The sequence below is a fragment of the Schistocerca serialis genome, chromosome 1, assembly GCF_023864345.2.
Source record: "Schistocerca serialis cubense isolate TAMUIC-IGC-003099 chromosome 1, iqSchSeri2.2, whole genome shotgun sequence".
NCBI lineage: Eukaryota > Metazoa > Arthropoda > Insecta > Orthoptera > Acrididae > Schistocerca > Schistocerca serialis.
Window position 1 is genome coordinate 577,291,388 of NC_064638.1, and position 144,179 is coordinate 577,435,566.

General features: G+C 43.1%; 1 protein-coding gene and 1 pseudogene across 1 annotated transcript; one reads left to right on the top strand and one right to left on the bottom strand.

Moving 5' to 3' along the window:
* Positions 1-14,695: 14,695 nt before the first annotated feature.
* On the top strand, positions 14,696-94,284 carry LOC126476641 (Kazal peptide Pr13a-like). The gene is made up of 3 exons (XM_050103558.1): positions 14,696-14,795; positions 54,784-54,939; positions 92,441-94,284. The coding sequence occupies exons 1-3, from the start codon at positions 14,753-14,755 to the stop codon at positions 92,572-92,574; spliced, it is 333 nt and encodes a 110-aa protein (XP_049959515.1). The 5' UTR covers positions 14,696-14,752; the 3' UTR covers positions 92,575-94,284.
* Positions 94,285-139,946: 45,662 nt separating this feature from the next.
* Positions 139,947-140,064, bottom strand: LOC126428457 (5S ribosomal RNA; annotated as a pseudogene).
* Between the last annotated feature and the right edge of the window lie 4,115 nt (positions 140,065-144,179).

Sequence of the window (144,179 nt, forward strand, 5' to 3'; positions counted from 1 at the left end):
CTTCAACGCTTCACCATTTTTGGAGTAAAAGAAGTAATAAATTTTGTTGTTGTTCTCGTTTGGGATGACAAGCACGAGAACATGGCCATTAGCGAGCCGCATCAACATTTCGATTGTGAATATATTACGTAATAGGTTTCAGTTCATCTGTATATACACTACTGGCCATTAAAATTGTTATACCAAGAATTGGACAAATATATTATACTATAACTGACGAATGATTACAATTTCACGCAGTTTGGGTGCATAGATCCTGAGAAATCAGTACCCAGAACAACCACCTCTGGCCGTAATAACGGCCTTGATACACTTGGGTATTGAATCAAACAGAGCCTGGATGGAGTGTACAGATACAGCTTCCCATGCAGCTTCAACACGATACCACAGATCATTAAAAGCAGTGACTGGCGTATTGTGACTAGCCGGTTGCTCGGCAACCATTGACTAGACGTTTTCAGTTGGTGAGAGATCTAGAGAATGTGCTGGCCAGGGCAGCAGTCGAACATTTTCTGTATCCAGCAAGGCCCGTACAAGACCTGCAACATGCGGTCGTGCATTATACTGATGAAAGTAGGGTTTCGCAGGGATAGAATGAAGGGTAGAGCTACGGGTCGTAACACATCTGAAATATAACATCCACTATTCAAAGTGCCGTCAGTGCGAACAAGAGGTGACCGAGACGTGTAACCAATGGCAACCCATACCATCACGCCGGGTGATACGCCAGTACGGCGATGACGAATACACGCTTCCAATGTGCGTTCACCGCGATGTCGCCAAACACGGCTGCGACCATCATGATGCTGTAACCAGAACCTGGATTCATCCGAAAAAATGACGTTTTGCCATTCGTGCACCCAGGTTCGTCGTTGAGAACACCATCGCAGGCGCTCCTGTCTGTGATGCAGCGTCAAGGGTATCCGCAGCCATGGTCTCCGAGCTGATAGTCCATGCTGCTGCAAACGTCGTCGAACTGTTCGTGCAGATGGTTGTTGTCTTGCAAACGTCCCCATCTGTAGACTCAGGGATCGAGACGTGGCTGCACAATCCGTTACAGCCATGCGGATAAGATGTCTGTCATCTCGACTGCTAGTGATACGAGGCCTTTGTGATCCAGCACGGCGTTCCGTATTACCGTCCTGAACCCACCGATTCCTTATTCTGCTAACAGTCATTGGGTCTCGACCAACGCGAGCAGCAATGTCGCGATACGATAAACCGCAATCGCGATAGGCTACAATCCGACCTTTATCAAAGTCGGGAACGTGATGGTACGCATTTCTCCTCCTTACATGAAGCATCACAACAACGTCTCGCCAGGCAACGCCGGTCAACTGCTGTTTGTATATGAGAAATCGGTTGGAAACTTTCCTCATGTCAGCACGTTGTAGGTGTCGCCACCGGCGCCAACCTTGTGTGAATGCTCTGAAAAGCTAATTATTTGCATATCACATCATCTTCTTCCTGTCGGTTAAATTTCGCGTCTGTAGCACGTCATCTTCGTGGTGTAGCAATTTTAATGGCCAGTAGTGTATTTGGAAGTACTTAAATATTACACATAGACCTACTATCCCGGCTGTTCTTAAAGTTTGCAAATTAGACGGAACAACCTACTCTGGAACCGTGCGGCCGCTACGGTCGCAGGTTCGAATCCTGCCTCGGGCATGGATGTGTGTGATGTCCTTAGGTTAGTTAGGTTTAAGTAGTTCTATGTTCTAGGGGACTGATGACCTCAGAAGTTAAGTCCCATAGTGCTCAGAGCCATTTGAACCATTTGGGACAACCTACAGTACTACTGCTGGTTTTCTGTCTGATGCTGTTCTCCTAGAGTCGTGTAGCGTCGTTGTCTGTCACACGTGTCCGTCAAGTGGTGGCCAGATGCTTTCTAGCAAAGAAAGCACACTCAAAAGTAATTAAATCAGCACCTACCTACTAGTGCTATGTATACGGGCGGCGACGCTTTGTTCTTCTCTAAGAATACTGATAGCATTGGGGAGTGATTATCAGGTGTCAGTTGAGCATTTAGCATACCTCTGAGATGGAACGAGATCAGAGCCCGGAGATCTATATATTGAACCGATGGCTCCCATGACGTGGTATGAAAAAGCAAAGTCGCACAACGGATAATGAACAGAATATCTGAATTGAGCGGGGGAGGTCCACTGAATATGAAATATGGGAACCACACCTCAAAAGAAAAAATTGATAAATTTTTTCATCAAGTTGTCAAATGAAACTAAAGGTGACTATAACAATCTGACTAATTGCTAGATGCCTTAATCTGATTCCAGTCACTGAATAAACAGTACGAATAATTACAAAAGGCACAAGGGTGCAAAAACATGTAAGAAGGACCTGTAGCATTACACGGGTAATCGTCTGTATAGCTCTCGAAATCTTTAAGGAATAATCTTGGGGGGATGTCCATTACAGTCGGATATACCTTGTGTCACGTGAGAGTAGGAGAGTCAAAACAGATAGTAACCCATTACGTCATCTCAAGTCTAGATTTTTTTGTTGTCAAATCTTTGGTCAAATCTTTGCTGAGTGATTGACACAGTATGCAAGTAAGTCATTTCTAAATTTTATTAGTTATTTATAAAGTAAAGAATTTAATTAAGTTCAATATGTTTTTGGAGCAATAGGTAATGAGTCTTTTTGAGATGTATATAAATGTGTTTTGACGTAGCATATCGCAACGCTGCGTTATGCGTGATATTTTTTCTCTTTGAGAAGGATGATACCGTCTGAGTTGCTCGAGTGGGCGGACAAGTCGTAATCGAGTACGGGTCCTCTGTAATTTTTATGAATGGACATAGAACTGATAATTCACAACCCAGAGTTGGCTTAGAAAATATTGTAGGGAACCCCGGCCGAACATTGTTACAAACAAATCGCGCGCGGACTTTGAAATATCGGCGTGAAGTTTGAGATATGCGGTAGGCTTTCGCGCGTTATAGTCGCGTGAAGGATTAAGTGATACTGACAGTGATTTATTGACATTAACTTAATAATAATTATCAAAGAATTATCGGAAGGGATAGTAAGTGTTCTTGATGCTTAAAGCAAGTGTGAGTTGATTTACTGTTCGATTACGACAGATATTAATCGCGGAACAGTCAGCTAGTTGATACGTTGCTTAGCAACCCATGAACAGATTGTGATAGAATTACTGGAACGATCATTTCAGTCATTAGTGACTACTACACACACGCCAAAAAACTAACTACTCTGGTTGTGAATGACATTTGGAACGGATGAGTTTTGTTTCAGCTTCTTGGGATCAATAAACTTCATGGGAAGTTGAAACTTTACAAACTGTGTCTTGTTCCTTCAGTTTGGTAGCACGATAGACATTGTGGTCTACACTACTATTTACCTTTTTTTCGAAAAGAGAGCACTTACCTTTTTCTTTTAGAGGAATTTTACTGCTTCAGTCATCAATCTTCCCAAAACGGAGATAAGGGTGACACTCACTCAAATCACTGCGTCATTGTGATCAACCACACACGTGTACCCCCTTTCTCCCTCCATTTTTGTGTTGAAAACACTGAGATATAGCCACGGTACGACGAAGGAAGAAGGAAGAGGAGAAGAGAGAGAAGAAAAGTAAGAGAAGGCCAAAAAGGGGAGTCCACAGACCTTGGCACAGAGATAGAATATTATGAAAATTGTGTTGAAAGGCGTCTTTTCTTTCAGATGGTCTGCATTTCTCTCCTCAGTGTTTATTTGAACTACTTTTCTTCTATGCAATTACTAATCAACTAATATGTCCTCACGCAAGGGTACTAACAATGCATTTTAATACGAGGTTGGCTGTGGTTTGTGTGCATTTAGCAGAATATCTGCATGATTTAATTTTCGGGCCGGGAGTATTTTCTGTCTACTCTAAATTGAGGCTGGCAGCAAGTTCGGTTACGGGTGGCGGCCCACCGCAAAGAGAGAGGGGACAGGCGGCCATGTCGGAGGTAAGACTGTACAGTAGCCACCCCTCACAGGCAGCGAACCTGTGAAAGTACGCATTGGCTACACCGCGGGTAGTGGACTTTATTTTCTGCGAGCCAGTGAAGGTTCAAATGGTTCAAATGGCTCTGAGCACTACGGGACTTAACAGCTGTGGTCATCAGTCCCCTAGAACTTAGAACAACTTAAACCTAACTAATCTAAGGACATCACACACATCCATGCCCGAGGCAGGATTCGAACCTGCGACCGTAGCAGTCGCGCCGTTCCGGACTGCGCGCCTAGAACCGCGAGACCACCGCGGCCGGCGCCGGTGAAGGACACTGACTGCGGAGAAAATGATGTGGGCGACGCTAGCGCAGCCAATGGCAATGTGGGCAGAACACTGGCTCGCCCGACAGAGCGATGCCCGATTTGTCTTACTTCTCCCACACCAGCAAGAACCGTTTCCCGCTGTGGGGTTGGTGACGTCAAAATCAAAGAGTTGCCTCGTTTTCGTGGGCAAAGCTCCAGTTGACTCAGTTTCTGTTGTATAGACGATGGAGGCAGTGTATGTGTTCGTGGAAGATGATTCAGTTGGAGTTAAAAAAACAGGAAGCCACTACGACTTGCTGAAGGCCTTTTTGGCCGCATGGCAGACAGTCAGACTGGCACGGTGCGCTGAGAAGGAAAGTTCTACAGTCAGAAGGGTGTTGTGCGCCAAGAAGGGAAGCTTGTTAGAAGAAGGGGGCTAGGTGCCGAATGAGATTGACTCAGGCAGGCGCAGGACCCCGAGCTGTTGGATAGTTTGCATCTGGGTGCGGCGAGCGGGTGTAGCCGCCAGCGCTGTGAAGACAGATAAATAGCAGGAGTTTGTCATAGCACCATTTCTTGCAGCATCTGTGTCTTTTGGTAAGAATATTTGCAGTTTTGCAGTTAGGGAAAGTCGAGAGTTATTTCATTGTCTGTGGAGAGCTTATTTCCACTAGTTTTGAGTTGAACAGAGAATTATTCGTAGGACATTTTGTTGGTTCACAGTCACAATCAATTTCTGAATTCTGTTTACTGTCAGACTGCGCTAAACGAAATTTCTATCCACGGGAGTAAGGGGTTGATTTCCATTCCTATCACACCTTTCCCTAAAGTAGTTTGTGGCGCTTTTTATGTGCAGAGTTTATTCTCATCCACTGCTTTTTTGATTAAGTGTTTGTTTTATGTAGTCTGATCTTTGAGAAACTAAAAACTTTTTTTACCCGGTAGCTAATGTTTGATTTCCATAGCGTAAACCCTTTGCCTCATTATTTTGGATGGGTTTCATATTTTGCTCACTGATTACCACTACTGGTGTGAGTACACAGTTACTTACTGGGACGGACCATCTATAATTAGTGTTATCCTTGGCACAGATCTCAACACAATTCTGAAGGGCGTTTTTCTGTGCTAAAGGTAAATTCTGGGGCAGGAAGTTGTAATAGGTACACGCAGGCTTCCATTACAACACCGCACTCTGCACAAGCAGTAGCCGTTGGCAAGCTTATGCATTGCAGAGTATATAGTAGGGTTGTGTACAACTTTGTACCCAACGGTAAGGGAGGTGGGGTAGAGAGTGGTGTGGCAAATGTCGTTGTAGGACAGCTGGACAGAAGCAGAAATGATTAGCAAACAAGATATCACAGTAAACATAAGATTAACTTAACTTACATTTCTCCAAGTGTACGAAGACTCATTACAACTAATGTGGCAAGAAACGAAGTCCAGCCCATATAACGGCAATCAGGATCATGTTTTCTGCGCAAACAATAGTGACTTCACCAATAGGCACCAGGTACAAGCGGGCTGAGCAGCTGCTGCCACCCATTCTGTATCGTGGTGGCAGTGGGTGCCCGTGGGACGGAGCTGCTGGGGACGTGACTCAGTGGGTGCACCCCAATGGGTTCGCCAAATCCCGTGCGACTGATTCTGGTGTCCGACGGAAACTTGCCACTCCGTTACCAATCTTGGTACGCCTTGGGGTCATATCGAGGAGTATACAGCATTTCTTTCTTCCCCCTAAAACTTCTCACCATTGTCAGGTAGTGTAGATGGGCCTTGGTTTGCACCAAGGCGTGGAGGGGGAGAGCTGAATGTAGGTGGCTATGAGGAGATGGGAGCCAAAACTGAGGATGATGCCAAGCTCCCACTTGTGTCCTGGTATACTCCCTGGGCGTGCCTGGGAACACCAGCTGAAAAACTGGGCAGAGGGTGCACACATATCTCCAGAGATGGAGCAGCAAAAGTAGAGAGAGGCATTTCAGTGACTATAGAGGGATCCGAGGCAGCACATGGGACAGCCACTGGGAAGAGGGCCCATCCCAATACGTACAGTGGCTGTCACTATCTAAAAGATCGTGAAAGGGCACTGCTTACATCGGCTCCAGGACTGGCGCCAACTGTGTGGGGCCTGCAGGAGCCAGATGCAGCGAGGGCTCTTGCATCAAGGCAGGACTAGGCCATCTGAAAGCACAAAGCATGAGGCGAGATAACAAACTTCACATATACGTATTTGATTCTGGTGGCGTCTCTGGAATCCTCTCAGTCCCTGCAGGAGAAACATAGAGCTCAATGCATCGTATAATGGTGCCTTGCTCCCAGCGCCTCCGTCTGCCACACAGCCTGTAAAAGACCAGATCGTTAGTTTGATACTTTGCCTATCTAGGCGGATTGGGCACCGCACGCCGTGGCTGCTGCAGCAACTGAAGCAGGGTGTGGTGCGCCGTGCATGTCACAGTTCTGCCAGCGATGGTCCGTCGCGTGGCTGGGAGCGGTAGGAAGACAGAAATAGCAACACAGTTTGATTCCGTATGTGAGAGACACGAAGTTTGTCCCTCTGTAGCTTAAATGTCGGTACAAAGCGTTCAGATTCGCCGCTGGATTGGCCGTGGAACGATGTACTCATGAGGCCCTTGATGACACAGGCGATGCAAAACTGTTCAAACTCAGCGGCAACAAACTAAGGTCCATTGTCAGTCACAATCACTTCAGGCAATTTCTCTAGGCCAAAGACCGACTACACGGCGTGGATTATGGAACGAGCCTTAGGAACTATGAAGGGAAATTTTCTGAAAGAGTCAATGACGATGAGCCAACGCGTATCCCAGTAAGGACCTGTGAAGTCGAGATATAAGCGTTGCCAAGGTACTTCTACTTGAGGTTTGGGCCATTCAGAGAACTGCTGATGGTGGAGATGACTGATGTTCAGCACAGGCTTGACATTGAGAAGTCAACTGTTAAATGTGTGCATCCAGAAAGTGCCAAGTGCAATGACGTCGTGCCAACTGCTTCGTGCGAATGATCCCCCAGTGACCTTGGTGTAGCAAACGAAGCACGTCAGGCTGGAGAGCCTAGGGAACCATAACATGAGACTGGTCATTACTGGTGCGAATCAAAATCACACCTCGGTGAACGGCAAGTGCGTGCTGATGAGAAAAAATTGTAGCAAACCACAGGGCTACGAACCTGTAAGGGTGTAAACGGCCAACCATTGCGGATGTAGTACAACAGAATCTGCAAATCAGGATCCGCTGCTGTAGCCTGGGCAATTTTCCTGTGATTAAGCGAAAAGCTGTGCAAAACATCTGCGTCCTGTGTGCCAACGTAGCAACAATAAAAAGAGGACTCGTCGAATGATGAATCTGGGCCAACATGGACGCGAGAAACATCATCTGCATCTGTATTGCCTAGCTTAGAAGTGGACCAGTACACAATCTCATATTGGTAATTTGACAACAGAAGAGCCCACCATTGCAGATTCGGCGCTGTGAGAGTTGAAACTAATTGAGAATGGCTGAACAAAGATTGTGGAGATTTATGGTCGGTCAGCAAGTTAAATTTTCTCCCGAAAAGATACCGGCGAAACTTAGTGACACCATAGACAATGGTGTGAGCCTCATTTTCAGTTACACTGAAGTCTGTTCAACAACTTCGAAGTAAAGGCAATCGGCCTGACAATAGAGCGAGTTCTAAGCGACAAGACTGCACCGAAGCCGTAAGAGGAAGAATCCGCAGCTGGATCAAAATGAACAAGGCAGCAATCACTAAGCAAAGCATGCTTCAACATCTGGAAAGCAGACTGACACTTTTGCGACCAAATAAAAGGAATATTCTTCTCACATAAGCGATGCAAGGGAGCCGCAACTTCAGCGGCGATAGGAGTGAAGTGGATGTAATATGTAAGCACATTGCGTGGAGGTGCAAGGTCGCAGATATCAAGCAAATGTGATTGAAATGGGTGAACACCATCGCTTTTAATGACATGTCCTAAGTACTCAAGTTCAATCTGAAGAAACACACATTTGCCTCCATTATATTTGAGACCCGTAGCAGACAACACTTGAAACAGAACGCGAAGATTGCTAATGTGTTCTTCAGGGAGTGGGACCTGAGACGACCATGTCATCTAAATAATTTGAGCAAAAGGTAACTATTGCAGTCAGCTGTTTCAGGAAGTGCTGTAATACGGCGAGCGTGGAAGCACTGCCAAACAGTAATCCTAAAAATTCGAAAAGAACCAGATGAGCGTTAATAGCAAAGACTTGTTGCGACTGGTCATGCATAGGGATTTGCAAGTAAGCGTCGCGCAAATCAGTTTTGGAAAAGTAAGCTCTCTTCAAATCGGTGGACAATCAGAGTCTTCAGAGTAACAAGAGAGGACGCCCACTGACAGGCAGTAATGGTTGCTAGGACCCCTCTGTCTTGCAAAGCAGTAAGTTCCGAGCCATCAGTTCTCGAAGAGCCTGAGGGACAGGACGCGCTCTAACAAAACCTCTCTCTGCACAGTCGTTCATTGTGACATTTTTAACAAATAAGTCTGTGGCCCCTTCATTATGATGAATACAAATGCAGACCATGCACACCACTCTACTGATACAGGTGCAGAGGATGGCTGCAATAGTGGCTGAGAATTCGAAGTTCAGCTCCAGCACCTGTGACCAGCTGTAAAGCGAATACATCTCCCTCTACATTACTGAGGTGTGCTCTATCATTCTCTGAGACGCCGCGCGGGATTAGCCGAGCGGTCTATGGCGCTGCAGTCATGGGACTGTGCGGCTGGTCCCGGCGGAGGTTCGAGTCCTCCCTCGGACATGGGTGTGTGTGTTTGACCTTAGGATAATTTAGGTTAAGTAGTGTGTAAGCTTAGGGACTGATGACCTTAGCAGTTATGTCCCATAAGATTTCACACACATTTGAACATTCTCTGAGACGAAGCGTCTTTCTCCTGTGTGTGTGTGAAATCTTATGGGACTTAACTGCTAAGGTCATCAGTCCCTAAGCTTACACACTACTTAACCTAAATTATCCTAAGGACAAACACACACACCCATGCCCGAGGGAGAACTCGAACCTCCGCTGGTACTAGCCGCACAATCCATGACTGCAGTGCCTTAGACAGCTTGGCTAATCCCGCGCGGCGTCTTTCTCCTCTCCTACACAAAATGCAGCTGGTTTTTCCAACGTCAAAATTTGAGTACCCAATCGCAGTATACATTCCGAGTCCAGATAAAGGAAAAGTTCGTAACAATCCCAACAATTTCCCTCCTTCGGTCGAAACTTTCGTGGTCGATCAATAATGGTCAGTTTTCTCCTAGAACAGTCCAGCAGACATAAATTCTCTTCCGCTATACAGGGTGGTCAAGAACACACTGAAAAGTTTGTCCACAGTTCGTTGTCTAGTGGCTAGCGTTCCTGCCTCTGGATCACGGGGTCCCGAATTCAATTGCCGGCTGGGTTGGGGATTTTCTCTGCCCAGGGACTGGGTGATTGTGTTGTCCTCATCATTTCATCATCATCATCATCATTCGTGATAGTGGCTAGATTGGACTGTGAAAAACTTGGACTGTGTAAAAATTGGGATTTTGCACGGGTGCTGATGACCGCGCTGTTATGCACCCAAAAAAAAACAAACGTCATCATCGTCTGAATAGCTTGTAAGGGTGTTTCAAGGGTGGTCTTGCTGAGAAATAGTTTTTAAGAAGAAACTTAGATACAACAAAACTTAGATACGTTTGCCGTTTCTGAGTTATTTGGCACTGAAGTTATCTAATCAGGTCCTTGCGCACGCCAAGCACTTACATGCGCAAAAATACTGTAATGTACAGAAACTGTGAGTCTGTGAATTACCACTTGTTGAAATGCTCCTTACCAGCTATGATCTGACATTTTCGGAAGTGACATTTTCAGAAATTATAAATTTAAGCTAGGTAATGCAAAGTTATGTTTGTTCGTTTTGAGGAAGCCAAATGAAGAACAGGTTTGGCGACACTGTTTCTACAGGCCGTTGGAATTTGCACACTTTCTCTTCTCCCTCAACTTCAATTCATATTATTCAAAATTTTTCATTGGTTGCCGTGACTACATGTTGAAGGTACATATTGAATATCATCGGGGATAGGCTACAACCCTGTCCCACTCTTTTTTTCAACCACTGCAGGCCTTTCACGCCCCTCGACTCTAATAACTGCCGTCTGGTTTCTATACGAGTTGTAAGTAGCCTTTCGCTCCCTGTATTTTACCAATGCTACCTTGATAATTTCAAAAGAGAGTTTTCCAGTCAACATTGTCAAAAGCTTTCTCTGCGTCTATAATTACTAGAAACGTAGATTTAGCTTTCCTTAACCTATCTCCTAAGTTAAGTCGTAGGGTCAGTATTGCCTGGCGTGTCCCTACACTTCTCCGGCAACCAAACTAGTCTTCCCCAAGATCGGCTTCTACCAGTTTTTCCATACTTCTGTAAAGAATTCGTGTTAGTATTTTGCAACCATGACTTATTAAACTGATAGTTCATTGATTTTCACACCTGTCAGAAACAGCTTTCTTTGGAATTGGAATTACTATATCGTTCTTCAGGTCGGAGGGTATTTCGCCTGTGTTCTACATATTGCACAGCAGTTGGGAGAGTTCTATCAGGGCTGGCTCAAAATGGTTCAAATGCCTCTGACCACTATCGGACTTAACATCTGAAGTCATCAGTCCCCTAGAACTTAGAACTACTTAAAGCTGACTAACCTAAGGACATCACACACATCCATACCCGAGACAGGATTCGAACCTGCGACCGTAGCAGTCGCGCGGTTCCAGACTGAAGCGCCTAGAACCGTTCGGCTGGCTCTCCCAAGACTATCAGTAGTTCTGATGTAATATCGTCTACCCCCGGGGCCTTGTTTCGATTTAGATCTTTCAGAGTTTTGTCAGATTCTTCTCATAGTATCATATCTCCCATCTCATCTTCATCTACATGCACTTCCGTTTCTTTAATGTCTTTTAGTTCGTCTCCCCTGTATAGACCTTCTTCACTGAAGCGCCAAAGAAGCTGGTATAGGCATATAGGCATACGTATTCAAATACAGAGATATGTAAACAGGCAGAATACGGCGCTGCGGTCGCCATCGCCTATATAAGACACCAAAGTGTCTGGCGCAGTTGTTAGATCGGTTACTGCTCCTACAGTGGCAGGTTATCAAGATTTAAGTAAGTTTGAACGTGGTGTTATAGTTGGTGCACGGACGATGGGACACAGTATCTCCGAGGTAGCGGTGACGTGGGAACTTCCCGTACGACCATTTCACGAGTGTACCGTGAATATCTGGAATTCGGTAAAACATGAAATCTCCGACATCGCTGTGGCCTGAAAAGAATCCCGCAAGAAAGGGACCAAAGACGACTATAGAGAATCGTTCAACGTGACGGAAGTGGACCACTTCCGCAAATTGCTGGAGGTTTCAATGCTGGGCCATCAATAAGTGTCAGCGTGCGAACCGCGCTTTCGGAGCCGAAGGCCCACTCGTGTACCCTCGATGACTGCACGTCACAAAGCTTGCACCTCGCATCGACATAGGGCTATTGATGACTAGAAACAGGTTGTCGGCTCGGATGAGTCTCGTTTCAAATAGTATCGAGCGGATAGTCGTGTACGGGTATGGAGAGAACCTCATCGATTCATGGATCCTGCACGGCAGCAGTGGACTGTTCAAGTTGATGGAGGCTCTGTAATGATGTGGGGCGTGTGTAGTTGGAACGATATGGGACCCCTGTTACTTCTAGATACGACTCTGACAGGCGACACGTACTTAAGCATCCTGTCTGATCACCTGTATCCATTCATGTCCATTATGGATTCCGACGGACTATGGCAATTCCAGCAGGACACTGCGACACCCTACACATCTAGAATTGCTACAGAGTGGCTCCAGGAACATTCTTCTGAGTTTACACTGCCGCTGGCCACCAGACTCTCCAGAAATGAACATTATTGAGCATATCTGGGATGCCTTGCAACGTGCTGTTCAGAAGAGATCTCCACCCCCTCGTACTCGTAGTGATTTACGGACAGCCCTGTAAGATTCGTGGAGTCAATTCCCTTCAGCACTATTTCAGACATTAGTCGAGTCCATGCTACGTCATGTTGCGGTACTTTTGCGGGCTCGCGGGGGCGTACACGCTATTAGGCAGGTGTGTCAGTTTCTTTGGCTCTTCAGAGCATTTACAATAGTGACTGTTGACGATATACAGGGTGGTCCATTGATAGTGACCGGGCCAAATATCTCACGAAATAAGCATCAAACGAAAAAACTACAATGAACGGAACTCGTCTAGCTTGAAGGGGGAAACCAGATGCCGCTGTGGTTGGCCCGCTAGATGGCGTTGACATAGGTCAAACGGATATCAACTGCGATTTTTTAAAATAGGAACCCCCATCTTTTATTACATATTCGTGTAGTAAGTAAAGAAATATGAATGTTTTAGTTGGACCACTTTTTTCGCTTTGTGATAGATGGCGCTGTAATAGTCACAATCGTATAAATACGTGGTATCACGTAACATTTTTCCGGTGCTTCGTGGTACATTACCCGTGTTAAAATGGACCGTTTACCAATTGCGGAAAAGGTCGATATCGTGTTGATGTATGGCTATTGTGATCAAAATGCGCAACGGGCGTGTGCTATGTTTGCTGCTCGGTATCCTGGACGACATCATCCAAGTGTATGGACCGTTCGCCGGATAGTTACGTTATTTAAGGAAACAGGAAGTGTTCAGCCACATGTGAAACGTCAACCACGACCTGCAACAAATGATGTTGCCCAAGTAGCTGTTTAAGCTGCTGTCGCGTCTAGGACGCACATCAGTAGCAGACAAATCGCACGAGAATCGGGAATCTCAAAAACGTCGGTGTTGAGAATGCTACATCAACATCGATTGCACCAGTACCATATTTCTATGCACCAGGAATTGCATGGCGACGACTATGAATGTCGTGTACAGTTCTGCCACTGGGCACAAGAGAAATTAAAGGACGATGACAGATTTTTTGCACGCGTTCTAGTTAGCGACGAAGCGTCATTCACCAACAGCGGTAACGTAAACCGACATAATAGCACTATTGGGCAACGGAAAATCCACGATGGCTGCGACAAGTAGAACATCAGCGACCTTGGCGGGTTAATGAATGGTGCGGCATTATGGGAGGAAGGATAATTGGCCCCCATTTTATCGATGGCAATCTAAATGGTGCAATGTATGCCGATTTCCTACGTTATGTTCTACCGATGTTACTACAAGATGTTTCACTGCATAACAGAACGGCAATGTATTTCCAACATGATGGATGTCCGGCACATAGCTCGCGCGCGGTTGAAGCGGTACTGAATAGCATATTTCATGACAGGTGGACTGGTCGTCGAAGCACCAAACCATGGCCCGCACGTACACCGGATATGACGTCCCCGGATTTCTTTCTGTGGGGAAAGTTGAAGGATATTTGCCATCGTGATCCACCGACGACGCCAGACAACATGCATCAGCGCATTGTCAATGCATGTGCGAACGTTACGGAAGGCGAACTACTCGCTGTTGAGAGGAATGTCGTTACACGTATTACCAAATGCATTGAGGTTGATCGGACATTATTTTGAGCATTTATTGCATTAATGTGGTATTTACAGGTAATCACGCTGTAACAGCATGCGTTCACAGAAATGATAAGTTGACAAAAGTACATGTATCACATTGGAACAACCGAAATGAAATGTTCAAACGTACCCAGGTTCTGTATTTTAATTTAAAAAACCTACCTGTAACCAACTGTTCGTCTAAAGTTGTGAGCCATACGTTTATGACCTATCACAAAGCGATAAAAGTGGTCCAACTAAAACATTCATATTTCTTTACGTACTACACGAATATGTAATAAAAAATGGGGGTTCCTATTTAAAAAAAAAACGCAGTTGATATCCGTTTGACCTATGGCAGCGCCACCTAGCGGGCCAACCATAGCACCATCTGGTTTCCTCCTTCAATCTAGACAAGTTTCATTCTTTGTAGTTTTCTCGTTTGTCGTTTATTTCGTGAGATATTTGGCCCGGTCACGATCAATGGACCACCCTGTATACGGGAGAAACTGGTAGTCAGTATGGGAGCTGGTAGGATTAAGAAAATATTGCTATAATACGGGAGATCCCTGAAAATACGGGAGAGTTGTACTCAGTACACACTTGCAGCCTATCCTAGCCTGGCAAAGCAGCGCGCCTGTTGCCTTCTCCAGCCCAGCTGAGGCCGGTGCGGCAGCAACCCGTAGGGCCGGCCGGCTGTCGGCGGCCGCTTTAGCTGGCTGCGCTCCTTCCGCGCGGCGCGAAGTTTGGGTGGCGGGGAGCAAGGTCAAGGAAGCTCCGCCGCGTGACGTCACGGGCCGGCCGCGGCCGCTTATGTTGGGCGCGCCGAGCGGGCCGCGCCAGTCCGCGGTTTGCAGCCGGAAGGTGCCAGCGAGCAGAAAGCAGACATGGCCGCAGCCAAGGTGGCGCTCTGCGTGCTCGCGCTCCTAGGTGAGTGGACGCGCCGCCGCCAAGTACAAGCCGGCATCGAGGCTCCGGGGCACACTGCCGCTCCTGTCACGTAGTCATCAGTCCGAAGACGAGCTTCACCAGGCTCTCCGTGCCAGTCTCACCTTGTTCAAATCTTGTACATGTGCGTAACTACTGTGACCTACATCCAACTGAACAGGCTCCGTGTTCAAGCCTTGGTCTCCTAGATTTCTTAGCCCCTCGCCCATACACACATTTTCCTCCATTACCAAATTGACTATCCCCTGATGCAGCAAGGTGAGCCTTACCGAATTCTGCCTTAAAACTCTTTTCGCCCCTGTTCAATTCGTGACATCCTACATACTTACTCAGGCTACCTACCTAATCTTCAGATTTATTTTGTGGAATCTTCTGCTTTTCCTATTTGTATTGTTTATCGTCCAGGTTTCACTGCAACATATGGCTACACTCCAAAGAAATACCTTCAGAAGACTTACAAACACCTAAATTTATTTACAAATAACGACATTCTGATAATATTGGAGACGTCACCGTTTTTCAAATGATTGTTTACGCTACATTCACACAGAATTCGAAAAGAAATTCCAATGTTGTCCTACTTGTTTTTCGGCCTATTTTTCCGCAGTTGCAATTATACAACAGATATAGGTTATATATCATCTTTTGGCCTTAAGACCAAAAGTGTTCCGCTTTATTTAAACCTTCTTCAGTGGTTGCTGTAATAATATGCTTTTTCTTACAATTCTGTTTGCTAGGATCACGAACGGGTCTTAAGCTTTAACTCACCTACAATTACAATTACTTGCCTTTTTTTTTTACTACATTTTTTACGTTCTTCTTCACGTATTGGTTAGATTTTTATTCATCAGTACTTTCACTGACACGAAATTACGTTTCGGCCATCGCTGGCCATCTTGAAATCACAACACGGTTGCAGTAGTTCGATCTAACCGCTGAGGAAAATTTATTGCTGAAAATAAACCATTAAAAAAACCAGCACTTGAATTCGTATTAAATGTTACCATTTTCGTCTTTTTTGGGATGATTTTATTGTTATTGCAAGTTTGCATTTTAAATCAGTTTTTAACTTCTGCCATCGTTAGTTACTGTGTTGCCCAAATAGCAAAACTACATCTCAGTTCCTAACCTAGTTCCCTCTGTATCACCTTACCTTATCCGACTGTACTCTAGCACCCTTACTTTAATTTTGTTGATGTTTTTATGTAACTTCTGCTTGAGACTCTTATCTATTCCTCCCAATTGATCTTACATGTCATTTTCGATAACTGACAGAATTACAGTGTTATTGACAAATCTCGAAATTTTTATTTTTCTGCGTTAATACCTTCCCTTAGTTTCCTTTTCTGTTTGTTGAGTGTACAGATTGAATAGCATGTTTGAAAATCTCCAAACATGCTTCACTCCTCAATTACTATCTCCCTCTCTTGCCCTTCGACTCTCATAATTGTGGTCTGACTTCTACACAGGTTCTATATAATCTTTCGCTACTAGTATTTTGCTTCTGATAACTTCCGAATTTCAAAAACTTAATTCAAGCCAACGGTGTCAATAGCTTCTTTTTTTAAATCTACAAGTGCTATAAATTTGGATTAGTCATCATTCACCCTATGGACGAATTCTCCTTGAGGTCCTTAACTGCTTTTCCCTTTTGTATATCCCTAATCCCTCTTGAAGCATCTTTCATGATTCAGTTTGTTCTCACCGAACTCTACAGCCACTTCCTGTTTCTACTGTCAGTTATCCTCCGTAACTGTCTTTTGACATTTATCCTTTTTAATATCTCCACATTCCTTAATGTGGCTTTCCGTTTCACACTTTCTATTTTCCTCGTTACTCACATCTCAAAGCTGCTCGTCGCTTCTTCATCGATTTTCAGCAATGTATAACAGTATATGCCAAGTGAAACACTTCACTGTTTGCTTAATTTGTACTGGCATAAAGGTCAAACACGTGATGAGTGCTGTCTGGTCTCATCTGCCACAACAGTAGTGTTGGTGTCATACTACTAATAAACGTTACAACAAGCACGCTCTTTAAGATCAAGCACAATGCGTGTGTGTGCGTGTGTCTAATTTATAATATACAATCTGATTGCACTATCTTGTTTTGTCAAAATACCGCAGTCCGCCACACACCATTAGGTGGCTTGCGGAGTATGATGTACTCGTAGACGAAAAGAATGTAACATTAAATCAAATTGCCTTGTAGCTAAATAATATTTTCACTCTCACAGAGAAAGCAGTTGTTTTTCCAACGTGCTGCACCTTTCACACGTATTCTTTGCTTAAGAGAAGGTAGATGATGTTTTTGAATATAGGAAACGAGTGATATCTCTGCTTCGTGGATGGTATTTGCATTGTAAACAAAAGCATGACATCTAAAGCACATGTCTGGAGCTGCAACTGACACGAGGAATTTTATGAAGTGTTTATGTGCCACGGTAGTTTGCTTATAATAAATGTGCTGCTTACACTGAAAGAGTTGGTCATTGCTCTGAAAACGCATAAGGACGAAAATAATGCTAAACACCGTCTACCGGAACACATGTTAGTTTACATAGGTGTTACACTTCATATCTGATCAAATGCAGGCATGTTAGCATGTTTTAGTTATCCGCAGAACACCTAAAGTGGCACTAAATACTCAAATATTGTTGTCTAGTGCAGCAGCGGGTGACATGCTGTTGACAGAAGCATTACTATAATTAAAACTGATAGCAACGTACTTAACGTCAAGCTTGCATCTCCATTCGTGTCCACACATTACGCCAAATCGCCACATCCGCTGCGCCTGTCAAAGAGAAAGGAAGGCTGAGGTTTGACGACCCGTCGACGGAAAGTTCATCTGAGATGGAGGGCAAGGTCTGACTGGGAGACCTCTTCATGTGAACCATCCCAGCATTTAACTTAAGATATTAATTAAAATTGAGAAAAGCCTTAACCTAAATTGGTTGCTGGAATTTGAACCTCTCACCTCCTGTATGAGAGTCTGTTGTCTTAACCACTTCTCAATTTGTCTAGTTACGCTGATTGCATTCCAATATGCATTTACTCATCACCGCCCGCTGATGTTTTCAGCTTCCTCGGCGTCCTTTATATCTATTCGATACTCACTGCATGGCAAAACAGTGAATACAGGACGAACAGCCGGCCGGTGTGGCCGAGCGGTTCTAGCGATACAGTCTGGAACCGCGCGACCGCTGCGGTCGCAGGTTCGAATCCTGCCTCGGGCATGGATGTGTGTGATGTCATTAGGTTAGTTAGGTTTAAGTGGTTCTAAGTTCTAGGGGACTGATGACCTCAGAAGTAAAGTCCCATAGTGCTCAGAGCCATTTGAATCAGGGCGAACAAAATAAAACTATCCTGGAAAATACCCCGTGCACCTTAACACCGGCAACCCAACTTGGGGCAGATGGTGGTTGGTGGGTCACGTCATCCGTAAACAGCCCTTTTCAATCTGTCCCAGACATGTTCGATAGGGTTCATGTCTGGAGAACATGCTGGCCACTCTAGTCGAGCGATGTCGTTATCCTTAAGGAAGTCATTCACAAGATGTGCACGATGGGAGCGCGAATTGTCGTCCATGAAGACGAATGCCTCGCCGATATGTTGCCGATATGGTTGCACTATCGGTGGAAGGATGGCATTCACGTATCGTACAGCCGTTATGGTGCCTTCCATGATCATCAGCGGCGTACGTCGGCCCACGTAATGCCACATCAAAACATCAGGGAACCTCGACCTTGCTGCACTCGCTGGACAGTGTGTCTAAGGCGTTCAGCCTGACCGGGTTCCTTCCAAACACGTCTCCGACGATTGTCTGGTTGAAGGCAAATGCGACAATCATCGGTGAAGAGAACGTGATGTCAATGCTGAGCGGTCTATTCGGCTTGTTGTTTGGCCCATTTATACCGCGCTACATAGTGTCATGGTTGCAAAGATGGACCTCGCCATGGACGTCGGGAGCGAAGTTGCGCATCATGCAGCCTATTGCGCGCAGTTTGAGTCGTAACACGACGACCTTTGACTGCACGAAAAGCATTATTCAACGTGGTGGCGTTGCTGTCAGGGTTCTTCCGAGCCATAATCCGTAGGTAGCGGTAATCCACTACAGTAGTAGCCCTTGGGCGGCCTGAGCGAGGCATGTCATCGACAGTTCCTGTCTCTCTGTATCTCCTACATGTCCGAACAACATCGCTTTCGTTCACTCCGAGCCATCTGGACACATACTTTGTTGAGAGCCCTTCCTGACAATGCGGACGCGTTCAAACCGCGGTAATGACCGTTTTGGCATGGTTGAACTGCAGACAATGCAAGCATGTACCTCCTTCCTGATGGAATGACTGGAACTGATCGGCTGTTGGACAACTTCCGTCTAATAGGTGTTGCTCATGCGTGGTTGTTTACATCTTTGGGCGGGTTTAGTGACATCACTGAACAGTCAAAGGGACTGTGTCTGTGATACAATATCCACAGTCACCGTCAATCTTCAGGAGCTCTGGGAACCGGGTTGACCCAAAACTATTTATCTCGTTGGTACACAACTGTTTTCGACGTTGAACCACGTCCTTACGCTGAAAAGTCTAATAAAAATAGATTAACTTAGTGGCAGTGAAAGAACAGATTACTTTAGACATGTTGTTGAGCCGGCCAGAGTGGCCGTGCGGTTCTAGGCGCTACAGTCTGGAAGCGAACGACCACTACGGTCGCAGGTTCGAATCCTGCCTCGGGCAGGCGTAGCTTCAAGTGCCGGCATGTCAGCCTAGAACGTAAGTGCAGAGGAGTCTTCGAGACACCGTCGGTCAATAGTACGCTGACTAGTACGACATCACGACAGGAGCGGCACCTATACGAAGAGAATATAAGCGCCGCTCCAGCCAGCCTCGGGGGCACTAGGAGAGCCGCACTGGAAGACAAGCCGTGACTTGTGATCAATATCAATTACTTGCATGGAAATTGTATATATCGAGGGACATTGATTATTTGCGTGTCGCCATTTGCGAAAGTTAAGTATTGTCAATTCAATTTAGTGTAATAAACTCCATTAATAAGATTTGCTTGAATGTTGACTAGCTATCCTAAAAAACAGCTTCCTAATCACCCTACATTAGACGAGTGGGCAGGATCCCACATCTTTTACTAGAAATTATTAAGGAAATGCTTTATTCAAGAATATGTGGGCGCTCTTGAAATAACCTAGATTGCAGCTCATGAAATTTACTGTCAGCTGCAGGAAATTTTGTTCAGGAGACCAGGATAGCAGAGGAAATACACATCAAAACTCGAGCCACCAGAAGCAAAAACTACACTACAGTTTAAGTAAAATTAATAAAAAAAACGCTGATCGTCGAACATGTAGATCTTGGAAGAAACTAAAACATACAGGGTCAGTCGTAAAAGCCTTTTTCAATCGCATGCCGGCCGCAAGTATGGTAAGGAATTCTTCTGGTTGCGTTGCATCCGTCCACCAGAGCCGCTGGATGGTGGTCGGTGCATGTGGACGTGCAGAAGTATGAAATTTCCTGGCAGATTAAAACTGTGAGGACGGGTCGTGAGTCGTGCTTGGGTAGCTCAGTTGGGAGAGCACTTGCCAGCAAAAGGCAAAGGTCCTGAGTTCTGGTCTCGGTCCGGGACACAGTTTTAATCTGCCAGGAAGTTTCATATCAGCGCACATTCCGCAGCAGAGTGAAAATCTCATTCTGGTGCTGAAATATGTCTTCCCAATGCACTCCGCAAGTGGTCGGTGGGATTTAAATCGGGGGAACGGGCTGGCAAGTCTATTTGCCGAATATCCTCTCGTTCAGAGACCTGCTATCTCTGCTCTGTTTGGTGCGGTCGTGCATTGAAACCCATAAAAATGGAGTCAGGGCCGAACGCGTCCCTGAAAAGACGCACGTGGGAAGGAGTAGTGTCACAATGACGCTGACCAGTGAGTGTTCCGTGTTCAGAGATTTGGATGTCAGAACGCCCATCGAACGTTATGTCTCCCCACTTGGACCACCAAAATGATGGATATCAGTAAGCCCGTCGAACATTATGCCTCCTCACTTGGACCACCAATACCATCACTTTCGACAATGTTTCTGGGTGCATTACATGTTCCCAACTCTTGCCATATGAGGGTACGTCCAACATTGTCCAACATGATCGTGGTCCTGATGTCATGGTTTGGAGAGGTATAATGTTGCTCGATCGTAATGAGCTCTAAATCTTTGAACACGTTACACTCACCGGTGTGACGCTGTAGTCGTTCCGCGTGTGTTTCTTTTCAGGTGTGCATTCGGTTCTGACTCCATGTTTACATATGAGAATGCTCGGTGGCATCGAAAACTGAGCATATTAAAGGTCTTGGAACGACAGAATATTCGGCATAGTGACCTGCCCGTTGTCCCAACCTTCTCACCGAGCATGTGTGGCATGCGTTGGGGAAACATACTGCGGACGTCCACATGCACCAACGACCACGCGAGTGGAGGACTGGACCTCTCTGTCAGAAGAAGTCCTTACCGAACTTGTCGCCAACAAGAGAGCCCGTTGCACAGCATGCATTGCTGTCCGAGTTGATCTCACACCCTATTAAGAACCATGCCCCGCCGTTTTAATGTCGAGGGAATCATCATGAACCGCCGTGGTTATATGGTTATCTTTTTCGAATAAAAGTGTCTTTATGTTCGTCTTATTGCGTATTTGTTTCACTTCACTTCTGCACTATACTGTAGCAGTCTTTCTAAGTATGGCCGAAGTTTCATCGCGCTATTTTACTGACACATCGCCGGCCGAAGTGGCCGTGCGGTTAAAGGCGCTGCAGTCTGGAACCGCAAGACCGCTAAGGTCGCACGTTCGAATCCTGCCTCGGGCATCGATGTTTGTGATGTCCTTAGGTTAGTTAGGTTTAACTAGTTCTAAGTTCTAGGGGACTAATGACCTCAGCAGTTGAGTCCCATAGTGCTCAGAGCCATTTGAACCATTTGAACTGACACATTGTGCTGAAGTCACTTTAGTCTACGAGTTCTGTACACCAGTGTACATAATTGTACACTTCGACCACAGGCTCTGGCGAAAGCACCGAGTAACTACTGACAAACCCCCCTGATGAGAGCGATTACAAATCAGTTTTGTATACTAATACACAGGAGGTCGCTCTTGAGCTGTGATTTCGTGCACTGCCACAGACTCTGATATTCGCCGTATACTGTCGTTAATCAGCCTGTGCATGATTGACATACTTGGCACTTCACGGAATTTCTAGCTCTCTCTGCCTAATACCCGCTATTGCTGCACCGTGTTATCTTTGCCCGCTCATTGTGCTCAGTGTATATTTCTGCATCGTGCTGGACAAACACTGAATATTCATGAAAGCATGAAAATAACTTACCTAACCCGGGTAGAGCGATATTATTTACCTACCGCCACAAGATTTAAATCAAGCCGGAATGTGAATCCAGATCTCCTGCGAAGTTCTCCTACTAGGTATAGGACTGGCTCCTCTGGGTATAACAGTATCGAAGGAAAAACATACACACAGACACACCCACCTAACCACCCACCCACCCACCCACCCACCCACCCACCCACCCACACACACACACACACACACACACACACTGGCTTCTGTGGTATTAGTTATCCCAGACCATGACTAGGAACTGGGTCTCTTGCCTATCAAGAACAGTTGGTTTAACCAATTAGGTCTTAATTTTTTGTATATCATTTAATGTAAATCTTGGTGGCCGGATGGGAATTTGAACCATCGCTCTCTATAACACGAGTCTAATATCTGCCATTTAGACTTTTTATGTATTTCATGGCCACCCTCCTTCATTTAGAGCTCTTCCTTTTCCTCGTCATTTGGTATTTATGGCGATAGTAGTTCACTAGTAAATCAAACGAAATAAGTTCGAGGAAACTGTCCTCTTGTTAGCTGTGACGTCCATCCGCAGGTATGTCATACGAGCAGAGATGAATGGGGGTGGGGTTACATCAGTGAAACTGAAACATGAATCAGACCTAGCGTACGCTCAGGTAGTGCAGTTTCGTAATACGAATGTATTCACTTATCGCCATAGATGAGAAACACAAACTCAGGGATCATATTGAATGTTAGCTATATACCGATGTACTAAAACGTTATGATCATCTCATAATAGCGTTGTTGGTCCACAAACAACGCATTACAGCAGGTATACAGCGTTGCATGGATGCGGTAAGTCCTTGGTAAATTTCGAGAGGTATGTGACGTCAGACATCTACGGATACGCCCAGCAAAAAAATGGTTCAAATGCCTCTGAGCACTATGGGACAACTGCTGTGGTCATTAGTCCCCTAGAACTTAGAACTACTTAAATCTAACTAACCTAAGGACATCACACGCACCCATGCCCGAGGCAGGATTCGAACCTGCGACCGTAGCAGCAGCGCGGTTCCGGACTGGAGCGCCTAGAACCGCACGGACACCGCGACCGGCATACGCCCAGCAATTTCCGTAAATTACAGGCCTATGTTTAATAGACGCGAAGCTGGCGCCCGATACCGTTCCCGTTGTTTTCCTTCGGGTTCATGAACGTGATAGTACTGCCGCGCTTCCCAAACACCAAACTTTAGCAGAATTATAGCTTTACGATACGGACAGTTATCCTGCTGGAAGATGGCATTGCCGTCAAGGAAGACATCACCCATGAAGTGATGTAGATCATTGTCAATAACGTTCAAGTTGTCCATAGTTGTCATGGCGCTTTCGATTACCACGACTCGTACACTGAAGCCCAAGTCAACGCACCCACTTGCCCCTAATTGTATAAAAAGCTCCCACCCACTGCGGTGTACCGCGTTCGGTTGGTTGGCGGCGTTACCGACGAGACCTGGCGTAACAAGACACGTGGTTCCTCCAACCAGGCGGCACGCTTTCACTGATCCACGGTCTAATCTCGATCATCCCGTGCCCGGTGCAATCGCAACTGACATTGTGTTGCATCAACGTGGGAAACATAGCGGCCCCAGGTTCGGCAATGTGTGCTCAGCTGTGTGCTCCGAAACACTTGTGCCTGCACCAGCGTAGACCTCTGTCGTCAGATCTGTCACGTATCGCCGCCTATCCTGTTTCACAGAGAGGGCAAGCGTACGACCACCACATTCTTTGGTGTAGTCTGCACGACCAACACATTGTTGCGTACTGTTCCACCACTCTTCGACCACTTTCCGTACATGCTAATGACAGTAGCGCGCAAATAGCCGATCAGATTCACAGTTTCCCAGAAGCTCTCTCCCAGGCGCCAGGCCATAACAGTCTGCTCTTTGAGTTATACATGCAGATTGAAGCGAGATTTGAACGCAGTTCTATTGCTCACTACGGTGATGCGTTAACCACTACACCACCCTAGCAAAGTGGTTTTGCACGGACTACCCTAGCACGCCTCTCTTCTCAATCCAAATTCCCATACATCGTCAGCCCACTTGGTACTCACCCTGAACTCGAAAAGCATTGCAGAGGCTCTCCAGCTGCATTGGTATAGCACCAGCGCATCGAATGAAAGGGGAATCCTGCCTGAAACCCAGGCATAGCTGTTTAATCAAATGACACTGTATGGTTCCAGAGACCTTTTCAAGTCTCAACCATCTGTGAGTGAGGCGACGAATGAAGATTTGTGCCAAGGCTAGGATCGAGCCTCTGCAATGCTGTTTCAGTTTATGGGGAATACCAATTGGGCTGAGACGTGAATGGGAATTTGGACGAGGAGAGATGTGTGAAAGGGTAGTCCGTGCAGTTGGGCACAGCCACTGTGCTGGTCCAGTGTACTAGTTAGCGAGTCTGCCTAGAGTGCAGAAGATCCGGGTTCGAAGCCCAGCCCCGGTACAAATTTTCATTCGTCAATTCAGTCTGCGTATGCACATCATAGATGTTTGAGACTTAAAAAGGTCTTTGGAACCATATAGTTTCATTTAGTCTGCACTCTGTCAAAGTCGCTTATGTCAATGATTTTCTCTGTTTGCGGACCATGTCGTCGCTAGAATATTTCGCCATTTGTCTTTGCTTCACTTATATACCTTCCTCACCGCAAGGCCACCAGGGTTCAAATGGCTCTGAGCACTATGGGACTTAACTTCTGAGGTCATCAGTCCAGACCACCAGGGAGTATTCAGTCTTCAGCGGGGTAACTGTCCATGTCACGAGGCCAGAAACGCGCTGTAGTGGTTTGGGGAGCATCATAATGAACTCGCATTGTTACCTTGGCCACAATTTCATCTGATCAGAATCCGATGGAACACATTTTGGACGCTATCGGACGTTAGCTCCGTGCCCAGAAACCACCGGTCCGTAATTTACGGAAATTGCATGACGTATGTAGACATCTGGTGTCACCCACACATACCTCTACAGATCTACTAAGGACTTGTCGAATCCACACCAAGCAGAATCGCTGCTGTATTGCACTCCATAGGTGGACCAACGCGATATTAAGGCGGCCGTCATAATGTTTTGACTCATCAATGGATATCTGAATTATTTGCTCCTCAGTGTACTGTAAAACAGTGGTGTAGGCCTTAAAGCCACTAAACTCCGACGTTAAACACGTGGAGTGAGATACTAGGGTCGGCCGTGGGAATGGACTTCCGTTATATAAGGCGTACGATCATCATGTAGCAGAACTATCGCTAGACGCATATTACAGCTGTCGTAGTGTGAGACGTTGATAAGAGTAGTTCATGTATGTTCATATGTGTGTGAATTCATATGGACCAAACTGCTGTGGTCATCGGCCCCTAGACTTACACACTACTTAAACTAACTTATGCTAAGAACAACACACACACCCGTGCCCGAGGGAGGACTCGAACTTCTGGCGGGAGGGGCCGCGCAATCCGTGACAAGGCGCCTCAAACAGCGCGGCCCCTGCTGTGGTAGACTGGAAATCCGGCTGCTTAGTTTAAAGATGTACATTTGCGACTTGTGTAGAAATATTGTTTCCGCGGCGAAAGATTTCATGAAGAGAAGAGTTTCTGACAAATTGCTGTGCGGGTTCGTCGATTAGATAGCGTCAGGCACACGGAAATGTTATAAACTGTTATAATGGCACTGGAATCCGAGATTTGCAGTGGTTATATAAATTACTTTAATAGAAATGATTAAGGCAATGATTTACTCAAGAATGTGAGGGTGGTCTTGAAATAACCTAGATTGCAGGTCGTGTAATTTATTGTCGGCTGCAGGAATTTTTGTTTGAAAGACCAGGAGCACGGTCTCGGCAACACGAAAAGGATAGAAGGGAATACGCACATAAAACGTCCAGTCACCAAAAGCAAAAACTGCATTAAATTGTAAGTAAAATTAATAGAAAAGCGCTCTTTTTCGGACATGCAGTTCTCGGAAAAGACGAAAATGTGCAGGGCAAGTCGCAAAAGCCTATTCGAGATGTATTTCTCTTCAATTTTAGAACATTTTTCGTTTATTTTTGCGATAAGTTTCATTGCCAACATTAATGAGGGTTATGTCACTGGGCTCGTGTTTTTAATCGGCTTCTAATGCCGATAAAACAATTGCACCGTTCCATTGAAACGACGATGCTTGCTTCAAAATCTCAACTGATACCAGAGTAAAGAGGATTAAACACGCAACTAAACTGCGTGGCCCTCTGAGTACCATCATTTTCCGAAAATTTCATTTCAGTGTCTTGAACTGTAGACGAAATGAAGAGGGTGTTCTATCTCACGTGATTTACACTGTTCATCAACGAAGAAAGACACTGTGTAGGTAACTTCGAAGTAATCCACGCAGTATGTTTCTCCATCTATAATTACAAGCAGTAAAAGCTCCATGAGACGTCATGTCATAAATTATATTACCCTGTGTGTTTCACATCTTCATGTATTGTCACGTCATTTTTTAACTTTTTTTTGTATTTGATTCCAGGAACTCAGTTCTTTTCAGCCGAAAATCAAAGGAGTTGGGTGAGGGAGGCCGTTGAATTCTTAGCTGAAGTGCTTGTGTAGGGTTTTCCTGTTCTGAACTTTGTCTAATATCTGACGGAAACCAACGCTAAAGCATCACGCCAAGCGGAAGATTGGAAATATTTTAGATGTATTAGTTTTAAATGGCTCCAGTTATTTGGGATATGTAGGAGAACTAATTTATTTGTAGCGAGACCGTAAATTTGCTGAGAATAATTTTTATTTAAGTCACTACTGGCCACTCTTGGCTCCAAGAGCCAGTTTCAAGTGGAGTTGAGTGTCCAAGTCATACGTTAAGCACCAGTACGAGTGAGAAAATATCTACATCTACACCTACGTGATTACTCTGCTATTCACAATGAAGTGCCTGGCAGAGGGTTCAATGAACCACCTTCAAGCTCTCTCTTTACCGTTCCACTCTCTAACGGCACGTGGGAAAAACGAGCACTTAAATTTTTCTTTGAGAGCCCTGATTTATCTTATTTTATCTCAGTGATCACTCATGTGATCCCTATGTAGGTGGGTGCCAACAGAATGTTTTCGCAATCGGAGGAGCAAACTGGTCATTGAAATTTCATGAGAAGATCCCGTTGCAACGAAAAACGCCTTTGTTTTAATGATTGCCACTCCAATTCACGTATCATGTTTGTGACACTATGTCCCCTATTTCGTGATAATACAAAACGAGCTGCCCTTCTTTGTGCTTTTTCAATGTGATCCGTCAGTCCCACCTGATGCCGATCCCATACCGCACAGCAATACTCCAGAATAGGGCGGACAAGCGTGAAGCAGTCTCTTTAGTAGACCTGTTGCACCTTCTAAGTGTTCTGCCAATGAATCGCAGTCTTTGGTTTGTTGTACCCACAACATTATCTATGTGATCATTCCAATTTAGGTTATTTGTAATTGTAGTCCCTAAGATTTAATTGAATTTACAGCCTTCAGATTTGTGTCACTTATTGCGTAATGGAAATTTAGCGCATTTCTTTTAGTACTCATGTGAATAACGTCACACTTTTCTTTATTCTGGGTCAATTGCCACTTTTCGCACAACACAGCTATCTTATCTAAATCATTTTGCAATTATTTTTGGTTATCTGATGGCTTCACAAGACGGTAAATCACAGCATCATCTGCAAACGATCTAAGACGGCTACTCAGATTGTCTCCTATGTCGTTAATATAGATCAGGAACAATAGAGGGCCTATAACACTTCCTTGGGGAACGCCGGATATTACTTCTGTTTTACTCGATGACTTTCCGTCTATTACTACGGAGTGTGACCTTTCTGACAGGAAATCACGAATCTAGTCGCACAACTGAGGCGATATTCCGTAGGCACGCAGTTTGGTTAGAAGACGCTTGTGAGGAACGGTGTCGAAAGCCTTCTGGAAATCTAAAAATATGGAATCAATTTGTCATCCCCTGTCGATAGCACTTATTACTTCATAAGTATAAAGAGCTAGTTGTGTTTCACAAGAACGATGTTTCTGAATCGGTGCTATGTGTCAATAAATCGTTTTCTTCTAGGTGCTTCATAATGTTCGAATCCATTATATGTTCCTAAACCCTACTGCAAATCGACGTTAGTGATATAGGCGGATTACTCCTACTTCCCTTGTTGGGTATTGGTGTGACTTGAGCAATTTTCCAGTGTTTAGCTAAGGATCTTTCTGTGAGCGAGTGGTTGTATATAATTGCTAAATATGGAGCTATTTTATCAGCGTACTCTGAGAGGAACCTGACTGGTATACAATCTGGATCGGAGGCCTTGCCTTTATTAAGTGATTTAAGCTTGGTTTCGCGGGTTACATTGTAAGGAGGCAGAGAGATACTTTTGAGTTGTCCTGTAGTACATCACTGTCAGGATTATGACATCGTGAAGCGTTACGAAACTGGTGAGTCGTGCGTAACACGAGCGTAAACAGACAAAAGTAAAGAACTAGCGCGTCTTCCAGAAGCGACAAATTCAGTGTACACTTGAGCGGCCAAGGTGCGTTTTCCTCGCGGCTTACACCCAACCGAAAGGTAAACTCATCGCGTCCGTGCTGCGTAGATGGAGGCGCCTGATGAACGCTAACCGACGTTATTTGGTCAACGCGCTACCGTGTATTGACTCGTCAGCGCCACTGCTATTCTGCACGTCGGCGCGGTAGTGAAAATTCCACTCGGCGCGCATAACTTCGTGCCGGGAAAGAAAACGGTCTCAATATCAGCATTAGTCGAATACAATGACTCGCCCACAGCTAGCAAAGAAAGGGGTTGTGTGTAAATTTTTTTCGTTGCCACTAATGCTTAACCATATGGCTGAACACGACCACTGCAACATATTGCAGTAATCTGACAGTTATATGTTAATTACATTGCCAGTAAGCACTGGGATCGTGCGTAAGTTCGTAACGTTTTTACGTAAGTGGAAACACAGTAGATTCACATAAATCGTTTTTAGTGGAAGACCTTGTTCGGATCGCATTTTCATTCGGAAAGGGAGTTGCTTGAATGTTGTTTGATAGAGAGCGGAAAAGGTGAGAATCTGAGGGTGAGAATCTGAGGATGTGCGATCAGGTGAATAAGGCGCGTGCAGAATGACTTCCCAAGCCAGTTCCTGTATAACGTTTTTTTCGTCATTGTAGCAAACTGCCGGCGGGCATTACCGTGGAGTAGCATCATTTTACGCATTCCTCCTGGTCGTTGTTCTTGGATTGCGTTTGCAAGACGCCTCAATTGTTGACAAGTTACACCTGGGGGAAGCGATTCGTAATACACCACACCGTCGCTCTTTCATCAGATGCATAACACTATATTTTGTGGATGCACGCAGTTCTTTGGACGGGGAGCTGCTGCTTTGTTTGCGCTTAACCATTGCTTTCCTATCCTTTCCTTATTTTAGCAAGAAGACACCATTTCTAGACACCAGTAACGAAACAGAACTGGAATGGTCGGTGTTCTTCACAAACCAGTTGGTGACGAGCAAGCAGAGATGCAATTATGGTTAATCGCTGAATTTTATGTTTTGGTTTAGAGCATGCAGTATCCGTGCGCCCCATTTTTTAACCTTTCACTTTGCATGAAAATGTGACACGAGGGTGGAGTGATCAGAGCACTTCACATTTCTCACGTACAGTGACGTGGGTCGTTGTGGATTAATGCGTTTAAACGATCTTCATCAAAGCTCGAAGGTCTTTCTGAACGTGAAGACTCACTAATATCAAAATGATCCTCCTCAAAACGAGAAAACCCTTTTATTGCCGCGCTTTGTCCAGTGGCATTATCCCTATACACGGAGCGGTTTCACCACTTGCCACTCCACTGTCTAACGTCCACAGCTCCACTGTCTCTCAAAGTGACGATATGTCAACCCTTACAGCAACAGTGCACCACAAATAAAAAATGACAATCGATAAATAAACTCATATAAAACGGATTACCAACACGCGAAACAAACACGCTGCGAATTTATGCACCAACATATCATTACTCAGTTCAGCGTTGCGTAATGATAATTTGAAGATGTGGCGCGAACCGAACGTTTTACACGTATCACGTGTACATTATACGGAAACAGAACTTCATTTTAAAGTACAGCATAACACATTTAATGCCTCTAAGGAGCAAATAATTACTTGATGAGTGGAGTTGGGGTACGAGGATGGTAGAAGTTCCAAAATTGCGATATCGCTATTAGGCAGTATTCTTCCTGCTTCCACGAAAATTCTAAACAGTTAATATCACAAATTGGTAAATTCTAATAATCTTAAGTGTCAAACGAAAACACAGAACTGCAGAGAGATTCCTGTTCATAGAATGTCCACACAACATTTTTACTTGTCTTACGAGAGGCAGTGGTGACTATGGTGCTATTTCAGGGACAATGGTCACCAAAGGTAAAAAGGCTATCAAAAAAGCTAAGAGAACATTTATGTTTGATCTTACTGATATAGGGTAACTACCAACCTACTTGAACGTCGAACTGAGAAGATTTAGTTTCTATGAGCGAAACGCAGGAGAATTGCGTTTAAAACTGAAGGAAGCTATAAATCGTGGTCTAGAAAAGTAAATTCCAATTAAATTAATGCAAAATTGAAAAGACAAGCCCTAATTTAACAGTACTTTGTAGAATGTTGCGAAAGCTGAGACTATTACACTCTCGATACAAAAGAGACTGCAACGAAACCAATAGAAAAAAGTGGATAGGAACTCATGCAGACGTAAGAAGGGCCAAGTATGAGGCCTATAATATTTTTCACTGTCAGTTCTTGGAGAAAAAAATCATTGGAAAATCATAGAGAGATCTGATCATACGTTAAGTCAATGAACGGATCCAAATCTTCCATTCAATATTTTTTGGGACCGTCTGGTGCTGAAAGTGAAAGCAGCACATAGAAAGAAACACTCGTAAATTACGCATTAAAAAATTTATTTACGCATGAGGATACTGCTATAGTTATGTTTGACCGATACACATACTCTCAAGTGACAGATACTAATGTTAGCAACCCCGATACTGACTTCTTTAAGTCAACACTAAATTCCAGGTAGATTTTACATTGAACAAGTTGCGTAATTAGATCATTTTCTGCGTCACGCTTATCGAGAATACGAATAGTCCTGCGTAACTAGAAAAAAATGCACAAGTCACTCATGTGTACAAAAAGATAAACGAACAGATGCACAGCACTACAGTACAATGTTCTAAGCCCAAACATTAACGCTCCTGTAGGAAAACAATTTTCTCAAAAAGAGAGACGCAGGATTCAGGAGAAACCAGTCGTCTGAAACACAGCTTGCTTTATTCATACGCGACATCTTACGATCAATAGATCCATGTGAGCAGGAGGATTCCGTCTTCCTAGACCTCTGGAAAGTGTTCGACACTGTGACATATTGTCAATTACAAACCAAGCTACGATCATACGGAATATCGTCGTGAACATGCGATTGCCTTGATGAAAATTTGGCTAATAGGACCCAGTACGTTACGCTGGACGGTGAATGTTCTAGAGAATCTAAAGTAACATCAGATAGAGGAAAGAATTGTCGATGCAAGACTGCCACTAAATGCGAAAAGATTTGAAGAAAATTTCTACTTCGTGTAATGGATTGCACCTCCCATTAAATGTGGATAAATGGCAGTATAATGCACACAGAAATGAGAAATATGTGGATAATATGCGATTAGAAGATTAGTGGCGAACATCTTGAGCGCGTCACGTCATAGTAACATGTAGGGATAATGTGGTTCTGGGAAAGTTCAGTTCATCTCTAAAGGAAATCCGGTAGACGATGCTAGTGGGATCAGTTGCAGTGCGTGCAGTCCTTATCAGGCAGACATGACATGGATGCATGTCCAAAGGAACAGGCACTGCGGCGACTAGCCGGCCGGGGTGGCCGAGCGGTTCTAGGCGCTACAGTCTGGAACCGCGCGACCGCTACGGTCGCAGGTTCGAATCCTGCCTCGTGCATGGATGTGTGTGATGTCCTTAGGTTAGTTGGGTTTAAGTAGTTCTAAGTTCTAGGGGACTGATGACCTCAGAAGTTAAGTCCCATAGTGCTCAGAGCCATTTGAACTGCGGCGACTACAGCCGTTATGAAATGAGTTCACAATTGCGAATGAGGACAACGTTCAGCTGTATAATGGAATGAGGACAATGAAAATTTGCGCCACACCGGGACTCGAACACGGATTCCCCGTTTTTTTTTTTTTTTTTTTTTTTTTTTTTTTTTTTTTTTTTTTTTTTTTTTTTTTTGAGCGGTCGCCTTACCATTTGTATATCCGTCACGGCTCTGGCCCACACTCAGATTTCCATATGTCATGTATGCTTAGGTCTGGCCGTGAGTCGTGCACGGGTAGCCAAATGGTAAGGCGACCACTCACAAAAAAAAACAAAAAAAAAACCGGGGAATCCGGGTTCGAGTCCCGGTCTGGCGCAAATTTTCATTGCCGTCATTCCATTATACAGCTGAAGGTTGTCCTTATTCGCAATTGCGAATCCATTTCATGTAAAGGAAATGTTCGGGGAAATTAATGGGAATCCTTGGAAGAAAGACGATATAGGTCTTCCGAAAGCCAGTTGCGTAATTTTAGGGAACGGTCGTAAGGAAAGACTTGGAAGAAGACTGTGATACAGCTGGGTGCCACCATCACATGTCTAGCGTGGGGATACTCAGAAAACCATAATGGCGATTTAGATGAGAACAGGGACATACAGAAAGTAGTTTTTCCCTCACCCAGAACCCAGGTAGACCAAGGTAACAAACAGATACTGGTAAGCTGTGCAATGTGTCCTCCGCCATTCACTGCACAGTGACTTGCGAAGTACACAGGTACATCTATATGAGCAATAGTGCAGGAACAGTGATTTGCTGTGATCTCTATTAGAAATTTAATGAGTGACTACGTAATTTAGCAGCGTAGATGCCATAATCATGTTTTACGCAGGGTACTCTTCCAACCACTTGGGTCTCGAAAAGTCACTGCAAACTAGTGGGTAAGCTTACGAACGACGTGAGCAACGCTGCGCGTACCTCTCGCCAAGAATATTTACGAGCCACTTGTCGTCGCCGTTAGGAAATGCGTGCAAAATACTTTCTTTTGCTGGTAAGTTAACTACTCTCAGCTATGTGTAGCCAGGGAATCCCCTATTACCTGCTTTTCTTTCACAGACATCTTACTCATGTGACTGTGGGAACTTTCGTATTCCTTCTCGACGGTCTAATGTATGTGAATATGTAACTAAAAATAGAACGGACTCAAAATTAGGAGGGACTTGTATAGTTCAGCAGACAGAAATTACAAAAAAGGCATTACAGTCTATAATATTTCCTTTCGCACCGCCATTATCTCACCATGGTCCCCATCAGAAATTTAACATCCACTGGTCTATAACTATCTGATCTAGACATCCTCATACATCACTGTCTTCAGCGATATGCTGAGCTCCTCGAACACTTAGGTTTAGCTACTTTTGCTCGTCGTATGATTGATAGTTGGTAGTTGTCGACAGAAACGAATCAAACCCCTAACATATTCTGGCTATTTCTACTCAAAGAGAGCAGCGTACATATAACCAGTGCTTGATTCGTAAACAATCAGGTCCAGATACTATGACCTAACGGGCGTGTTCTTGTTTTTTTTTTAATTTAGCTGCTTAAGACGTTATTTTAATTCCTTTTTTTCCATCAGAGGTAAGGTACAGAGTATTGTCACGTACCGTCACAAATCAAGAACTGCATACAACACTAGAATAAAGAAATGGCTTTATGCCGTATTTTTGAGGTTGTCAGTGCTTTAGAAATGAGTGTGACATGGGACAGCAATGTTTTTTGACGATTTGCCCAATACCCTAAAAAAAGGGGATGTTTTAAATCTAACATAAAATCATTTCTTCTGCATAACTGTTTCTTAGTTAGTGACTTAATTGCACATTCCATAGATCATTTTAATGATTTTTTTGTGTGGAAATGATGTGGAACGATTCAGTGTACATGAGTAGTGTTAACACGAATGAACTCATTTTCTTAATCCTATTCATAATTACACTTATAAAAGATTTTTTTCTTTATGGAATACCAGTTTTTAAGTAGAAATTCGTGCATGGAATAGAAAGAGTTGTCCAGGAGAAATAATTTTAAATTAGATTTAAATTTTGCTTTTCTACCTGTCAGACATTTTATGTTATTGGGTCAATGAAAATAAAGGTCATTTTTCCCTCTATTGTTGTAGGTATGGACCTCAATGTTCTTCTGAAACTGTGAGGGATTGCTTATGAGAAATTTAATTAGTGAATGTGTGTATTGCGACGGCGCAGTTAAAATGCCTAGCTCCTCGGAGACGTACTTACATGACGTTCATGGGTGAACTCATATTATTCTTACTGCTCTCTTTTCTGCAATCAATACTTTCTCTATAAGTCGTGAATTACCCCAAAAAAGTATTTCATAAGACATTACTAAGTGGAAATGTGCAAAATATGTCAGTAGGTTAATTTTTTATTTTCAACACTGGAAATTAAAAGAGCAGAAGTAGATGAACGTAATTGTTTGAGAAGCTCAGTAATATGTTTCTTCCAGTTCAAATTTTCGTCAACATGTACATCCAAAAAGTTGCAGCATTCTACCACACTGACTGACTCCTGGTCATGTGCTACATCACTTGTTGGTGTGACTATCTGTTAGACACAAGTGAATATAGAGTATTTTTTACAAAATTTAGGAAGAGTTCAAATTCAGAAAACAACTTAATAATTCTTTGGAAAACATTTACAATCTCTTCTGTGGCATTCTCTCTAATGGGGTTTATGATAAGACTAGAATTATCTGTAAAAAGTACCAGGGGCGTTTCTAGAAGTCGGTCAAGGGAGGGAGGGGGCTAATGGGAGGGGGAGGGGGTTTTGAGGGAATGGAATACCGCTTAACAAAAGGAGAGTTGTGGTCCTCCACCGACAAATTGTTAAAATTTGGTGTTGCTTAAAGTAGTTTTTGGTAACTGTTTTGGAGTTCAGGGTAACAGTGTATATTAATAAATAATAAAACGCCCATTTTAAGTTAAATGATATTTGTTAGTTTAGATAGTAAGCTATTTGCCGCTCTTATTCTTTTGTTCAAATGTGTTTGAAGTACATTGCAACCTATATTGCTACATAATTATAAAAAAAATATGATTGAATCTGTTGGAGTAATATATTCACTGATTTCTGAAGTCATTTTATCCAGTGTAATATAATACTCAATTGGGAGGGGGGAGGGAGTTATAGGCCCCATAGCCCCTCCATTGCCGCCGCCCCTGAAAAGTACGAATTCTGCTTATTGAGAGTTAAGTGGAAGGTGATACACATATATAAGCCATAGAAGTGGACCCACAATTGATTCTTGTGGGACTCCCTTTGTGATTCCTCCCCAGTCACTAAAGTTTCCTCCCGCGTCAAAACTGTTTGAATTATTCAGCACAACTTTCTTCATTCAGATTGTTAAGTATTATTGTACCAGCTACGTGTAAAGCCATTTGTTCCATAAAACTTGAGATTTTCTATGACAATAAAATGATCTGTACGGTGATACACCTGTGAAATATCACGAAGAATAACAAGTGGTGATATTTTATTAGGCTTGTAATATTTAGCGAGTGAATGTGGAAACAGTATTCTCAACTGAGTAATCCTTCTGGAATCCAAACTGTGACATGCTAAGCAAATTACTTCTACTTAACTGTGAGACTACGCTTGAGTGTATTACTTTTTTGAATATTTTAGAAAAAGATGTCAATAAGGAAGTCGCATCATAATTATTTAAGTCTTTCTTGTATTCTATGAAGGGGTTTAACAAGTGCATATTTTAACTTTCATGGAAAAATTCCCTGTACCGGTGGCGCCTTACATCTATCACTAAAGACATTAAGTGAATTTGTATTTAAAATTGGTAGCATGTAAAAAAAACAAACAAAAAACTAATTTTAACCGTAGTTGCCTCTTCATTAACGATAAATGTAGGCCAGTGTTTAGGAACAGATAAATGGCCAGCATGTAGCCACTCAGTGAAACTGCTCGTGTATACATATTCTGTAAATTTACTTGTCCCATATTATGTCAATAAAAAACCGTTCAAATAATGTATGGAGCATGTAACTAACTGACTAGTAAATTAACTAACATCCATGTTGCCCCCCATGTTTCTAGTGTCATCTGCCCACCTTCCATAAGGCCGTCGTCTCGGCCTTTCCTTATGTCTAACATTCAGCAAAGAAATTGCTTGGTTCCACCTACCATACGTTCGGCTGTCTACCTGTCTTCTCGACCACCATTTTCATTTTCATTACTATCGAAACTGTCTTTTCCACTCTAATTCGTTCCCTGAAGTATTGGTTTGTTTTGCTCTCTATCTACGATCTCCCAACATTCATTTCTCAATCGCTCACAGAAAAATTCTCAGTTTTCGAACTGTTTTTGTATTAAAAGTCCATGTCTCACCATCAAAGGCCAAAACTGATATTACAAACTGATCGAAGAGCTTCACTTCCAGACAAATTGAAATTTGGGAATGCTGTTTACCGTACAAAAAGCGCTTGGGGTCATGTTTACTATTCAGTTGGATATTTTTGCCATCCATCGAAGCGCTGCCTTCAACTATCCTTAAAATTCAGATTCGTCAAATAGGTATATGACTTCACTGCTAATTTGAATAATTTTTCGATGTGTATCGTAGTTTATCGATTTTTTATGTCTATCACAGTTGATATTCATACCTGCTTTAAAGTTTGCTCTGTTAATTTATTCCATTAGTTGTAGTTTATCTGCAGTAGATAAAAACAGTGTAGCATTATAAGCAAAGCGACGGTGGTTCGGTTATGGTCCGTTAACATGCTATTTGACCGCCTCCGTAGCTGAATGATCAGAATGTCAGACTGCGATGCGGGAGACCCAGGCTCTATTCGCTGTAATTCCAGGTCTCTGGTGGGAGGACAGGAGGAGAGTACACTCGAGCGCTTGATACCAGTTAAGGAGCTCCTTGATCGAGTAGTAGCGGCAACAGGCCTGCAAGCCCGACGGCGACCAGATGATTCTGCTGTCAGAGGAAGACACAGCTGTCGATCGGTCGCGATTGATCCGTATTTTGACAGAATGACGGTGCTTGTTTGCTTATTAACAAGTTATTTCTACGCGGTTTCCCCAGTTCAAGGGTCTGAAAATTTCTGCTACGACTATTGCGAATAGGTCTGCCGATAGGGAACACTGTTGTTTGACGCCAACAGTTCAGTTATAGATCTCTCACTGAGCTGTCTAAAGGCTGCTACTCTTGATTATGCGCTTAGGGTGGTTATCCGTCTCCTACTCAACTGGTCGGCTTGCTTAGTTGGGTGGTAACGTGCTCGCCTCCCATGCAAACAGGCCCGGGTTCGATTCCCGACGGGGTTGGAGATTTTCTTCGCTCTGGGACTGGGTGTTGTGTTGTCCTCATCATCATTTCATTCTCATCACCGATGCGCAAGTCGCCCAATGTGGCGTCGAATGTAATAAGACTTGCACTTGGCGGCCGAACTTCCCCCGTTGGGGCCTCCCGGCCAACGATGCCATACGCTCATTTGCATTTCCTACTCAAACTCCAAGACGCAATCATAGCACTCCGTCTCTCTGCGTCTGGAGAAAGTTCTATGTTCAAATGGTTGAAAGTATTCTAAATATTTGCGTAGCGTGTATCTGATGCGAGACATGGACACCAGTCCGCTATTCACCTAGGGGGATGTGGGAAATCACCTAAAAACCACATCTAGTTTCCCCAGTACACCGATCCACGTCGCTCACCAGCGGGCGGATTTGATTTGGGGCCGACTCACCTCCCCATCTCGGAAGCGGGCGCTTTAACATCTACAGCAGTCTTGGTGGATGCAGTCAAAAGGAAGCTGTTGTAGTGACGGATGTTTTGTTCGGCTGCTAACACATGGTGAATCATTTACATTTATTTCAAATGTTGTTACAGATTTTGTTCAAACTGAGTCAATATTCATTTCTCAATTCAATCATTTCGTTTCTGATTTATAAATCATCCGCTGTTTCGCATTCACTTCTAAAGCAAACTTGTTCATTGTTGTTGTTGTCGATGTTACTGTGGTCTCCAATCCGAAGTTGCAGCTCTCCACGCTAGCCTATGCTGTGCAACCCCCATCGTCTCTGCTTAAAGCTACACCGATTTGAACCTGCTTACCGCACTCAGATTTTGGTCTCCGTCTACAATTTCTATACCCCCACACTTCCCTCCATTACCGATTTGACACTCTTTTGATACACTGAACTACAGAGTGACAATTATTGAACTATATGAAAAAAACGTGAATTATTTACAAACTATTGCGTGCAAACACTTTATTCAACATATAAACGTCACTACAGATATTCGGATTTAGTTTGCGATGAGTTGGATGCGCCTTGTGTCATTGGTGATGATGTGGTGCAGACGAATAGCGAAATCGTGCATGACCAGCTGAAGTGTCGGAAAATCGACAGCATCGATGACCTCTTGAATGGCTGTTTTCAGCTCAGCAATGGCTTTGGGGTTATTGCTGTACACCTTGTCTTTAGTATAGCTCCACAAACAAGGAGTTGCATGTGTTCAGATCCGGAGAATTTGGCAGCCAATCGAGGCCCATGCCAGTGGTCTCTGGTTACTCCAGAACCAGAATGCGGTCCCCAAAATGCTCCTCCAGGACATCAAACACTCTCTTGTTTCGATGGGGTCGAGCTCCGTCTTTTACATCTTGTCGAAATTGGGTCACTTTGGATAATGCAGATAAAATCATCTTCCAAAACCTTCTCGTATCGTTCGGTAGTCAATGTGCCATCAGGGAATATCGCACTGATTATTCCGTGACCGGGCATTGGATACCACACAGTCATCTACTGAGGGTGAACAGACTTCTCAATAGCAAAATGCGGATTCTCAGTCTCCCAAATGTGTGAATTTGGCTTATTGACGAACCCATCCAATTGAAAGTGGGCTTCATCGCTAAGCCAAACCATGCATGCGCATACTAATTCCCATCATATCCAGCGGCCACCCATGCAGTTTGAACGCCCTACGGAAACTGTTCAGAAGTTATGATGATTTTATTCCATATAGTTCAATAATTCTCACCCTGTATGTGTGATCTAAGAACGCTTAGGTCCCTTAGTAGAGCTACAAATTTGTTTCCTCACTATCATCCGACCTATCCATTTAGAGCAGGGGTGCCCAAATGTTTAGCTTATCTGGGCCACGCTGGAAGAACATGAGTATTTCTGGCGTGCACATAACATACGTAAAACTATTTTTTTTGAAGCAACGAAAAAAAAGAGTTACAGTCGGAGGAGACATGTAATTAATACATTTAAGCCTAGTATGAGAGAATTTCGGTACTTTTAGGTGGTAAACATTGGCATTAATTGAATCTACACGAAGATCACTAGTTTCTATCTACTTACAGTGATCAGAAAGACAGCGAAAAAAGTTCTTGACCACAACTGTACAGAAATAACAAAGAATTTTCTTGTATTAATTGCATTATTCGTGTCTAACTCTCGCTTCGCAGCTGCAACTGAAGTAGCCGTAAGATAACAGACCAGCGCGTCTGACGGATCGGTCGGTTATAAGAACGAGACTCTGCGGATTCAGATATAGCGCGGGTGACAATGTTAAGAGAAGGATGGAACAATGAGAGCATGGCATCATGTGTCGGGAGTTTCAAATTGAAAATATTCGATTTATCATAACGTTACATAAATTGAATTTTATGGGTTTTTATTTTTTGATTTTCCCGATCGTGCAATGGACGCTCACTTGTTGGACCACACTAATACTTGCTTTGGACCACGTGGTTGGACACCCCTGATCTAGAGCATTGTTCCGTAGCGCTGCGTTTGGAAGCTAGAGCGTTGTTCCGTAGCGCTGCGTTTGGAAGGTTCTATTTTCTTGCATGAAATGCTTTTCGTTTACGTTTCATTTTAGCATGAGACCATACTCCAGACAAGTAGCGGAGAGAAAATTTCCTATTTTTTAAACTTATATTCGATGTCAGTAAGTTCCTCTTTTTCAGAAATGCTTTATTTTGCTATTGGAAATTTGAAAATTCGTGGTAAGGTATTATGGGACCAAACCGCTGAGGTCATCGGTCCCTAAGCTTACACACTACTTAATCTAACTTAAACTAACCTACGCTAAGGACTACACACACACACCCATGCCCCAGAGAGGACTCGAACCTCTGACGGGGAGAGCTGCGCGGTCCGTGACAAGACGCCTGAGACCACGTGGCTATCCCGCGCTGTTGCCAATTTGTATTTTACATGTTCTCTACATGTGCCATCTTCATCTTTGTTGCTGCCAAAATAGTAAACCTCATCTACTATTTTTAGTGTATCGTTTTATAAACTAATTTAATTCCAGTAAATTCCGTTAGTCTTGTTTTGTTGGTATCCATCTTTCTCGGTTGATCTCCGTCGTCGGCAAACCTCAATTCTTTTATTTCTTCTCCATGAACATTATGTCTGTTCCGAAATTTCTCCCTGGTTTCCTTGGTTGCTTGTCCAGTGTACTGATTGAATAAGATCGGGAGTGGGATACATTACTGTCCCAGTCCCTTCTAAACTACTGCTCCACTTTCCTACCCTTCCACTCTTGTCGATTTGCGTGATCTAAATCTAATTAGTATTCTGTGCTGTGGATGGTAATCTTAGTAAGCATCTGATATTTTACGGACAGAAGGCTCGTAGGTCTAAAGTTCCGTTCATTTCTTGTCCGTCTCCTTTCTTGTGAAGTATAACGATTACTTTATTGTTCCACTTTTGGAGAATTGTTATCCTCGGTAGATATTCTGTAAAGAATTTTGGAAGTTGTTTTTTGTATTACATGTATATCTGCTTGAATTATTTCTACTGAGCCACCACTATTTCCTTCATATGGCTAAACGGTTTCACACACGTAAACTACCATTACTTCTGGAAAGCTATTGTTTGCATTATTATCTATCAGTGGTTCTTATTCATCTCTTGAGTTATAAAAATCTTTATTTCGTAAAAATAGAGATGGGTTTACATCTAAAGTTCGTAGAAGAGGATTAAACCTGAGTCGCACGAAACCCGATTAACTCGATTATTGCCACCATACTTGCTGGATAATGAAACTATTGAAATTTGCATTGCTCAGGAGGGACCAACTTAGTCTTGAACTGTCAGACATGTTCTCCCCTTCCCTTCACAATAGATTTTTCAGAGAGACTTTTCGAACTCAATCATCAATTTCTATGGATCAGCTTAAATCGTAAATAAAGGAAAAGTAACTGAGTAATTAACGTCGCACGATGGTATAAGTTCGGAATAGAAAGGGTCGCCATTTAGTTTGAGAATCTGGAAAATATCTATTCGTACAGACTTACCTGTACCGATTATACAGGAATAATTCTCGAAGTGTGTGTTAATTTCTCAATACCACGGATAAATGGGCTTGTGAACGTATGCAAGGAAGAATAAGACTTTTCAATAATGAAGTAACTCGGTAAGAATTTAAAGAAAGATCTCTACTATCTCGCTAGAAATTACTTGCAAAATTTCAACAGTATTCAACTGAGAAACCTTAATTTACTGTAATTTACTCGGTGTTGGTGATGTAGTTATTGCGAAGAGAAGCTTGACTGCAGTAGGTTGAAAGGAATGTACGGGAGTTTTCAAAAAAATGGCTCTGAGCACTATGGGACTCAACGGCTGAGGTCATTAGTCCCCTAGAACTTAGAACTAGTTAAACCTAACGAACCTACGGACATCACAAACATCCATGCCCGAGGCAGGATTCGAACCTGCGACCGTAGCGGTCTTGCGGTTCCAGACTGCAGCGCCTTTAACCGCACGGCCACTTCGGCCGGCTACGGGCGTTTTCTTCACTGAATTATGGATACGCCATTCATAATTTGCAGTACAATACGAAGTCTATCTTAAAAATTAGGTAATGATGCAGTAAGTCTCGAGACATTAATACAGTCATACGATTGCCGAAAGTACGGACAAGAAACGGGAAATCCATTGATCCTAGGCTCAGACCGACATGTCATGAAGCCACAATGAAATGTCACCATCTGCCTGTAATTCAGCTGGAGAGTAAACAGACATGAGAACTCCGGGTATTCTGATAAACGAAATATTTAAATAGCGCCTGCTGTCAGGGTAAACAGTTACTTCGAGATGGGCGCTGACCAACGCACTCGGCCAAGTTGGCTCTGTGGGCCGTTAGATATGTTGTTGCTTGTGTCATTCCTCGTAACGTGACTGAAGACGATAGACATCTTGATGGACGGCGTGACGCTGTCCTTCGTCACAGCGGCCTCGGATTGCGACAGTTTGTGGCTCTGGTGCATCCCCAGTGGGTTTTATAGCTTGGCAGGTGGTGGAAGGTAGTATATGATTTACACTACCAAACAATTGTATAGTTTTACTGCTTCGTTATTGTAAATTGAACACTTAACGTCTGCACACAGCGCCCAACGACCCTTATGAAAAGGCTATATTACGAATGCTGGTTGCAAACCAATGTAAAGTGAAGTAATGTCTCCCACGTTTCAAGTATAGCGTAACTTGGTATATTTGGAAACGTGTTTCTTTTCCAGTGAAAGTCAATACACATTTTAAATACATCTTTGTCGTTCACTATATGCCCAATGGATTTCATCTGAATTATGGTTACATCGATAAGTGAATTACAGTAACAATTCACCCTGAAAACTATGAAAATTGACCTAACCTTCAGTTTCTAATGATCCACTGTAGACGGGAATTTAATATCTGACAAAGGAATCATGTTAAATTTCTAATTATAAATGTAATACCGTGAAGCAGAGTTCTGACACTGAATACTTCCTGTTTTCAAAAGAATGTACTATCCTTTTGACACAGACGTCATTAGCGACGGTAAGCCGATAACCATAATACACACTACCCATTCACAGTAGTACGCCGGCTTCACAACAGCGTGTTGACTCACCTGCGGTATGCAAAACAACAGTCGGTTGTAGTAACATGGATTCTGCGAATCCCCTCTATACGCTCAACTTACACGATCTCAACTGAGTGAGGTGGCGCAGTTGTAAGATGCTGGACACGTATTCAAGAGGTTGGGGATTCAAAACTTTGTCCAGCCATCCAAATTTAGGTTTGTTGCGATTTTCTCAAAACAATTACGTTTCTTCCTCAACCAAAGCTTGTACTTCGTCTCTAATAACAACGTCGTAAACTGGATGCCACACCCTAATCTTCATTCCTTGTTTCACATGATCCCTGGTAATACGGAGGTAGTCCTACTTTTCTTCTGAGCTGGCGCCCTCTAACTTGCACGTTGTATATGTTATGATGGCATCTGGATATTTCTGCATCGATGGAATCGAACGTCACTCTTCATTATGCTCCTCTCCTATTCTAACGTTCTTGCTTTGACAACGTCGAATTGTCTTACCAACAAATATCACAGTCACAATGGAAAATTAAGTTTTGACGTGATGCCATTTATGAGCAATAATACTGACTTATTCCGTAATTTTGAGGATGTCATCTGTAACAACATAATTTTCTCCCACGACATTACACTGCTACTACCAGCCCCTGTATGTTTTGGACAGCGAGTGTGATACTGACGTTCTCTTGGTAAATGGTGTACTGTCAGAGTATCAGGACTGTGACGTAACATTATCAGGCAACTACTATCGTGTGTGATGGCGCTCAGAGGACTTCCATTTGGGGTGAGTAGGGTTCGAAACCACTTCCGTCCATCCAGATTTAGGCTTTCCGCAGTTTCGTAAATCAGTTTAAATGCATGCCAGGGTAGTTTTTCCGAAATGGTCACTACCGATTTACTTCCCCTTATTTGCCCAATACAAGCTATTACTTTGTCTCTAATTAGCTCATCATCTACGAGACGTTATACCCAATTTTCTTTTCTTTCTTCAGGTACTTGATCCGTTTGTTACGCATTCCAGCCACGCAGTTTCCTTAACTCTGTGACTGTAGGCTGCTATCTTGTTGAAAAATCACTGAATCAGTTGCTTTTCCTGTCAGCCTCACATTTACCTGATCTAATGAAACATCTGAAATCTATCGAAGATTCGGCTGGTCCCGGCGGAGGTTAGAGTCCTCCCTCCCGCATGGGTGTGTGTGTTTGTCCTTAGGATACTTTAGGTTAATTAGTGTGTAAGCTTAGGGACTGATGACCTTAGCAGTTAAGTTCCATAAGATTTCACACACGTTTGAACATTTGAATCTTTCGAAGAGATTTAGTACGTCACATGCCTTCTATATTATTTGGGCGTTCTCATTTCGCGGCGGCCGTTAGCGTTTTATCCACTGTGATTAGTATAGATGCAGTTTATATAAAATCGTACGAGGGCTATTCAGAAATTAACCTTCGATCGGCTATTAAGAATAAAGAAATGGTTATAGCTTCATGGAGCTTGCGTAACTGTAAAAGGAGAACGTGAAGGTCTCATTGTGTCAGTTAGCTTTCTGTTTCGTTCGTCAGTGTGTGAGCAGTAAACGAGTGAATTGGACGATGTTATTGCGTCTCCCACCAGTTGCGAGATACGTTCTGTTCTTAGCTTCCTGCAAGCAGAGGGACTCAATGCCGCTGAGATTCATCGTCGATTGCGTCTTGTGTATGAGGATGGGGTTATGAGTGATTGTATTCTGAGGGTGTGATGCAGAAAATTCAAGACTGGGGTTGCGTTGATGTGCATAATGAAGGTGGTGGAGGAAGACGTTCAGATGTGATTTATGAAATTGTTTAAAACGGTGACTAAACTGTACGTCCGAGACATTGACTCATAATTTCCGAACTTTCTGATGGTGTATCTGAAATTTCAGAGAGACCGGGTTATCATAAGTTTTGTTGACGGTCTGCACCAAAATATCGACCGATGTTCGCAAAACTGAAAAGATGATGAGAGCACTGTTGAGTTATTTGTAGGATACAAATCGGTTGAATGCTACCAATTATTACTGTTGAAAGAATGGGTTCCGCCTTGAGATTCCTTCTGCGCTACCGTCAACAGGATGAGGAATTGCTGAATAGGTTGGTGACTTGGGAAGAAACATAGGGGCAGTACGTTAAGTCTGAAGCTGTGGAACAATCCAAATAGTCCAGACACTCGTTCTACGAATAAGATCAAACAATTCGTGTAGACATTTCCAGACCGCAAAATGATGGTTACAGGCTTTTGGGATCACAAAGAAATTCTGACAATAGAGTTCACGATAGCAACGCGCGGGAATACTGTACATCACAGATTTGTTGCAGGATGCTTACGAAAGTTCGAAGGGCAATCCAAAGCAAACAGCGCAGGACGATTACTAAAGGGATAATTCTCCTTCACGACATGGGGCTACCCCATACAGCGAGTAAAATGAAGGAAAATCTTAGTTTTTTTGTGAGAGGAATTTTTCAACATCTTCTTTGGCACCATCTGTCCCCAAGTTGAAGGCCTCGCTGGCTACTCGGCACTTCATGACCGACGATGAGCTCAAGTATTTTGTCAACAACTGGCTGCAGCAGCGGTAGCACCATACTTTGAGGAACGGATAATGAAGGTCGTATCACGGTACGACATTTGTTTGATATTTGATGACGACTATGTGGAGAACTGTTTTAAAATTTGTATCTATTTTTTTCTTTTTTTGAAAGCCAGTCGGAGATGAAGTTACGAAACAGTCCTCGTATTTACTGGATAGGAAAAATTTGATGTACTTCTGTTCCTTTTGACGTGGGTCCATTTGTACACTGCCAGAAAAAATTAAACACTCACAAGGACAAGGTCATTTTATTAACAAGTGATGCTTTGGAAATGCGGCGATGTAGAAGATTACTTCGAATATGATGGACAACACAGTGAACTAGTGAATCGATCCTGAGGCAGCTTGGCATTAGAACAAAACTGTCGACTCTTGTCAACTAAAACCAGCTGAAATATTTTGGTCACATTTCTAGAAGGCAAAAGACGGTGGAAAGATCAATCATAGGGGGGAAAAGTCGACGACCGAATACCTAGAGAACGCGCACGATTGAGGTGGATAGGTCAGATTAGGAGCTTGACGGGGATGGACTTGCAGCAGGCAAGTCACCAAGTCCAACAAAGTTTTGTGGAGACGGGTTGTCACAGGGCCTACCGCGTGACGCCACTGCGCTCTTGAATAGGGTTAGACCAGAGAGAAAGAGTGTTAAGTCATCGTTGTAGGAGTCTTTGGTAAAAATTCAGACGAAATGAAACACACATATCACAGTAAAGGGTGCACAAACAGTCGCGTCGGTACAGACTGCAGAGTGTACCCCGTCTGACAGCAACGATGGTGTGTATTCTCGCATGCAAACTTACAGAGACATGCCGGATGACATCTGCAATAGATTGTCTCAAGCATCTTGCACCATTTGTTGCAATGGTTCGTGCAGGCTCTGGAGCACGCGTAAGTTTCCGCTCCACCATGTCGCAGTTGATGAGAGAACTGGTGCTCTTGTTGACCATAGCAGTTGTTGTAACCAGGAAGCACGCGTTGCGTAGCAGCAGCTTATGTGGACGTGCGTTGTCCTGCTGAAAAACCAATCACCTTCCTGTCGAAGAAATTACATCAGCACGGGGACAATAACCTGTTCAGTGTGACTAGCACTGATTACTTTACATTGCACAAACACCAGATGTGACCACGACTTGTAACTGATGGCTCGTGAGGCCTTGGGTGGCACCTGTGTGTCGTGAGTGCATGCAGTTCGAAATAGAGGCCGCTCGCTGTGTCGGTGCCGTACACTTCTATGTCCTTCACCCGTACACCCACAGAAGCTATTCTCATTAGTGAGGACGACAGAGCGCCATTCCAGCGTCCAGTCGGCTCTTTCATGACACCAGAGTAGCCATGCTTGGCGGTGTCGTTGCGTCATTGGCTGCCTGCTCGGAGGCACACGTGTTATTAGTCCTGCAGCAAGCAGACGGCTCCCAATAGTCCTCACTGAAGCAGCAGGTGCAATATGCGTCCGAATTTTTTTTTTTCTGCTACTAGTGCTCGAACAATACATCCATTTGTCCACCGTCTGTAGTATGCCGGCATCCAGAACCTGGTCTACAGGTGTGGAAATGTTCCAGAGACCACTGCTGAAGGCAGCGACACACGTGCAGCAATCCGTCGAGGCGTCCATCCATTTCGGGTAGACTCATAATGCGACCCCGTTCAAATGACTAAAGCTGTCGAACAGGAGTACCAGCTCACCGAGACGGCGCACAGCCAGTTCCCTGAGTGCCATGTGATCACCGTTGACCGTACCCTGGTGCCACCGAACACATTTCTTGAGGGTGTTGTATTTCTTTCCGGCAGTATAGTTCCAGCTTGCTGCTACTCGCGCCTTCTTGCCTCGAGCCGGAGTCAGATTATAACTTCAGTAATTGTCTACTGCAGTCACTGTTGCAACAGCTTCCATTTGCACTGAGAACTTTGTCAAGCAGTTCCGTTCTTCTGTCTGCCAGCCAAATCCACTGAAGAAAGCAACTACAGAATCGATACATGTATGGACGAGTTATTAGTGGGGCGCTGCACCGGGGAATGAAAATTTCCACACACCATATAGAGTTTAACTTGATTACTACAAAGACACCGACAAATTTTCCAGAACGCCGAGAACGAAAATGCTATTCCGGAAAAACGTAACTATACAAAGACTTCCATCATCCTTGATTCCAGAGGTGCGTGGCTGAGCTACTAACTGAGCTACAACAATCTCAAAAAAATGTGTTCCTTCTAATTGTTACTAGTGCTAGACGGAGCTGTAGAAGAGAAAAAACTGAAGGGGATGACAGATTAGAATATAACGAACAAATAATTGATGGCGTAGGTGCAAGTGCTGCTATCAGATGAAGAGGCTGTCACAAGAGAGAATTCGTGGTGAGCCGCAACAAAGCCAAATGGAGAGATAAGGCTTCCAGAATATTCTACTGCTGCGTAGACACGGTCAAGCAGGTCTCTCTCATGCGAGACCTTGCCGTTATATGCAGACAAAAATTGTTCAAATGGCTCTGAGCACTATGGGACTTAACTGCTGAGATCATCAGTGCCCTAGAACTTAAAACTACTTAAACCTAACTAACCTAAGGACATCACACACATCGATGCCCGAGGCAGGATTCGAAACTGCGACCGTAGCGGTCGCGTGGTTCCAGACTGTAGCGCCTAGAACCGCGCGGCCATATATGCAGACAGAATGTAGGCCGAGGCTAAAATATTACAGGGTGTATCATCCGATTTGGCACGTCTATATTTCTGAAATCAATAAACATATTCAGTGAATTTTGTTTTTTCATGAACGGGAAACTCATAAAGGTTTTTTTCATACCTTTTCATAGGTATGCACGGCATATGTCAGTGCGGTATTCAAATTGTTCCCACACTGCACCGAGCATGTCTTGAGTTACAGCGCCCATAGCTGCTGTTATGCAGTGTCTCAGTTCATTCATTGTTGTTGGTAACGGAGGCACAGAAACAGAGTCTTTTATAAGACTCCACAAGAAATAATCACATACAGTCAGGTCCGGTACCTTGGAGGCCAGTAGTGTAAGGCTGAATTATTTGGTCCATTGTTCAGTAATCCTCTGATTTAAAAATTTCCGCACTGCTGCTACCTAGCGGGAACCATAAAAAACTCGTGAGTTTGCCCTTTCCAACAGTACGTTGTTCACACATATAGCTCAAATAACATAACACTTATGATTTTTTAAAATCGGATGATTGTTTTTGATACACCTTGTATATTGCCTCTTGGTGCTACTTTATACAAGAGAAATACAGAGTCAAATACGGTGTTTGTCAATGGACTGTGCGCGAGCTTCCAAAGTATTAGTAAGGGGTCAAAAACAATTTTAAAATATGCGTATGTCCTCATTATTATTTTTATGAAAAAATTGCATTTTCATCACGATTTTTTTTATTTAGTCATACGTCTTCTCTTTCGGCTGCTTACTTGTTACCACTAATAGAGAAACGTCGCTCGTCCTTCCTCTCAGTTTTATCAATTTCTTAGTTACTTTTAAGAAAAGTTTCAATCGCTACGTTTACACGCTTTGTATCACTGCACTCGTCTGTTGATTAGCCTTCGAATGCCGTTAAAAATTTTACTATTTCATTTAAAAACGACACTTGCCTTCAGTATCTCGATTCATACAAGAATTAAGAGAATTAATCGCTCAACAAAATTACGTCCTCTCAGAGTATAGTCATTTACAAAAAACGTCATTTTGATATCTGGAACCGTTCTCAAAATAAAAGTGGTTTTATGACATCCGTAGCTCACCCTATGTACGATGCACTGTACGGCATTAACCTGCTCATTTCGATTTGACAACGGAGCTCAAGAGTGTTGCAACGCCGTTGCATTAACACTTCGTTAGGAAAGTCGTTTGCATCAGTTTTCTTTGGTCATTGATCACTGAGTGCGAACCTGTTTGCGACGTAACTGTTTGCCGGGTTGACGCAGGCGGACGTCAAGTAGAAGAAAAGGTTATTTTATAGTTTCTTGTAAGCGTCCTTCCAGACGTACACCTATTAATTTATTTATGCTGAGGGCACTTGTACCACGGCGGCTGCTTGTCACTTCCAGGATGTTACCAATAAAGCATTTCTGTCAAAATTGGAATGTTTAATTAACAAAGCCGCCTTTGCAGTTCTTCACTAAAGTGTGTCTATTAATAAAATGTTATAACATAATAAATTCATGAATTACACGACCAGTTGCGTCCTTATTTTGCATCATATAAAGGAATAACGACACAAATTAATCACCTCGCACTGTTGCGTTTGATCTTTGCCCAAAACGCGCAATACCGTCCGTAGACATAGCTGTATGCAGATAAAGTGAAAGTAAATTATTTCAAAATGCCCTCACTGTGCATAGACTAAATTAAGCAGCCAATTGACGGTGTAATTCATAAAGTGAATGAGTTAAGATTGTCTGTTAACAGGTACTTCTGAAGATGGAATTAAAAAAATCACGAAACATGTTGCATTAATAAAAGATATTTCAACTGTGGCAGAGGTAGTTCGTTGATAGGATATTCCAAGTTTAGCTAGCGTTCGAGATAGCTGAAATTTCTCGTTCAGCACTTATGACTTACATTTTACAAGAATTCTTCAGATCACTGCAGGAGTATAGTGTGATAATGTGTCCCAACTTCAACCAGAGGATATTGTGATTTTTCCAGAGTAACCTTGATGTTGCTGATACATTACACGAAAAAGTAATATAATATAAAACAAAGGATTAACAGAAATAAACCAACCATAGTCAACGGATGGACGGGATGAGACGTTAGCAGTAAAGATCTACGTGATTCAGTAGCTGATGAACATACTAATCTGTTTCTCCTGGCTGTTTTATAGCTTGGCAAAACGAACTTAGCAAGCATTTAATGACGTTTCATATAGGGATTCTACCGACACATTCAAGAGGTTGGCCAGGAACCATTCTGTACAGTTACGCAACAGGTAATGGAGAGGATATACATGTGTGTGTGTGTGTGTGTGTGTGTGTGTGTGTGTGTGTGTGTGCGCGCTCGTTTTACCCGAGAAACGAAGTTTTTAGTATGTTTTTACAATCTTGGACGTCGCGGTCTTTAGAGACGGTTTTGCTTTGTTCAAGTAATTTATTTCGTTGGTTTTCATTGTCACTTCCGGTACACATGATAGTACAGACTTGAGAACGGAGGGATTCACTGAAGGATTTATTAGAATTCATTAATCACGGTTCTAGACATCTATATATTACGTTACTACTCTACTACATACTAATAATCAGCAACTTTAATGTAAGTAGAAATAACTTCAAACACCAATTGCAAGTTAAACACAATTTGAAATAGCAATTACTGAAAACTAACTCCAATTTTCATTTTCAAGACATTAAAGAAATGTTGCATGGCAGAAGATCTTCCGTTTCAGAATACCGATGAAGTATTGCTTAATCGTGCACCCATAGTAGGACTAATATTAAAAATACGTAGAATGTTAATTAGTATACAATTAGATAACTGAAGAATTGACAATATCTTACAAATAGCTTACATACTGTATATTACAGAGCCGTTAATGAGTAGAACTAAAAATATTTACAAGGGTGCACAAAGCACTACATAATGTCTCAAGGCAACAAAAAAAAGTTGATATGCCAAAAAGTACTTATGTCGGTCCCAAGTGTGAATTCCTTCACTTGATTCTAAAATCGGTCGCAGGATTGAAACACCGACCAGGAAGCACTGTGTGTTCCTAGCTACACTATTCTACGGGTACAACACCCTCACTTGTTGAGCGGAGATACGAGGTCTGTCCAAAAAATTCCGGAACTTTGTCCACAAAATGTTTCTACGCTTACCTTTTACTTATTGTACATGGTCTCTTTCGAAATACTCTCCCACACAACTGATACACCGCTCCCAACGCCATTTCCAGTTCTGGCAGCAGTCTTGGTACGCCTCTTGCTGGATCGCATGAAGAACCGTCTGCGAATTTTCTTTTGTCCCGTCTATCATTGCAAATCTTCGGCCTTTCAACGGGTTTTCAACTCCGGTAATCAAAAAAAGGTCCGCAGGGGTCAGGTCTGGAGTATACGAAGGATGAGGCAGCACAGTGGTTTCGTTTTTTATGTAACAGTTACGCACCAAAGGGATGAATGTGTGGTTGCGTTATCGTGATGCACGACTCATTAATTGTCTCGCCACATTTCTGGCCGTTTCCTTCTCACATTTCTCGCAGGCGTCTCAACACGTGCCGATAGTACCATCCATTAACAGTTCGTAGCTCTGACACTGATTCGTGACGAACTGATCCTTCGAAGTCAAAGAAAACTGTCAGTAAGGCTTTCACGTTTGATCTGACCTGACGAGATTTTTTTGCTCCTGCAGAACCTATCCCGACCCACTGTGAAGACTGAACCTTGGTCTCAACATCATAACCGTAGACCCACATCTTATCACCAATTATGATTCTCTTAAGGAACATCTCGTTCTCATTTGCGCCATGCGAAAGCTCTTCAGATGGCGAGACGAAGGTCTTTCTGGTCCTGACTCACGAGCTGTGGGACGAATTTTGCGGCAATACGATGCATTCCAAGATGCTGTGTCACTATTTTATGACATGATCCAACTGAAATGATACGTTCTTCTGCAGTCACTTGGACAATCAATCTTCGATTGGCACCCACGATATCGTTGACGTCCCTGACATGAGTGTCATCGGTAAACGTCGAATGGTGTCCTGAACGAGGTTCATCTTTTCCATCCGTCCATTTTTAAACCGTGTGAACCATTCGTAACACCGAGTACGGCTTAAGCACACATCAGCGTCGGCTTCCTGCATAATTTGGTGTGTCTCTGTAAAGATTTTCTTGAGTTTCAAGCAAAATTTAATTCAGACGCGTTGCTCCTCTAACTCTGCCGTCTCGAAATTCGCAAACTTAGCGATACATCGTTCTACTCAATACAGCACTGAGCAATAACTAACTGACATACAACAATGAAACTACCGGGAGCTATTCATCAAACATAGGCGTGTGCAGGGATGCCAACCTCATTTCCGGAATTTTTTGAACTGACCTCGTAGTTTTCGTCCACGTTATTGTACTGTTGTGCAGTCGCCTTTCTTCTACTTGAGTTTCCTACCGAAAATACGCACCACGGGAGGAAATTTCATTAGACAAATTTTTATACTGTCCATATGCAAGGGATCGTGGTGTGACGTCTGAGAGCGCAAATTTTGGTTCATCCTGTATGCGGTAGAGCTATATGATGGTCACTGTCCGTAGTACGCGACACTGCATGTTGCACTGCTTACGATAGCATACTACGTGAAAAAAAATGACATAACAGAGTATTGAGCGTCCTCCAACAATGGAGCCAAAGCCAAAAAGTCGGTACAAGTATGTTGGACGGTATCCGGTAATGGAGCGAAAAGCGTTAATACGCTCATGCTCATAAATTAAGAATAATTGCAGAATGTTGTGCCACACAACGTGGCACTGCACAAAACTGGCGCTAATAGCATAGGCACATAGGGAACATACACGGCACAGATCTTCAAGTCCACGGTATTGGTGATAAGTTGAGAAAACAGTCCCCAAGCACATGTGCTACAAAACGCCACTGTTTCCTGCGCATGTACCCCGACATCAGTATGGGATATGATCACTATGCACACGTACACAGGCCGCACAACGGGTTGGCATACTCTGGATCAGGTGGTCGAGCAGCTGCTAGGGTATAGCCTTCCATTCTTGCACCAGTGTCTGTCGGAGCTCCCGAAGTTTCATGGGGGGTTTGAAGACGTGCAGCGATACGTCGACCGAGAGCATCCCAGACGTGCTCGATGGGGTTTAGGTCTGGAGAACAGACAGGCCACTGCATTCGCCTGATATCTTCTGTTTCAAGGTGCTCCTCCACGATGGCAGCTCGGTGGGGCCGTGCGTTATCATCCATCAGGAGGAAGGTGGGACCCGCTGCACCCCTGAAAAGGAGGACATACTGGTCCAAAATGACGTCCCGATACACCTGACCTGTTACAGTTCATCTGTCAAAGACACGCAGGGGTGTACGTGCAGCAATCATAATCCCGCCCCACACCATCAAACCACGACCTCCATACAGGTCTCTTTCAAGGACATATAGGGGTCGGTATCTGGTTCCTGGTTCACGCCAGATGAATACCCGGCGAGAATCACTGTTCAGACTATACCTGGACTCGTCCGTGAACATAACCTGGGACCACTGTTCCAATGACCATGTACTGTGTTCTTGACACGAGGCTTCACGGGCTCTCCTGTAACCAGGGATCAGTGGAATCCACCTTGCAGGTCTCCCAGCGAATAAACCATGTCTGTTCAGTCGTCTGCAGACTGTTTCAGTGGCTGCGGTATGGTCCCGAGCAAGGCTAGCTGCAGTACTCCGTGGTCGCCTGCGGGCACTGATAGTGAGATATCGGTCTTCTTGTGTTGTTGTACACTGTGGACGTCCATGCTGTAGCGCCTGGACACGTCTCGTGTCTGCTGGAATAGTTGCATTAATCTTGAGATCACACTTTGTGGCACACGGAGAGCCCGTACCACCACCTGCTGTGTTTGACCAGCCTCCAGTCGCCCTAGTATTCTACCACTCATAACGTCATCAATATGTGTTCTTTGAGCCATTTTCAACACACAGTCACCATTAGCACGTCTGAAAACTTCTGCACACTTACTCGCTGTACCGTACTCTGACATGCACCAACACACGCCTGCGTATGTGGACTGCTGCCAGCGCCACCGTGCGACGACCGCAGGTCATATTCACCGCATGGTCATAACCCAAGGTGATTTAAACCCGCAAACTGGCCACCAGAGCGTTGTTTCACCATGGATCAGCATTATCCTTAATTTATGAGCATGAGTGTAGTTACTGGGATGCCACTCACTCTTCGTGTAGAGTACAGACTGTACTAGTTTGTCACTGTAGTGTTTACGATGTCACGTGTTGCAGCGGTGGGTGAGGCGGCCCGCTCGACGTCGACGACGAAGTGCAACTGCAGGTGTGATCTGTCGCCCAGCCCCGTCTGCGCCAGGGACTCGACGGGCGACGTCGACACCTTCCAGAACATCTGCATGCTCTCCTGCTACAACTGCACCATGGACAAGGGTGAGTCACGCTGCGCCCCTGGGACAACGGGGATGCCTCATACTCTGCAGCCCTAGTGGTGATCTGAAGCTTCCTGGCAGGCTTAAATTACGTGCTGGAACGGGACACGAACCAAGCTTTCGCAGACAGTACCCGCCAAGAGTCAGAATTCGCGTTCGAGTCCCGGTTCGGCACACAGTTTCGTCTGCCAGAGAGTCTATGGATGCCTCAGAACATAAAGGCATTACCCAAAAAAGTAAAAGGATCTTTAACTCTTCTTCACTTTCTGCTGTTAGTATGTCATCATTTGCACATCTAAGATGGTTTATGTTTATCGCAGGTATTCTTCATCTAACCCGACGTTCCCCATAATGTGCTCTGCATAAAAACTGAATAAATTAGATAACAATATGCAGCCTTGTGTACTCCTATTTGGATTTTGACCCATTTAGTCGCTCCATATATAGTTCTCCGTGGCTTCTTGATCAGAGTATAAATTCTGCGTGAGGTAAATGAGGTGATCTGGTACTTCCATGTTTTTGTGTACGTTCCATAATATAAGGTTAACGCAATCAAAGGCTCTGGCGTAATCAATAAAGCAGAGATATATACCTTTCTGGAAATCCTTTCCCATAACCCATCGGCTGTTGTCTTCCTTCACGAAATCGAGGCTTGTTCTTCGGGTGCTTCTCGATCCATATACTGCTGTAGTCTATTTCATAAGATTTTACGCACGTCTTTTCTAGCAAGAGATAAGTGCGGTTGTTCAATGATTTGAACAGTGTTCAGAAATTCCCTTCAGTGGAAGCAGGTTGAATACTGAGCTTTTAACTTTTGGCCACCGTTGAATCTCCATATTTTCTGAAATATTGAATGCAACACTTTAAGAGCATTCTTTCCACAGATTTTGTACAATTGTGCTGTAATTCTATCGTAGCTAACACCCTTGCATTTAGCAATATTTTCTACGGCCTGTTTGGCTTCGCTCTCCAAACTGTCTGTCTCTGGTTTTAAAATCACATTAACTTCATCGTCATCAGTATGTAATTCTTTCTTATGTACATCTTCTACATAGTCCGCCCTTCTCTCTTTAATGTCGTCTGCTTCTATTAGATCTTTACCTTTTCTGTCTTTTATCCTACCAATTTTCGCCTGGAATTTTCCTTTAATATCTTCAATTTTCTTGTAACGATCCATCGTCTTCCCCACTCGGCAACTCTCTTCAACCTTTTCTTTTTTGCACTGTTCATTTAAGAAGATACTCTTATCTCTTCTAGCTAATTTCCGATACTCTACATTTAATTTAAACATTGCTGATCCATCCCCCTTTAATTTTTGCTTTCCTTCGTTCTTCTCCTTTTACAATGTCTCACTCAATAAACGTTTGGAGTTCTTGCTGTTCTTTTTGAGAATGTGCTTTTCTGCTGTCTCCTTGACAGGATAGGCTGCTTCTGTCCACAGGAGATATGATGCTATAAGCATTAATATGCACAGAAAGCCAGCTTTTGCTTAAAACGGAGCGAAAATTATCCAGACTATTTTCATCCAGGGTTTGGTAGTGAGAGCACTTTGCGACTTTCATCAAACTTTATACATAATTTCATACCTTTTCTAATTTGTTTCTCGCTTACATGTAAATCACATTCACTCATTTCTAAAGTGATCGGGCGTGAAGCTCTTTTGTACATGGCATTTCGAGTCTTTAAAGAATCGGGGATGTACTGATGGGTTACTATGTTTTAACCATGAGGAATGCTATTAATCGAATTCCTGGTTGTGGCTGACCACAGAGGAACGTCGCGTTTCATTAATACTTGCGGCAGCTCCCAAGGACAAGGAAATACAAGCACGCGCTCCAAGGTCTTACGGCAGACGAGTACTGAGCAAAGAATCGAGAGATCGCAGAGCGCAGTTTGATATCGAGATGCCTGACTTCCGGAAGGCATTCAGTAAAGTTCTGCACTGTCACTTCGTAAACAAAATACGAGCTTTCCATGACGTTTCGAGGCTGCAGCTGGATGACGACGACTTCTTGCCACGATATTTCAGCTGGCAGCCCTTTAGCCATCTTCAGGTGAGTGTTCTGCAGTGGAGATTGCTTGTTTTTTTTATTTATTGCATTTCGATCCCCCCCCCCCCCCGGGGGGGAGGGGGGGGGGTTGGCAGCAGCGTAGGCCTCTCTATAGCCTACAGAAACAATAAAAACTGGTGATAAAACGGTGACATTGTAAAAAACTGTAAAATGGCGGAAAGTTGTGGAATTTAAAATATAAAAACATGGCGCTGGCGATGCGGATGAAGACACACAGTAAGTAGACAGGCACAATTAAAGACACACTGCGACAGTCTGGTTTCTGTTCGCACGGGATAAAAAACACAACTAGTGACAATATGGTGGCTGTTTGCAACACTGACAGGGGACGCACAACACTGAACATTCACTTAAAACAGCACTATAGAGGCGACACTGTGGCAGATGGGGGTGTGGGGAGGACCTGGACCGATGAGGGGAAAAAAAGGGGAGGCAAGGAAAAAGGTGGGAGCTGATGGAGGGTGAGGACATAGAAAAGGGGGGTCAGGGCGGACGCAGAAAGGATTGGGGAAGGCAGTGGAGAGGAAAGCAAAAGGACTTGGGGGAGAGAAGGGAGTCAGAGAGAGGGTAGGCGGAGAAAAAACAGGGTGGAAGGAGGGGGGGAGAGGGAGCCCGGGAAAAGGACAGAGGGAGGAAGGGAGAGGTGAGGATCAGAGTTGATAGGAGGGATAAATGGAGGGAGAGAGGGCACCACCTGCGAGGTGGAGTTAATGGAAGCCACCTTGGGAAAGGAGATGAAGGGTGTAGATGTGGAGGGTACGGGGGACACAACGGTGAAGTTGCGGCAGAGGGTAGGGATTGGAGAGGACAAATGGCTCAAATGGCTCTGAGCACTATGGGACTCAACTGCTGAGGTCATAAGTCCCCTAGAACTTAGAACTACTTAAACCTAACTAACCTAAGGACATCACACACATCCATGCCCAAAGCAGGATTCGAGCCTGCGACCGTAGTGGTCATGCGGCTCCAGACTGGGACAGGAGCAATCAGGGGATGAGGGGGATCAAGTCGGTGGTAGGTGTAGAGGACGTGGCTATGTTGGAGGAAAAGGAGCAAATGGGGGAAAGGAATCAGGTCATAGAGGATCCACATGGGGGACGGGAGGCGTATACGGAAGGCAAGGCGAAGTGCATGGCGCTTGAGGATCTGGAGGGACTGACAGAATTTGGGGTGATGGGTAGGAGATTGCTAGTTCACATCACTAAGCTTATCCCAAAAATTGTTGCGGAGATGCATGCGCAAAGGCAGCTGCTACATGAGCGACCTCCATCGAGCTTAAGCTCCATCTGTGCAGCCCAAGCACATGGGTAATGGTGATACTATATGCGCGCTCAGTGTTGGAATGCGAGCTTGCAGAGTTAAAATTCAGTGTGAAATTACCAGAATTAACTGTCGCTGGACGTGTCATTAGTCATAAAATGTCTCCATTCTGAAGATAGTAAAGAAATCATCAGGTCGCATGCCTTATCCAGTCGAAAGCTGCAATCACGATTTATTAAGATCTTCCACCAAACGTATTGCCCTCGATCCCCTAATAACTTAATACCAGAAGGATCTTACCACACTGGAAAGGTATTCTGTAGATTCCAGCTTTTCGCAATCCCAGATCGTCCTTTGCCGCACAGAGAAGAGCCCAATCCTTTGTAGACGCTTTGTAGAGTCTTAATTTCGACGAAATATTGCCGACATATAGGAGGAACACCTCAAACTTGAACCACTCTTTCTCCTCTTGCGCTCGTGGGTGATCACGTTTGTTCCTCCTCAAAGCTGTGCTGATCTGATGTGGAGACCATCCATTATCTTTGAACACAGATTCAGTTTTCTTTAATATCTTCAGAAACAAATCATTTTATAACTAATAACGCATCTAACGACAGTTAATTTTATTATCTTGACATCTGAATTTTAACTCCGCGAGCCCGCTTTCCGACAAAGAGCGCGCACGGAGGAGTATTCGAAGAGGGCGCGAAACTCGACGGACTTCACTCATGTAGCGGTTGCCTTTCCGCATGTGTCTCCGTGCAAATTTTTGGGATAACGTTGCGACGTGAACTAGCGATCTCTATTGCAAAACACTCACCTGAAGATGGCTGAATAGTTATCAGCCGAAATATCATGGCAAGAAGTTGACATCGTCCGGCTGCAATCCCAAAACTTTATAGAATACTCTTTACGCAGGGAAAATTTCAAGAATCACAGAATAAAAGATCACCGAATATCAGACTGACTGGATTCATGACTCAGTCGCCCGCACAACTCAGCACGTCATTCTTAACAGGAAGAAGTAGTAAAAAATATGGTTCAAATGGCTCTGAGCACTATGGGACTTAACTTCTGAGGTCATCAGTCCCCTATAACTTAGAACTACTTAAATCTAACTAACCTAAGGACATCACACACATCCATGCCCGGGGCAGTATTCGAACCTGCGACCGTAGCGGTCGCGCGGTTCCAGACTGTTGCGCCTACAACCATTCGGTCACTCAGGCCGGCAGAAGTAGTCAGATTTGAAGGTAAAGTTAGGAGTACCCGAAGGGAATGTTACAGAGCCGTTACTCTTCACTGTATGCGTGAATGTGGTGACTAACATCGGAAACTCCACGTGGCTCTTCACAGATTATGCTGTCATGCACAGGAAAGATATAATGAAAGAAAACTGTAGTACAGTGCTTGGAGCAGGGCTGGCAGGAGACCAGTAAGAGAGTTGAATAAATGCAAGATACTGCGTTTAAATAGACAGAAAAACGGTTATTGTTCCATTACACTATTGACGATAAATCACTGGAAACAGTAACAAGCAGGAAAAATTTGCCAACATCTGTCCGGAGAAACTTGAAGAGGTTTCTTATACTTACCTGTCCAGCGGTCATAGGCCCCGTGGAGTGTAGACGAGGCGATATGTCAAGAATCAGTTTCTACTGCCTTCTGTCCGCCTCTGTTCCCTCGCAGTCGACTATATTCAAAGCTACCGCATCTTTCATTACGTCGTCTTCCCATCTCTTTCTTAGTCTACCCAGGGATCTTTTTGTTCTAATATGGGCAATGAAAGTGATCTGCCCACTGGACTCGTCTGATCTTTCGATATTGTAAAACATTAGACTCGTTCATGAACTCGTAAATTTCATTATTATTTGCTATTCTCCAAGTACCTCCGCCCATCACCTGGCTAAAGATTCTTTTCATCACTTATTTTCAAACGTTAGAAGTTTTTGCAACTCCTTCATAGTTACTGTCCAGCTTTCAGAACCATAGAGGACGATAGGGCGTATAACGGTATTGTAGATCTTCATTTCCGCAGAATTTGGTATGGCTATGCACTTGGACGTAGCTCTGAGCGCATATAGACATCGGGAGTCAACAGTAATTCTTTCATTTACATCTATGGGTATTTGATTATAACAACTGTACCAACTTCCCAGATACTTGCACTAATTACAGACTTGAACCTGTCTTCGTCAACTGTGAAGTGCTCGTGTGGATGTTTAGTTCTGCCTACTTGAATATGGACTGTGTTTTTGTTTGTTGATGAGCAGTCCTGTTTTACTTGCTGCTATGGCGACACTTTTGTACATTTCCACAAGATCTTGTTCGCTCTTGCTCACCAACGCTTACAGCAAGATGAAGGAGAAGTAATTCCAGGCTGACATTCATGGGATGATTTCTATTGAAATGTAAGTCACCTTCGAAAGAAGTGCCTTCAAAACATCTGTTAGGCCATTTCTTGAGTATTGACCTTCAACTTGGGACCCGTTCTAGGTAGGATTAATGGAAGCGATATAAAAGAGCCAAATAAGAGTAGTGTATTTCGTGATGCATTTGGTTAGGAAGTGCGAGAGCGCTACGGAGATGCTAATCAAACTCTCGTGTCAGATTCTGTAAGAAGTGCGACATGGTTTACTGTTTAAATTAAATTGAACAAAAACATTGGTTTTAGGGTTCCGCACACGATAACTTTGTTGTCCGTCTGTCTCTCTGTCTGTGTGTCCGACTGTTAAAAACCCTTTTCTGAGGATCAGGTAGACATAACACGTTAAATTTGCGTCACATACGAAGGTCTACGGTCGTTTGTTAGGGTTCCGTACCTAAATCGGTAAGACTTATGACCACAGCAGTTGAGTCCCATAGTGCTCAGAGCCATTTGAACCATTTGAACCTAAATCGGTAAATATGGAAACCTTATAGGATCACTTTGTTGCCTGCCTGCCTGCCTGCCTGCCTGCCTGTCTCTCTGTCCGTCTGGTAACGACCTTTTTCTCAGGATGGGGCAGCGCATCAAGTTTGAATTTAAGTCAAATATTGAGGTGCACGGTGCCTTAGCGGTGTAAAAAATTGAAGCTTCTAAATCAACGCAATCAAAAGATACGGCCATTTATGTCACGTACTTTGATACTCGCAAAGTGACTCATCAAACCCTATTGGGTACTTCTCGTTGACCTATAATCATGAAATTTGGCAAGAAGCAAAGTCGCGCACTACAACTAAAAAAATAATTCGAAAATTGTTAATTTCGAATTATGTCACACGAAAAAACATTGTTGTCACTTGTTTCCCGATTGTGTCTCTGCCCTTCTGTTACTGGGTAGACGTATCAATTTGAAATTTATGTCACATACTTAAGTCAATGGTCCGATCCGCCAGGGTAGCCGAGAGCGCTAACGCGCTGCTTCCTGGACTCGGGTAGGCGCGCTGGCCCCAGATCGAATCCACCTGGCGGATTAACGACGAGGGCCGGCGTGCCGGCCAGCCTGAATGCGGTTTTTAGGTGGTTTTCCACATCCCGCTAGGTGAATACCGTGCTGGTCCCCACGTTACGCCTTAGTTACACGCGTCGCAGACATTTGAAACACGTCCGCAATATTTCACGATTTACACTGGATGCAGACAGTTGGGTTACACTGATTCTGTCCTGGGGGGTAGGGAGTGGCCATACCTAACACTAACATTGCCAAATGCGTTGTAACCACGCCGACCCTGCGAGACTATGGCGTAAACGAAAGAAAGAAAGGGTAAAGTCTATGGTCCCTTGACAGTGCAATAAATGTAAGCTTGTAAATCAGCGCAGTCAAAAGATACAGTCATTTGCGTCACATATTTTGATACTCGCGAACTCATTCATCAAAATCTATAAGGAACTCTGCCCTTGGAGTATTATGTCGTTGGGCAAGAAGATAGGCTTCACAGTGCAATAAAAGGGAAAAATCCGAACTTGGTAAATGGTAATCATATCATGCGAATAAAAAATGTTTTGTCATTTGTCTCCGAATAAAATTAAAGCATTCTTCAAAGTCTGGGAATTCCCGGGACTGATATCCCGCTAAGTCCAACATCGATAACAGGCAAAAATTATCGAGATTCTCTGTTCTAGACTGGATGAACTGTCTACACAAATACTTAAGTTACTACAGAACCAGCAGAATACGAGTCCTGCCCGCACCTTGAAAACTTTTTCAGAATATATTCTTCCATTTTATAAGAGTTTTCCTGCTAATGTATTTCTCTGTATACAGCAATACCTTTCGCTGCCAGGTTGGTAGAACTGCCGATAACATTTACTTAGTCATCTGTGTCTAATAAAACTACAGATACTGCAAGGATACTGCCGGTATCATAAGGCATGACATTTTTCTTCTGGGAAAGACTCGCTTCATGCAATGTGTAACTACTGGATAAAATCGTATCTTTTTTCCGATATAATATAAGGATATTTATTGTAATAAACGACAACGTGCATTTCGACAGAAGATTTTACTTAAGTCAAGAAGTAGGGGATCACATGAACCCCAGTGCGAAATGGATTTGCTACCGAATGTGACGAACAAAAGAAGCGAGTTTATTTTCTCGCATGCGCAGGACCCAGGAACTGCCTGAGAGTGCAGAGCTGCCGAAATGTCAGTGGGCAAACTTTCTCCCCGATCCGGGACAAGGCTGCCAGGCGTCGTTGTCCTCCGTCTGCTGCAGCTGCTGCTCCTCATAGCTGTTTTGCACCAAGAGCATCACCATCGCCCTTGCAAACTAGCACTAAATAAATACTGTTGACTCGAAGGAGGAGTATTATGTTGCAACAGTAAAAGATGCGATGAAAGATATAAAATAATTCTTTAAAATGATAATTCTGCATGCCACAAATAGTTTTCAGTCTTTATGTTTCTAGCATTGTCTTCCAACGAAAACAAAAGAATTGATGGAGGATATCAACAGCAAGAAATAGTAACAAATATTTTGTTGCATGCAGATGATACCAAGACAGAGACAGTAAGTAACATTATTGAATGACGGAAAAATTGTTAAATTAAGATGTCAGCAAACTAAACCAGCGCTGTGTCACATTGCGAAAGAGAAATAGTCTGCTCAAATAATGAAATACAAGAAAAAGAAAATATTAATTTTTGGGGACTACAGATAGATCTCAACTTTAACTGGAAAAGATACAGTATAGCATTAATAAAGCGCCTTTTTCAACTATATTCGCGCTAGTTATAGCTGACTTAAAAGTGAAGAAATTAGTTTGTAGCACATATTTCATTTCACTAATGAGTAACGGTATAATTTTTCTGGTAAACTGATTTTGCAGATACAGAATTTTAAGAATACAGAAGCTTGTTATAACAATTACATCTAGTGCTAGTTCGAGAATTTCGTGCAATGGCTCTGAGCACTATGGGACTTAACTTCTAAGGTCATCAGTCCCCTAGAACTTAGAACAACTTAAACCTAACTAACCTAAGGACAGCACACACACATCCATGCCCGAGGTAGGATTCGAACCTGCGAGCGTAGCGGTCACGTGGTTCCAGACTGCAGCGCCTAGAACCGCACGGCCACCCCAACCGGCTTCGTGCAATGACCTCTTCAAAAAAGGTTGTATTTAGACAACTGTTTCACACTGTTTTCTTTAATATCCTTTGTCGTTATCAGTAGTTGTCTTTTCTCAAACAGTACAAACACGAATACAACACTGGACCCAAAAACCTCTACAAAGACTTCAGGGACATCGGATTGTAATTAATAATAGCGCGGTAACACAATAATATTTCAAAGTACTAATTCATTTCATTGTATTGTATTAAAATAAAATGTAGCCTACATCCTCGACTTCTTTTTACATCCTGGAGACCCCTCTCCGCGGCATCCAAGAAATACAATGAATGTAATATAAAAGCAAATGAAATTTAGAGCTATATGTAGAAGACAAGTTCATGAAGCGCAAGAAGGGTTGTTTATTGAAGGATCATAATCAAATTATTTTCCTCATGAAGAAAAAGGATCTCTTAAAGAATTAACGCAGATTCCGATAAAAAATCTGCTCGTATTAAGCATGGATCGTTTTTCTTTCACTAACGATATCTCCATATGATAAATACAGCTGAAAAATTGATTCCATCTTCATAGCTGTCTGAAAAGCACCCGACGTTGTACTACATTGCCAGACTAAACGTTCACGGCATCGTCACGAGTAAGTGATTGACTCGGAGAATGTTTGGTTGACAGAATCCAGACTACTACACTGGACGGCGAATGTTTTAATAAACCAGAAAGTACCACCACAGGTTCCACAGGATGACGTTACAAGATCACTGAAATCCTTAGTATGCGGAGTGTCCCAGGAGGAATGGTCAATATTCAGGGATATGACAGAAACAATCATCCGAAGCAAACAAGTATAGTGATATCTCTGCAGGCTTTCGTGGCCATTGTCACTGAAGTTAAAATCCTCTGGGTTATTAGGCCGCGTCATATTTCTACTGCTCGCATCTCGTGGTCGTGCGGTAGCGTTCTCGCTTCCCACGCCCGGGTTCCCGGATTCGATTCCCGGCGGGGTCAGGGATTTTCTCTGCCTCGTGATGGCTGGGTGTTGTGTGCTGTCCTTAGGTTAGTTAGGTTTAAGTAGTTCTAAGTTCTAGGGGACTGATGACCATAGATGTTAAGTCCCATAGTGCTCAGAGCCATTTGAGCCATATTTCTACTAAAATGATCGACATTTCGACCCCTCTGCTGGGATCTTCCTCAGGATCTTCTGGCGTCCACTACTGTTAAAACACTGTGTTCTAGCAACAGTGGACACCAGAAGATCTCGAGGAAGATCTCAGCCGGCACGAGTGACCGAGCGGTTCTAGGCGCTACAGTCTGGAACCGCGCGACCGCTACGGTCGCAGGTTCGAATCCTGCCTCGGGCATGGATGTGTGTGATGTCCTTAGGTTAGTTAGGTTTAAGTAGTTCTAAGTTCTAGGGGACTGATGACCTCAGAAGTTAAGTCCCATAGTGCTCAGAGCCATTTGAACCATTTTTGAAGATCTCAGCAGAAGGGTCGGAATGTCGATCATTTTAGAAGAAATATTACGCGGCCTAATAACCCATGAGATTTTAACTTCAAATCTAGTGATCTTGGACCATAAAATGCATACCTAGAGAGCTATGAGTCCATTTTCGCTACTGTGAAAAACATCTCTTCTAATGCAAGGTCTTTGATTTCATGTTAGAATGTAGTACGGACCAAGACAAGAAAAACATGTCAAGTAAATATGGGTTCTAAAATGTATATCTTAAGAGCTATGATCTTGTATGCAGTAGATGAGATATGTTTCATAGTAGAGAAGATGAACAAGTGCTCACAGCCCTTAATGCATGTATTTTAGAATCCAGATTTACTGGACATTTTGTCCTTGTCTTGGTACATCTACCTACTCCAAAAATATGGACACCAAAGAGCGTGGACTAGAAGAGACTTGTTTCACAGTCTCGAAGATGAAGAAATACACATAGCTCTTAACATATGCATTTTAGTGCACATGTTCACAAGACTTTTGTTTTGAACGCCGATTCTTGTCATGTCCCTGAAAACTGTTTATTTGCCCTAGGACACTGGCCGGCCGCAGTGGCCGAGCGGTTCTAGGCGCTTCAGTCTGGATCCGCCCGATAGCTATGGTCGCAAGTTCGAATCCTGCCTCGGGCATGGATGTGTGTGATGTCCTTAGATTAGTTAGGTTTAGGTAGTTCTAATTTCAAGGGGACTGATGACGCCAGATCTTAATTCCCATAGTGCTCAGAGCCATTTGAACCAGCCTAGGACACCCTATATGTTACGGATCCTTTGGAAACGACCTGCAACATTTGTCTACATTTAAGAATTGATACTGCATGATCAGAAGGAAATACTGAGTGATTTAGAGTATCAAGTTCATTTACTGAATAGAATCACCTTTTAACTGTAAACAAATGCAAAGTAATTCCTACAATAAATAGAAAGGACCTGACAATACCCAATTAGAACAGAAGTGGTAAAGGTCTCGAGTATGTCACTCATCTGTATGTGCTCTTAATGAGAAAGTGTTTGTGTCTGTCGTGAGATGAAAGCAAAGTCTCCAGCCGTTTGCAAAAATGGTCTTTAGAATGCTTATCATCTCTATAACTATTCCATTGGGTTTAGAAATCTCTGTTTCTGCTACCCGTACAAGAACTTCGTCTTCCTCTTACTGGATCGTGTTCACGTAACAGTGCCGCAAAGCTGCAACTAGTGCTTGGGCAGAAAACGCACACCAGAGAGAGAGAAAGGTCTGGATGACCCTCAAAAACACCGGAGCATTGCCCAACGTTCTCTGAATCAGCTGCTGTCCTCTATTTCGGATATCTAGAAAGAGCTTCTGTTCATATATTGCTTTGCTGTTGTGGAGATATTTGTAAATTAATGGACTAGCGCCAAAGGGCAAATGCTGAGATAACGTTTTAGCAAAAAAAGTCTTGTATCAGCATAGCGTTTTAGCAATAACTCTTATCGTTCATTATGAGCTGGTATTCGGGTAAATGGTGCCATAGAGTCAGCGATTAGAGACGTCGACTTGACTTTCCTGTTTCAGAGATGCCAAGGACAAAAGACTGCAAGTGCCTGTTGTGACGTCAGCTGAAAACGAAGGCATGAGATCCTTTCTACAATATCACTAAGTTCGAGGCTTAAGCTAAATAATTAATTTATCCACTGCAATGTGTACACATTGTTATCTACAGGTCAGTTTTTTCACGTAAGGTGGCATAGCAATTAATTAATTGTACAAACAGCGGAGATGAAAATGATGATTTTAGATACGTCTTCGCTCCTTATTTTATCTCTCCTGGAAGGTACTTAAAGAGCTGAAGCAGCTTCATTTTAGTGGACTGCTCTCGCGGAACTTTTTCCAATTTCTCGTATTCATAGCAACGTTGTAACGACAATTTATCTTCCTTCTTATGGTTCTGAGAGACTTTTGTGTTCATCCACATATTGCACCGACATCATTGGCGTTTGTTATAGGATTGGTACCTCTATTTACAGTTTTATCCTAATGCAGATATCTGAAGTGGATACTTGATCAGGGTACGACCAAAGATGTCTACATTGGAGTGTACCGACTTTTTACTCTGGAAGACCATTACTTTGGCTTTGAATTTTAAGTATCACTAGCCTGCTGTCTTGGCGGGTTAGGCGTAATTGCCTCGTCGCTCTTTTAATCGTTCTCAGTTGTCTTTTGTAGTAATTCCTCGTTGTTCTTTGTAATCGTTCTCAGTTATCTTTTGTAATAACTTTCTGCAAACAATGTACCGTACATGTTGACACAGTGGTCAGATACTCGACTAGCTTTTTGGAGGGCGCTCTTCCAGATAGTAGGCATTACGCTATTTCGCTGAATGGCATATGTTAAATCTGGCAGTGGTCTGTTTGAGAGGGCACAGCAGACTTGCTACTACCTGGTATTTGCTGCACAGTCGTAACTGTTCCACTAAATGGACTACGCCTGTCAGTATAGACTAACCATTCTGTGTCCACCTGCCCACACTTATACACCTGACCTGCTGTCCAGCGGAAGATAAGTATAATGGCTTGCTCTTGCCTCAAGTACTTGGAGGTACTAACTAAACTAAAAACATGTTACCTCTAATAGCTATAATTATTAGTCTGCACATGAAGTAAATACTGATGTGATGTTGTTCAATATACTGTCCTCAGTCGCCAATCAAAACGACCTCTAAAATGGCCGTGGTCTAGCCTCCATCATGAAGACGTCTCTGTTTACACATGTTGTAAGGAAGTCTGAAGGAAAGATAAGGAACTGATATTACCTGTCGTTCGGTCAGCCATTGTTCCCAGCTAACTACCAACGGGCCCAGGCGAGGCGTAAAGCTTTGTGTCGTGCAGTCATCAAGAGTACACGAGTCGGCCACCGGTTCCGAAAGCCCATATCGATGATGTTTCGTTGAATGGTTCACACCCTGACACTTGTTGATAGCCCAGCATTGAAATCTGCAGCAATTTGCGGAAGGGTTGCACATCTGTCAAGTTGAACTATTCTGTTCAGTCGTCGTTGGTCCCGTTCTTGCAGGGTCTTTTTCCGGCTGCAGCGATGTCGGAGATTTGATGTTTTACCGGATTCCTGATATTCACGGTACACTCGTGAAATGATCGTACGAGAAAATCCCCACTTCATTGCTACCTCGGAGGTTCTGTGTCACATCGCTCGTGCGCCGACTTTAACAACACGTTCAAACTCACTTAATCTTTATAACCTGACATTGTAGCAGTAGTAACCGATCTAACAACTGCTCCAGACATTTGTTGTCTTATATAGGCATTGCCGACCGCAGCGCCGTATTCTGCCTGTTCACGTATCCCTGTATTTGAATGTACATGCCTATACCAGTTTCTTTGGCGCTTCAGTACATTTGGAAAGGGGATTAATGTTCATGGAGAAGAAATTAAATTTTGAGGTCTGATGATGACGTAATTATGTCTGAGGCAGCAAAGGACTTGAAAGATCACTTGAATGGAGTGGATAGTGTCTTGAAAAGAGGTTATAAAGTGAACATCAATAAAAGTAAAACAAAGATAATGGAATGTATTCTAATTAAAGTACGCAGTGTTGAGGGAACTAGATAAGGAAATGAGATGCTAAAAGTACAGGACGAGTTTTAATATTTGGGCAGCAAAGTAACTGGCCACAGTCGAAGTAGAGAGGATATACGACTAGGAATAGAAAGAAGAGGATTTCTAGTAAAGAGAAATTTGTTAATATCGAATATAAATTTAAATGTTAGCAAATCTTTTCTGATGGTATTTGTGTTGAGTGGACAGAGTGTGTCGTACAGAAATGAAACAGTTTTGGGAAAATTACAATAGAAGTTTTCGAAATGTGGTGCAACAGAAGAATGCTGGTAACAAGGTGGGTAGATCGAGTAACTAATGAAGAGATGATGAAACGAACTGCAGAAATAATAAATTTGTGGTGCAGTCTGACCAAAAGGAGTCAGTTGACAGGACACATTCTGCAGCATCAAAGAATCGCCGATTTGGCATTGGAGGAAGGCAGAACAGGGCTCAAACACAATAAACAAGTTCAAATAGATGTAGGTTGCAGTAGTTACAGAGTTGATGAGACTTGCAAAGGGTAGTAGCGTACAGAGCTTCATGAAACCAGTCTTCGGAGGGAAGACCACCACAACAACCAACATGATCACTCCTACGAGCCATGTAGCAGGTCTACAAGGAGCAGTGTTGACTGAAAAGAATCTGCGGTAAGGAGACGAACTACTAATGAACTGCACTAAAGAACTGAGCTAGGTGACGCATGGGGTAGGAGCAGCATTCAGACGACAGGTGGTTCAAACCTTTGTTCGGTTATCCAGATTTACGTTGCCCGTACTTCTTTTGAAACGGTAGGGCAGATTTCCATCCCTACGTTACATCAGCCCAAGTTTGTGGTCCGTTTCTAATGCCCTCCTCGTAGACTGGACATTAAGCGCTAATCTCCAGGTTTTTTTTCTATTGTAGTAAATACTCGAACAGCTGGTGTGTTGAGCTGCCTAATAGCGCCACATTGTTCAGGGTGAGCGGGGAGGGTGGACTGGTATTCCATCATCAGTTTCACTACGTCGAGCACAATAAAGAAAAGAAAAGAAAAAAAAAAGAACTGAACTACCAGCCTAAGCATTTCTGTCGAAAGACGGTTCGGTTTTAAAACATTCCCAACTGAAGTACGTTATCGTCCTAATGTGAGCATAGCCTGATTTACAAGACTGATAATCAGGAGCTGTCGCGATCGAAGCACTTCCATTCTTTTAGGTTTCCGTGGCTTTCTAAAGCATTTAAGGCGAATGTCGTACTGGTTCTGTGAACAAGCCCTCTTCTTTCCTCCAGCCTTGTCAGAATAAAATAAATGCTTTGTCCCACAGACCTCGTTCTCAATTGTCATTCAGTCGCTGAAGAACAACACGTGTTCTTGTTTTGTTCACGAGACCTCTCCTAATTTTCCTGGTAGACAGACCTTCGCTTACTCCAGTTCCGGGATGTAAGCAGGAAACAGTTGTGATGGAGGCCAGGCAAGATTGGCGCTTAAGAAGAACGCGTGCTGTTACCCTCGCAAGGACGCCAAGTGCTCGCCAGAACTGCTTCTAAATCGCTGCACGGCTGCACTCGCTGAATATTTTGTAGTTATCTAATCGGCAACAAAGGTTCATAGTTTAGTTTCGTAGAACAACTGGAACTACTTTTGCAGGAAAGCCGAGCCGCATATTATGGTTTTTCGCTTCGGTTGTATTTTTCAGGTGACAAGGAGCTACTGAATGTAATACAGATGTTTGAAACATGTTGTGGTAGAAAATTAAAAGAAATTACACTACCTGACAAGAAAAGTGAAGCACCCAAAGAACGTGAACGGGTCTCAGCGGAACTTCGTATGCACACACACACACACACACACACACACACACACACACACTCAACAGGTATGTGAATATTAATTGCAGTTCTCTATGACGGATAGAACGGCCGCCAGAGTGCACTGATGTTTTTTGTGTTTAGTGTTGTTACCAGGCTGTGTCAGAGGTTGAGTGAGCACTGTGAAGTACCAGAGATACCATTTACTCGTGTGAGACAGCGTTGGCAGGAACTGGTAGAGTTTAAAAGGGACCTGGTTGTGGGCCTCCACTTGGCCAGCTGGTGGATTTGTGGGGCATTCGGATGCGACAGTGGCCCGATGTTGGACTGTAGTGGAACATGACAGCAGAAATACTCGTCGTCAAGTTCCGCTCGACCGCGTCAAACCACCAAAAGGCAGGACTGTGCACCAGACTGTGCACCAAGCACATAGCAACCGCTTCACATCCGCGCCTGCCATCCTAGAACAAGTAATGGACTACCTGGAACGTTCTGTGTCATCCCGCACCATTAGTCTGAGACTAGAAGCAGCTAGAAAGGGAATTACTGTCTCATGCGTAGGCTGCCGTTGACATGACAGCACAAACGGCTGCATTTCGAGTGGTGCAATCATAGACTGTTGATGAATGGCGCCAGATTGTGTTCACCAATGAAACGTTCTTCCACCCCGGATGACCATCGACGGCAATTATGGCGGCGACCTGGAGAGAGGCCCCATTCTTCCAATGTTTTTGGGGAGGCGCAGCGATTTTACTCCTGGCGTCATGGTGTGGGTGGCCATGGGGTGTGACTTCAGCTTAGTGATTTGGAGCAGTTTGACTACATGGACATCCTGTGTACTCATGAGCTATGTTTCACACTATAGTAGCGTAGTACCATTTCTCATCAGGGCTGTGCTCTTGCACACGTGGCACCTCTCGATAGGCGGCCACTGTGGCCGAGCGGTTCTAGGCGCTTCAGTCCGGAACCGCGCTGCTGCTACGGTCGCAGGTTCGAATCCTGCCTCGGGTATGGATGTGTGTGATGTCCTTAGGTTAGTTAGGTTGAAGTAGTTCTAAGTCTAGGAAACTGATGACCTCGGATGTTAAGTCCCATACTGCTTTGAGCCATTTGAACCATTTGAACCTCTCCGTATGAAATGTCAGAGTGATGTTGAGGTACACCCGTGGCCAGCAAGGTCCCCAGCTCCGTCCGCGATAGAACATGGTTCAGATTAGACAGAATGCGAAATCTGTCCCGGTGCAAGTAACTGGGATGTTAAGGATCAGTTACGACACCTGTGCGCCAACTTGTCTCAGGAAAGGAAACAACGGATTTATGACACTGTTCTCACCAGAATCAGTGCATACATCCGAGTAACAAAAGTGGGAGCAACGTCATACTAGCAAGTGGGCTCATACTGCCATGTTCTTTCTAAATTTAACTCGATTTTGTAATCACTGAGCCTGCCTGAGTGGCCGAGCGGTTCGAGGCGCTTCAGTCTGGAACCACGTGACCGCTACGGTCGCAGGTTCGAATCCTGCCTCGGGTATGCATGTGCGTGATGTCCTTTAGTTAGTTAGGTTTAAGTAGTTCTAAGTTCTAGGGGACTGATGACCTCAGAACCCCGTAGTGCTCAGAGCCATTTGAACCATTTTGTAATCACTGAAATAACATCACATATCCTCCCAGCCTATGAAATTTCATTTCACTTTCTCCTCCCTTTCTGAGGGCTTCACTTTTCTCTCAGGTAGTGTATTTCTCTTTCATAAGTCAGCAGTTTTTCAGTAATATTTTCAGTGCTTCATGTTGGTCGTGAACGTAGATGATACTAAAAGTAATTCCATTACTTACTGTCTTCCACCGACAACTTTATCCTTTCACGGTTAAAATTTATTTAGCATATATATCTGAAACAAAAAAGCTCAAAATCGTGATAAAAAATACACTGTCGGCACCAAACGATTTTAAGCTGGCCGATTTTGAGGAACGGAGAAGTGGGACACATTTCTCTCATGAATCTGGCTAGAACAATGTCTTAATGTGAACCTTTGATATTAAGAGTTAAATATTTAATTTTAGAATGATTTTATTAGGATACAGTCATGGAAAAAAGTACAACAAATCAGCGCCAAAACACGTTTATTCTCGTGACAGTGAAAAACGCTTAAGACCACACACAAGTTTTCAGCATAACATTTGAAGATGGCTTTGACATACCACACACTAATGTTTTGTACATTCTGTGAAGTTTTCTGGGGCATATATGTCCCACTAGAAACAAATTACATACAAACCAGCAGAATTACTGAGGTGCGCGGTAACGGTTAGAAATAATGTCTATGATTTATGTCAAAACATAATTAGTTACTTCAGACATTTAAGGACTGGAGAAGATGGTGATTCGATCCGATTTTCGTGAAACAGACATACCATAAACATATGTCGTTCCATCTGATCGCTCACAGCCTTCTATATATCCACCCCACGGTCCAGAGTATTTTTCTCCAAGTTCCGAAAGCATCTCGCTGCATGCTAGTACTAGAGATACGAGATATAGAAGTCCCAATGCTCAAAACTGCATATTGCGTTAGTGGGACACATGCATTCCACAATCACGAAAGAGTTAACGATCAGCGAGGTGGCGCAGTGGTGAATAAAGTGGACTCGGCTTCGAGAGAACGTAGCTACGGTAAAATTTGTCATGATATTTATTGGAAAGGTGGCACAAACTCAATAAGAAGTAAGTACTATGTGGACTGATGGTATCGGTTGTAGCTCACAAAGGAGAAAGTAGAAACAAAGTAAAAATAATGGTTCAAATGGCTCTAAGAACTATGGGACTTAACATCTGAGGTCATCAGTCCCCTAGAACTTAGAACTACTTAAACCTAACTAACCTAAGGACATCACACACATCCATGCCCGAGGCAGGATTCGAACCTGCGACCGTAGTAGCAGCGTGGTTCCGGACTGAAGCACCTAGAACCACTCGGCCACAGCGGCCGGCGAGAAAGTAGAAACGATCTACTTTAAATCATGACTAAGGTTCTTAACTACCCATGTTCCTAGTAGAGACGATATGCTGCCGTCTACCTCCAACTCTTTGCACCAACCTAACCAGCCAGTTATAAGGGAACAATAGTTAATAATGAGATAACAATTGCAGTTCGACTTAGCAGTGCATGTTACTTTCACTGGCAAAAGACACGCTAGGATCTGACATTAAACCAATTGTAGTATGGACACAGTATGTAAGAATGATGATCTATCCTGTTGGAAGAACATCCGCAACTGAGCATTATTCCAAAGGTTGAAAATATCGGTTCAGTTGTAAATTTCTTTAATTATCACGACTAGTTTCGGGTTCTCGTAAGTCCATCTTCAGGTGTCGCAACTGTACTGTGGGCCGCGGTGGACGTGTAGTAGACCCCCTGTTCTGCGCTCATAGCTAGCACACAGCGCCTACTACACGTCCACCGGGAGCTCAGGGCCACAGTACAGTTGCGACACCTGAAGATGGGCTTCTGAGAGCGCGAAACCGGTCGTGATAATAAAAGAAATTTACAACTGCAGCGGTGTTTTAAACATTTGGTAACAATGATGAGGTTGTAATACCATTTGATACCGTTATATGTTACCGATTAGAAAAAAAAGCTTAGGGAGATTAAAAATCATCAAAATCATCAATAGTGATGGGAAATTTGGCGGCGACGAAAATCCTTTATGATCTGTGTGAAGAAACTATTCAACCAAGAAGGTTTAGGAAAATCCCAAAAAACTTAAATAAGGATGACCACATGACGATTTGAAGCTACATTCTCCTTAGAACAAATAGAGCTTCTGCACCATTATGCCACCTAGTTCAGTACGTAGAATCATAAAAATGCAAGAAATGGAGACTGACAATGAAACGGCGTGGAATCCTATTTAGCTGTGGAATCAACACATTACGGCGAAGAATTGTTAAGTAGACGTGTCTCATAGGATACCTCCGAAGTTAAACAAAGACTAAATGTAGGTGGGCCAGTATCGACTATTACACTGCACCTATACTTGAAGGGGAACACTATCAGCATTATTGTTATTAAATAACCAAATTATTTTATATAACAGCCACGGTCTCCAACCATGTCTGTATATGACAAAACTGCATTATTATTATTGTCCGAAGACTGATTATATCCCGCTCTGCACACTAATCTATCTTGTGCAGTTTTTTTCATGTCTCCATAACTACTGGACCTCACCAAATCTGAATCTGCTGACTAAATCCCTACATTACCAAATTAACTATTCCTTGATGCCTCAGGAAGCGTCTTATCAAACTATCTTCTTATTCAATTTGTGCTGTAGTGCTCTTTTCCCCGTTGCACGACATCGGAGGCGGACCACAACCGTGTCTTGATTTCTTTCTCAACTGCTGCTTCCCTTTCATGTCCTTCACCCCTTATAACTGAGATCAGATTTCTGTACAACTTGTAGTTAACCTTGAAAAACGTTAAGCGAGATGGATATGCCTTCTAGCAGCCTCAGTGAGCTGCACCAGTTGGATCCTCCGAGAAGGAGATCGCTACCTGTGGACTCAGATGTGATAGTGAAAACTATCGTGCAACATAATAATGTGATGAAAATGTGGCCCTGGCAAACGGGTCCTGAGTGTTGGTTCTTTGAAAAAGCTTAAATAATCTCAATAAATAGGGGGACCATCTATCTACTGAAATAAAAGATCGGTCCAATCTGACCCCGATTTATTACAAAACATCTGTGTCAGATACATAACACGAATTTTCTGACAAAATGATATCGAGAGAAATAACACGCAGAGCAAATAAAACAACTAATTTTCATGGATAATGATCGGTCTAAACTAATGACTGATTCATTTGACGAAGACCTCAAGGGATAAGGAAGAAGAGAATAGTCTTCAAATTACAAATCATCGACAAAAAGAAACGAGATCAGTGTCTGCACGGTGATCGCTTCGACCTTTCCATAGGACACAGGATGTCACATGCAGCTACCATAACTGGGTCCTTAATAAGCCTTGGAACACCTAATCAAAAGTGCTGTGACCCCAGAAACTAAGCGGGCCGGTGTGGCCGAGCGGTTCTAGACGCTTCAGTCTGGAACCGCGCGACCGCTACGGTCGCAGGTTCGAATCTTGCCTCGGGTATGGATGTGTATGATGTCCTTAGGTTAGTTAGGTTTAAGTAGAGGACTGATGACCTCAGATGTTAAGTCCCATGGTGCTCAGAGCCATTGGAAGCATTTGAGCAGTATATCTGGGTCACGGAATGATTTAAGAAAGAGACAGGCAAGTTTCAGTGACTACAATGTAGTCCCGGAGGGCTCGCTTCTGATTCTAGAACTGCCGCCGAAGGTCGTGGGGCATCGTACAAATGTTCAAATGTGTGTGAAATCTTATGGTACTTAGCTGCTAAGGTCATCAGTCCCTAAGCTTACACACTATTTAACCTAAATTATCCTAAGGACAAACACACACACCCATGCCCGAGGGAGGACCTAAATAACCTAAGGACATCAAACACATACATGCCCGAGGTAGGATTCGAACCTGCGACCGTAGCGGTCGCGCAGTTCCAGACTGAAGCGCCTAGAACCGCTCGGCCACACTGGCCGGCCAGACATACTGCAACAGAAAAATTTCACATCCAATAGCTACCCAGTGTGAAGAGATTATAAAAACGGTAATTGACACTTTAATCGTTGCAGTCACCGAGGCCGTTCATAATCACCATTCATACAGGATGGTCAGAAGCAGCCTGAAAAGCTTGTTAGGATGATGAAGGAGAGGTTGTACTGAGAAATAATTGTTCAGAAAAAATGGTTATCTTGCTCCATTTCCGAGTTATTTAGCACTGAAGTTAGCCAAAGACGTCATTGCCAACGCAAATCCAAGTAGCCTGCCAGAGAAACTGTCGCCAAACGCGTTCTTCGTTTGGTTTCCTCAGAGCAAACAAATGCAACTTTTGTCCACCTAGATGAAATTTCTCCTTTGCGGAAAGGGCAAATTTTAACTGGCAAAGATCATTTGAACAAGTGGTAGCTGAAGAACCCATAGTTGTCTGTGCATTAACATATTTTAGTGCGCGAGACGACCTGATTGGTTAACTTTGATGCTAAATAACTTGCAAACGGCGCAGTGTGTCGAATTTTGGCTCAACATTTATTTCTCAGCACAGACACCCCTGCAACACCTTTACAAGCTTTTCCGGAGCTTTCTGACTACCCTTTATATTTAAACGGTTCAAGAAATCCTCAGACCTGCAAATGAATTAAAGAAATGAAATAAAAATGAGACCTGTTACTCCACAAAAGACTGACGCACTCCAGCCTTTCTCTCCCTGTATTTTACCGAGCGAGGTGGCGCAGTGGTTAGACACTGGACTCGCATTCGGGAGGACGACGGTTCAATCCCGCTTCCGGCCATCCTGATTTAGGTTTTCCGTGATTTCCCTAAATCGCTCCAGGCAAATGCCGGGATGGTTCCTCTGAAAGGGCACGGCCGACTTCCTTCCCCATCCTCCCCTAATTCGATGAGACCGATGACCATGCTGTCTGGTCTCTTTCCCCAACCAACCAACCAACCAATCTCCCTGTATTTTACCCCATCGAAATGAAAGTCATCATATCGTTTCATAAGCATGACATGAAAATAAGACTATAGTGTGTAGTCTTTTAGCAACATTAATCTTCACATATTTCGTAGTACTTTCAAGTTATCCACTTTAAAATGTATGGGGGCGAGCTGAAAAATAATGTCAAACGTTATTAACATTCTACAGCTTTATTCTTCATCTCTACACATTTGCAGTTCTCTGCCGCTAGATGACTCTGAATTGTAACGTGTAACGTGACCCTGCGTAACATAACTGTGTAGGTGCATGAAAAGCAGCGTACTGGAATCGAGTTTCGAATGCGAAGAGTTAGTTCACATATGGAATATCCTCTCCTCCATCATGACAATGCCAGATCCAATACGAGCGCTACGAAATCTGCAACAACCCGACGCCTTGGGTTCATTGTCATCGATCACCCTCGATACAGTCCCGACTTGGGCCCTTCTGATTTTCATCTGTTTCCGGAACTTAAAGACCATCTTCGAGGAATTCACCTGCCACAACGCCAGAAGTGATTTATAAACCTGAAAATAGTAGTAAATGAGTGTAGAGCACGGCTGGGTAACTGGTGGCCCACGCGTCGCCTTCGGCACACAAAACATCGTACAGTGATGGTATCAACAAACAGGTCTCTCGTTAGGAGAAATGCACTCGTCACCAGGGTGACTGTATTGAGAAATAAATATGTATAATGTTAGTAAACCCTGTTTTATTGAAAGAGCTTTAAGAGTTTTCACATACAAATTCGGAAGCATTACTTTTCAGCACGCCCTCGTAAGTTAACATTACACTATTAGCTCAGTAAAGGTCGCAATAAATTGAAAGTACGTTACACACTGTTACCATAGTTTCCGGCGACCCTTGGTACATTGAAGGCCGTAATGGCCACTCACAAACGATTTTTTTTGTGTAAGCGGCAACGTGATTGAAGTTATGGAAGCGTTGGCTGGTGCACAAACAGCGAAGAAACCTTCAGTTTCTTTATTTGAGAGAAAACTGTGAAAATTTTAACTAGAGAGAAATTCGATAAAGAAAAGTAAATGTAGATGTAGAAACTGCTTCTTGTAACATATCATTTACCGAATATTCCTACAAGAAAACGAAAACGAGCAATGCAGCTGGGAAGTACAGAAAAGAGCACGAAAACATGTAACGAAGATCACCAGCCAACCGCATCTATAGTTGCTACTTCTGTGACTAATTCTGACGCAATTATTATGCAGTAATATACCTGTTTTATTAATTTTTTGAACTCACTCTGCTCACTGTACAAAAAGACCAGGTCGTAGCATATTGAACAGTTGTCACATGTCGTAGTCTATATGCTAGTCTTAAAAAGGCACTTGTTAGAACTATATATGACAAGTGTCGGTTGTACATTAGCCTTGGAGTCATAACTTATGTCATGTTCCATCTTGACAACGCTACAGATTCTTTTTTGGATTGATTTGGTTTTGACCCATTAGGCATACAGTGCTGGTTACGTTTCCTAGTACTCAAGGTGATTTAGGAGATAACACGAGTATCAGACCTCCCACTCACGGTCAACACAAGGTCCGAGGAAGCAGCTCTAAAGCAGAATTACTACAGCTGAAGATGGACGAGCGCTGTTCTTCCGTGACGTGAGACGCTAATGGAGCGTAAGTGCCGGGCCTGACAAGCTAAACAGCTACTTTCCTCGTCGTTTGTACCACTCGCTGGCTTAAATACATCTCGGGAGATCTACAGCGATAACATCTGCTTAGGGACGCAGCTATAATGTACTGTCTGCGCTGTTTAAAAGGATCCCATAACATATGAAAAGAAGGAAATGGACATCAGTATAGTCAATAAAAACCGACTTCATCTGGTGCTTTAACTTCATTAGTTACTGAATGAGCACAATGGATACACAGTGGTTTTACAGTCTGTCAAGAATAGCAGAAAAAGACCCTACTGGGAATCAACAAAAGCATGACGCAGAATGCCAGCCTATTATTAAATGATGACGCTCAATTTCCAATTTCTACTTCGTTAAATTAAATTTTCGTTGTAAATACTAGATTAAAACTGTAAACTCATCTTATTTCTTATCAATTGTAAAATAATCGCCAGATAAAACCTTTTTTTACCCCTTTTTTTAGTTAATGTACTTATTTCTTTGTGACAAAAACTGAACGTTTCCCTGTTTGAAAGCTCTGTTATTATTGTATCTTCCGTACAAATAATATCTGTGTAGGTCGCACATTATGTTTATCTGTGTCTGCAACATTCAGTTGTCATCTGAAGTGGCCTGAGGAGCCGAAAACGAGTTCGTGACGCAATAAAAGTAATTTTGCGGAACTTTAGGGAGCGTTTTTCCTTCTTTTCTGTATTATGATGTTCTGCCAAACACCGACAGAAACTTCTATTAATATCAGCTGAGATTTAAAGTGGATAAAGATGAGAGGTTGGAGACTATCGTCTGATCTATGAGAGTTTCAATTATCACGTTGAAAAGCATCCAACTGCGATTATTAAACTTACAATTGGAGCATCAGACCCGTTAATCAAGAATTTTGATGAGTCTTAGGTATGCTGTAGAGGATCCTTTCCTGAGTACCTGGTTAGGGCTTTTCATGAACCGGAAAAATCGCTGCAAAATCAAAGTTAAAGTTATGCTCACCTCCCGTACTGTGAAGTTAGAGACATTTTGACCAAACGAGAGTAGCACAGAGACTAAGGATCAGCGCTACCACGATGGCGAAACGGGTTCATATCCTTCCCGTGCACTCCATTTTTCCAGTTTCATCTTACATAATATCATCAAATGGTATGTGTTGCAAAGTTATTAAAATAGTAATTTTCGCCGCAGAATTTTTATTATCACATCAAAAACTACAATAGACATTCTTCAAATGTGTATTTCTTTTGTTACAAAATAGTTTATAGCATCATCTTACTCGCTATTGCTTGCTTCGCTTGCTGCGTTAGAACAGAATTCTAGATGATATTTCTCGTAGAAGCAAACGAAACACAAATTCGTAGAACACAACACATATTGATGAAAGCCCCTGCGTTGAGACACACGAATTTTTCAGAAGCGACGCCGAAAAAACAGTGTTCGTTCAGATTCAAAAAGATTGTTGTTTCTTCGGCCAACTCCGATGCTAACCACGCATATTTGATCATTTCTGTGAAAAGTGATGCACAAAACTGATGTAGAATTAAAGAATTTCTTTTATGGAATCTTCTCTCGAAGCGATTTCTCAATTATTCTGGTAAGTAGGGAGCATTTTGAATTTTTAACGAAAATTTTAACCTGCCCTTAAAAATACAAATGGAGTACAATTGGGCGGGATGATTTCTGAATAATTTAGAGTGATATATATTATTTAATGATATTCTGTATGACGAAAAAAGAAACAAGTACAAGGACAGGATTTGAACCCGTCTGCCAGCGTGGTAGTCCTGATACTTAACTGCTGCGCTACACACGTTTCGTTGAAAGTTGACTACATTTACAGGTACAGGAGGGACGTATAAAGCTACAACATCGATTCCCTCAGAAAGTAGGGACCCTCGCGTGAAAGCCGCTAGCCAGGTGCTCAAGACACGTCCTGAAGAACACACTGAAGATTCCTCAAAATCCATGGTTCTGAGGCCTAATGGCGCCATTATTAGTGTAGGTTTTCCTTCTCCTATTCATAATCGCCCTTTAATGACACTCATTTTTCCCAATATGAATTCTTTGGCGGAGATCTGCGTTTTATCTGTTGCACCTTAAAAAACAGCTCTTAATCATTCTGGCAATGACCGCGACGTTATGGTTTCTTCACCTGAGGAGAGGGGAGAGATTACTGGTTTCCATGCTATGCGAAGATGGTGTTGCTGGGTTGAGGGAGGGGGGGAGGAAGGGGGGGGGAGACAAACGTTCTTGGCCTAAAGAAGCAGCACGTATGACTGTGTCACTGTGCAGAATCAGCTGGGCGTTTCCTGGATAAAAACACCCTTTTCGACAGCTTTACCCGAAGCTTCGCCCTTAGCGCTTCACGTAACCGCATCAGGAGATGTCCGTGGTATGCTCTTGTGACGGTTTGCCCCTTATCTGCATACTCCGTTAGAGCCATACCATGGCAGTCCCAAAGAAACACTCAGCGTCACCTTGAGCGATAATGGTTGGATCTTCGCCTTTTTCGGTGCTGCTGAATCCACATGTTCGCACTGCTTGCTTTGCTCCTTTCTCTCGGGGCCATAGTGATAAACCAGCACGCGTCCATGGCGATTAATGGGCTAAGGAAGACACCTCGACTGGCCTGACACAGCTGATACTTCCCACTGCTGTCTGCGATCGGCGGACTTTTACAATGCATGCTAGCAATCATGGAATGAAGTGGTTTCATGTCCAAAATGTAGTGTAAGATGGGGCCCATGACTGATTTTCACTTTTTCCGCTGTTGTCTTATCTCGACTGTGATATGCTGGTTTTGGAGTACCCGCACCTCCACTCTTCTTGTGTTTCCCGGCTCTTCAAAGAGAGGTGGCCAATCACATCTTTCTTCCTCATTCAGATTTGTTTGACCACGCTTGAAACGCCTGTGTCACCTAACCACTGTGTCGTATGTTGGTGGACTTTCGTTGCACACTTCCACCAGCTCAGCATGGGTTCTTGCAGAGTTGTTCACATTCAAATGCAGGAAGCGATACCCCACATCATCAATGCACTGTGCACTTTGGGTGCTATAACACCGCGACATGGTACTGCAGCGTAGGGATTACAATATTGAGCAATCCTCCATTCTATGCACAGCAGCGGTAAGTGCGTGCCAATGTTAGTAACAGCCATATTTCATTCCCATATGGTGTGATGGAACAAGGACTGCCCATAAGCATTAGTATGATGGTATTCGTATCTCTCTTCCTCTCTTACCGTATTCTCATTAGCCCTACCAGCAAGATACAGTTAAGGTACATGAATTCTTTGCTGTCTTCCTTTGAAAGGATCCCATTTAAGCTGAGAGTGAGAGAGAACACTTGAAAGCTGTGGAGACAGATGAGACACGGAACGTTAGCTGAGACTGGTTAAGGAGGCATGAGAGACTCATGAGTTTGTTAAGTACCAATCTCGGTATTCTGTTCAACTGATGTAAGGAACCTAAGATAATATGAGTCTCAGTGACCAGCAGAGTACTTGAACTACAATGACAAACACTTTTATCGAGCGAGGTAGCGCAGTGGTTAGCACACTGGACTCGCATTCGGGAGGACGACGGTTCAAACCCGGGTCCAGCCACTCTGAAGTAGGTTTTCCCTAAACCGCTTAAGGTAAATGCCGGGGTGGTTCCTCTGAAAGGACATGGACAGTTTGCTTCTCCATCCATTTCTAACCCGAGCTTGAGCTCCGTCTCTAATGACCTCGTTGTCGACGGGACGTTGAACACTAATCTCCTTCTCTTCCAATAAATACATTAGAAAAGCACAGTGCAGTACGCTTATTGCTGTTTTTGTCTAGAATATAGAGCCTTATCTCATCTCCATTTGGAAAGATGAAGAATCGCGCAAAAAACACTACAAATATATCTTTTCCATACATATGAGAGAAAAGCAAGATAATGGTGTGCTTCGAGGTGTTCACACCATTAATCAATCACGCCGATAAAACTTGAGAGAAGTTCATTACTAGAAGTTCTTAAAATTAAAGAGCACTGTAGGGACTACGTCGAAATTAGACAGCATAATTAGATACATTCAGGTACTGACTACTCACGGGCGGAGCTACGGTGGTACGAAAATGATTAAGCTATCTTCAGCGTTACTCTATTTTAGCGTAAAATGGCTCTGAGCGCTATGGGACTTAACATCTATGGTCATCAGTCCCCTAGAACTTAGAACTACTTAAACCCAACTAACCTAAGGACAGCACACAACACCCAGCCATCACGAGGCAGAGAAAATCCCTGACCCCGCCGGGAATCGAACCCGGGAACCCGGGCGTGGGAAGCGAGAACGCTACCGCACGACCACGAGATGCGGGCTATTTTAGCGTAAACGTTTTCCTTGCTGGGCAGTGACTTATAGTATCAGGTAAACTGTATATAGCTACTCTGAAGCCCCAAAGAAACTGTTATAGGCATTCGTATTCAAATACAGAGATATGTCAACAGGCAGAATACGGCGCTGCGGTCGGCAACGCCCATATAAGACAAGGAGTGTCTGGCGCAGTTGTTAGATCGGTTACCGCTGCTACAATGGCAGGTTATCAAGGTTTAAGTGAGTTTGAACGTGGTGTTAAACTCGACGCAAGAGCGATGGGACACAGTATTTCCGAGGTAGCGTGAAGTGGGGACTTTCCCGTACGACCATTTGACGAGTGTACCGTGAATGTCAGGAATCCGATTAAACATCAAATCTCCGACATCACCATGGCCGGAAAAAGATACTGCACGGGACTAACGACGACTGAAGAGAATCGTTTGACGTGACAGAAGTGCAACCCTTCCGCAAATTGCTGGGCCGTCGACAAGTGTCAAGGTGCGAACCATTCAATGAAACATCATCGATATCGGCTTGATGACTGCACGACGCAAAGCTTTACGCCTCACCTGAGCCCGTCAGGACCGACATTGAACTGTCGATGACTGGAAATATGTTGCCTGGTCGGACGAATCTCGTTTCAAATTGTATCGAGCGGATGGGCATTTACGGGTATGGAGACAATCTCATTAATCCATGGACCCTGCATGTCAGCAGGGGACTGTTCAAGCTGGTGGAGGCTCTGCAGTGACGTGTAGCGTGTGCCGTTGGAGTGATATGGGACCCCCGATACGACTAGATACGACTCTGACAGGTGACACGTACGTAAGCATCCTGTCTGATCACCTGCATCCATTCATGTCAATTGTGCATTCCGACGGGCTTGGGCAATTCCAGCAGGACAATGCGACACCCCACACGTCCAGAATTGCAGCAGAGTGGCTCCAGGAGTTAAACATTTTCGCTGGCCACAAACTCCCCAGCCATGAACATTATTGAGTATATCTGGGGCAGGCAGAATACGGCGCTGCGGTCGGCAACGCCCATATAAGACAAGGAGTGTCTGGCGCAGTTGTTAGATCGGTTACCGCTGCTACAATGGCAGGTTATCAAGCCCTGCAGGATTCATGGTGTCAATTCCCTCCAGCACTACCTCAGACATTAGTCGAGTTGATGCCACGTCGTATTGCGGCACTTCTGCGTGCTCACGGGGGCCCTGCACGATATTAGGCAGGTGTACCAGATTCTTTGGCTCTTCATTGGACAATGAATTTCCCTCTAAGAACGAGTTGACCTAAATTTCACAAGGAACGCATTCTTGCACCGCCATGGTATCGACTCTGCAAATAACGTCGCATGAGACAGAAAGTAGACGGCATGGAAAGCTGACACAGGCGTAGGTCATTCATACTTGCCTTTGAGCTGATCTGTATAATATCCCGGCTGGGTTAGGTATATGACAATTTTGGGAGAGTGACGTCATTTAGCCGGCCGAAGTGGCCGTGAGGTTAAAGGCGCTGCAGTCTGGAACCGCAAGACCGCTACGGTCGCAGGTTCGAATCCTGCCTCGGGCATGGATGTTTGTGATGTCCTTAGGTTAGTTAGGTTTAAATAGTTCTAAGTTCTAGGGGACTAATGACCTCAGCAGTTGAGTCCCATAGTGCTCAGAGCCATTTGAACCATTTGACGTCATTTAGTGTTCATCATATGCTTTCAAAGTGGTGAACCACTATTTGTCTTGGTGGAAAGCGAGAGCACTCGTATCACCAGAGTGGAAAGAACACTTCGACGTGTAACGTGACTAATATGCGAACAGCCCTTCAGCTGATCGTTGTAGTTAGTCGACGTCGGAAGGGCAGGAGGCATGAAATAAGCGTGATTTTTGACGCCCGTGCCATAGGTGCTCAGAATTATTGAGCCCTTTCAGAAAACATACAATGACAACAGAACTGTGTAGGCTTCTGCGGCGGGAGACAGTTACCATGGAAGTTTTCTGCGTATGGTATTACGTCATATTGTAAAAGACTATCACTCATGAAACCAACGTTTCGGCCGCAGTTACAGTGACATTCTTCTGGGTCTACTACTATGGGAAAGGCAAACAAGCCATGATTGCAAAATACTGACATGAATTACTTGCAAAAGAATGCAAAAACTAGTGGAAGTGGACATCAGGGAAAATCTGTTTGGGTTCTAGAGAAATGAAGGAAATCGCGAGGCAGCACTAATCCTACGATTTACCATAGAAGATGAGTTGATGAAAGGTAAATATACGTTAGGAGACGAGGAACACAACTCTTCAGTGTATATGGAGACAGTTTCTAACATAATGTTTATAGTGCATCATTTTCATGCCAATGAGCAATGGCAAATCTATTATCTCTTGTCACATGTACACGATGCCACCTTTCACTACTAAAAGTATTACGTATTGAAACTTGCCCGCGAAAGGCAAAGGTCCCGAGTTCGAGTCTCGGTCGGGCACACAGTTTTAATCTGCCAGGAAGTTTCATATCAGCGCACACTCCGCTGCAGAGTGAAAATCTCATTCCATTAAACGTTGTTCTTTATATTTTATGTGATAGTATATACGCAGACCGAAGCGGCGAATGAAAATTTGTACCAAAGCCAGGATTCGAGCTCGGGCCGCCTGCTCACTGGGCATATGTGCTGTGCTAACCGCTACGCCACCCTGCTGGCACAGTGGCTTCACACAGCTGCAAGGACTACTCTAGCACGCCTCCTCAATTCAAATTCCCATTAACGCCTCAGCTCACTTAGTATTTCCCCTAAACTCGAACAAAATTGCAGGGGCTCTCCAACTCTATTGGAATACCACCTCACCATCAAACGAAATGGGGGATCATGCCTGAAAACCAGGCATAGGTGCTTACGGCATGCTGTTGGAATTTAGGGAGAATACCAAATGAGCTGAGGCATGAATGGGAATTTGGTTTGGGGGGTTAGGGGTGCTAGGGTAGTCCACGAAGATGTGCAAAGCCCTCGAACCAGGATGCCGTAATGATTAGGACGTCTGAGTAGGAGATTCAGGTTCTAATCCCGGCTGGGTACGAATTTTCATTTGTCGCTTCAGTTTGTGTATATACACCATAGATGTTCAAAAATGGTTCAAATGGCTGTGAGCACTATGGGACTTAACTGCTAAGGTCATCAGTCCCCTAGAACTTAGAACTACTTAAACCTAACTAACCTAAGGACATCACACACATCCATGCCCGAGGCAGGATTCGAACCTGCGACCGTCGCGGTCGCGTGGTTCCAGACTGTAGAGCCTAGAACCGCTCGGCCACACCGGCCGGCCACCATAGATGTCTGAGACTTGAAAAGATTTCCGGAACCATATAGTTTCATTTGATATATGATAGTAACTGCGTGCCAGTAACATTCATTTTTATTTTTATGTGTAGGCTTGAAGTGAACATGGCTCAAGAAAGTAGAAAATTCGCAGTGAAAGAGTCGTGTTTTGAGTAACTGTATATATTTTTAAACGGTACATAGCCAAACAAATTTATGATAATGTGTCGGTACATTGGGTGGTAACTGCCTTCTTATTTCACTACCAATAATTCGGTTGCTACATTTAAAAGAGAGCATTTCTGCATAAGATAAAGAGCGTTCTTAAAGGCCAGCTCAAGTCAAAGTTCTGGAAAGTGTGGATGCTGTTCATTGCATGATCCTGAATTGTCGAAGGATATAGCAGAGCCTCTGGGCAAATTGATTATTCATAATACTTTGGATATAAGAAAGCTCTCAGCCAAACAGGTTCCCAAATGTTTCAATACAGACCAAAGGCGTGGGCGAATAGTTACTCCACAGACCATTTTAGTCCACTTTTGTCGTAATCCACTCGAGTTTTTGCATGATCTTGTCACCACGGATAAAATATGGAAGTACAATTTCGATCCAGAGACTAAAGAATACCATGTCCAAAAAAGTTCAGAACACAAAGATCAACAGAGTACTTAATCACTACTTACAACGCGGTAAAACCATGACGGCAAAGTACTATGTGGAACTTCTCAACGACCATAAACGACAATTCGTCTCAAACATCGAAGATAGCTGAGAAAAGGGATCTTGTTTCTGCAGAACAATGCCCCTCCTCATAAGGCGGTCACCACGTAACAAAAATTGGCAGGTCTTCACTTTGAAATCCTCAGGAATCTACTCTATTCACCAGTACTGTCCCAGTTCAACTATTATCTGTTTCCAAATCTCAACAAACATATCAACGGAAGACGACTTCTGAACATTGACGAAGGCTGTAGATGAGGGGTTTGCACCATGACCGAAATCTTTTGTAGTTACAGAAGCTGGAACAAAGATGACAAGGGTGTTGAGGTCAAGCGGGATGATGTTTCTTAAATTTTTTTTTCAAACCATAACAACATTCTTAGAGGTTATCACCACAATCTCGTTCTGTAAGGATCTCCGGCAAGTCCTACGTCGGTGGAAAAAAAGTGTCGCATAGTGGTGCTAATATGTGGAGGAACGCAACACCATCATCAAGTTTCGTGATCACATCCTCATGTTTTCAAGATGAAAATTAAAACCTTATGACTACCCCTCGTGTAGCATCAATCCTGTCTAAAGTCATGGGACATGGGTTCATATCCTCTATTTATTCCGGACTTACACTATCTGAGCAGAGGGATCTGGACAGCCCTATGTAATGCAGAATTCACAGCTAGATGCCACGAAAGGCGCAACGGCCAGTATAAAAGCAGAGTTCAGTGACATCGGACGTAAACGAGCCATTGGATTTCACCTGAGTAACGAATCCAGCAGGTACATTTCAAAGCTTCTACAGCTGCCCAAGTGGACTATTGACGACGTTATTGTGAAGTGGAAATCCGAAGGAACAACGGATGGCCGGCCGAAGTGGCCGTGCGGTTAAAGGCGCTGCAGTCTGGAACCGCAAGACCGCTACGGTCGCAGGTTCGAATCCTGCCTCGGGCATGGATGTTTGTGATGTCCTTAGGTTAATTAGGTTTAACTAGTTCTAAGTTCTAGGGGACTAATGACCTCAGCAGTTGAGTCCCATAGTGCTCAGAGCCATTTGAACAACGGATGCTACAGCAAGACGAGGCAGACCTCATGTACTGAGCGACGGGAAGAGTCGAGCGCTGCAGTCAGTGAGTGTTAAAAACTGCGTAAAGTCGCCGGAAGGAAACATTCGTTAGTTCGAAAGTGCGACCAACGGTTCAGCTAGCACAGTGACTGTAAGTAGGGAGTTAAAAAGAATATGGTACAATGGTCGAGATGCTCCTCATAATCCAAACTTTTCTGTAGTCAATGCTAATTGCTACTTGGTGCGATGTAAAAGGAGGCACATATCTGCAGTCAAACGACGCTTGAGGCGGTGTACACAGCGACTCTACTGGACAGTGGATGACTGGAAATGAGTGATTTCGAGTGATGAACCACGCTATTCCCTGCGGAAATCTGGGGAAGGGTGTGGATTTACTGAGTGCCTGCAGAACGTTATCTGGTATCATGTGTATTGCCCAATGTGAAGTATGGAGGAGGCAGTGTTACGGTACAGAGACGCTTTTCGTCGTTAAGGTGTGGTTGTAGCCTATCCTCGATGTTATTCAATCTGTATATTGAGCAAGCAGTAAAGGAAACAAAAGAAAAATTCGGAGTAGGAATTTAGTGGATCAAATGGCTCTGAGCACTATGCGACTTAACTTCTGAGGTCATCAGTCGCCTAGAACTTAGAACTAGTTAAACCTAACTAACCTAAGGACATCACACACATTCATACCCGAGGCAGGATACGGCCTGCGACCGTAGCGGTCACTCGGCTCCAGACTCTAGGGTCTAGAACCACACGGCCACTCCGCCCGGCAGTAGGAATTAAAATCCATGGAGAAGAAATAAAAACTTTGAGGTTCGCCGATGACATTGTACTGCTGTCAGAGACAGCAAAGGACCTGGAAGAGCAGTTGAACGGAATGGACAGTGTGTTGAAAGGAGGATATAAGATGAACATCAACAAAATTAAAACGAGGATAATGGAATGTAGTCGAATTAAGTCAGGTGATGCTGAGGGAACTAGATTAGGGAATGAGACACTTAAAGTAGTAAAGGAGTTTTGCTGTTTGGGGAGCAAAATAACTGATGATGGTCGAAGTAGAGAGGATACAAAATGTAGACTGGCAGTGGCAAGGAAAGCGTTTCTGAAGAAGAGAGATTTGTTAACATCGAGTATAGATTTAAACGTCAGGAAGTCGTTTCTGAAAGTATTTGTGTGGAGTGTAGCCATGTATGGAAGTGAAACATGGACGATAAATAGTTTAGACAAGAAGAGAATAGAAGCTTTCGAAATGTGGTGCTACAGAAGAATGCTGAAGATTAGATGGGTCGATCACATAACTAATGAGGAGGTATTGAATAGAATTGGGGAAAAGAGAAATTTGTGGCACAACTTGACAAGAAGAAGGGATCGGTTGGCAGGACATGTTCTGAGGCATCGGTGGATCACCAATTTAGTATTGGAGGGCAGCGTGGAGGGTAAAAATGGTAGAGGGAGACCAAGAGATGAATACACTAAGCAGATTCAGGAGGATATAGGTTGCAGTAGGTACCGGGAGATGAAGAAGGTTGCACAGGATAGAGTAGCATGGAGAGCTGCATCAAGCCAGTCTCTGGACTGAAGACCCCCCCCCCCCCCTCTGAACAACAACGAGGTGTGGTCCTCTTACTACGATTAAGGAAACGCTAAATGCAGAAGGATATGAATACATTTTACAACACTGTGTACTGCGTACAGTAGCGGAACATTTCGGAGACAATCATAGTTTGTATCACCATATCAGTGCACCCTGTCATAAAACAGCATGTATGAGGCGATGGGCTGCGCGGAATTAGCCGAGCGGTCTATGGCGCTGCAGTCATGGACTGTGCGGCTGGTCCCGGCGGAGGTTCGAGTCCTCCCTCGGGTATGGGTGTGTGTGTTTGTATAATTTAGGTTAAGTAGTGTGTAAGCTTAGGGACTGATGGCCTTAGCAGTTAAGTCTCATAAGATTTCATACACTTTTTTTTTTTTTTTTTTGATGCGATGGTTTGTGGACAACAATTTTCCCGAAGTGAAATGGTCTGTAAAGAGTCCTGACCTGAACACAGTGGAACAACTCTGGGATGAGTTAGAATGTCTACTTCGCTCCAGACTCCAGCGTCCCAGAAACCTTCTCTGGTTTCCACTCTTGACCATAATGGGCAGGCATCCCTTCGCAGACATTCTGGTACCTCATTGAAAGTGTTCCCAGCAGTGTTCAAGTTGTCATAAGTACCAATGGTGAACGTACTCGATGTTAAAGTATCCGGATACCCTCGATGAGATGGGAGGATATTTCTGTGTGTGTGACAAAGTCAGAGAGAGAGAGAGGGAGAGAGAGTCCTGTCTTGTGGAAAGGGAAGCCCAGGATGGTTTGCCATGGACGGCAACAAAGCTGGGCGTAGAATATCGTCGACGTTCCGTTGTGCTGTAAGGGTGCCACAGATGAGAACCAAAGGGGTCCTGGTATGGAATGAAATGGCACCTTAGACCATCAGTCCAAGTTGCCGGGCCATAGAGTGGGCGACGGTCAGGTTGGTACCCCACTCCTGTCTGGGGAGTCTACAGACATGTCTTCGGCCAGGAATCTCACTGGCTGGAGTAGAATTGTCCTCGATGACGAATCCCACTTCGAGCTGAGCCCTGATGAACAGCAAAGCCGTGTCTGAAAACTTCTGGACAGTAGTGGGATACCAACCTCACAACCAGCAGTGACCCCTTTTATCGTCATCCAGGCAAGTTTGCAGCACAGCGGTACGTCGACGATATGGTACGCCCCGTTTTGTTGCTTTTCATAGCAAGCTGTCCTGGGCTTACATTTCAGTAAGACAGTGCTCCACCGCAAGCTGTGAAAGTTTCTACTGCTTATCTGCGTGCTTGCTAAACCCTATCTCGGCAGAACCTGGAACGATATACCTCAGGAGGATATCCAGCAACGCCGTCAACGAGCGCCAAACTGAATAACTGCTAGCATAAGTGCCGCAGGTGGGCCAATGCGTTATTGACTTGCTCAGTTTGTGAAGCTCTTTGTTTTGAATAAAAATCATCCAATTTTTCTGAAGTTGTTACCAATTGTATGTTCTAGCAATACCACCACTTGAAAAGTAGGTTAGAAACCAGATTAATAATGTTGCTCACGCACCATATGTTCGCTTTATCGGGCAACAACAAAGTTATTGACTGTGGATGGTATCGCCAGAATGGAAATAATGAAGTCACTGTAAAAAAGTCATTGGTTTTGGCACTTACCTTGAATGGATTCCCGCGTAGATTTCGTCGAAGATGTTATGGCTCATCTTGTTCATTCTAGGGTGATTGCACTTTGACTGCTAGAAGATCCAGATCTGTATTTTAGCAATATTTGAAGACCTAACAAATTCGTTTTTCAGGAAATTCTTAATGATCAAACAATCCCAGATCAGAACAATGGTATAGTAGAAATAATTTTTGACTTGGTGTTCACGATCCACATTTTTATTAAACTTCTTGTAAATTCACATATACTTCTTCTTAATTGTCACATCATCAAGAGAACAGTTTTGTATCAGTCTTCATATATTTAATTTCCACTTTAACCAAACACAAGACAAGACTGTTCTTTTACAAAGCGAAATAACAACAACTTAACTTCTGCAAAGTGAAACGAAGACTGCTCTGTGCGCATTCGCGCCAAAACGGTTACAAGTAGGTCAAAGATTATGACAGTCTCACTGAGATGAATACACACAAGAACCATATCACTGTAATATATCGATACATCGGAGTACCTATACATTAATAAAACCAAATGTGAATATTGTCACAGAAATATGTCTGTTACTTTGCAGAAAAGTAGTACGATATTACTGGTATCGAGAACTACGGTTGGAGTGCCGTAATGGTCACGTAAATAAAGAACCATGTCTATACATGAACATCACATCTACCGATTTCCATCCTATTCGGATATTTCCTTGGCGGGGCGTCGAGTTTTCTTTTTTTTTTTTTTCTTTTTTCTTTTCTTAGACTGTAGATAGTAAGCATTGTCTGACCGTGTGCTTTGTTTTTACTGTTCCAGACTACGTGGTGATCAGGCGGGGGGAGTGCACCAAAGCAGACCAGGCGGCCACTCACAGCAGCAGGAAGCCGCAGCGCAACAACAAGCTGAGAGGTCGCCGCAGCCTGCGATGGCTCTTGGGCCGACGGGCCTAGGCCTAGGGTGGGCCCGTTCAGCTGAGCGCCGTGGCCTCGGGCTGGCGGCCGCAGCCAGGCTGTTCCCGCCCGCACACACCACACACCACACCGCTATCATTCACGCGCTGTCTACTCAGCGAGTAGCCTATCTCACATCCCATATTACACTCGACGGTAAATGTCTGACATGAATTCTTCGCAGTGCAGTCACAGACTCAGAACTCTCCTCTCGCGTTGCCAGTTTTGGCGCACTTCGGCACTTGAACAGCTATCGAATCTAATCTGAAATTGCGCCTAGGCTTTCGATGTTTGCGGATGCTCGGCTGCGTGATTGTTCTAGGATCTACAAAAGCGATTATTTCACAAGCCTTTTACAACGAAAGAAAAACGTACGGCAGGATAAAAGATCACCCGAGCATTAAATCACTTCCTGTACTTGAAATCCATCGTCGTTTTATTCGCAAATGACAAAACAGTACGAATTTTCGCACTTTTTTCTTAGGGGCAACACAATGATGTTTATCAATTGAAACTACAAGTTGCTTTAACCAGTCACAATTTATTTTTGTTTCCACTAAGGATTCCGAATGGTTGCACCTCCACAATCTGAGGGATGTATGTCAGTCGGTGATGGATGTACGTATTGTATGTATGACTTTTGGGAAACTTGACACTGTCTTTCAGTGCTCGCAGTTTCCTTTCCCTGTCGCGTTCGCTGCGTATACAAAGTCCCGTATACTGAACTGAGCGAAGACACGCGGAAGTTTGTATTAACTGTTGCACTTTTGTCGATACAAATTTAGCGGTAGTTTACTTGCTTCGTTAACTACAATTTGAGGGTTCAGTTTGTAGAAACCATACCTTAACGTACAAAATATCCAGAGAATTAGACATAAGGGAAAGCGCTGAATTATGCTACACCTACACCATCATTCGTGCTTCATTATAAGTTTCCTCGACGGAAACAATGAGACAAAAATTATTTTGTGAAAGAGATTGTGAACCTAAAACAAAACTATGCACAAAAGTAATTTGCGCTTTGAAAATTAAGTAGTTCACGCGACTTCAGCCACCGCTGTGTCCACGTGAAGATGCAGGAAAGCTTAGGCGCAATGTTACAAAACGGACGTGTGTCAACAGTGTAGCGGAATAGCAATAATTTTAGCACTTACTATTAGTTATTATCAGTGAATTCATTGTAATAAATTGACTGTTTGCACTCATCAAGTATAACCTCACCAAGAACGAAATATTATTTATCTGTGAAAGCAAGATTTGACAGAAACTGTAGTTGGTTCTTATCACATATGTTAAAACATATTGTTGATGAAAGTCTTCTTTGCAACTACAAATTTTGCGTCGTAGAATAGATTCATCATTGTTCTGAACGCTTTTGAATGGTACACGATCACAATACCATTCCAACAATCGTATAGAGACAATTTTTGTAAGTCATACCATTTCTTTAGTACGAATGTTTATACTTCATATTGAAATTTTACTAACGTAACCAGTTTTCTGTAACGACAACGGCGATTATGACAGTTTATTCGCAATACATATGACATATATATTTTGTGCAATTTGTTGATATTTTCTCCTACAGTCTAAACACAAATATTTTTGCAGTTCTACTATTATACTCGTATCTCTGGTATCTTTCTGTGAAATGCTGTAAACATTTTACAGCTTGTAAAGAATACAATAAAATATTTCACTGAAAACAAATTTATTACTAATAAAGTGAAGTTGTTGCATGGGGGCTTAATTAAAAAGGAAATATATGCAATAATGCAATTACTTTAGTAACCGGTTGGCCCTGAGTAATATTAGCACGCAATCTGACTGCATAAAATAAAAATAAAGAATGACAAGAAATTTCCATTAACACAATTGATTAATTAAGTCCCCTGCAACTATAAAAGCTACGAAACAACAAAGCACAAGTGTAACTGTTCTGTGTGTGGTAGTGTGACTCAACGTACACGTATCTGGCACGGTTCTTCCTCAATGCGACTAGATATTTTAAACACCATTTACAATGAACTAATTGAAAAACCAGAAATACTACAATTGCTCATAGAACCCAGAATTACAAGTCTAGTACATGAACACGAGCCAGATGCTTTGTTGACTGAACCTGTGACCAAGAGGCATTGTCATTAAAGAAATGTGAAATAATTTTTTTTACCTCAGTATATATTCACGAAAAATACACTGTGATCATTGCAACATCTTCCATCAATACATTACACCGACCGAACAGCATCTACTCTCTTGCCCAAGAGAACAACAACTGCACTCGACATCCTCTGAACTAGTACTGCTTTCAACATCCTCCCAACAAGTACTGCCCACGGCAACCTCTGTACTACTACTCCACCGGTGGAGGCGGCGGAATAATAATCTTTGGCGCAATCTCTGGCGCTGTGACTCAGTGTAGCCACTTTTCAATGTTCGCACCGATACCTACAGGACTCTTAGGTTTGTCTTACTTTTGATACGCGAAGAATGAGTATTGTAGAACGTTACAGGTGTTTTACGCTTCTGATGGTCTCCTTTATCACCCAAAAAGCAAGTCACTTACATCTTGGTGCTACATATATCATTGACAACGATTTTATAAAAATACGTTAAAATTCTAGGGACGTTATTAGGGAACAAAATCATCCTTCCAGAATGAAATTTTCACTCTGCAGCGGAGTGTGCTCTGATATGTAACTTCCCGGCAAATTAAAACTGTGGAGGACTGAGGCCCGAATTCGGGTCCCAAGTTAGGAGTCTCGGTCCGGCACACAGTTTTAATCTACCAGGAAGTTTCAAAATCATCCTTTTTTTCCAAAAACATTTCTGAATAGGAGAAAACTGTCAATTTCTGTTTTAGGAAAGAGAATATTTAATAAAGTAAATAGATTTGTTTCTGTCAATCTACGAAGTTATCGAACTGAATACTCACGACATGCATAATGGAAAAGGGAACTTCAACTGGACGAAGATGCTGGCAAAACTTAATGCTGTATGAAAATAAAAGAATTTGTGTCACGTTTGTTTTGAGTGTTTTGTGAAAACGTAAAAGGAAGTTAAAGTTCGTGATTAGCGCAGCGGAATATGCGCACAAAATTACAATTTTTGGTCAATATGTACCTCCAAATGCTACACAATTTTTAGTCGAAGCCTCAAGATCTATTCATTGTTTGCGAAAGAATTTTCGTACGAGATTGTTCCGTACTTTATCTCTGACATAGCTTCAAATTAAACAAATTTCTTTTCATCTGCTGGCGGCCTTCCGATAGAATGGATGCAATTGGAGGATTGGGGTGGGGGGATTGGGGGAGTACGAGAGTAAGAAAACCACTAGCAGTAACAACTGGGCTTTGCTGAACACGCGACATGATTACTCTTCCTCTTCCTGTTCTCCACTGTTAATACAAGTACTGTAGTGTGAAACGTGCTTTTATGTATTCTGGTCATACAAATCTGACAATAATTTGTTGTGACAATTATTTGGTGAGAGTCTCTTTCACTTAATTTTCATCACCAAAAGCGCTTTCAGGTGAAAGGTGCTCAAGCTTACAAGGAGGTTGTTGAAACTGCTCCTACTTAAATTCAAGATTAACGTTGCTTAGAGACCGGGAATTATCTGAAATCCAAGAGCACTTGGTAATTACTCCACATCGTTTATTGTGGATTGTCGGGCAGAACATTCGTGTTGCATATTACACTACACACTCGTATTGCTGATGGTTCCTCATTGAGAAAAATTTACTACCAGCACTGCATCATGTTTCAGAATGTGTGCGAATGAATTTACGCACATAAATGACTGGCTTCATTACTTCTTTCTTTATCACGACGAGTGTACCTATCCAATTACTAGTGTTTGCTTACGTGGACTGAATGACACAGTCCTTCGTAGTTTCCGGAAACAATAAGGCTCCACAAACCTTAACTTTTTTCTGGGACAGCAAAACCTATTCAGCCTCCTGAGGTTCCTCTACTCTGTACCTGTCGAGTCGAGTACAGACTAAACTGAACCCTAGTTGCGGCGGTATGTGGTCGTTAATTTTCCCGAATTTACTCAAATCAGTGAGCTTGGAACCACGGCTTACTTTAAAGCGACATATAACGTGGCTCAACTTGAAACAGCTGTTTGAAAGATAGACTGCGCTATGTGTGCCAAGAGGGTGTATAGATTTCATAACTGATAAGAGAGTTCATTCTATGTAGTCCGACTGAAGCTACTAAATTAAACAAGTTCTTAACTAAAATATCTGTGCTCTATTCTCTCTTTAGCAGTACATATGCTGCTACCAAGTCCGTGCAACTACACATACCTTAACGTATAAACATGTACTTGCACGTAATTTGCACTATTCTGTTCACGCACATAGGATTTTCTCTCGCTAGTAGCCAGTGTAAATATAGAACTTGCAATCAGCCGTCCAAAGAACTGGAAATTTAACTTATCAATAAATAGCTGAATATTCACACAAAGTTTGTCAATTTCGAACCCTCACTACACAATCCATCAACATTCATCAATGTGATTTTTCTGAAACGTGAGTGCATACTGTACCATGCGCAAATATTTAGCCCATCAGAAGAGTCACAAGTTTCACTAAACATTCCAAAAGTCTGGAAACGTCTTTTACGCCGGATCTCATGTTTTTGAACTACTCAGCATCTCAGCAAAAAATTCACAATACTACTACAACGCTACTAAAACCAAACCAACGAAGCAAATCCTCCAGGCTCGCACGCGAGTATCTTTCCTGATTCCGGAATGCCCTATTATTTTCTTCTCTGAATCACTAGAACATTCTGTCGGTAATCAGCGTCATAGCTTTTCGCCCATCAGTGTTTTGAGTGGTAAGGCAACGAAGCAATCCAAAGGTTCATAAAAAGAGAGAGAAAAGAAACAAAATATCTTGTGAGGTGGCGCAGTGATTAGCACACTAGACTCGAATTCGGAAGAACGACGATTCCAACCCACGTCCGTCATCCCGATTTAGGTTTTTCGTAATTTTCTTAAATCGCTCCAGGTAAATGCGGGGATGGTTTTTTCAATAGGACAGGGCCGATTTCTCCACATCGTTGAAACAGTCCGAACTTGTGCTCACTCTCTAATGACCTCGATGTCGACGGGATGTTCACCCCAATCTTTGATCCTGCCCTAAAAATAAAATTTAGTCATGCCACAGATGTCTAGATAAAAGCAAAAACATAGCTAACGCAAAACCCTACTCCTAACTGGTGAATACAACATTTATTCGAACGCTACTGCTTGATCCTCGCTGCATTCGCAAGCTTGGCAAGGTCACCTGCATATTTTGTGTCTCAGAACGTGATATAAAGTGCACCTTGTGCTTACCATACAATGCACACCTAAAAATAATGACCTGAAAACTGATCTTAGAATGTTTGGGAAGGTGCGGCAAACTGCCAGCTCGTGAAAAACTGTTCCTGCTGCCTTTCTTTTTTGTCTAGCATTCGCTGATGATCTTGCAATATTCACAGATAACAATGAAACTGTATTAAAGCAAATCGAGGTCCTGAATGGGAAGACTGAAAAGGTAAGAGTGTAGATCTTTTTCGAGCAAACAGGAAATATGTCAAACCATGAAGATGCATCAAAAAAATATTAAGACAAAAAATGATGAGGTCACAAGACAGTTCACAAACTCATATATCTTGGGAACAGGACACAGGCAAATGACGTAGAGAAAGAAACTCATGAACAGAGAAATCGAAAGATGACTACAGCGTTGCGGAAGACTGGAAATGTCTACAATAAATTGTACCTATTAAGTAACGTAAAAGTTAGACATTACAACACTGTCATCAAACCGGAAGCCTTATATGCTTCAGAATAATTTGTCATGTATCGGAATGGTGCACTAGAAAATATCAAGACACTAGATTCATGAATCAACATATAGATCCTAGGATCCAATAAGGCAGAAGAAAGCTAAGATTGTGGATTAGCCAAGAGGTCTAATACCTTTCCAACATAGTACATCACATGAAGGAAGGTCGACTCAAATTTTACGGCCATAACAAAAGAATGTCGGATACCTGACAAACTAAACAGATCCTGGAGTACACAGAAAGCATTAAGAACGTTAAGCGGATCACTGAAGTCAGAAAGGACCTTACATAACAGACTCAGATATACTAGACAGACAAACGTTCAACTGCAAAGTCCTGAAGTGGAAAGTGAGCCAAGAGCTCGAGAAATTCAAGACAGGAACATCTTGGTCGTAAGAAACGAAAAGGTTGAATTGTGGCGCCTGAGAAAACCTCACATGACGTAGACACTTCGCTTGGTAGTCTAGCAGCCTAGATGTATATAGTAATAATAATAATAATAATAATAATAATAGTAATAGTAATAATAATAATAATCCGTCTAGGGGTGCTAATAGCCCATCACGCGCCTTCCGACATGTGAGATAGGTGAATTCCTACATGATACTGAGGATATTAAATACCTAGGTCAGACCAAAACTGTGTAACGATAGGAAACTTCCAACAGGAAAGTTTACTCACTTGGTGACGAGCAGTTTCAGTGGCACAGAAAGATCGCATATCTGAACGGCGGAGAAGGTGGATACATTGGATACATTACAGTCAACGCCACAGAGCGTCTGTTTCCCTTATTAGGGAAGACTTGAGACTATAACTGTTCTCTGTTGTTGAATCATTCTTTATTACAGCTATTAGCGGATGTAAATTGCACATCCATTTAAATTGTGAAGTTAGCGAAAGAAGCTACGGAAAGCAGACACTGCCTGGAGAGCGCTACAGCAGCTCTGGACCTGCCACTTCTGGTAACAGTTTACTAGCAGGTAGCTACCATGTAAACTAAAATTTGTAGCCAGAACAAATCGGGAAAATGTCCAGTAATCGCCCAGTCTGAATGCCACAACCCGTCTGGAAGGTAGGCTACACAGTATACAGATAAAGAGGGCTGGAGATGCTCGAACAAGAACGCTAATGCCAATTTTTTACTAGTGGACGTGACTATAATTTATTTTATTTTCTATCGGACGCTGTCACGTCACCTCACTTCGGGCTTACGGAGCGTTTCCGGTAGACCAATACTCCACGGATGACAGGTAGGCCGTAACTTAATGAGCAGCTAGTTTCCAGGTATAAAATTCACAGATTTTTGTATGGGCTCAAACTCCACTGGGAGCAGTTATAACATTCGCAGGCCGGCAACGATAGGGAGGCTTCCAGACGGCGTCACACTGGGTCACCCTAACCAGCATCCGCCATACAGCAGTAGCATGCAACGTCTTCAATTCACACTGCAAGTTATTTGGTTGGCCCAAAGTCAACGAAAGCTCCGGCGCCACCTACCAAGGCTTCCAACCCGTGAGTGAACATGGTATGATCCTGTGTTATGAATGCACTCATTATGCGCCACAACAGCACTCATTAAACTCGAGCTCAATCTAATCAACTGCAGAACAGAGCTACATGTGCAGTTTATCAACAGTACTTCTACTTACACCCAAACCTCCAGATGTCAGACACTCAGAATGGTACCAGACGTTGTGTGTCGTTAGAGTATCAACCAAAACTCCGATTTTGTTCGTACCATGTGCTGTCGTCCAGCAGAACGGGCGTAAACGGTAATCAAAAGTGAACTGCAGAGCACAGGAAAAGCTCATATGTCAGTAATTGTCTTACAGCTCCCGTGGGAGTTGGTTGAGCGTGTGACCGTGCATGCGAGAAGATTTTCCGAACATGTAAAAGGACTTTTCGGAGTTTGTAGCAGTGTTCTTTTGACAGCCTGCTTTCGCTTCGTTAACTGAAAGTAGCAAATCTATAGAGAGCATTTCTATAGACAGGTGTGGTGTTCTGCCGGACATGTGCGACGTATCACCACTCCTATCTATACAAATTTACTCTGCAGGTTTGCTACTTTCAAATAACGAAGAGAAAGCAGACTGCCAAAAGAAAATTGCTCCAAACTCCGAAAAGTCCTTTCACATGTCAGGAAACTCTTCTCCTACATAAAAACATAATAGTTTAAAAAATTGTCGTCAGTGGGTCAAAAGGCGGGGATTTGGTATGACGATCACACCGTCAACCAATTCAGCCACACGGGATCTACAGAACTATTACTCACAGATGCGCTTTTCCTGTGCTCCGTAGTTCTGGTGTTACTTTTGATTACCGTTTACGCACGTTCTGCTGGACGACAGGATATAGTACGAACTAAATCGGAGTTTTGGGTGATAACCTATCGACACACAACTGGTAGTTGAAGAACAGCAGTATGCAGCTATTGTCCGGAGCCTGATATCAAAACGAACAATGAGTAAGTCAGAGAAGTCGTTGCTCAAACTACACACTATTGGCTCTGAGCACTATGGGACTTAACTTCTGAGGTCATCTGTCAACTAGAACTTAGAACTACTTAAACCTAGCTAACCTAAGGACATCACACACATCCATGACCGAGGCAGGATTCGAACCTGCGACCGTAGCGGTCGCGCGGTTCCAGACTGTAGCGCCTAGAACCGCTCAGCCATTCCGGCCGGCTTACACAGAATTATTAAATCATTTTTCTGGCCTAGTTTTACCTGAGTTTCTGGAATTTTTTTTTGGAAAGTTGCTTTCAAATACTAACCATACAATGCATTAAATTTCATATTAGCATCTCATTCCATTTTTACCCCATCCCGTTCCACTTCTTTAACGTAATTCTTAAAACATTGCGCCTTAGGAACTATTACTAATCCTCAGCGACTCCTATGAACATGTCTCAGCGGCGTATGGTGCTACATTGTGAATCATGGTTAGATAGCGCACTAACAACAGGATAAACCTTTTGTTTCCACCTTGATCACTTTCAAATTTTCCAAATCTTCTAAGTTTATAAGCCCTCTAATGTTCTGATGAAGCAATAAAATTCACTTTTCGGGAAACTGCTAAGTATATTCTGACCCTGCTTTGTTCTATTTGAAGACTACCAATCACTAAGAACAAATTGTGACTTTCTGCCTCCAGTAATCACAATGTTTTTTCCTAGTGTGTTTGAGCCTCTCCACCATCCATCCTCTTTCTCTTTTAGCAACAGACTCAGTTAATCTATCTTTCTCTGTCTATTCAAGTGCGAGCCATTATTGGTTTGTACCTTCCCATATTCCAATTACAACAACAGGTACAGTATAAAAAGGATAACATTTAACTAGAAACCTCAACAGAAACACAGATGGCCAGCCACCTACAGTGAGTAGAAATGTTGGCTAAATCATAGCCATGTCATTCAGTCCGGAAGATGCATTAGGAACATAAGGAAAGCCAAGAAACGCTATTGGCTTACCGGTGATTAATGGAAACGTAACTGAACCTCTGAATGACTATAGCACCTGCGAATGCTTATGTCTTCTGTAAGGAAGACGGCTGATGCAGAACCCATGAAACGAAGCGTTAGAAGTAAGTGTATCAGCAAAATTCCCCCGGTTTGGAAACTGTTAGCCGCGTGTGAACTCTTTTGATTGTCGAAGACGTTGCCTGTTCCATAGGTGCTTAGGTATCGCTAAATGGCTTGTCTTCATACAGGGACATTTTTAAGCTGCCCAAAAAAGATGTGCAAGTGGGACGGAGGATGTTGCCAAGCAAGAGGATCTAACAAGGATTCAATGTCGTTTTATTCACGCATAGTTAAATCTCCCCCAAAGCGCCTCGCACAACACGTTACAGGATTTCGCGAAACGGGAGGGCTGAAAAAGCATAAACACGATTTGCTGGTTCGGATCATGTTTAAACTTCTTCGAATGGTGTTGAACCGTCCGTAACAGTCCTACAACGCATACCAGTGCAAAAATTGTGGCCGTGCTATACATCAACGGGCGACATCACATTCAATGGGGTTGCAGCCCCACGATATCTATGAGAAGGGCTGAATCGTCCGTGGGTTGTCAGCAGTATCAAAGGTTGTCAAGAACATCGTCCTCTTGCTCATCACAATGCGGACCGTCATTGTCGACGGCGAAATGTGCGTAAATGAACGCTCCAAAGGAAGAGATAGTTTCATTGACGCCCTTTATACCACCTTCTGACACCTTTCCGCGTCCATCCTGAGCACCGGTGAGTCTTAAATGTTCTTCTCAACCACTCACAAGAAACCCGCGTGTTTCAACTCTGGGCGCCGCTGTTCTGATCTCCATCGCAGAGGCGTCAAGAGAAGTGGGGAGATGGACGACCTTCACTTCGTGTGACAGTCCATGACTGCGTTGGGCAGAGTTCTGGTGAAATCTGATGCCACTGTGACATCATTAACCCATCTTACACTTCATGTGAACTACCGAGCTCTCGCATTTTTTTCGCATGTCTCGATCGATACTTTGGTGTTCGAAGCGTCGACGAGTCCAAGAGTGTCATCGCATGGCCATCCTTTGTGCCATTAGAGAGAAAGGTTTTGGGCACCTTCGAGCCAAATTTTAAACTTGTGCGAAGCAATGGGAGACAATTACGGGGTTCCAAAAGAGCATTTAATTTTTTTTTCACAGTGTCAGAAATAAGGATTTAGTGTTACAGAAAAGTTGTGTTTAAAGTATTGACGAGGAATTGAGCGTTGCACAAGATTACAGCTCCTTGGCCGATGTATAATCGTCAACAGTTTAGAACAGTTCTGTAATGACGAGTAAACGACTTCTTGGCTTACCAACTTGCGCATGTCTGTCTCACTTGGTTGCTGTGTCTGACTATGATGTTAACCTATGTTAAATTACAAATGATAGAAGATATTCGATGAGATTGGAGGACTACCCCTACATGTCTGGATCCTCGCAAGATCAGGTCTCTGCGACGAAGAATCTGAATGAGCTAGGGATAAATGATTGTTGCAGAAGGAAACTATGTTACACATTGCTTCTCTCTGAGCGGGCCCCACTACACACAATAACAGAAAAACACGCTAAGCAAACAAACGAATATCAAACTACACACAGCACTAAAACACAAATAAAAGACAACGAACGAAAAACAGACAACGATAGGTGACAGCATCACGTACAATAAATGCACGCAACCGATATACAGTGAAAGTGGAGTGTTCAATTGAAACGTGTTCGAAAACGACGAAAATCGGACATCCTGCTGTACCCAGGCCAACGAAACTTGACTACAACAACTAGCTTCTCATCTAACAATACAAGAATGACAAGAAACTGTAATATATAACATGCCTAACAATGTGGAATCATTATATGATGCAATTATTACGTACATAAAACAAATATGGATTACAGGCCACTGAAGATATTTGATAAATAAAAAGAAACGAAACGTACACACCACGAAACAAACAGCCTTTCATTTAGTTGCGTAAACACATCTCCAAGCTTATAAACGCAACTTGGTAACATTGGGAAACATAAAAGAATGACGAATTCACAAGAAATTTGGGCAGCAGTGTCAGATAATCGAAGCCTCTCCTCCATCTTACAGATACGATTCTATCGCTTTTCTCACTAGAAACAGCAGCATAGTAACTGGTAAAACATAATTTACAAACCAGATGCAGTGGCAAGATAGCCAAACACAGGGATCTATCAGAGGAAGTAAAAGCCAAATCAGAGTTTTCGAACGCAAAAAAGTCTAATACGAATTATTTGTGATGTGAACTCATGAACATTCTGCAGAGGTGTGCCGAAAGAACTGGGGATCAATGTTCTGCTTGTGAATATATTTACTGCTTAGCTAAATTTATTATAAATTGTGTTTCCCTTTTTCAAACCAATATCTCGGTTCATGGACTCGATACTGGACATAAGAATAATCAACACTACGGCTTAAACTCACTTTCTTCGGAAAGAACGGCATTTCAATCTATTGCATTATGTCCTGCTTTTTTATTTAATTTTTTTTGTCTGGCACAATCACAAACAATGTCAAAACGAAGTAGTCGGTTTCGGCCGTCAATCGCCATCTTCGGATCATAAGACAGACGTCGTGATTTAGTCCAATAACTGAGGAAACCACGTATGGTTCTTTTCTGAATAAAACCATCTACATCACTTAATAATTTTTTTACTTTTTGCATTGTTTCGACTACTGCTATCATCAGATACCAAAAAGGTTCAGTATTGGAATCCTATGTCTAACTGAAGCATCAAATAACCAACTCCCCGATAGAGCATAGGTTTTTAATTCTGACACTGAAACTGGCTTTGTATGTTCGATTCTTTTTGATATCTAATGATGGCAATAGCCGAAACAATGCCATAAATAAAGAAATTTATTAAGTGAACTAGAAGATATTATTGACAAAATATTCATGATTGTAGACTCATACAGGAAATTTATTTGCTTTATTAATATATGTGGCTGTGCTGGGAAATGAACTGTGCTGGGTATCAATTCGTTTCAAAAACTGATCACATACCTTGATACAGAAATATATTCTGTGTTCATGAACACAAATTTTCTATAACTTGCCAGCAACAAAACCATTTTAGTTATCAATAAACTTTATTGTATAGGAACCAAAGGATTTGTTGGTGGATGGCTTCTTCTCCTCTACTGACGAATTTCCTAGAAAAATCAGTTGATGCATGTTTTAATGACAGTATCAAATAACCTGGGTTTACTTAAAATTTTACTTCTAGACATCTTCAGAGTAGTAATGTGATAAGTAAAAGTAAGTGTTGTACGCCGCTTTTTGAGTGATGGTGTGTGGCTACAACCGCCTAAGAACTATCTTATTTTGTATACATATTTATACGGTTATGACAAGTTTTGATAGTATCTCGTAAATGAAAATATGTTTCAGATTTTTTTGAGTTTTTTCACAACGATGACGACCATTTCTCTTAGACTTCGTGGAAGAAACGTCAGCAAATGGCTCTTTGAAATTATGTGTAATGTATTTCTATTTTCTTGACATATTCAACATGCTGGAAGATCTCCTCGCTATGTATTTATGGACTGTGAAACAAAAATATATGTAATCTGATCTTAGCAACACAAGCTTGTACACCTCGTAATACCGGACACAACAAGACTGCAAAGCGAAATTTGAAGAATCTGAGCGAACACAGGACGCAGAATATGGTTGAGCAGTAACTATATGGAAGTACGGTGACCTTCCTCTGGACTCTATCCCAGTAAGACCGCCAATCGCGAACCTCCTGGACAAAGGACGCAACGCAGAAAGCGTTCTTGTCATCGATGTCAACGCATCACTGAGCATAAAGCGAGAGTGTATAACACATAGGCAGATTAGGAAATAATTCGGATTCTTCAGTATAACCAAAATAAACCCTAAACTTAATATGTTTCAGAAAAAATGGACAGCTAGATAGAGCTTAGGAATACCAGCAATAAAAGTTTTCCAAGATAAAGTATTTACATTAGGACAAAGCAAACCATTTTCCCTCTTATACTCTTGCGGAAGTGTTATAAAAATGTGAGTTTCATTCTTCTTTCTCTCTTCAAGGCATCCATTGTCAGAATTAAACACTGTATTTTTAACAATAAAGAATGACGTCTTCCAAACGTACTGATCTTTCCTGCATCTTGTACTCACTGATGGCTTCAAATGATCATTTCGAACAAGCGATACTCTCAGCAACAAGCTTCAGGTGGCAGACATAAAACACACAAGGTCCACGAAGCAGAAACTGATCAACAGAACTCTCCCTTATTTGCGGTGGTAAACGTGTCGTACATTCTAAAGTACTAGATTTCTTAAATTGTGTGCTGAAATACATTGCAGGTCAAACCTGTGAAAAAATGAAGTTCTTATAAGAGAACAGAAGGCCAAGACGTTCACTTATCGCCAAAAACAAGAAAGTAAACATTACTGCTGAGTGACGTGTAAGAGTTACAAACAACGTGTCGCTTAAAAAAGAGAGGAGCGAACTACAACTTAAATATAAAATAAAATAAAAAAATTGCTTGGGGACCACCATCACATGGGATGCGAATAGGGTTGCCACCTTTTTCTTCAGCAAGTACAGTTATGCCTGCCTGTTATGGGCAGGAAAAAAAAGGACATTGTATCGAAATAAAGTGTTGTTTTTATTTTGTCTAATTATTTTGTTTAAAAATATATTTCTATTGCTTTTAGAAACATTTATCAAATGCTTGTAACTTTGAACAGCTTACAGCACATTGCATTCTATATTTAAATTAAGATATTTAAATATAATGAAATGATGGCATCAAATTCAGAGACACTTGGTTTTGTTCACACAGCACTTAGTATTCATCACAGAATATCTGCCTATGTGAATGATGAAATGGTGGAAACTGACAACAGATATGAAATTAATTTGTTCAGTTAGTAAAATCATTATTTTTCATTTTAATTAATTGATGCAATTTTCGTGCAAAAACTTCAGAAGTATATATTTATCAAATAATATGTGTAATAAAGCAATTTCTGCATAGAGATCACCTATATTTAAATTTAGTTTTTGAAGCTTTAAATTTTCGAATATATCAACAAAATGCTCAAACTCAACACTACTTTTTAAATTTATATTGTTTAGTATAAATAACCAGTTTGTGTCCCTGAACTCAGACCATTTATTTTGGTCCTCTATAGCTCGTAGTCATTTCAGCTGAAAACAACCTTTTATTTTTTTGCCTGTTTTATGTCCAAAGAAGAGATTTCGTTTTCTGTTTGTCAGTCCTTTTTTAACGTTATCGATGATATACACATCAAAAATTGCTATGCAGTTGCCTTCAAGGTGTTTTACAGCCCATTAAATAAATACGAAATATAGCTACGAAAATGAAAATAAATTTCAGTCAAAATCATTGGGTAATTTGCTCGTAATCTTATAAAATAGCTTCTGAAAGTTTTCGTGTTTAGTAATAATGTATCTATCCAAAGCAAAAGAGGAAGCAATCTCGTTCCCACACGGCATTTCAGTTCATGAGAGGCTACACCTACTCATTCTGCAAATTTTTTAAACTTTTCTATTTGACAGCAGACAGGGAAAAATGAGCATAAATTTTCAAGATTGCAGCCTTTATGTGATATGACAAAAGACTCCTGACAGTACTTGTGCAGATAAGCACCATGTTTGCATGATAATTTCCCTTGATCAAATCAGGTACCAAATCTCTCATATTTGTTAATAAAGAATGGTTAGCCCCAGAATTAGTATTTGTGTTTTAGTACTTAGCCCAGATACATAATGACAAGATAACGTGCATTTTTCATTGACTTTTGAATTTCCTTAAACATGCCAACAGCAGACTCATCAGTACATTCATAAACATCGATTAACTTATTTTAAATGTTACTTTTGGCTGTAAAATGTTGTGCCAGTAACGGAAACAGTTTTATGTATTCTTTTTCGAAGCACCAGGCTGTAATCAGTAAAACAAAAATATTCTGTATTTAGGATATCTATCGCATTTTGAAGAACATATGGCTCCAACACTTCTGTAACTAGAGCTTTGATTTTCATTCTAATCAAACCAATACTAGAAGCTGAGCTTGAATTAGTATAAACAGTTTTATTCAGTTTTACAGCACAGTCCATACTGTTGTAGGACAAACTATGTTTTATGGTGTGATACGTTAAGGCTACTTCAGATGCAGTAACAACAAGATGAACTTTTTGATGTGGAAGCAGAATTAGAGTCCAGAAATTTGTCAAACAGTCCAGAAGCTTTTTTTTAAATTTCTGATTAAGACTTTTGATGTTTTGTTTCCAGATGTTGCTTAACCTGAAAATAACATGAATAAACCGATCACCTCACCCACCACCAACCGCCAGTCCAACCATGACCATAACAAAACATATACACATATATACACAACACATGCAGAAATGATATTTCCATTTACCTGTCCTATTCCATGCAAGCAATAAAGGAAACAAAAGATAAGTTCGGAGTACGTATTAAAATCCATGGAGAAGAAATAAAAACTTTGAGGTTCGCCGGTGACATTGTAATTCTGTCAGAGACAGCAAAGGACTTGGAAGAGCAGTTGAACGGAATGGACAGTGTCTTGAAAGGAGGATATAAGATGAACATCAACAAAAGCAAAACGAGGATAATGGAATGTAGTCGAATTAAGTCGGGTGATGCTGAGGGAATTAGATTAGGAAATGAGACACTTAAAGTAGTAAAGGAGTTTTGCTATTTGGGGAGCAAAATAATTGATGATGGTCGAAGTAGAGAGGATATAAAATGTAGACTGGCAATGGCGAGGAAAGCGTTTCTGAAGAAGAGAAATTTGTTAACATCGAGTATAGATTTAAGTGTCAGGAAGTCATTTCTGAAAGTATTTGTATGGAGTGTAGCCATGTATGGAAGTGAAACGTGGACGATAAATAGTTTAGACAAGAAGAGAATAGAAGCTTTCGAAATGTGGTGCTACAGAAGAATGCTGAAGATTAGATGGGTAGATCACATAACTAATGAGGACGTATTGAATAGAATTGGGGAGAAGGGGAGCTTGTGGCACAACTTGACTAGAAGAAGGGATCGGTTGGTAGGACATGTTCTGAGACATCGAGGGATCACCAATTTAGTAATGGAGGGCAGCGTGGAGGGTAAAAATCGTAGAGGGAGACCAAGAGATGAATACACTAAGCAGGTTCAGAAGGTGTAGGCTGCAGTAGGTACTGGGAGATGAAGAAGCTTGCACAGGATAGAGTAGCATGGAGAGCTGCATCAAACCAGTCTCAGGACTGAAGACCACAACAACAACATTCCATCTGAAGCAATTGTTGATGTAGCTCCACATTATTTGCATTTTCCATGATATTCGTTCCATGGATCATTATTTAACCAAGCATTATGTTCGATTTCCCGCTGACCTTTATACTTCTGCAATCGTTCTATCTTGTGTAATGTCGTGTCATTCCTTTTGGGGCATTTTTTTGCTGTAATAAATTCTCTATCTATTTCATCCCTTTCACGATTCAGATAATGTTTTGTAAGTGTATAGGGAGTATTCAGGTTACTAAAGTTGCCTTTATCCATGATTAACTATTACTTGAATCTATATATCTGCTTCACACAATAGAAACTGTCACACATGAAACACACAAAACTTAGCCATGTTGCAATAGGCCCACAATTGTTAGATCGGTGAGGCTGGCGACAGTATGGACACGAAATGTTGCGACTAGTGTCGATACTTAACGAGTAGCAGTGTGGAGGCCACGAGTTCTCACTGAAAAATTTGACAAGAAACTTTGACATGAACGACACTGACATTTAAGTTTATAATGAGTTGAACAATAATACATAGCTGATGATTTGATTACTCAGCCTATCCATTATACGCGAAGTTACGATGAACTTTTGTGGTCTTTAAACGATTTACGTAAAATAAATCCTAGAGGAAATCAAACTATGTGAAATAAAGTATTTTCAAGTACTTTATTGTTATCATAAAGTACAGATAACAACTGCCCGAACTAACGTGCAACACCTTATTATAAGGAATTGGTGGCATGGTATCAGACTTCATTTATTAATTGCAGCCATAAATACTTTTCAGTTAAGTAGCGTTAGATGGGTAAGGACACTGAGGGAGGTGGCGCATTGATAAAGACACTGGATTCCTATAAGAAAAGATGGCAGTTCAAATCTCGATCCACCCATCGGGATTTACCTTTTACCTAAAGGAGAATGCCGTGATGGTTCCTGTTAGACGGCATGACCGATTTCCTGCCTCGTTCTTCCCCAGTCCAAGGTTTCCAAGACAGAACACATTTAACGTACACTGTTACGTATTTTATGAATTATTCAATACAGTGCCAAGATTACACAAGTACAGTTGGCAAACATTAAAACATGAATTACACGAAGTATCAAATGAAAAATACGTATTTTTGACACATTGACCTCTAAGCTGCACCATTTCAATGAAGATTTATTGTCCTTGCACAGGTTGTTCAACTACAACAAATGGGAACTTGGAAGAATACCTGTTTCACGTAATGAGCTGAATACTCTGGTAAAGACACTGTCATCAGGAATTCAGCATGTCGCAAAATGCTAACGGTATTCTTCGACAGCAGCAGGAGCACTACCACCGCAGAAGTCGTAAACACACACCATATCTTCATCTTATTCATTAGTGTAGATGTGTGGCATTTTAGCCAGAGCCCGACACAGTTAACCAATGTTTCTCTGTAATGCACTCCCAGCCCGTTGCACTACTCCACTCACAACACAATATGGGCAACTGCGCATTCATCGGTATAATTTAATGGCAGAAAGATATTTCTAGCAAGGAGGCTGAAAGCAAAGAGGTAGACTGGGCTAGAACAAAACGTCAAAGATCTTGGATGGACAAGACACGAACGTCTGCGCCACCACCTCAAAAACAAAAGTACATTAAGTGTGTTCTATCTAGGAAACCATTCGAAATGGGGCATATGTCCACATGAAAATTTTCCTTCAAATGAGCGTTCCTGTCATATCGCTAAACATTGACCATTCTTTCTGGGATAAGCTTTATAAAGTTTAATTACTTTACGCTTGATGCTTTACTCATGCTGGGTGGTATTCATCGTAACAACAGTGGAAGCAGTAATTTTCTCGGCATCTTTCACACGTTATAGACGCCGCATTTTTATAATCATCTGGTTAAAGGGAACTATGAGATTTCAAAGACCTTTTCAAGTTTTCAAAGTTAATTGTGTATACATTCGGATTTAAGCGACGAATGAAAATTCTACCATTGCGTGGAATCCAACTCCGGATTTGTTGCTTCGAATTTTCATTGATTGCTTCAGTCTGCATAATTACGTGGCTGTTTTAAAGTTTGTATACAAAGAAACAAACTTGGTTTACATTCATAAAGGTTTCTCTCTCATCGCACAGCTTGACAGCGATAGCTGGTGACGTAAAATGGAATGTATTTTGATGCAGTCTCTTCGGGATGCGATTTATTTTTCTCCCTCTGTGAGATAAGAACAGTTTTGAAGCTTCTAGATCAAATTTTTTACCTGGCGGTAAAACCAGACATTACAGTGTTGCACCATCATTCTGGGGAAATCACTGTAATACTAGACAATGGCAATCCTTCTTCATCTTCAAAAATATCCTCCTATAATTGTGGATGTGTTTGACCTCGCCACGGGTCAGTTAACACAATAAATATGGTCTCCTGCACCCAGGGTTTCACCACGTCAGTCAGAATTTTTTTGTAGAAGACTTTTGTAAGTTTCCCAGATTTTGATTAGGAAATGACGATATTTCAATATTTCTCTGCGCACTCATCTACTGGTTTTTGAATTCTAGGCACAAAATTCTTCTTTACCTTTCCTTTTCATGCCCTTTATGAAAATATTAATAAATGCAGTATATTGAGAATTATCTTGATTTATTTTCAGTGTAAGTAACGCGAAAATTGAAAATAAAGAAGAGTTTCCGCATACAGACACGACCACACGGCCATCGGGTTACCGCTCTGTTCACTTCCCGCTGCACCAACCGGCTCCTGGATGCTGATATGACATTTATGGCCCATCCTCGCTCGATCCGCGCTAAGATTGCTATATTTTTCTAAACACCTGGAGCTCCCACTACTGTAACATTCATTTCCTACCTTGTCCTGCAGAAACCGTATAAATCCAAAGGAAATCGGTGATGACGAGCAAGCACGATCCCCTTGTAAGAGAGATTACGGTGCGTAGCGAAGAATACTGCCAGCCATTTCTTCCTAGTACAGTACGTTACTAGAAAAGGCCAGAAAATCTGTAATGAAGGTAGGAAGTAGAAACCATCAATCAACGTAATGCAGACCGGGGAGTATACGTGTAGATCATTTGGTACCGTAAAGTGGCTGAAATCGCTCCTCTGTCTCCACAACGTACACCAGACATACATCAATCCATTACAGCAGAGCCTTGTAGTCGGACACCAACAGAAATAACTAACTGATTGTATCGCGAGCTTCAGTATTTACTAGCAACGGTACGCGTTAGTTCCCGGTGCGTGCTACGAGCGCGCTATTAGAACGGTGCTACCTGTTACAAGGACAGAAGTGGGATGTGTTGTAGAAATGGAAGCCGTGTGAGTGACGTCAGCTCTGACTGCTGGAAGCCGGCACGTGCTAGTTATGTCCATTGTAGCGTTGTGTCATCACACAATTTGGTGTCTACGGTCTGCAGCCACGAAAGAGGTAACTGGTTGTATTACAAGCGGCCATATTTCTTTTTTCTGTACAGTATTACTATAGCTTTGGGGAAGCCCAGTCGATCTTTTTAATTGGATTTGACCACAATCGTCCCTTACACTATATCATATCATTATTAATTGTCATTTAGAAAAGAAAAACGTGTAAGTGGAAGCGAATGATCCCCACCTCAAGCACCAAAAAAGAAGGCAACATAAAGAATCGTTTGTGTAGCTCAGAGACAAATTTTGAAGAATGATATGTCGCAAACATCTCAACAGTCCGTGCTAAGGAACACAAAGGCAATCATAAGGATCTGAGAACGGATGACAACAGGTGCACCAAATCATATTTTACTAAAGGTATGCTCCATTAAATTTATAATATATGACCACACAGTAAATCCGGAGATTCATTACGTACTTGAAATCTTCATAACCCAGAAATCGCCCAACTCTATGGGTAGTGGTAGGATTAAGTTTCATTCCGTGAAACGCACTAGTGACTCGTACAGTCATTTGAGCTCCCGTGGAAAATGGAGTAATATACGCCACACTCCTGACATAAATAATTAATGAAATAAGTGGCAAAGGTAATGATTCACCAAGTACCCGCAGTGAATTCAACGTAAATTAGGTAGTCGTGGTTAAACGTGTTTGCCACGCTCGCCTTTAAAAGTACTGCAGTGTATATCCCTCCCGAACAACACTGACAGAAAAAAAATCGCAACACCGTTTTGGGAATATCTTTGTCTACCTAACACATTTAAGAGATTACCATTGCAACATCACAGGTTAATATAAGCGTGAGGTAAACTGTTTCAAACGTAAAATGCTGGTACATCAATAATCGGTGTAACCGTCAAAATGTTGAATTTTAGCGTGCAAACGTGCATGCATTGTATCGCGCAGGCGCCAGCTGTCAGTTTGCGATAAGGAGTTCCATATCTGTTGCACGTGGTCGGTCAGTGCAGTGATGGTTAATACTGTCTGTGGATGATGCTAGAGTTGTTGTTCGATAAAACATTCCATATGGGCTCGACTGGAGACCGATCTGGTGATCGAGCTGGCCGAGGCAATACGGCGACACTTTATAAAGCCTGTTCGGTGGACGAGCGTTATCTTGTTTGAAAACACCCCTGGAATGCTGCCTATAAGTAACACCACAGCCTATTCAAATACGAGACTGACGTACAGTTTTGCACAAGCACGAAAGTGCTCCTGCTGTCAAGCTAAATCCCACCAAAGACCGTAACTCTGGATGTAGGTCCAGTGCGTCTAGCGTGCAGACTGGTTGGTTTCAGGTCCTCAACAGGCCTTCTTCTAGACGAAACAGGACCGTCACTGGCACCGAGGTAGAACCACCTTTCATCAGAAAACACGACATACTTCAATCCTGACCTCCAATGAGCTCTCGCTTGACACCACTGAAGTCGCAAATGGCGGTGATTTTGGGTCAGTGGAACGCACGCTGCAGGCCGTCTGGCGTGGAGCTGTCCTTGACATCAGCAATTTGTAACAGTTGGTTGTGTCACTGTCGTGCCAACTGCTGCTCAAATTGCTACTGCAGATGCAGTACAATGCGCCAGAGTCATACGCCGAACACGGTGGTCTTCTTTCTTGGTAGTGCCACGTGACCGTCTGAAGCCTGATCTTCTTGCGACCGTATATTCTCGTGATCACACAGCCAACATTCGTGTACAATAGACTTATATGGGTATGGTGTCTGTTCTTTCGGACATGTCCGAAAGAACAGACTCCGTACTCATGTAAGTCTACAGTTCTGGCAACACCGGCCATGACCTTCTTCTTCTGTGCGGATGCACACATATTCCCCTAACTCTTACGGGACTTGGTAAGAATGTCTTCCACGAGTAATGTGTGTGTTGGGGGGGGGGGGGGGGGGGGGGGGGAACACTACGAATATAGTGCGTGGACATAGAGGGTGAGAATGTGTGTCTTGTGGGAGGCGTGCGCGAAATATTCCCTGCAGTCGCACTATCCTCTGTGCCCTCGGTGGCTCAAATGGACGGAGCGTCTGCCAGGCGATCCCGGGTTTGAGTCCCGGTCGGGGCACAGATTTTCACCTGCCCCGTTGATATATATCAACGCCCGTCAGCAGCTGAAGGTATTAATATAATTCTAATCGTGTTCAGTGGCTACATTCCTGCCTAGTCTTTCTGCATTACCGCAGAACGAACATCCAACTTCTCGTACTTCTTGTATCCCTATTACAACACCACATTCAGTCTCAGTGAGGTTTTGATATTGGCGTCTTTGTCGCTTCAAAGGTAACTAACGCTAACGCCCATTGCAGCGATTGTTTAAGGCAATTCTAACTTGCATCGTCATAGAAGTGCTATTACAGCCACTCTAATGCAACTGGCGCGAAATATGAATAGACATCACCACTGAGGTTTAGAAACGTATCTACCAACTTTCGTTTATGGCGCACAATTCTTTCTTGGGACTGTGATTTTTTTTCCGTTACTGTGTTTAGTTAGAAACAGAAAACATGACAAAGCACAAATGCAGCCGATCAGTTATATTAAGTCGTAGGAACTTACGAGCATCTAATTTCAGATAAATAGCCGCTCGGCAGCTGCTTACCCCGTCGTGTACCCACATGAGCGAGAAATTGCAGAGATGTTGCGGTAGGATCCAGCGATTAGTCTGATCGTTGCAGCTGCAGACACCAGGGAGGCGGCTGGTAGCGTGTTGCGGCGACCCTATCGAAGCGTCAGTCTTTTGTTTCTCTTCAATCGAAGGCTATTTATAGCCTCTGGCTGCCTATGTTTCTCCCTCCCTCATCTTCAGCACATCGTTACTCTGAAACGTCGGAAGCTGGATGTTCAAGCATGTGACGTAAGCTGGCTGATGATATAAAATTTTTCTTTTTTCACGTATAGTCAGTGCAAAAAGTATTCGTCTAGCTGCATATTTAAAAAATAAAAATAAATGGACGGGTGTAGGTAGGACTCGCTGACTGACGGATCCGTACAAACTTAATTACGTTTACAGACAGGTCATCCATTCTGGGAATCCAGGATATTGATTATTTTTCTCTATTACCGGCATTGATACTGGGAAGATGTCGGCCCCAGGGATTGCAAGACTTTCGGGAATGTTTTAATGTCATATTTGAAGTCGGATAACAAATGACAAAAGAAATATTTTTTCGCGTGAAGTAATTACAAATCAATATTTTCGGATTTTGCCCTTTACTTGTATTGCGAAACCTTTATTCTTGCCAAATTTCATGATTCTAGACCAACAGGAAGGACCCTACAGGTTTTGATGAGTGAGTTTGCGAGTGTCAAATTATGTGACATAATTAGGTATATCTTTTGATTGTATCGACTTAGAAGCTTACATTCACTACACCACCAAGTGGCCGTAGATCTTAGTATGTAACATAAATTTCAACTTGATACCGTCAACCGTTCCTGAGAAAAAGGGGTCTTGACAGACGAACGGACAAACAGTGAGGTAATATACGAAAAAAATTGTTTTTCGTGCGATAGAATAGCAAATTAACATTTTTCATACTTTTCCCTTTCGTTGTACGGTGACACCTTCCTTGTTGGCAAATTTCATGCTTCTAGGTCAACGGGAAGTAGAGTCAATTTACGAATATCAAAACATGTGGTATAAACGGCCTTATCTTTTAATTGCATTTTCTTAGAAGCTTCACTTTTTTACATCACCAAGGGACCATAGACTTTAATATGTGAGTGAATTTCAACTTAATACGTCCAACCGTTCCTCAGAACAAGGGTTTTGAACTGTCGGATACACAGAAAGACAGGCGGATGGACAACAAAGTGATCCTGTAAGGGTTCCGTTTTTACCAACTGGGGTACGGAACACTAATATGCAAGTCTGTGGCATACGAAAAGAAGCTAACACAAAATCTGAAGGCCCAGTCCTATGGAAAGTACCTCAGTAAATAATTTTTACTGAAAAACAACGAACAAAAGATATTCATAGCAATAACATGTTCAACAAGATAAAAATCTCATATAAAAACTACTTCAGAACTATTCGTCCACTCATGTTCTCTGATATGTAGAGCCTGAAAACGTTGTTTAAATAAAAAAAATAATGTTTAGTAGAGTTTCCCTTTGCGTTTATCACCGCTTGCAGTCATCTGGGTTTACAGCTAAGTTTGCACTCACAGACGATGGAATTTTGTTCCATTCTTCTTGAAGAGCTCCTTTTATGTCTTTCTTGCTAGAAATTTGTCTTTTGCTGATGTTCTCTTCGAGCATTTTCCAAAGGTGTTGCCTGAGCGACATGTTCGTATTTCCAGTCGGATACTTTTGGCTGCTGTCCTGTTGAAAGATTAATTTCTTTGGCGCTCGGATTTTACACATTTTGTGATCCAGCGTACCCTCCATAAAATGTTGTTTTCCCACACCTGCAGCACTCACTCACCACCACAGCATCAGGAAATCAGCGAATCCCAACTACGAGGTTCTGCGGCAGCATCTCCGTGTTTTTCTTGTGCCATGCTATTCGCCCGTCATCCGATTCGACTATGTTACACTTACTATAATCTGAAAATATAACTTTATTGGCCGCGCGGGGTAGCCGCGGGGCGCGGTCTAATGGCTCCTTGTCACTGCTCGAGCGTCTCCTCCTGTTAGAGGTTCGAGTCCTCCCTCGGGCGTGGGCGTTTTGTTGTCCTTAGATTAAGTAGTGTTAAGCCTAGGGACCGATGACTTTGGCAGTTTGGTTGTCCCATAGGAACTTGCCACAAATTTCCAAATGTAACTTTATTCCAGGCGTCTTTTCTTGAATCTATGTCCTAGGGCAAAATCAAAACGTTTCACCCGATTCTGTTAACTGGTCCAAAATTTCTTGCGAGTTACCTGGCCAATATGCACATACTTTCTGCAGGTATTTATGACTGTTGGCACTTACCTTCTTGCCCCTAATCTCTAACTGCCTAACCAACTTAGGAGTGCTGATTTTAGGATATATCTTGATTTCCATCACGATAAATCTCACGTCTGCATTGGTCGGTGAGGGTGGGCTTCCGGTCTGTGGCTGATTTCTCAATGTTTTGGTTGCGTAGAAGTGGCCTATTGTCGACTGAACCGTCGATGTGGGTCTGTCGGCTACTTTAAAAATCTCGTAAGAAGAGTTCCACTAATTATGCGAGTGAGGAGTAAGTTTTCTTTCAGTTAGGATTGTCTCACTAGCCTTACGGCCCGTATTGTGAACTGCACTCTCCCTGCGCCGCTGATAACAACACCACGTGCCAGCCAATGGTTCGGACGGTTGACTCTAGAGTGTGCTGTGTGTCAGCATTTAATTTTCGTCACAGAGCGTGAATTTTTTAAATATTCAGATAGTGGACGAATACTTTATGAAGTAGGTTTTGTATGAAATTTTTATTGCGTTACTCTTGTTTCCACAATGAATGTATATTATTCCTTGCTTCTCAATAAAAATGATTTATTGAGGCACTTTCCACAGGAATGGCGGTCCACATTTTGCATTCGTTTATTTTCGAGTGTCACAGACTTGTTTGCTTTTTAAAAAAATATTAAGCTAGACGAACACTTTTTGGACTTATTGTAATACTTCATTAAGCTCAAGAAAATGTTGCTGTAGAAAAGATAGATATTTACTTAATTTTGCTATATTAGCAGTACAGAAGTTAAAATGCATGTGTCTATGAAAACCCTCTGCAAGAAGTTATTGTACTTAAACTCCACCATGACAATGGCTCTTATTTTTCGTGCTTGTTTTGTACTGGATATTCAGAGTATAAGTTAAATGCTTTCTTTAGAATATGCGCCCCAATCTGTAGCTTCAGACCGCATGTTATTTGTTCTTAATAACTAAATCGTTAGAATTGATTTGATTATTTCTTCACAACAGTGCTTACCTCCAAAACTTTTACTATCTATGACGCGTATGTCTTGGTGGAGAAGCAGCAGTGACGCGGAAAGAGCTGATTTAACCTAGGCTCAGTCGTTGGTAAAGCAAAGGGCATACTTCGGTCGATTGACTGAGAACTGGTAAAATGCAGTCAGTCTAAAAAACAAATTACTCACAAAAGACTCGTGCGTTCTATCACATAAAGTTGCTGAAATTCGTCGGGCACACACCAAATACTTCAGGTAATACTGAACATAATCAAAGCAGTACAGCACGAGCGGCCACAAGTTTGTTTGATTCACGGCAGTGCATCACTGATATGCTGAAAAACCACAACTGGTGGACGCTTGTAGATGCAAGCGTCAATTATCGTGTGAAAGCCCACTTACAAAAATCCAAGATCTAGTATTATGACGGAACCTAGGAATAGCTTCCGTATGGAACGTGAAAGCAATATCTGATTAATAACAGCTCACAGTGAATCGAATAGGAAGAATAGGAAGAAACCCCACAACAGGGAAGTATTCTCTTCCGTGCATTTCACAGAGACGGACGTTCATTGTGATGTAATGAAGACTGATACACATTCTGAAACCTCCCACAAATTGTTCTCTGCGCGCACTTCTCGGAGCAAAGTACAGACCGGTGCGGAACACGCTGACAAACGGCACAAGACGGGAGAAAGCGATGCATCAGTTCAGCCAGGAAGTTGCAAGCCGATGAGTTCCAGAATTGATGCATTGTCCGTCATCTCCTATACACAAAGAGTATCAGTTGTATCCGAATCGAAATCCATATCCACAGCGAGGCAATCGACACAATACTGTAATGGCGCGCTATGGAGTACTTCTTGTACAGTTGTGGGGAGCGGATATTTAAAGCTTCTGATAACCAAATGGTTGAGCTGCTCCCTCTGGAGGCTGCTGCTGGTACACGGAGCAGTGACTATGCTCGGCTCCTTGTCGAGGCGGCTAGTCGACTCCACCGTCATGTCGTTGTCCGATGGTGGGATACCCTCGTCGCTACTTCGCAGGGATATAATAATTGGATACTTTTAAATCTACAACGAAATTTGTAAAATTTAACCCGACGACATACAGATACTACTACACGATTGAAGAACAATCATTGGAAACAATTACTTCAACAAAATATTTAGCAGCTTTTGTACTGAGCGATTTAAAGTGGAACGACCACATAAAACTAATCGCAGGAAACGCAGATTCCAGAATGAGATTAAATGAAAGATTCTCAGGAAATGTAGCCCGTCAACAAAACCGGTGGCTGTAAAATCCTAGTTCGACCAGTACTTGAATACCGCTCGTCAGGATGGAATACGTACCATATAGGACTGACAGAGGAAGTACAGAAGATCCAAAGAAGAATAGTGCGTATTGTTGCATGTTCATTTAGTAAGCACGTAAGTATTACCAAAACCAGTAGCAGCCGCTGCAAGAGAGACGTTCTGCATCACATTGTAGTTTACTGTTGATGTTTCGAGGTCATACGTTCCCAGGAGGGTCTGCCAATATATTGCTACCTCCTACAGAAATCTCGCAAAAATGCCATGCAGATAAAAATAGAGAGATTGTAGCTCACACGCAGGCATACAGACAATTGTTCTTCCCGCGAACCCTTCGCGACTGGAACAGGAAAATGGGGGAAGTGACAGTACTACACATAGTACACTCCGCCACACACCGTAAGGTGAGTTGCAGAGTATAGAGGCAGAGATAGATGTAACTACCTTCACTGACAGTTGTTCCAATGTTTATTGCCCCATGCAATAAAAAAACTATGTCACAAGTTTCTGATTGTGTCGCACAGTGCCGGCCGGAGTGGTCGTGCGGTTCTAGGCGCTACAGTCTGGAGCCGAGCGACCGCTACGGCCTCAGGTTCGAATCCTGCCTCGGGCATGGATGTGTGTGATGTCCTTAGGTTAGTTAGGTTTAATTAGTTCTAAGTTCTAGGTGACTGATGACCTCAGAAGTTGAGTCGCATAGCACTGTATAGGCTATACATTCCATCTAAGTCAGATAGTAAAAAAAGACGTCCTAATTGAAAGTTTTATCTATGCTAATGTTACAAATGCGAAAGTAACTCTGTCTCGTTTTTACGACTAACCCGCTGAACCGATTTCGACGAAATTGGGTATGGAGATATGTTGATCCCGGAGGAAAAACACAAACTACTTTAGAAAGTGCATAGTACAAGGCTCTTATTAATTTGAAGAATTCTGCGCAAATCGGATTAAAATATTTACTTTTTTGAAAAATCTACTTACTATTTGACTTTTGATCTTTATCATATTTACGAAAATCATGGAGGTAACAAAAGGAGAGAGTTTTAATTACGTCACAAACTTGAAGCCGACGTCTTCCATTTTAAGTAGTCCAAAACATTACGTATACCGCATTCGTATCTCCATGGTTTCGCGAGGTGAGACTTCCCCGTGGCGTCACTCTGACGTGCCTGTGCCCAGTTTGGACCGTGTTGGCTGCTTTGTGAGGAGACGAAGTTGTTTCATTAAAATGCCAACTTGCGTTGTTTACGAGTGTGATAACCTCCCCGATCATAATCTAAAATTCAAAGGAATCACTTTTTCTTTGTAAGTGGAGTCGCTGAAGTAATATTTACTTTTGTGTACTTTAATTGCGGTTGCACTGTTTACTTTTATTGTAGTGGTTTTATTGCTGTCATTTGACTTGAGATTTGCCTTACTTTGCTCATTGTCCGTTCTTTCTCTCCTTTGCTGAGTCTTTCACTGCGCTGTAAATCTCAAACGCTCCGACATCCAAGCCACATTGTGTCTAAGAACTCTTTCTCGTACAACAAAGGCTTCGTAATCGCACTGATTTTTAGGGCAGCATCTCATGCCTTAAATTTCTCTCGCCGATAATTATTCATTGCTCGCATTTTCTCCCCTTTTAGAGAAGATTCTGGCTAGAACACCTGGAGACAGCGATCATGTGTATGTTCAACAGGAACAATGATGAAATGGTTCAAATGGCTCTAAGCACTATGGGACTTAACATCTCAGGTCATCAGTCCCCTAGACCAAGAACTACTTAAACCTAACTAATCTAAAGTCATCACACACATCCATGCCCGAGGCAGGATTCGAACTTGCGACTGTAGCAGCAGCGCTGTTCAGGACTGAAGTGCCTAGAACCGCTTGGCCAAAGCGACTGGCAACAATGATGAACACAATTACAATATCAGAAGTAGAAATGACATTCATTATGACGCCTTGTCTGTAGCAGAAACTAAATCAAGCGTCTTAAGTAAAATTTCAAAGTGAGAAGATGCATGAAGTACAGCTCAAGTAATACACTGAGTATATAATAAAACAAGAACTCTGTTCTGCATGGAGGTATTCCTCTATGCAATTCTGTTTATTTGACATTTGAATAATCGTTCACTTTGTTGACATGCTCAATATGCAATAGCATGCCTTGGTTCATATGGTTCAAATGGCTCGGAGCACTATAGGACTCAACCGCTGAGGTCATAAGTCCCCTAGAGCTTAGAACTACTTAAACCTAACTAACCTAAGGACAACACACACATCCCTGCCCGAGGCAGGATTCGAAGCTGCGACCGTAGCGGTCGCGCGGTTCCAGACTGTAGCGCCAGAACCGCTCGGCCACCAGCGGCCGGCCAGCATGCCTTGCTCCTTTCCTCACTGCACAAGTTTATGGGCTAGCAAACAACATGTAGGTAAGTTTCTTGCACACTTGAACATTAAAAATAATGTGCTTACGAGCTGAAAGCTGAAAATGTGACGAACAAGAGGCAGTACCAGTAAGAAAACAAACATTGGTTTCGGAATTACAGCTTCATTTGCTATCGATAGAAATATAATAGAAGTGCAATAAAATGCATTAGGAAAGCATCCTTTTCATCTCACACCCGTCTCTTCTTCGCTATTCGAAATATGTGAACAAAAACATGGTATATTAAGGACGCCAAATGTGTCGTATTACCAGAGCAAATACGTACTCAAGAACAGAAAAAAAATTTTCGAAATTGCCTTCCTTACACTATGTTATTTATGTAAGCACTGCAATTTTTAGTATTTAAAACAGCCGTTGCGTGCGCAAGACAGAAATAATGAACAAGAGGCAGTTGTAAACAGCAGTCGCTTATGTTTGGGGCCAGTTAATATGGCGGCAGGCCCACTCTGGCTTCAAAACAACGTACAGCCTAAGTCTATAGTGGCTTCTCCCTTCTTTTTTTTTCTCCACAGTGAAAATAGTACTATTGTTTAATAAGTGCTACGTGACAAGTTGCAAAGAGTTGAATACAATGCTTATACAATCTTTAATGTGTTTAATCGATATTCCATATTATTTGTTCCATATACGCGTTGTTGTATAATGTCCAGCTACCTCAATAGCACGAGGTATAGATGCGCACTGCTGCCCGTGCCTCTCAAAATGGTTCAAATGGCTCTGAGCACTATGGGACTTAACATCTGAGGTCGTCAGTCAAAAATGGCTCTGAGCACTATGGGACTCAACTGCTGAGGTCATAAGTCCCCTAGAGCTTAGAACTACTTAAACCTAACTAACCTAAGGACAACACACACATCCCTGCCCGAGGCAGGATTCGAAGCTGCGACCGTAGCGGTCGCGCGGTTCCAGACTGTAGCGCCAGAACCGCTCGGCCACCAGCGGCCGGCCAGCATGCCTTGCTCCTTTCCTCACTGCACAAGTTTATGGGCTAGCAAACAACATGTAGGTAAGTTTCTTGCACACTTGAACATTAAAAATAATGTGCTTACGAGCTGAAAGCTGAAAATGTGACGAACAAGAGGCAGTACCAGTAAGAAAACAAACATTGGTTTCGGAATTACAGCTTCATTTGCTATCGATAGAAATATAATAGAAGTGCAATAAAATGCATTAGGAAAGCATCCTTTTCATCTCACACCCGTCTCTTCTTCGCTATTCGAAATATGTGAACAAAAACATGGTATATTAAGGACGCCAAATGTGTCGTATTACCAGAGCAAATACGTACTCAAGAACAGAAAAAAAATTTTCGAAATTGCCTTCCTTACACTATGTTATTTATGTAAGCACTGCAATTTTTAGTATTTAAAACAGCCGTTGCGTGCGCAAGACAGAAATAATGAACAAGAGGCAGTTGTAAACAGCAGTCGCTTATGTTTGGGGCCAGTTAATATGGCGGCAGGCCCACTCTGGCTTCAAAACAACGTACAGCCTAAGTCTATAGTGGCTTCTCCCTTCTTTTTTTTTCTCCACAGTGAAAATAGTACTATTGTTTAATAAGTGCTACGTGACAAGTTGCAAAGAGTTGAATACAATGCTTATACAATCTTTAATGTGTTTAATCGATATTCCATATTATTTGTTCCATATACGCGTTGTTGTATAATGTCCAGCTACCTCAATAGCACGAGGTATAGATGCGCACTGCTGCCCGTGCCTCTCAAAATGGTTCAAATGGCTCTGAGCACTATGGGACTTAACATCTGAGGTCGTCAGTCAAAAATGGCTCTGAGCACTATGGGACTCAACTGCTGAGGTCATTAGTCCCCTAGAACTTAGAACTAGTTAAACCTAACTAACCTAAGGACATCACAAACATCCATGTCCGAGGGAGGAGTCGAACCTGCTACCGTAGCGGTCACGCGGTTCCAGACTGAAGCGCCTAGAACCGCACAGCCACACCGGCCGTCCCGTGCCCCTCAATACGCAGTACTCGGCAGAGACGCTGCGCATGCCGACGCATCATGCGTTGGGACTGTTTGTGAGGGGGAGAGCGGGTGTACATCGCGAGCTGTGCTTACCCGAAGAGGCAGACACTTGAGGGCAGATAATGTTATTACACGCACAGCAGCTTTACTTACTCCCCGTCTCTCATCATAACAAACATCAAACATACCGACATGTTAGCACGGCTGCTGTTAAGATCTAGATATGAGATAAATTTTAATGCTGATACTTCACTTGTGTGACTTATTACGGCGCCTGTGTCACGAAGAGTATTATGTGGATAACTGATACTTGACATTTTTTCTACAAACGTGTTACCTGGACTTATTCCACAGGTGTCGTAAGTCCTGTATAAGGTTCTTCGACTTTATTTACTGTGTTTCCGTAGTGTTATTTTCCCCTTTTCGGCAGTAATTCTTACAGAGGCTACTTCTCAGTGTAAAATCCGGAGTTTATTACGCGTTACATACAGTCCGCTCTGTGCTTGTTCGTAATTTGTCATTAATCAAAGTAGCATCTACTTCATCTGAACATTCGTGTTGTGTCCGAAAAAGCGAGCTACACAATGACTTCCCCTTCATAACGGAATGGCCGTCCAAGTAGCGTTGAAACAAAATACGCGCACGATATAGGAACGTACTATATACCCGAGTTCCTCCTCTATTTTTATATTTTATGTTTTCGCACTGTTTCTGAACTTACACACTGAACCTGCATTAGGCGCTTTCTACGTAGAATAAACTATTGGGATGTTATTTAGTTTTAAGTATCAGCCATGTTGTAAGCTGACATTAAGTTACGCTCTCACCCCGCCACTCCCCAAACTTCTTTTTTTAAATTAATTAGCTTTCAGCCAACTCAACAGCAAAATGACAATTACGACTATACGACCGTAAAGATAACACAACACCCAGTCCCCGAGCGCAGAAATTGTTCGTTCGACGAGGCCAGGAATCGAACCCAAGTCCCTCCAGTTATCCAGCAGCAGCGCTGATCGCGCAGCTATCGAGACGGACGATTTTCCTTGAATTTAGCGGTACTTACCCATACATCCTGCTCACTGCTGCTGTCTCGCTACACCGTGCCACGCACCGATCGCCAAGCCGTTCCGTCAGTCGTGCTTCTGGGCCTGCTCCTACAAGAGGAGTACGTTGCTGAGCGACGGCTTCGTTGCATCGCTATTGTAGCAGTTCGAGTTGCACCAGAGAAGTGTTGGGACTGAAGCTGCATAGAGCTTTTGTGCCACTGAAATAGTAACCTTTAATAGTTCTGTAGGCCTGTAAGTTTTCCCTGCGTAATGAGTAATGAGAAATTAGTGTAATGAAGTTTTGGGAATGTAGCCGAATGGCGTCGAATATTGCGATGATATTTCGGCTGACAGCCATTCAGCCGTTTCCAGGTTGCCGGTGCACGTCATTAAGGTTATACCAAAAATTGACACGGAAGCGCATGCGTATAGGTTACAGCTGCAAGAGCGCCCTGTGTCCGGTTGGGTGTCCTCTTCAAATAACGTTCCATCCATGTCGCTCATGCGCATGCGTAATGGTGATATGCACGTCGTCTGTCGCATTAAGGCCCCGCGGAAAAAATTCTGATGTCAACATAGTAAAATTAACTGTCACTAGACATTTCACGACACGTAAAAAGTTTAACTTTTGAAGACTTTAAATAAACTACGGGTACCTCGCTTTCCTCTACTGAAACTCACCAGGACGGTTAATAAGATCTTCACGTTACATACCTCTTTGTTAAATAATAAGTTAAGTAATAATCGAGCAAGATTGTGAAGTTCTCACGTCGTACCAGTGTAATCGTGAGACTTCATGAAATAGAGTAGTTCTCTGCGTCAGACGGTATTCTTTATGTAAATGCACCAGTCTATCATTACTCACTGAGGCGCCAAAGAAACTGGTATAGGGATGTGTATTCAAATAGAGACATACGTAAAAAGGCAGAATACTTCGCTGCGTTCGGCAGCTCCTATATAAGACAAGTGTGTGGCGCATTTGGTAGATCGGTTACTGCTGCTACAATGGCAGGTTATAAACATTTAAGTGAGTTTGAACGTGGTGTTATTGTCGGCGCACGAGCGATGGGACGCGGCATCTCAGAGGTAGCGATGAAATGGGGATTTTCCCGTACGATCGTTGCACGTGTGTATTGTGAATATCAGGGATCCGGTAAGACATCAAATCTCCGACATCGCTGCGGCAGAAAAAAGATCCTGCAAGAACAGGACCAACGACGACTGAAGAGAATCATTCAACGTGACAGAAGTGCAACCCTTCCGCAAATTGCTGCAGATTTCAGTCCTGGACCATCGACAAGTGTCAGCGTGCGAACCATTCAACGATACACTCATGCACCCTTGATGACTGCACGACGCAAAGCTTTACGTCTCGCCTGGGCCCGTCAACATCGACGTTGGACTGTTGATGACTGCTAACATGTTGGAGTCGGACGTGTCTCGTATCAAATTGTATCGAGTGGATGGAAGTGTACGCGTATTGGGACAACCTCATGAATCTACTGATCCTGCATGTCAGCAGGAGACTGATCAAGCTGCTGGAGGCTCTGTAATGGTAAGCATCCTGTCTGATCACCTGCAAGAGGCATCAAGCAATTGTGGTTTTTGGCGGCCGTGCCATAAGTGCTCAGAATTATTGAGACCTTTAGGAAAACATACAATGACAACATAACTGTGTAGGCTTCGGCTGCGGGAGAGTTACCATGAGGGCTTTCTGCGTATGGTATCATTTCATATTGTAAAAGACTATCACTCATGAAATCAACGTTTCGGCCGCAGTTACACGGACATTCTTTTGGGTCCACTACTATGGGAAAGGCAAACAAGCCATCGTTGCAAAATACTGACACGAATTACGTACAGAAGAATGGAAAAACTGGTGGACGCGGACATCAGGGAAAATCTGTTTGGGTTCTAGAGAAATGAAGGAAATCGCGAGGGAGTACTAATCCCACGATTTACAGTAGAAGACAGGTTGATTAAAGGTAGATATACTTTAGGAGACGAGGAACACAGCTCGTAAGCCGCGATCGCCGTGCAGACACTTATTGTTCGAAGATGACCGGCGTCAATAGTCTTATGCTACCATCACCTGATTCAAGGGGAAAACATAAAGATAATAAAGGGGGGAGAGAGATTACAATCAATTTCACCGATTATATAAAATAAAAGAGTTCACGTATGTTCTGGAACTTGTTAGAAAACTTCCATGTTATATTGCTTCAAATCAAAGTATAAACGGCACTCCAATACGTATACATGTCTTGACAAAAATCCAGTAGATAAAATGCACACAGTAGATAAAATCCTCGTACCATTAATGCATGCAAACACGACTCTGCCAAGTTCGCTGTACAGCACTACAATGCCGGTGCTACTAAGTTACCTATTTTGCCACTGGATGGCTTGTGTAGCACAAGCTAAATTGTTTTTTTTCTGTTTTGCTTTAGGGCGCAAGAAACAGCTGGAGTCAGACGCGCCCACGTCAAAACTATAGAACACGAACACAGAGAGGAGTTAAACGACTTTACGCCAGACCCAGTGGACAGAATAGAGACACGTGGAAATGGAAATGAGCGTACGGCATTGTGGGCCGGGAGTCCCCCATTGGGGGAAGTTCGACCGCCGAGGGCAAGTATTCATCGCATTCGACGCCACACTGGGCGACTAGCGCGTCGGAGATGGGGATGAAATGATGATGAGGACAACACAACACCCAGTCCCTGAGCGGAGAAAATCTCCTCCTCCAGCCGGGAATCGAACCCGGCCCCCATGGCATGGCATTCCGCCGCGCTGTCTACTCAGCTGACGGGGGCGGACGGCACGTGGAAAAAGGGCTTAAAAAAACGCGATGCAGAAATGGAGGTCCGAAACTAAAAATTAAATGGCGGTCGCCATACGGCTTCGGCGGATAAAAGGTAAAACGCGGTCAACAGTGACCACGTGCTGTGGTAACAAGCAATGGATAGTGGTGCACCAGGAATAAAGGTCGATTTTTAAAAGTGCCTGATATAACAATCGGAAATGTCACCCCACCATACAAAAAAATATTGCTATGGCTTAGGCTCCTTATAGAATCTGTAATAACTGCATACTGTGTGCTTATTGACGGTGAGAAAACAACAGTAATAACTAAAAATTAAAAAAAAACTATATTTTTAATTAACAAAGCAATATGACATAAAAAGTAAACCACAATGATGCGAGTACGAATGCTAAACTGGCCAGGTCTGGAGGGGTCCTGCGAAATATCACCCATAAAAAGAGTGATGCGGCATAAGGCTTTTTAAGCGGTCATATTGGAACAATAAAAGTGTATACACTGCAATCGCGGCGTACGAAGTGTGTTCTACATTTCCAACCATTCCGATCGCCCCTTAGCACCTGCACGTGTACCTTACAAAACATACCTTTATTACTTTTGTAGATTTAGAGAAGGAATTCGTCAATATTAACGGGGATGTACTCTTTGAAAATCTAAAGGTAGCTGGGATAATACGCAGGGGGTGAAAAGTTATTTACAGCTTGAGCAGAAACCAATCTTCAGTTATAATAGTGCAAGGAGTGAAAGAGAAACTGCAATTGAGCGTGGAGAGAGAGAAGGCAGTAGCTTGTCTGCGATGCTATTCTGCCTATACAGGGGGCAAACAGTAAAGGAAACCAAGGAGAAATTCCGAAAGTCAGTTAAGTATTAAGGAGAAGAGATAGAAAAATGCTGATGAAAAAAGTAATTCTGTCAGGGGCAGCAAAGAACTTAAAAGGTCAGATTAACGGTTCAGACAGTCTTCTGCAAAGACATAATAAAATGAATGTCAAGAAAAGTAAAAGAAGAGCAGTTGTGTGTAATGTAAATTAGACGATATGTAGGGAAATGGGTCAGCAAATGAGACATTGAAAGTGGTGGATAATTTTTGTGCCTTTGCAGAACAACTAATGATGGTCGAAATAGCGGCGATATAAAAATGCTGGCTGAAAATATCAAGAAGAGCGATGCTGACAAAGAGAAATTTTTTAACATATTATTATTATTATTATTATTTATTTATGGCCTTCATTGGATAACTCTAGTCAATTATACAAAGGTTTATACAAGATGTTAAACACCTAATATCAACTTAAGAATTAGAAAGTCTTTTTTGAAGTTATTTGTCTGGATCGTAACCTTGTATGGAATTGAAACGCGTTAAATTAACAGTTCAGTGAAGAACAGAATAGAAGCTTTTGAAATGTGGTGTTACGGTAGAATGCTGAAGACTGGATGGATAGTTAGGATAACAAATGGGGAGGTACTGAATAGAATTGGAGAAAAAAGAAATTTATGAAACAAGCTGACTAAAAGAAGGAATTGTTGGTTAACATGGGCAGCAGCCATTGAACGTTCCAAAGATTACGAAACGTTGCCTGGATTGACAATTTGCAGCACACGCTACTGCGTGGCCATGGCAGAGTATATGTACGTCGGACACCACACGAGGAAATGAATCGCGCTAGACAACAGGGACCCTATCAGTCGGTAACGGATGGATTCGACTGTTGACGGATGTTTACATGGGATGAAATGGCGTCCGGGATACATCGTATATCGAGTCTTACCATCAATCATTTTCATTAGTTAGCTTCCAGAACCACCCAGACGGTCTGTAGCTACAGTAATACAACACATCATCCCACTTTATCAGATTTATTTTAGGAATACGACGTTATAAAGAAACAGTTTGTGAACCCCGTTCTTCCACGCCACCACAGGGTTCATATACAACGCAATCGAGGGAGATGTGTGTGCGCCTGCCACCCCTCTTACAAGATGCGACCAGTGGCTGCGAGTTGCGGGCCACAGTTGAACGTTCGTTGGTCAGGATACCTCCTTCACGCTGTAGCTGGCACATGGAATCCGTGCCACGGCGCGAAAATGAGTGCTACGTTCTACTAAGAAGGTGTTTTTAATTGAGTGATAAGTGGATACATCCAGCGGTGCCCAAGTGCGCGTTACGTAAGGCATCGTCCACTGGCCTTCGTATCTCTCACGGTGTCACGGTGAAATGCATCAAACGTCAGACTCCCTGGATACTTATGTCGTTTCGTATAGATCCCTCAATCAATCTTTCCTCATGGGAAATATGAAATTGTAAGTATCACGTCTCTCTGGACATGCAAATAAGGAACCTCGTGACAATTCACAATGCACTCCACCCTCACACTGACATCGACAGACTGCACTTAGCCAGAAAACCAGGCGGTACAAGACTGCTGCAAATGAGGCAGACAGTGTAAGAGGGAAAGCGCGCATTCAAGGAAGTTTCGGGATTGCAACCGCATGACGTCGACTTCTTGCCACTATTTTTCTGCTATCAGTCATTCAGCCCTCTGAAACTGAATGTTTAGCACTAGAGACTGTTAGTTCACATCGCTAACTTTGCACTAAAAAACTGGCGCTGAGAAACATGTCCAAAGGCAGCCGCTACATGAGCGACATCTGTCGAGTTTTGCGCCCTCTTAAAATACTGACACATCTACGGCGTGCAGAAGAACGGGTAGAGGTGATAGTACACTACTGGTCATTAACATTGCTACACCACGAAGATGACGTGCTACAGACGCGAAATTTAACCGACAGGAAGAAGATGCTGTGATATGCAAATGATTAACTTTTCAGAGCATTCACACAAGGTTGGCGCCGGTGGCGACACCTACAACGTGCTGATATGAGGAAAGTTTCCAACCGATTTCTCATACACAAACAGCAGTTGACCGGCGTTGCCTGGTGACCGTTGTTATGATGCCTCGTGTAAGGAGGAGAAATGCGTACCATCACTTTGATAAAGGTCAGATTGTAGCCTATCGCGATTGCGGTTTATCGTATCGCGACATTGCTGCTTGCGTTGGTCGAGATCCAATGACTGTTAGCAGAATATGGAATGGGTGGGTTCACGAGGGTAATACGGAACGCCGTGCTCGATCCCAACGGCCTCGTATCACTAGCAGTCGAGATGACAGGCATCTTATCCGCATGGCTGTAACGGATCGCGCAGCCACGTCTCGATCCCTTGAGTCAACAGATGGGGACGTTTGCAAGACAACAACCATCTGCACGAACAGTTCGACGACGTTTGCAGCAGCATGGACTATCAGCTCGGAGACCATGGCTCCGGTTACCCTTGGCGCTGCATCACAGACAGGAGCGCTTGCGATGGTGTACTCAACGACGAACCTGGGAGCACGACTGGAAAAACGTCATTTTTTTGGATGAATCCAGGTTCTGTTTACAGCATCATGATGGTCGCACCCGTGTTTGGCGACATCGCGGTGAACGCACATTGGAAGCGTGTATTCGTCATCGCCATACTGGCGTATCACCCGGCGTGATGGTATGGGGTGCCATTGGTTACACGTCTCGGTCACCTGTTGTTCGCATTGACGGCGCTTTGAACAGTGGACGTTACATTTCAGATGTGTTACGACCCGTAGCTCTACCCTTCATTCGATCCCTGCGAAACCCTACATTTCAGCAGGATAATGCACGACCACATGTTGTAGGTCCTGTATGGGCTTTTCTGGATAAAGAAAATGTTCGACTGCTGCCCTGGCCAGCACATTCTCCAGATCTCTCACCAACTGAAAAGTCTGATCAATGGTGGCCGAGCAACTGGCTCGTCACAATACGCCAGTCACTACTCTTGATGAACTGTGGTATTGTGTTGAAGCTGCATGGGCAGCTGCACCTGTACACGCTATCCAAGCTCTGTTTGACTCAATGCCCAGGCGTATCAAGACCGTTATTACGGCCAGAGGTGGTTGTTCTGGGTACTGATTTCTCAGGATCAATGCACCCAAATTGCGTGAAAATGTAATCACATGTCAGTTCTAGTATAATATATTTATCCAATGAATACCCCTTTATCACCTGCATTTCTTCTTGGTGTAGCAATTTTAATGGTCAGTAGTGTACATGCGCGATTTCTGTCGGAATGCGAGCTTGCGAAGTTAAAATTATGATAGCGAATAAATAAAATTACCTGTCGCTAGATGTGTTACTAGCCATAAAATGTTTCCTTTCTGTAGATATTGAAGAAATCATCGGGTCCCACGCTTTATCCAATGGAAAGCCGCCTTCACGATTAGTAAGATCTGTAAATGACAGTATTTGGTACAAGATTTACAGCACCCTTCATTTGCAGTCTTTGCACCAGTCACTCCTACGTCTGCATACACAGTTTGGTACTTTCCTTGCAACTCTGAATCGAAGACCATATTTTTTACCCTGACAAGGAGGCTTCCTTACCCACGTCACCATTTTCTAGTAGAGCCTACGGCGGCGTGTCTGAGTAGGACATGATTGCTCCTATCGAGGCTCTGATACACACTCCGCAGATGCCTGTACCCAGCTTGTCCACAATAGTAATACCTATGAGCACACCTGACACCGTTTGGAATAAACAGCAGGCCGGCCGCGGTGGCCAAGCGGTTCTTGGCGCTCCTGTCCGGAACTGCGTGACTGCTACGGTCACAGGTTCGAATCCTGCCTCGAGCATGGATGTGTGTGATGTCCTTAGGTTAGTTAGGTTTAAGTAGTTCTCAGTCTAGGGGACTGATGACCTCAGATGTATGTTAAGTCCTATAGTGATCAGAGCCATTTGAACCAATAAACAGCATAAACAAATAATGTCTATACCAGGGCCGGCCACCACGTGCCAAACTTCACTCCAGCCATGTGTGCGGGCGAAGGGCCGGATAAGGCTCTGCTTGTATCGCCTTTGCTCGTTCCTTCTCGCAAGTACTCCGTACAGCGTGAAATTTCATTTGGTATTGCGGTGTGACATTTTTCGGTCGGCACAATTCTCTTCAGTTCGGCAGAATCGCGGTGTCGGAGCTGTTTACCCTTCGCCGTTCGTTCGTGGTATGAAGTATGTTCACAGGTCCGGTGAATGTGTGCACAGAGAGAAAAGTCCAGCGATCTATTGTCACAAGCCCTTAAAAATCAGTGGGAATGGCAGAAGAAATGGATGAGAATTCTCAGTATATATTATGCGGTCGCAAAAGTGAGGGGTACTGCAAATTTACTAGGAAACGATATTACAATAACTTGCAGAAAGAATTTAGCTAACAATGAAAGAGCAAAGAATTACAACGACCGACAGACAGCTGACAATGAAAGAGTAAAGAATTACAACGACCGACAGACGGCATTCATTGTTCAGTACATCAAGAAACAGTTTATACTAAATTTGCAGGCATGCATAACTTTAAGATGTTGGTGGTATAAATACTAAAATTTCTGATGTCGCATGCATTATTCCATTGTCAGTTGAAACTGTTTCAGATGGAACTAGAGACTTTGTATATTACTGGAAAGGACGTTGATTCAATCAAGGGGCAGACTTGGAACGAGTTTTCGATTAAAACTCGCTATTGTTGAATTTATGAAGACGAAAAGAGTGCAGGAACGAAAACTGGAACATCCGGAATGGACTGCAGACCACACATTTTAAGACGGCTTGACTGCATACTGCCCACAGTAAGACACTGCATGGCGAGTAATAATTTCTTAAGATTTCACGCAGATGCATTTCACAAGAAACTCACTTTATAGAAGGGACACATTTTTACAAAACAGTCCAGTTCCCTAGACTCACTGCCGTTAAAGAATACGCGAAGTCTCAACGGCTCATTGTGGCCATGAAAGAATTACAAAGATAGTTTCCTAAACATTTTGAGGACACTGTCAATCTTACATTTGTTTTCGAGCTATTTTCGAGACCGTTTACTGTTTCAGTTGAAAGCGACCTTGCGTATGTGCAGATGTAACTGACCTGCCTGCAAGGTAAATCCCATTGTAATGATGAGTCCTTTTGCGTTAAAACTGTCCAGGACATCTACATTGCTTTCCTCAGTAGATTTTCCGCATCTCCATATCGCTGTTGCACTAATGCTATAATATTTCGGTCGATATATTTCTGTGAAAGACCTTTTTTCGATTACGATACTAAATAAGTGACGATTTGTAGCAACATGCACGTGAAAATCTGTGAAACTGTCTGCGTCTGTCCATATGCCGACAATTTTACCAGATAACATTCATGCCTTCAGGGATCCAAAAATAATTAAATAACACTGAAAATTTGTTTTGTTTGCGATCTATGTTGTTGCGGAATGTGAGATGTAAAACCAAGGCTTATGCGGCGTGTCTGCACAGCCATTTGCCGGCCGCGGTGGTCTCGCGGTTCTAGGCGCTCAGTCCGGAACCGCGCGACTGCTACGGTCGCAGGTTCGAATCCTGCCTCGGGTATGGATGTGTGTGATGTCCTTAGGTTAGTTAGGTTTAAGTAGTTCTAAGTTATCGGGGACTGATGACCACAGATGTTAAGGCCCATAGTGCTCAGAGCCATTTGAACCATTTTTTTGCACAGCCATTTAAATGCAGCGCGTTCACCATTTCCCCCTTTCCCCCCCTCCTCCAGCTCAGACAGCACAGCGTGGCGGCGGCGATAAATGTGAAGCGAGGCTGAGCGCTATAGGCCTCATGCCAGGGTACAGCCGGCGAGTCGAAATCTTGGTTGTCCCTGGTCTATACAATTCCCTAAAGTGTCTTATTAAATCATTACAGTTAGGCTCACAGTAGCATAGTTCTTCTACTACCAAAACAACTGCAGATGCATTTATTTTGTTGCCACAAAATCTTAAACGCAGCTGGTCACTGTGGCCGGGCGGTTCTAGACGCTTCAGTCTGGAACCGCGCTGCAGCTACGGTCGCAGGTTCAAATCCTGCCTCGGTCATGGATGTGTGTTATGTCCATAGGTTAGTTAGGTTTAAGTCTAGGGGACTGATGACCTCAGATGTTATGTTCCATAGTGGTTAGAGCCATTTGAACCATCTTAAATGCAATTCATCAGTTCTTGCATCATTGGGAACTGAGAAGTTAGCTGTAGATCGAGAGGGTGGTAGCCAATGTGATTACAATTTGGATACAGGAATGACAATGTAGACATCAGCTGTAAGCCAAATACCTTTATTTGAAATGTTATTCTCCCTTTATGTTTACAAAATGTCATATACAATGAGGTGACAAAACTCAGGATACCACCTAAAATCATGCTGGACCTCCTTATGCCCAACGTGGTGCAGCTCGATGTGGCAAAGACTCAACAAGTCGTTGGAAGTCTCCTGCAGAAATACTGAGCCATGCTGCCCCTATAGCCATCCATAATTGCGAATATGTTGCCTATGTAGTATTTTGTGCACGAACTGACCTCTCGATTACGCTCCATAAACGTTCGATGGGATTCATGTTGGGTGATCTGGGAGGCCAAAATCTTTTACTCGAACCGCCCAAAGTGTTCTTCAGACCAATGTCAAACAACTGTGCCATTGCAACATGGTACGTTTTCATCCTCAACATTCCATCATTGTTTGGGAAAATGAAATCCATGAATGGTTGAAAATGGACTCCAATTGGATGAACAGCCCACACCATTATGGATCCACCGCCAGCTTGCACAGTGCCAGCGTTGACAACTTGGGTCCATGACTTTGTGGAGTCTGCACCACACTCTAACTGTACCATCAACTCTTACCAACTGAAATTGGGACTCATCTGACCAGGCTACGGTCTTCCAGTCCTCTAGGATGCAGCCAATATGGTCACAAGTCCAGGAGAGGCGCTGCAGGCGATGAAGTGATGCCATAAGCCATCGACGCATGCTTGTCTGTTAGCACTGACAACTACTCGCAAATGCTGCTGCTCTCAGTTGTTAAGTGAAGCCCATCAGCCACTGTGTTGTCAGTGGTGGTAAGGTCTTATGAGACCAAATTGCTGATGTCATCGGTTCCTAAGCCTACACACTACTTAATCTAATTAAACTAACTTACGCAATGGACAACACACATACCCATCGCCTAGGGAAGACTCGAAACTCCGACGGGGGAAGCCGCACGGGCCGTGACAAGGTGCCCAGACCGCGCTGCTACCCCGCGTGGCCTATGTTGTCAGTGGTGAGAGGTAATACCTGATATTTGGTGGCTCTGAGCACTGTGGGACTTAATATCGGAGGTCATCAATCCCCTAGACTTAGAAACTACTAAAACCTAACTAACCTAAGGACATCACACACATCCATGCCCAAGGCAGGATTCGAACCTGCGACATTAGCAGCAGCGCGGTTCAGGACCAAGCGCCTAGAACTGCTCGGCCACAACGGCCGGCTGAAATTTGGTATTCTCGGCACTCTTGACATGGAATGTCATATGAATCTAGCTCCAACTACCATCCTGCGTTCAGAGTCGGTCTGCCCGAATGTTTGAAGACAGTGTATGAGTGCGCTACATCGCCGCCGCTGGTGTTGTACTTACGGCGGCACCTCCCGCCCAGTCTCAGGGAACAGTGGCTGTGATGGGCGGCGCATGCGCCGTGCACGACACGGAGGTCTATACAGGAAGACGATTTGCAGCCTTGACAACAGTTTCCAGCGGGACTCAGCAGCAGCGTTCTCTTGAAGATGATGGGTAGTTGGATCGCCGAAATATTGAATCAAGTTGATTTTATGATCCGACAGCCAACGCGAGGAGACTTTCGCAACACTTTATTATAATACAATTACTCAGTAGTCAATTTACTTATACGATATTAAACTCTAGTAGTAGCTGTCCAGAAGCAAAAGTATTTACGAACGAGCATATGGACTATCAGATCAATTGTGTGACTGGATTGAAGAGTTCCTAGATAACAGGACGCAGCATGTCATTCTCGATGGAGAGAAGTCTTCCGAAGTAAGAGTGATTTCAGGTGTGCCGCAGGGGAGTGTGGTAGGGCCGTTGCCATTCACAGTATATATAAATGACCTTGTGGATAACATCGGAAGTTCACTGAGGCTTTTTGCGGACGATGCTGTAGTCTATCGAGAGGTTGTAACAATGGAAAATTGTACTGAAATGCAGGAAGATCTGCAACGAATTGACGCATGGTGCAGGGAATGGCAATTGAATCTCAATGTAGAAATGCGTAATGTGCTGCGAATATACAGAAAGAAAGATCCTTTATCATTTAGCTAAAATATAGCTGGTCAGCAATAGGAAACAGTTGATTCCATAAATTATCTGGGAGTAGGCATTAGGAGTGATTTAAAATGGAATGACCATATAAAATTAATCGTCGATAAAGCAGATGCCAGACTGAGATTCATTAGAAGAATCCTATGGAAATGGAGTCCGAAAACAAAGGAAATAAGTTACAGTACACTTGTTCGCCCACTGCTTGAATACTGCTTACCGGTGTGGGATCCGTACCAGATAGGGTTGATAGAAATAGAGAAGATCCAACGGAGAGCAGCGCGTTTCGTTACAGCATCACTTAGTAATCGCGAAAGCGTTACGGAGATGATAGATAAACTCCAGTGGAAGACTCTGCAAGAGAGACGCTCAGTAGCTCGGTACGGGCTTTTGTTGAGGTATCGAGAACATACCTTCACCGAGGTGTCAAGCAGTATATTGCTCCCTCCTACGTATATCCCGTGAAGGGACCATGAGGATAAAATCAGAGAGACTAGAGCCCACACAGAGGCATACCGACAGTTTTTCTTTCCAGGAACAATACGAGACTGGAATAGAAGGGAGAACCGATAAAGGTACTCAAGGTACCCTCCGCCACGCACCGTCAGGTGGCTTGCAGAGTATGGATGTAGATGTAGAATACTTAAGATTAATTAAACAGCTGCACGAAAAACATTCATCACAAAGCAGTTACAAAACGCGCACAACTCGCCCCCACGTACCATGTTATGCCGACATTGGCCGCCTGCAGTATCATGAAGAGCCTGGCTACAGGTTGGCACAGGTAACTTGAAACGAGCGTACGTATAACAACAAATACAGTTATTTTAAAAGTCCACAACCCGTCAAAAGTTCGGTATTGTAATACATCATTACAGCAGTTATTAGTAAAGAATATATTCATGGATAAGGAACACTTTTAAAAACTCAACTTTAAATAAAAGGTACACACCATCACCTAGTGGTGCCGTTACAATTACTCAGCAGTTAACTGAGTTATGCGAAATTAAACTCTAGTAGTAGCTGTACAGCAGCAAAAATATTTGCGAACGATTGCTGTGGTAAACTAATGGGACAATGACTGCAAGTTGGAATGATTAAGTAAGATTATGTTTCACTTACTCGGCAGCGCTTAAGATGCTCAGTAAAATGTAAATCACACCCCACCTTTAAAATTACTTTACCAGACTTAATAATAAAAACCTCACGTTTCAAGTGCAGCGAACACATCAGCTGACAGAGATAACATACAAAATTCACGTAAAACCAATAGAAGTCAGTTCCTATTAGGAACAGGATGAGACCCACTAAAAGGATTAAAACACAATGTTTTACAGGCTTTCAGATGCTCATCCATATCATTCTAAAGTGGAGTTCATTTTTGTGCAGTCACATAGAGTACCTTTCAATCGATACTTTATTCCAGAGCCTCTGTTGTTCTGAAATACGATGCAATAATCCTTAGCCACATGCATGCGTGTCAGAAGAAACAGGCACTACGGCGACTTCGGCCGTTATGAAACACATGATATTTATTAACAGTTGTGAATATGGACAATCATCAGTTGTATAATGGAATGATGGCAATGAAAATTTCTGCAGGATCGGAACTCGAACAAGGATTTTCTGCTCATCGCGAGAGGTTGTCTTACCATTTCGTTATGCGTGCGCGAGTCACGAACAGACCCAAACCTCCACAGGTCGTTAACGATCTGTCTATAGTCTGAACTTGTATATTCATTATGTATAGTCCTCTACAGTGGAGACATTTTTGTATTTGTATGTGCGGTAACAGCTAGTACATACGATACTGCAGCGCCTCTGAAGCGACTTTCAATTAAAATGTCTTCCCTGTACGGGAATATACACAATGAATGTATGAGTGCAGGTTGTAGACACATGGCTGACGACATATGGAGGTCTGGGTCACGCCGTGGATCGTGCCCCGTTAGCCTTATGGTAAGGCGACCGCTCACGATAAGCCAGAAATCCGGGTGCGAATCCGGTCCGACACAAATTCCATTATACCATTATTATATGATGGTTCATATTCGCAACTGCAAATACGTTTCTTATATAGGTTTCTATCAACAACGACCCCTTTCCAGTGTGTCATCAGCTGTAGGAGCTTCGCATCCACCGCATTACGCTTTTTGCGAGTCACACAGTGCCGCCGCCCAGTACGGTTACAATGGTCGATTCAACCCGCTGCAACACGGAGCTTTCTTCATGTCCAGCCCCGTACCTCGATGCATGCCCCTTCACGACGGGTTAATAACATTCAACGACATTGCTCGACCACCACTGCTGTCTACAACAACTGCCAATGTACTCTTCGGCACCATACCACCTAGTGACTGGGCACTTCGTGTTCAGGCCACAAGTGGCCCATCGTGATCATCTGACCGCCGTGTCATTCTGAGCTGAGGATTCGGAAAGGAGGGGAGTGTGGCCAGCACACCGCTCTCCCAGTCGTTATGGTGGTTTTCTTTGACCGGAGCCGCTACTATTCGGTCCAGTAGCTCCTCAGTTGGAATCACGAGGCTGAGTGCACCTAGAAAAATGGCAACAGCGCATGGCGGCCCGGATGGTCACCCATCCAAGTGCCGGCCACGCCCATCAGCGCATAACTTCCGTGATCTGACGGGAACCGGTGTTTCCACTGCGGTAAGGCCGTTGCCACCTAGTGCCTGACGTAAACTCAAATTCGGGCGAAGCCCAGCAACCCGCTCGGTGTGCAAACCGCCACATTCACCTGCTCGTGCGACTACTGACTTTCTGCAGTCTGTCTTTTCCTCCTTAAGGCTTCGTTGTCCCACGCCCGTCACGAGAGCGACACATCACGTACGGAAAGCAACAAACACTCCCTGACTCCCTGATATCGGCTACGGACCGTCTCAGTATGATTGTTTTACATATCAGCTGTTCTGATTGTTGGCTATGGTAGACCTCATAACTTTTCGTCTTGATTAGCATACAGTAGGCCTTTTTGTGACTTCTTTTTCTTCTCAGTTGGGGCTGTATCCGTTGGGAAATGTGCCCATGGTCTTGTCTGCTCATAACGGTGGTACTCGTTGGTCGTCACCCGCAGACAGAGTATGCACTCACAAGCAGTTGCTGTGAACCTTCTTATCCATCACCAGGAACTACTCTCTTCGCCATGTCCATGTTAGCTGTTTACTAGAGTGGCTACCACGCGATACACATACGTCTTCGTTTTAGAAAACATTTATAGTCCAACTGTTAGCCAGAAACTGAATTCCGCGCATTCGTATAGTGGGGCTCGCGTTTGCGATCTGAGATCGTCGTACGTTTTACATGCCATAGCAACTTCATGCGGCTAAAGCTCATCGTTTTAGGCGATTGTGTTAAAGAGATTGAAACAATGATGTCGTTTGTGTGTAGAGCAGCAAAATATGGTTTGAGGGAGAAGCGACTCACATTAGTGATGTGACGTTCTGAGTGGAGAGTGTGATTCTGGTGGATGTTTGGCGACTGTTGTATAGCAGGTGGTCATACTTAAAATACAGCTACTCACAGAGGTCCAGCGTGGACTGTAATTATCCTGTGAAAGCGAAACTTCATAGATATTCTAGTGCATTAATGCGGATTCGATCTAAGCTAGGAAGAAAAGTTCCACTTTTGCTCAGCAGGTGCGAATCTGGTGCTGTGAATGTAAGAAAGATATATAGGAATGTTTCCATTTGTAATGGATCAGGTGCCGGAGGTGGGCAGAAAAGATCATACAAGTGAGAAAGGCAGAATATTGATTTGATCATTAACAGCCGCTTACACAAATTGTTCAGTGTGAGCAACGGAAAAGTCGGCGAGATTGCTGTGCAGCGCCACATTTGGACCTGGTGAACAAAATTGGAACTAATCGATTTTCTAGCGTACATTGGTTCTGTGTCAACAATACACTTATATCTATCAAGTATCGTTGCCAGACGATAGTTACAGGCCTCTCTGCACGTCCTTGAGTAGGTGAGCTCGTGGGGGGCTTTGGCATCAGGGAATTCAAAGTAGAAGGTGTGATGGTCTGTAGCTTGACCTTCGACCACACCTTTTCTTCAATAACAAAACGACGGTAGACGTTTATAAATTAGTTCAAACAGTACCATGTAATAATGAACTGGAATCAGAAGCACCTCTGCTCAACACAAATGGGCAGTGCACCTTGGTTCATAGGAAATCATCCGAATTTACTAGACACGATTGTTCAAAGTCTCGACAAAAACCTCACTGAAACTCTTTGGGGAAAATTGGACCTCCAGTTGGGTATTCAATCATCAAGTAAGTTGTGAAGCAACCGCCAATCTATAAACTGGTGACATTTTTGAATTTACCAGTTTCGGGCCAAATTTTCATCGTCAGGTGGTTGCAGTAGACTTATGGGACAAATTACTGATCGTCTGTTGCGTGTTTATGTGTGTCAAGGTAACATTAAGTAAGGGAGAATTTAAACGTTACGTTCTCGCTTCCCGCGCCCGGGTTCCCGGGTTCGATTCCCGGCGGGGACAGGGATTTTCTCTGCCTCGTGATACTGGGTGTTGTGTGACGTCCTTAGGTTAGTTAGGTTTAAGTAGTTCTAAGTTCTCGGGGACTGATGACCTCAGATTTTGAGTCCCATAGTGCTCAGAGCCATTTGAACCAATCTAGCCATCCCTGCTCAGCCATTTTGCACTTCCTGTCGATCTCATTTTTGAGACGTTTGTATTCCTTTTTGCCTGTTTCATTTACTGCGTTTTTATATTTTCTCCTTTCATCAATTAAATTCAATATTTCTTCTGTTACCCAAGGATTTCTACTAGTCCTCGTCTTTTTACCTACTTGATCCTCTGCTGCCTTCACTACTTCATCCCTCACATCTGCCCATTCCTCTTCTACTGTATTTCTTTCCCCCATTCCTGTCAATTGTTGGCTTATGCTCTCCCTGAAACTCTGTACATCCTCTGGTTTAGTCAGTTTATCCAGGTCCCACCTCCTTAAATTCCCACCTCTTTGCAGTTTCTTCAGTTTTAATCTATAGTTCATTGTGGTCAGAGTCCATATCTGCCCCTGGAAATGTCTTACAATTTAAAATCTGGTTCCTAAATCTCTGTCTTACCGTTATATAATCTATCTGATACCTTCTAGAATCTCCAGGATTCTTCCATGTATACAACCTTCTTTTATGATTCTTGAACCAAGTGTTAGCTATGATTAAGTTATGCTCTGTGCAAAATTCTACCAGACGGCTTCCTCTTTCATTTCTCTCCCCCAATCCATATTCACGCACTATGTTTCCTTCTCTCCCTTTTCCCACTCTTGAATTCCAGTCACCCATGACTATTAAATTTTCGTCTCCCTTCATTACCTGAATAATTTCTTTTATCTCATCATACATTTCATCAATTTCTTCATCATCTGCAGAGCTAGTTGGCATATAAACTTGTACTACTGTAGTAGGCATGGGCTTCGTGTCTATCTTGGCCACAATAATGTGTTCACTACGCTGCTGGTAGTAGCTTACCCGCACTCCTATTTTTTTATTGATTATTGAACCTACTCCTGCATTACCCCTACTTGATTTTGTATTCATAACCCTGTATTCACCTGACCAAAAGTCTTGTTCCTCCTGCCACCGAACTTCACTAATTCCCACTATATCTAACTTCAACCTATCCATTTCCCTTTTTAAATTTTCTAACCTACCTGCCCGATTAAGGGATCTGACATTCCACGCTCCGATCCGTAGAACGCCAGTTTTCTTTCGCCTGATAACGACGTCCTCTTGAGTAGTCCCCGCCCGGAGATCCGAATGGGGGACTATTTTACCTCCGGAATATTTTACCCAAGAGGACGCCATCATCATTTAACCATACAGTAAAGCTGCATGCCCTCGAAAAAAATTACGGCTGTAGTTTCCCCTTGCTTTCAGCCGTTCGCAGTACCAGCACAGCAAGGCCGTTTTGGTTAGTGTTGCAAGGCCAGATCAGTCAATCATCCAGACTGTTGCCCCTGCAACTACTGAAAAGGCTGCTGCCCCTCTTCAGGAACCACACGTTTGTCTGGCCTCGCAACAGATACCCCTCCGTTGTGGTTGCACCTACGGTACGGCCATCTGTATCACTGAGGCACGCAAGCCTCCCCACCAACGGCAAAGTCCATGGTTCATGGGGGCAGGGTATAAATGATACAATCACTAATATCGACGGTTATCTATTGTATCGTCGTAGAAACACTGACCATGGTGGTGAATCACATCAATTACGCACGTCAAACGGAACAACAGTTAACATTGACAATCATTGGGTGGTTCCATATTCACCATTGCTGTGTAAAATCTACAAAGCACACACAAACATTGAGCTCTGCAGTTCGGTGAAGTCCATAAAATATATATGCAAATATGTCCATAAGGGCAGTGATATGGCTGTATTTGCTGTTCATAATGTTAACGAAAACGATGAAATAACACGGTATCAAATGGGCTGATACATCGGCAGCAATGAAGCAGTTTGGCGTATTTTAGGTTTTCCGAATAGCTATACAGGGCTATTACAAATGATTGAAGCGATTTCATAAATTCACTGTAGCTCCATTCATTGACATATGGTCGCGACACACTACAGATACGTAGAAAAACTCATAAAGTTTTGTTCGGCTGAAGCCGCACTTCAGGTTTCTGCCGTCAGAGCGCTCGAGAGCGCAGTGAGACAAAATGGCGACAGGAGCCGAGAAAGCGTATGTCGTGCTTGAAATGCACTCACATCAGTCAGTCATAACAGTGCAACGACACTTCAGGACGAAGTTC

Bases quoted from the DNA above. Each gene is read 5' to 3' on its own strand.
- LOC126476641 (XM_050103558.1), top strand. From the start codon at position 14,753: ATGGCCGCAGCCAAGGTGGCGCTCTGCGTGCTCGCGCTCCTAG. The intron at 14,796-54,783 runs GTGAGTGGACGC...CACGTGTTGCAG, and splicing joins CTGCGTGCTCGCGCTCCTAG to CGGTGGGTGAGGCGGCCCGC. The intron at 54,940-92,440 runs GTGAGTCACGCT...TTACTGTTCCAG, and splicing joins CAACTGCACCATGGACAAGG to ACTACGTGGTGATCAGGCGG.